Source organism: Talpa europaea (genome assembly GCF_964194135.1).
Source record: "Talpa europaea genome assembly, chromosome: 5".
Taxonomy (NCBI): Eukaryota; Metazoa; Chordata; class Mammalia; order Eulipotyphla; family Talpidae; genus Talpa; species Talpa europaea.
This window is the reverse complement of record NC_140071.1, coordinates 132,671,895-132,816,073: the sequence shown is the minus strand read 5'-3', so window position 1 is coordinate 132,816,073 and position 144,179 is coordinate 132,671,895. Positions and strand designations below refer to the sequence as shown.

The following is a 144,179-nucleotide window of genomic DNA, read 5'->3' as shown; positions in this document are numbered from 1 at the left end:
TGTACTTTCACAATTAATTTTTCAGCATTTACACACATGTCTGAATTAGAAAACCGTGGAGCTGGCGTGTTTGCAAGGCCATGGGATGATCAGGACATATCCTAATGATCTCGGTACAGGTGTGTTCAGTTTTTGATCATTAGCATATCCTCAGAGATTTCTGATACTTACAGGTGTTCTCAAAGGATTCAAAGATAAAATTCCTATAAATTGAATAAGGTGAGTGAGTCCTTTGTATGATCTGGCAGCTGTGATGTTATTCACCCACTTAAAATGTGATGCAGGTGTCTATTATATTTTGCAACTAAAAAGGGAAAAACAAAACAACTAGGCTTTCTTATCTTCCCTTTCATTCTTTTGACTTTCCATTTCATGGGCCCAAATTAAATTCCGCTTTTCCATCTTTAATGATACAAGCATTTAGGGCACAATGAAAAATAAAGGCCTTATTACTTCATAATATGTTTGGAATTGTGCATAATTACGCTTCGTTGATTAGTCGGCTATAGTAATTGCAGGACCATAGAGTGATGGAAATTAGAAATGGAAAAGACCTATTGGGTATCATTATCCTGTTTCCTGTTGAGGCAAACTTGTTTCCTGACTTGCGGAGTGCCTTGTGTGCGTGCTTGTGCATGGGTTAGCATCATGCCTGTTTGTGAATGTGCATGCGTGTGTGTGCATGTGATCCATCTGTCTGCATCAACATTTTCTTTTAGCTATGTAAATACACAATTTGATACAATCGTTTAGCAAAATTTTGACAGAAATTAAGCATCAAACCAAATGAGAGACAACTAATAGAAAACAGGACATGGACAGGCAGGGACCACAATAGCAGCAGCAGTGGCAGTAAATATTTATAGACCAGGCACTCTGTGCCAGACACTGAACTATCTCCAATATAAAATTAATTGCTCAATTGATCAGATATTATCCATTCATCAATCAGATATTATCCTCATACATCAGGACAAGTATAAGTAACAATAAATGATTCTGACAATGACAGGTGATTGCCCCAGACCATTAGACTTTCCAACCCTAAGGAGTGTAGCCCAGATTCAGGCTGTGACATCCCTGTCTCCAACCCTTGTGCAGTTTCCTCAGTGGGGGAAAGGGATGTCTCTGGTAGCAGAGGCTCCTGGGTAGGCCCTCAGGCTAATGCAGCCCCAGGAATGAGAAAAGAGGGTGAAATTGGGTGATGGCAACATATTGGCAGAATAGGAGACCCAGCCTCTACCCTAAAAGAACAGCAATTAACTATCCATGTACAAAAATAGCTCTGCAAGAGCTCAGTAGTCCATTTAAGAAGACTGGGCAAAACAACCTGAGATTAATCATACAAAAACGAGTAGGAAGAACAATTTCATTTTGCTTGCATTATTCCATCCCCCAGGCTGGCTCTGGTTAGTACCAGTAGGGAACTCCCTGGCCTGAGACTTCACCCATTTGGTGTGAATGAGTGTGTGAATGAGTGTGTGTGTGTTTGTGTATGTGTGTGAGCTCCCTTTCTGTCTCATCTTTTGGGCACTGCATGAAGGACCTGTTTTGGATTCAGCTCCTGCAGAGACTGGCATAGTCAATCACCTGGGGCTGGATAACAACAAGGGAGAGGCTACTGTATTAGTCAGAGGGAGTGATGCAGTTGCCAGTGGCGTCACTCAGCAGAGAACCCCAGCAGACACCCTATGGAATGGGACAAAATATTTGTAAATCAGACATCTGATAAAGGGCTGATATCATAGATCTATAACAAGTTCATACAATTCAACAAAAAGAGAACAATCAAGAAATGGGCAGAGGATCTAATAGGCACTTTTCCAAAGAAGACATACGGTCTCCCCTTTCAGTGCTGTGCCTCTTCCTTCATTAAGCCTTGGGTCTCTGAGCCCTCTGTCTTTTCTGGAATTTTTTCATAGAATCAGCAGTCATTCCCTAGCTGTAGAAGGATCATTCCCCTTCTGCTGAGGAGGGTCAAACCTGAGGTGTGCTGAGCCAGCTTGACTGCTCTAGAGATGGCTGTTTTGTCTTTCCCCAGTTCTCTGTTCAGTTATGTTTAATCAGTAGCTTGAAATTAGCCATGGGGCAGTATTTACACCAGGGAATTGGTATACATTTTTGTGTGTGTGGCACTTGACGCTTATTAGACAAATTTTCAATGAACGCTCCAGTTTTCATTCCCATCTGTAATCAAACTTTCAGATTTTGTAATTCCAAGGACTAAGTTGGCTCCCATCAACAATTTTGGTTTGGCTTCTCTGCTCTGCTCAGTTTCTTGCTTCTTGTCTACTTGTTTTCTGTCGTTTAAATATGTTGGTGTTATCTCTTTACCCATTCACTCTGAACTCGTGAGCTTATCCCAACATTCTTATTTTAATATAGCATTAAAAAAAACATAGAACGAACACAAAGTGAAAGTGTATTCAGTTCACTGGGTTTAATTTTAAGTCCTCTTTAGTTTTAAAATGTTCTTTATGTTCTTGCACAAATGAAAATACAGAAGCTATGCCCCATGCTTTAATTACTCAGATATACTCTATGGACATTAAAAATGAGTTGAAAAGTAGGCATTTTGTGGTGGAGGGGAACATTGTGAAGAGCAATATCATGATATGGACGTCTTTTGCTTAGAACAAAGCAGCGACCTGATGGTCAATGTCATTCAGTGCTAATTACCTCTGGGCATAGGATTGCTCTTTTCTTAGTTTTGCTTCTCTTTTCTTTCTATACCGATAGCTCTTCCTTTGTTTTTGGAAATTAAAAAAAAATGTAAAAGTTTTCTTAAGTTGACTGCAACACACAGGAAACAAAAATGTGTTAAGTGAGAATTATTTGGGACTTTACTGAATTGAGAAAGGCACATAGATCATTAGAACCTTCTATACTAACTTTATTCTAATGTTTAATTCCAAGTCATGCTGTGTATTTCTGGCCTCCTCTTCACTCCTCAGACATACATTCTCTTTGGGGTTTCTAAAAGCAGAATATTATTGCTTGAACCATGGTGGTAACTGGCAAGTGGCCCACGATTGTCACTTTCAGTTTCCCAATTCCCTGAGTAAATCGAGGAAGACATTCCTCCTCCATTCACTAAGTGAGAAATTCTGCAACCCTTGAGCACACACATGTCCAGGAACCTGCAAACTTTTCATTTGTCATTATTAACTCCTATGGTGTCAATGCCACTATCCTTCTATCTGTAAAACTGGGGATTTTGAAGCTCAGGACCTTGTTTCTTACCCTGAAGAACAAATAAGAAGAAAAAAAGTGAAAAGTGCCCTCTTGATGTTTGGTAATTCCAATGCCCTAGTCCTTGCCCTTGAGCCTTCCCAGGATGCCCAATATTTGAACTGCAATAGATTTTTCTCTGTATTCAGTACTGGTTATGCTTCTGCCAATGTGGCACCTGACAGCTTTCTCTTTACTTGTTTGCATGAAGAACACTTAATTTGAGTCCCTTTGGACTGACCAGAGATTGAGTGGCCAAAGTCCATTCTGTGTGACAGCTTTCAAAAGCTGCCAAAGATAAGAAAAGGCAGACATGGGAGCAGGAAGGAGGTAGAGTAAGGATGTTCATGTTGGGTCCCCAGACAAACCATCTCTGAGATCCCCCAGAAGGCTCATCTTTGATATCCTTTCTTGGCTATACTCTTAAAGCTGAATGCCAGCCCGTCTACTCCTGATAGCACTGGGCAGAGAGAAGGGTGTTTAGAGGAATGTGGACCTTCTGCTAAGCTCTCCACAAGCAAGGAGCTCAACATGTGGTAATGTGCCTGGTTAAAAGTAATAAATCATTTGTTTAAATGACAGGTCGTTGGGATGGTTCCTTTGGTCTCTGCACATGTCTAAGTAAAGAAAAAGTTAATTCTCAGGCTCTGAGTGGAATGGGTTATACTCTAGGTGCTAAGATTAGGTTCTAAACCTGAGCTTAGAAGAGAGAGGCTGACAGGTGGTTAAACAGAGGAATCCCAGCCTCTGCAGGGAGACACAAAGCTCTTCAGACCCGCAACAGAGATGGCCGAGGTGGTGCAGGCTGCGAGTGCACCCTCGGGTTGCGATTGCTATCTTGAGAGGCGTTGTGGCTGGAAAGGCTTTGTGCTGTGCCAATGAGCAGCTGCCCTCTGTCAGGCTGATATCTCAGGGCTCCCTTTAGCGGCTTCCAATCCTAATCTTTCCTTTTTCTTCTGAGCTTTTAATATTTCCTCAAAAGTCAATCTTAATCGAACTTCTTAATCAGGCTTGCTTCTCTTCTTTGAAATTACTTCCCTTTGACAGTATCTTAATAGTAAGTAAGGCACCCATGCAGAAAATTAGAAATGCGTAGCCTGCCCATCTCTCAGCCTCTTCCCCCACAGAGTGGGCACTGCTGGCTGGAGTCCAAGTTTTCGAGAGAAGCAGAGAGATGCCTGCAAGAAGGAGGAATTCTTTTCCCATCTCTGCTCCACTGCTGACATCCATCTCCTCCTCCACCTCTTCCTGCATCTCTTTCTCTTTTTTCTCCTTCTGCTTCCCAGCTTCTTAATCATCACAAATACTTATTTAGAAACTACTAGGCAAGACACCTGTGTAGGTATTAGGAAGAATAATAGAAGTCAGAACGATACAGTTTCTGTTCTAAAGACATATTGAATTTGTTTGGAGAGTTGCTAAGATATAGTTATTAAAGATTTAGCATTTGGTGTCAGAAAAACAGTTTTACTCTCCTACTATAAGTCTTCGGACATACTGTGTGCCCTTCCCATGCCATGGTTCCGTGTGTGCTACATGGAGGTTGATTTCAATAAGACCTTTCTTAAATGGTTATTACATGAAGATTAAAAGACATAGCACAGTGTCTGATACAATGAAACACTCAAAACTATCGGCTATTTTTTAGAGAAGACAGGATAAAAGCACAAATCATTTAAAAAGTTAGCATGAAAGAAATACTATACAAGTAAAAAGCAATAAAATAGAAGTGGCTGCAAAGAATCAGCATTTTAAGAAGATGTTAAGGAAGGCACATGCGTCATAAACCCTACAACAAAAGTAACTCCTAGATTCCATAAAATTTAACACTAAATAAAATACCCTAAACATTCTTCCAATGAGAGTCAGAAATATAACAGGTTTCATTTACCTATTTTGACACCAAATCTCCGTGCACTGTAATGTTGCATTTGAAATGGGTGAGCAGACAATTGCCCAAGATGATGTGGCTGCTGGGAGAGAGATTAGAAGCTGCACAAGAGAGATGCTTTCAGGGAACATGAGATAAGCAAGGAAGAGTCAGGAATTGGCCCAGTGAGAATGTCTGTCCTTTAAAACTTAGTATTGAAACTGTATACATGATATTGCAATGCACGGAACAAGAAGGCATGAGAAGAGACTGGTCCCAATGCAAATCAAAGCCCCAGAGTGAGACTATGCCATATTTTCAGCCTTAATCTGAGAACTGATGGACTTTACTCTAGTCAGTAGCTCATCATCATTCCTTGTTTAATTTAGAAGCATTAACTTTGAATACTGTGTGCTCTTTTAAGAAAGATATGCCTCATATTCAAGGAACTTAGAGAGGTGCTGAGCAACTTCAAGTGCTAGAAGAGATTTTTAGAGGGTAGCTAGTCCAAAGCTTTTGCTTTATAAATACCAAACTTAAGGCCCTCAACAAATACCTTGATAGAGTGCTGGAACTTAAAAATGTTCTTAGGGAAAAATAAATCTCCAGAAAAATGTATGATGCAACATACTTTGTTTTCTTCCAAAGGGAGTCTGCTGATAGATAATTGGCATTCTAGATACATCATCTTGTTGCATAAAAATATCTTTGACAGTTGGTCCAGATGTATTTCTGGAACATTTTTTAAAGTATGAATTTTTTTTTTTAGATTTTTTTTTTTTTTTTTTTTTTGTATACAAGAACTGGCATAAAGGTCAGAGGTGTGGGGGGTGAGAGGATTCACCAGATACGCGGTGAGGAACACAACAAGCAGACTGATTGAAATACACAGCTGAGGGGAGCAGCAGGTGAGACAGGAGAGGTCTGCTGTGCCATGTGAGTAGCTCCCTGGCCAGGTGGGGATCAAACTCATGCTGCATAGGCTGTGGATAGCTTCCCAGTGCTGTGTTTAACCCCTTGAGCCACTAGAGAGGCCCAAAATTATGGATTCTTTTATATCTGAATCCTAGAGTTCAATTCACAAGGACTGAAGTAAATGATGAAATCAAGTTTTCTGCCCAAGAAAGTTGGAATCTAGATCTGAGAATTGAAATAATCACATCAAATGAATAGTCATAAATAGTATAGTCTCTTTCTTCATTCAAGAAACACTTAGCATCTGCTATGTCCTATATTTAGCATGTGCAATTTCTATATTTAGCAACTAGTGTTATAAATAAGTAATAACTATCATATGTTAGAAGTTACTTGTCTGAGTCTTTCTTTTGAGTTTCTTACTTATACTCATCGGATTCTTATAAGAACCCTCTCACAAAGCTACCATTTCTGCACATTATAAGTATTGAAACTGGGAATTAAAAAGATGAAATATCTTGACCCACAACCTGCAAGTAACAGAGCTGATATTCAAGTTGGAGGTTTTTGCACCATGATAGCTGACTTGCAGGATTTCATGATACAGAAGGAGCTTCCATAAAAAAACAGTTGTGAGATCTTCTGACTGGTACTAAACAGAACTAGGTGAACTGTTTGCAACTTGTTTATCCCCTAAATGGGCTACGTGCTTTCTTCACAGAACTGGAATTTAGAGTAGGTTGAACAGACTTAATTAAAATGATCAGAACAGGGGCCTCCCTGGTGGCACAAGGGATTAAGCACCACACTATGAAGTAATTTGCAGCCTCTGCAGCATGAGTTCGATCCCCGGCCGGCCAGGGAGCTACCCACATGGCGGAGAAGACTTCTCCTTACTCGCCTGCTGCTCCCCTCAGCAGTGTATTTCAGTCAGTCTGCCTGTTCTGTTCCCTGCTCTGTCTCTGGTGGATCTTCTCACCCCTTTACCCCCCGCATCTCTGGACTGTACCCCAGGTCTTGTATGCATAAATAAATAAATCTTTAAAAAACATAAATAAAATGCAAAGAACATTAAGTCACAGAATTAGGATTTAAACACAGGGCTTTTGAGCAGCAAAATCAGTACCTGCTACAGCTTCCGAGGTGCACAGACTCTGCTGGGTGCTTGAGATGCTGGGAGGGGTTAGCTTGCCTCTACCTGGGGGAGTTCTGGCTGACAAGGTAGCCCTCAGAGGATGATTTGCAGGATAGAAATCCACTAAGTGAATTAGGCAAGGGGAGACTTTCTGTTCATAGAGGTGGCATGTACAGACACGGCCAGGAGAGACAAGCAGAGTTGATGGGGGAAGAACAAGTCATTTTCTCTGATTGCAGTGGCTGTGAGATGAACTTTGATTTCCCATGACATTATAAATAAAGCACCAACATAGTTCAAAACAGGATGAAGATAATGTTGACTCTGGAAAAATTAGATAAGTTCTGAAAGGAGTGACTTTTGAACCTTGAAGAATGTGTAAGAATTGGAAAGAATGGATAAGAATGGAGATGGAGTGGGAAGAACATTCCAAATGGTGGGAATAACATTAGAAAAGGAAAGATTAAATATTCAGCCAGTGAGCAGGTCTTAGGAATAATCTTTCAGTTTGAGTAGCCATGGGGTAATAAGATTGAAAAGAGAGGCTTTGCCAGCTTTCAGAAAGCCTTGACTTCAGGGAAAGGAATTTTATTTTACCTGTAGGAATCACAGACAAGGAAAATGTGCAAAGGGGTGCTTCAAGCATTTGGAAGTTGATATAGAATCAACACACAATAGACATAAATGAAATTTTTTTGTCCAATTAATTTTGATAAAAATCAACAGTAAGACAATACCCAGACATTTTTTTTTAATGTGTTAACAATGGTTTACACATTGTATAGGATTTAGAGGTATCAGATTACACCATCCAGATGTGTTACTATCCCTCACCCACTGAGACCTAAACTCACTTTTATATTATGTTTTTCAGTTTACAACAGGTTTCAGATAAGATTCACCTGATTCTTAAACAATCCCAGAGACAGGGAGTGAAGAAATTTGAGAAACAGAGATTTCAAATGCTCCCAAGCCCAGACTGTGCAGACAGGTGCTTTTACCCACAAAGTAAAAGTCTGAGATGTCTGTTCCAGTGTGAATGATAACAGCAAACATGAATGGTTAGGCTATGCCAGGCATGATTCTAAATGTTTCCCACAATTCTAATAATTTAATCCTAACAACTCACTGAAATAGGAACCACTTTTATTCTAGAGATAAGGAAATTGAGATGTGGTTTGTACAAGAATTTGCTGCTCTTAAGTGACAGAGACTGAACTTGAACTCATGGAGTAAAAGTATTTATGTGTAACCTTGTATCATTACATCTATTTTTCTAAGACCAAGAGTCTTTTTTTGTCATTTGGACAATATAAATACAACATAAGCAGCATTTTGAAGACAAGAGAATTATTAATGGGCTTGCTATCCAAAAATTATATCCATAACTATATTTTATAATAGCAATCACAATATAAATTAAGACTTAATTATTTCAAAGTAACAAAATGTACAGGATTCCCAATAACTATCAAGATGATTTTTGTAGAATTCTAATCCCTTTAAAAGCCAATTCTACTGGACTTGGAGGTGGGCTTGGTGAAAGTAAGAAAGGATTACCTTTCATGGCTCTGAGTGACTGCCAGCAAATATCTTAAATTCCTCACTTAAAAAATGAGGCAAACAGAAATAATCTCTGAGAAACTTTCTATTGTAGATGAGAACAACCAGCATTCTCTCCTCCTTTGCTTTCTCTTGGCATCATGGCACAGGTCCATCCACTCAGTGATGCAATACTTGGCTCAGGTTTTGATACAACTTATTGAGCCATTTTCCTGAAGTGACTTACATGCACCATGAATAGGTCACATTGTGAGATCTTAGCATCTGGGCTTGTCCACCGACAGAAAATTAAAATTTGAGCCACAAATAAGTGGCCAGTTATCTAATTTATGGTATTAGAAGATAAAGGAAGGTATCAAGATAAGAAAGAGAATGACTAAGATGATTGGTGATAAATGGAATTGAAAAAATATGACAGAGCTGGGAAAGCAACAATATTCTTCTCCCTCCCTCTGCCCCTCTCCTTCCTTTTCCTTTCCTCCCACCTTCCCTTTGCATTAGCCAAATATTTTTCCTTTCCTACTAATCCCCTCTCCCCTCTTTGCTTGTCTTATTCAAAAGTACAAGTTCAGGTGCTTTATAGATGCCAAGATATTTAAGGCGAGCCCCAGGTACTTGAGGAGCTTAAATTCCACCTCTCGAAAGAAGTCAAAGACACAAAAGGAGCTGTCCTTGGGAGGCAGAGCTTTTTATTTTATTTTTTCAATTATTATTTTTAAAATTTTATATATTTTTTCCATCATTTTTCATTTTTGCACAATGTATGCATTTTCATCTTGGTTATAGTCCCCATATAATTCCCATTCCCCTTGTTTTGATCCTACTCCCTCCTCTACCCACCACCCCCACAGGGTGTCTCTGGTTTATAGTTGCTTGTTGATTTTGATTTTTACATATATGCAATGAAATATTACTCAGCAATCAAAAAAGATAAACATGCCATTTCCAGCAACATGGATGGAGCTGGAAGGGATCATGCTCAGCGAAATAAGCCAGAAAAAAAAAAAAAGAAAAATATCGGATGGTCTCACTCATAGCAGGAATTTAGAAAAACTAAATAAGGGACCAGGAAAAAGACTAATTATAATAAAGTAAAAATCAAAATCACCAGGCAGAGCTTTTTAAATGAAGGTGTTAATAGTCCAGGAAGTCAGAAGTGAGAGTCCCAGAGAAGATGATTTCCGGGTGATGATCCCAGGCTGTCTGGGTTTCTATCTGCTGTGACCCCACGCTGTGAATCAGGAGCACCTCCACACTCCCTAGGCTTCCTCTTCACCTCCCACACCTGTGCACAAACCCTCCCCCTCTGTGGGGCCAGATCTCCGCTTTGCTACTAACTCTTTGTTGAGGGTTTGTTTTCTGCCTTAATGAAAATGGTAGTATTTTAGGAGTATTCAATTTTACAAAAAGTCAGAAGAGGTCCCCTTGCCGAGGAGTGGAGTATCAAAATCTTAGTGCACTTCACACATTGTTGACGAGAGGCTTTTGTTTTTGAAGTACCCCGTTATGGCTGACTGTGTACCAAGAGTTGTGCAGGAGCTTTTCAGTGCATTATCTAATTTTATTCTCTGAAATAAGGATTACCATTATCCCTACTGTTAGAAATGAGGAAATTAAAACCTAGAGGTGTTAAGTGACTTGCCAAGTCGTTGAGTGGAAATACCAAATCAAGACTCAGAAAGCCAGAGTTAACTGCTGTGTTATGCAAACTTTAAATGTTCTTCAAATCCGCAACACTGCACCCCTAGGTTAAGCCACCACCATCATCATCATCACGGAAGACTTTTGCCATGACCTTCAATACCTAGAATAATGGGAATTATGGATAGTACCTAGAATTAGAATTTTATTCTAATTCCTTTTCTGCTTCTTCCTTCCCCTCTCTTCCTGCTTCCCCTGCTCCCACTGTCCCTCTTTCTGTCCCTTCTCCTTCTCCCCCTTTCTCGCTCTCTTTATTCCCCCCACTTCCCTCCCATCCAAGGGCTTGGATTTCTGAGCCAGACTTTTAATATATTGGAGATTGACTTTTGAGTGTCATGATTTGGGGCAAAGCCAATAGGTTTTTATTATCAAGCAAATCTCAAGACATTTCTCTACAGGTTTGAACTGAGGAACTTAGGTGAACCTTGATAATCTTCCATTTCTAAATCTTTAAACACAGAATAAGACTTTTTGGCTTCCAGGATTACTGGGAAGAGGAATAAAGACTGCTTAACAAAGTGGATAGGATGACGCTCATTCTAACATGTCAGTTCCTTCACCTTCCTCATAAATACCTCGTTTCACTATGAAGGCTGGGGAAGATTTCAGCCTAAGTGAAGGGCATAAGGTCCTTGGGCTCAGCCTTGTGAGCCTAAGTCCCAACCTATTGCCAACTGTCATTGAAAAAATAACAGGTCGATTAGAGAAAAGAGTGGGCGGAGCAACATGGCGGCGAGGAGACGCTGCGAGTAAGATCTCCCATTAAAAAAAGTTAATAGGGAGGAAAAGCGGCAGGTCCCAGTGAGAACTGGGACACGGAAGATAAACCGGTGACTCCAGCAAACTACCCGAAGAAGAAAGAGGCCATAAAAGAGGACGAGAAGGGAGGGAAGCGCAGAACCCTGCTCCCCTCCCCCGCCCACAGAGGCGGCACTCTCCGACCGGCAGAGACGAGGGAAACAACAAACCAAAACAGCCAACAAGAAAAACGGACGCAGCAAGTGGGACTGTGAGTGGAAAGGAACTATTTCAGCCACCACACCCCGTGAACGGGAGCTGAGGCGAACCCTGCAGGATCCGCCGCGGAGGTGAGCTCCAGGCGCCATTAAAGAGAGCCCCGCCCCCCAGGAGGAGACCAGCACCAGCACACAGCCCCGGCTGCCAGGTAAGCTTGCGCGCGGAAAGCGGCGCAGAGCCGGACCGGATCGCAGCTGCCCAGGTCCCCGCGCCTGCGACCTAGGCTTGCGGGGAGACGGCGGAGGCCCTCCCTGAGTGAGCAGGAACAAGGCGCCCAGGCAGGGGAGTGGGATTCAAAAGGCGCCATTCCCGCGCCACTGATCTGGGCTACAGCCCGCGTCCTGGAACTGAGGGCTTTGGAACTGAGACCCGGGGCACGAAATTAGGGGCGTGGGTTCCCCACGACGGTGGGGCACAAGGCAGACACAGCACCCCAAAGCCGTTGAGGTGTACCCTACCATCCCCGCTCTGCTCCCTGTCCCACGGGGTGGAAAATCAGCTCCCCAAGGGCTCTAGGAGAGATCTCTGGCGCCACCTAGCGACTTGACCCCAGCACAGGCTACTGAAGGAGCCAGTGGCCAGCTGGGGAGTTAGCCCACACTGGGCTCCTTCCGAACAATAGTCTGAGCCCACAGGGAGAGCGAGCACCCACAGCCGGGGCAGACCAGGCGCGCAGAAGAGTGTGCCTGAGACCAGCCGTGCAGGGAGTGTGTCCCACATCACCATTTTAGAACAGGGACATTTCTTCAGTAAAGACTACCTGCAGAAGGCTTCCTCAGGAGCCAGAGGTGAGCGGGGGAAGTTCGCCCACGCCAGACCCCCTCTGGCCTGCAGTCCAAGCCCAGAGGGGAGCAGGAACCCACCGCCGGGGCAGACCAGGCGCACAGGGGAGTGTGTCCCCACATCGGCATTTTAGAACAGGGACCTTTCTCCAGTAAAGGCTGCTTGAAACTGACAGATGACTCCTGGAAGAACCAGAGGGGAACAGAGAAGCCCACCCAAGATGCCGGCCAGTCCCAACAACACAGTGTCCCAACGCATACGGCAAATTAGAAAACAGACAGTAGGGAGGAGAAGAACCACACGCAACCTAGCAACTCTCCAGAGAAAAAGCACACCACAAAAAGAAAGCCAGCCCCCAGATTGCAAAGACAATAACTTGGAAGAATTTCTGAGCCTTCCAGAAAGAGAATTTAAAATTGCCGTGATTAAAAAACTGACAGAAGTCATAAAGGAAAACAATGATAAGGGAAAAATAATCAACGATCAGAAGAATGCAATTGAGTCCCTAGAGAGGGAAAACAATGGTCAGAAGAAAGAAATTGAGTCCCTAAAGAGGGAAGTAAAAGAAATGCAGGAGATCAAAGAATTAATGGAAGAACTAAAGAATTCTGGGAAAAGCAATGAAAGCAGAATAGATGAAATGGAAGAACAAATAAGTAATCTTGAAGACACAGAAATAAAAAGAACCAAAACAGAAAAGGAAAGAGAAGTACGAAGGAAAAAGAACGAAGAAAGACTTCGGGAACTATCTGACTCCATGAGGAAAGGAAATATAAGAGTTATAGGAATACCAGAAGGAGAGGAGAGAGATGTAGGAACAGAGAAAATATTCAAAGAGATAATTGAAGAGAACTTCCCAAATGTGAAGAAGGAGCTGAAAATTGATATACAAGAAGCAAGAAGAACACCAAACTTCCACGACGAAAGAAAAAATACAGCAAGACACATAATAGTAAAGCTCCCAAGAATCCAGGACAAGGAAAAAATAATGAAGCTGGCAAGAGGGAAGAAACAGATAACATTCAAAGGAAAACCAATCAGGCTGACATCAGACTTCTCCGAAGAAACACTACGGGCAAGGAGAGAGTGGAGGGACATAGTCAACAGACTCCAAGAAAACAGATGCCAACCAAGAATACTCTATCCCGCAAAGCTCTCCTTCCTCTTTGAAGAAAGAATATGGACCTTCCCAGACAAACAGAAACTCCGGAATTTCATTGCAACTAAACCCCCACTCCAAAAAATACTACAAGGAGTCCTAAAGCCAGAACCTCAGAGGGACGAATAACAATGAAAGAAGGCCAAAAAAAAAAAAAAGTTATTAAAAGAATAAATAAATAAAATCAAAGGAAAGACAAACACAATGGCAAATACAGATGTTAACATATCAATATTAACTCTAAATGTAAATGGACTAAACTCTTCAATAAAAAGACACAGAGTTGCATCCTGGATTAAGAAACAAAACCCAACCTTTTGCTGTCTCCAGGAAACACATTTAGCTACAAAAGATAAAAATAGGCTCAAAGTTAAAGGATGGAAAACAATCCTACAAGCAAATGGACCAAAAAAGAAAGCAGGAACAGCTATACTTATATCAGATAAAACAGATTTCAAACTCAAAAAGATAAAAAGAGACCCCAATGGTCACTACATTATGATCAAGGGGACAATACTTCAAGAAGAAATAACACTCATTAACATATACTCACCAAACGAAGGAGCACCAAAATATATCAGACAACTGTTGTCCTCTCTGAAAACAGACATCAGAGAAAACACATACGTAGTGGGAGACTTCAACACACCACTATCAACAATGGATAGATCAACAAGACAAAAAATAAGTAAAGAAACCAAAGCTCTAAATAAGGACCTAGAGCAATTAGGCTTAACAGACATCTATAGAACACTAAACCCCAAAAAAACGGAGTACACATTTTTCTCAAGCGCACACGGATCATTCTCCAGGATCGATCACATACTGGGGCACAAGACAAACATCAACAGATACACCAAGATTGAAATCATATCAACCATCTTTTCTGACCATGAAGGCATCAAACTAGAAATAAACCATAAAAAGAAGGCAAGGAACTTTCCTACCTCATGGAGATTAAAAACCACACTACTGGAAGACCATTGGACTAATGAGGAGATCAAAGAAGAAATTAAAATTTTTTTTGAATTGAACGACAAGGAGGACACCAATATCCTAAATGTATGGGATGCAGCAAAAGCAGTAATAAGAGGAAAATATATAGCAATAGAAGCTCACATCAAGAAACAAGAAAGAACGCAAAGAAACAACCTAATCTCGAAGCTCAAAGATCTAGAAAAAGAACAACAAAAAACCCCAAAACCAGTAGAAGAAAAGAAATAATAAAAACCAAAGCAGAAATAAATGAAATTGAAACTAAAAAAAAAATCCAAAAGATCAATGAAACCAAGAGCTGGTTCTTTGAAAAAATCAATAAAATAGACAAACCCCTAGCCAGGCTCACAAAGGAAAAAAGGGAGAAAGCACAAATAAACAGGATCATCAATGAAAGAGGAGAAATCACAACGGACACAGCAGAAATCAAAAGAATAATCAGTAACTACTATGAACAGTTATATGGAAACAAGTTTAACAATCTAGAGGAGATGGACAAATTCCTACAACTCTACAATCACCCAAAGCTAGATAAAGAAGAAATAGAACACCTAAACAGACCAATTACAATTAGCGAAATTGAAATGGTAATCAAAAACCTCCCCAAAAACAAAAGCCCAGGACCTGATGGATTTACAAATGAATTCTACCAAACATTCAGAGACGAATTAGTGCCTATCCTTCACAAACTCTTCCAAAAAATTGAGAAGGAAGGGACAATACCAAACACGTTCTATGAAGCCAACATTACACTAATACCAAAACCGAACAAGGACAACACAAAAAAGGAAAACTACAGGCCAATCTCCCTAATGAACACTGATGCAAAAATCCTCAATAAAATTTTAGCTATCAGAATCCAACAATGTATCCATAAGATAATTCACCACGACCAAGTTGGATTCATTCCAGGGGCACAAGGATGGTTTAACATCCGAAAATCAATCAACGTTATCCAACACATCAACAAAAAGAAATATAAAAACCATATGATAATATCAATAGATGCTGAGAAAGCTTTCGACAAAGTGCAACACCCATTCATGATAAAAGCCCTTGAAATTCTTGGGATACAAGGAACATACCTCAACATCATAAAGGCCATCTATGACAAGCCAACAGCCAGTATCATTCTCAATGGTGAAAAGCTGAAAGCAATTCCATTAAGATCTGGAACAAGACAAGGATGTCCACTCTCACCATTGCTTTTCAATATAATACTGGAAGTCCTAGCCAGGGCAATAAGACAAGAGAAAGACATCCAAGGAATCCAAATAGGAAAAGAAGAAGTCAAACTATCACTATTTGCAGACGATATGATATTATACATAGAGAACCCCAAAAACTCCACAGAAAAGCTAATTCAACTCATCAATCAGTTCAGTAAAGTGGCAGGATACAAAATCAACACGCAAAAGTCAGTAGCCTTCCTATACACAAACAATAAATCTGAAGAAGAAGAAATCAAAAAGACCATCCCTTTTGTTATTGAAACAAAAAAAATCAAATATTTGGGAATAAATCTAACAAAAGAGGTAAAGGACCTATACAAAGAAAACTATAAAACACTGTTAAAAGAAATAGAAGAAGACACAAAGAAATGGAGAGACATCCCCTGCTCATGGATTGGAAGAATAAACATTATTAAAATGGCCATCCTTCCAAAAGCAATATAGAGATTCAATGCTATTCCAATCAAAATTTCAATGTCATTCTTCAAAGAAATAGAATAATTATTGATGAAATTCATATGGAATCACCAAAAACCCCGAATAGCCAAAGCTCTCCTGAAAAAAAAAGAAGGGAATGGAGGCATCACACTCCCAGACTTCAAACTATACTACAAAGCCATAATCATCAAAACTGCATGGTATTGGAACAAGAACAGACATACAGACCAATGGAATCGAATAGAAAATCCAGAAATAAACCCACAGATTTATGGTCAACTAATCTTTGACAAAGGAGCAAAGAATATGCATTGGAGCAAAGAAAGTTTGTTCAATAAATGGTGCTGGGAAAACTGGGTCGCTACATGCAAAAGAATGAAGCTTGACCACCACCTCACACCATACACAAAAATCAACTCAAAATGGATTAAAGAACTAGACATAAGACCTGAAACCATAAAATATATAGAAGGAAATATAGGTGAAACACTACGTGATTTGCACATCAAAGACATCTTTACAGACACATCACCCAAAGCAGTGATAGTGAAGGCAAAGATATACAGCTGGGACTACATCAAATTAAAGAGCTTTTGCACAGCAAAAGAGACAATAACAAAAACAAAGAGAAACCCCACCAACTGGGAGAACATTTTTGCACCCAACACTAATGATAAAGGACTGATCACAAAAATCTGCAAAGAGCTGATGAGACTCAACAACAACAAAGAAAATAATCCAGTCAAAAAATGGGCAGAAGAGCTTAAAAGAAACTTCTCTGAAGAGGAAATGCAAATGGCCAACAGGCATATGAAAAAATGTTCAACATCACTTGTCATCAGGGAAATGCAAATCAAAACTACCATGATATACCATCTTACACCAGTGAGAATGGCACATATTAAAAAAACTAGCAACAACAAATGTTGGCGAGGTTGTGGAGAAAAAGGAACTCTTCTGCACTGTTGGTGGGAGTGCAAACTGGTCCAACCACTGTGGAAAGCTGTATGGAGATTTCTGGACCTACTAAACATAGAGCTTCCATATGATCCAGCAATTCCACTCCTAGGTATTTACCCAAAGGACACAGAAACATCCATTCCAAAGAACACCTGCACCCCTATGTTTATAGCAGCACTGTTTACAATAGCTAAGCTTTGGAAACAACCCAAATGCCCAAAAATAGATGACTGGATCAAGAAGATGTGGTACATATATACCATGGAATATTACTCAGCATTCAAAAAAGATAAACACATGCAATTTGCAGCAACATGGATGGCGCTGGAAGGGATCATGCTCAGCGAAATAAGCCAAAAAGAAAAAGAAAAATACCGGATGGTCTCACTCATAGCAGGAATCTAGAAAACTTAAATAAGGGACCAGGAAAATGAATAACTATAAGAAAGTGAAAATCAAAATCAACAAAAAACTATGAACCAGAGACACTTTTAGGGGGGCGGGGGTGGGAGGGGAGGGATTGGGGTCAGAATGGGGGGGCTGCAATTGTATGGGGAATATAACAATAAAATTTATTAAAAAAAAATAGAAAGAATAACAGGTCCATGTGTCTATTTTTCCAATTGCTCCCTCACCCCTCCAAAATATAGTTTATCTGTGAACTACTTGAATTTGTATTAGTTATTTATGAAGAGAAAAAGGATGATAGAGGTGAAGGGGTAGAGGAAATTTCCACATGCTGGTTGAGCAAGCAAACTGATTACTAGGAGAAAAGCCAAATTTAATTACCTGCATATGGTAAATCTGCATGGAGGTAGATTCCAAAGCCAAAGGTAGAAAATTGGGTATCTATCCTAAGTTAAATAATAAAATAGGGGCCTGGGGCTTCAGGGAGACCGAGGAGGGGTACTGGTGATGAGGAGAGGGTGGTTTGTATGCAAAGACCAGCTGCTATGTAATTAAGTTTTGGGGATTTCTCTCATAGAAAGATTATTTCTGTTAAAAATTCTAATTCTAGGTAATATCCATAATTCCCATTCTTCTAGGTATTGAAGGTCATGGCAAAAGTCTTCCGTGAGCACGTAGGGCCTTGAGTGACCTTAGTTTGAAATAATCCACGTGCCAAAATGGCACATCGTGGTGGTCTGTTCTGGACATCTAGGGGAGGTAAGTGGCCATTCTTGGGTTGCAAAATACTCTGGACTCTCTATCCACAGTCGACCTTGTAGTAAACGTTTCTAGGGTCAGACTGTGCGGGGAGCACAGGGACCAAGGTGAAGTACTAAGTTCCAGTGCTAGGGCTGATCTGACTTGACTTAGGGAAGTGTGACTTTTTCCCTCCCTGTATTACACTAATCTACATAAATTAACCCACGAAGACTCTTGTCTCCTTTTATAGAATCACTTAGATCCCAGAAAAATGAAAAGAAAACATTTTGGTAAGGTTTAAATTTTTTTTTTTTAAATGTATAACACTGGTCCAAGAAAATGGAGAGCCAGAAGTCAGGTTACATGTTGACCCTGGCAAGAGATATTTGTCTGAAATTCTCAGATTACTTGAAAGTCCCCTCTTGGTTTGGAGCCTGGTTCACTCTTTCCTAGTCAATGTGCTACCAATTCATTTTGGTATGTGCAATATCACAAGTCTTCTTTATGCCAATGGCGTGAAGCTGGGTGCCAAGCATATGTCAACACCTATTTCCAGATTTCTGCTTCTTTTACCATTTTTAGTTTTTACAAAGGACAGGGAGAGAGGGAGTAGAGTAAAGGAGGTGATGATTCCAGAAAAAAAAAAAATGCACAAAGCTCAGAGTCTTTGGCCCAGAATTTTCGTGTTCACTTTCATTGTTTGATCTAGGTGCATGCGCGGGAAGGTGGAAGTACCAAGTCAAGAGGGGTGCCTGTCAAAAGGAACATAGAATTCTCTGATAGCCTAGCAAGCCAAAAAATAAATCAAAGAAAAGTTGGGAAAGACTTTCCTAGCACATAGGCACACAGGTCGAAATGTGACTGGCCTTCCAGAATAATAATAATAGATTGAAGCTTCAAAAGAAATGAAAATATTGGAAAGAAAGACAGTGCTTGGAATGGAAAAGCCTGGACTTGTGTGCTGGCTCCACTGACATAGAACAGCGTTTTTCCAGGCAATTCTCTGGCCTTCTTCTTCGTGCATAAATGTTGCGCTTTACTAACTGACCTTTAATATCATTTCCAGCTGAAAAGACTCCATGATCCTGACTGAGGATTCCTCTCCAAGCTACATGAAAAGGGTCTTTTCAGTTATGGGAATTTTGATTCTCAATGAAGGTCTTACTTCCCCTTGACCACTGTAGAGAGAATGGAGAGAGGTCTGGAAAGGGACTGTGGGCAGCTAACTGGTAGACCATCTGGCGCAAAGAGTAGCTGTCCTGTGAGCATTTCTGCCTCCTAAAAATTAAGATATACTGAAGTAGACAAAGAAAGACCAACACAAGGAAGGGAAAGAGCCTCTGGAATGTTAGCTTTATTTAGCCCAAATGATTGGCAGCCAGTTGTGACATTATTACTCACTGCCTGTGTGTTGCCATTCAAAACAGTTGTTGCAAGAGCTCAAGAGAGAACAAGGGTCTGTGTGGCTCTGCCTTCCTCTCTGCTGGCACCACTGCCTTGAAGATTAGTGATTAGAGTCAGACTCTGTCCATAGTTACCCTTTACTCGTCTACCCCTCATGCGGTCTCTTTTTAAGAAAAGTGCCTCTCCCCTTCTGATCTATTGCATGTACTTATGGAACATTTGTAAAGACACACATGTGAATAAAGATAAATATCATAACCTCAACACCAAAACATAACCACATTTTGGAAATACAGATTATAAGAAATATATGAATAAGAAGCCAAAGAGGCACAGGAGGTAGTAAGTACCTTGCTAGGAATATGGAAAAAGACTTGAAGTGAAGCAACTTTTGCAACGTCCACAGATTCTTTACCCTGCTCCACGTGTCCTCAGGGGCTCAGCTAACCATTTCAGAAGAGGGAGAACATTGTCGGCATTCCAAAGCTAGCGTGAGGACTTTGGGATAAGGCAATTTTGTTCTCTAGTTCTGGGAAAAGAAAAGGATCACAGTGCACACTAGGAAAATCATTTTGGAAACTCAGTTAATTGTGAAGGTGAGGCTGAGCCAGCTCGTGTTCAGAGACAAAGAGAATATTGTTCACTTCCCATAAATGATTTCCCAGATGTAAAGTGGGGCTGATCGTAGCAGGTGACTTCAGAGATGTGGAAACATTTAGCCACATATGAATAAATCTTGCAAGCACTTTTTTAAAAATGCAAAGTATAACCTTTAAAATAAAATCATGGCTGTCACATTTTGAGACTGAAAGTTCTCAAAGCAGAGCTTGTTTATACCGACCACAAAGGCCAGGGACCTGTGGGCTTATTGGATTTCTCGTCCCAAGAAAATATTTACTCTTGGAGGAGAGAATGCGTTTTTTAACTATAAAAGCCAACATAGCATATTTGCAGAGAATATTGCAAATAAAAAAAATCTTTTTCCTTAGCCTGGTGAAATGGACAGTTCTGCTTAAGGCATCAAAAATAGGTAAAATAAAGAATCATACTTCTTTTAAATGGGTGAAGTTTTTATTCTTAGTAGGTGACTGTCATGAAGGGGAAATTTGATGAGTGTTCTGCTGCTTTTGTCATAGCATTCCAGTAGTTGGGTTTGGGGAGCTTAGATACATAATGAGGGGAGGGGAGGAGAGAGAAAAAGGCAAAATAATAGAGAACGAGAAAAAAAATTAGCATAGACATAGCTCAACAGAACACAGGAAAATGGAATAAATTAACATTATGGGGAAATATTATCAATTTGGGGGAATTTAATAGTGTTTGCCATTTAGTCTTCGGCTATTCAATAAAAGACAATTATTGATTTTGAGGTCAATTACTTTGGAGGAAAAAACCCAACCCAAGCTAAATATTTGCCTTATGCATTAGCCATTGTGCCATAAACTATGGTCTTGAGTTTCAGCTATGGCCTCTGGGCTTTGAAATACCAGGCTGAAATAACACAAAAGCTGCAAGCTGGAGAACGTGATCCAGAAATGGATGTCAGGACACATGCAGTCACTTTTTCCCAACAAAAGTGGTACCTGGTGTTGCTAAATTAGAAGGGGTCAGACCTCACCCTTAACATTCCTTATTTCTTCTCTCTTTTTACAGCTTTTTATGACCTCTCGAAAGAAGAGGAGGCCAAGTTCATGGCAAAATGACACAAAGAACTTTTACTGCTCAAACTGAAATATCATTATAGCTGGTCTAGTGAATATTGGTTGGAATATGGAAATGAGTGACTCCAAGGAAATGAGTGACTTCCAGTCATCTGTTGATGGGCATTCTGGTTGATTTCATATCTTTCTATTGTGAATACCGCTGCTGTGAACACAGAGATACATAAGTGTGTTTGTATTTATGTGTCTTCATATTCAAAGACCACTTTTTATAAAGGAAATGAAGACAATCTGAAAGTGGGTAGTTGGGGAAACTTCAAGCCAAGTAAACTAGAGTGTGATTAAAGACCTTTAATCTTTTCAAGGTTACCCTAATATGAAATGAAAAAAATATACATGTATATCGATTATCTATGGCCCTGTTGCTAACACAGCACTCCCAATACCCTTTTATTGGGTGACAGGAACATCTGGTTTTCTAGTCTAGTGAGTTGACTCTTGGAAACAGGACTAGTCCCCAAAAAGACAAAGTCATATTACCCATTCTCCAAGAAAGGGAGAGGGACTAGAATTGGACTTAATAATCAGTCAGATTTACATGATAAAGTCCCCATAAAAATCACTCACATACAGGCTTCAGAGGGGCACCATTGATTGGGAAGGGTGCTGCACCCCAACTCCTTGGGGACAAAAACTCCTGTGCTGGAGACCCATCTGGACTTCACCCTACCTCTCTCTTCATCTGTCTATAATTTTGTGCCTTTTATTCTATAGTAAAATGATAGCGGTAAGTATTCTGAGTTCTATGAGCTGTGCTAGCAAATTATTAAACCCAAAGAAAGGATCCTTATAATGCTGATTTTTAACTTGCCAGAAATACAGTCAGGTCACCTGGCTCTGAGGTCTAGTCTCTGAGATGGGGACAGATTGGTCATGGGTTTAAAATCAGTGAAACTATAGGCCTAAGACAGAGCACCCCAATTTCAGACATGTGGATACTATCTTTTAAGTTTTTGTCATAGCTGTGTAATACCTGCATTGCTATTTTACACTGGCTCATTTTATTTTACTTAAAAATGTACTTATACAGGAAAATTTCTATTATGGTAATATTTGGAAAGCTAGTATTATGTGCTACAGGTAAAAGATAACCAGAAAAAAAAATACATAGAATTAAAACATGGTAATTTTATTGAATTTCAGGATTTTCCTTTTTTGTGGCTTCCTGCTGTTTCTGTGTTTCACCCATCAGTTTCCAGGCCCCTTTCCTGTCTCAAACTAGTTTTTCTTTCCCTCAGGCCTGAGGGACAGAGGTTTTCTGTGTGAGATCTATGAGGCATGTCTGCAGATTAAAGACCTTTAACGGATCACACTCTAGTTTACTTGGTTTGAAGTTTCCCCAACTACCCACTTTCAGATCATCTTCAGTTCCTTTATAAAAAGTGGTCTTTGAATATGAAGACACAAATACAAACACACTTATTTGTCTCTGTGTTCACAGCAGCATTATTCACAATAGCAAGATATGAAATCAACCAGAATGCCCATCAACAGATGACTGGAAGAAAAGTGGCATATAGGGGGCCTCCCTGGTGGCACAAGGGGTTAAGCATCAGCAGTATGGAGCAATCCGCAGCCACTGCTGCACAAGTTCGGTCCCCTGCCAGGGAGCTACCCACAGGGATCTCCTGCTGCTCTCCTCAGCAGTGTATTTCAGTCAATCTGCTTGTTTCCCACTCTGTCTCTGGTGGGTCCTCTCACCCCCCACACCTCTGACCTACACTCCAGCTCTTTTGTAGGCATAAATAAATAAATCTTTAAAAAAAAAGTGGCATGTATACTTAGTGGAATGCCACCCAACTATTCAAAAAGATGAAGTTGTGCCCTTTGCTACAATATGGATGGAACTTGAGATAATTATGCTCATTGAAATTAGTCAGAAAACAAGAGACAACGGTTAGTTTCAATCATTTGTGGAATATAATTAACCAAAGAAAACAGATGACAAAACACAACAAAAAAAAATTAGAATCTGAAAAATACGATGATTCCCTGAGGGGGCTGGAGTGGGGGATAGAGGGGTCAGCATCCAGGAGCCTTGGTGAGCAGTGAGGGAAGAGTGTGCCCACCTGGACATGTGAAGCTCTATGCAGGAAATTATAAAGTTTTTTAAGATAATGGTAAATCAATGAAAATTGACTTCAAAAAGTTATCTTGGGTGCTATATTTAGAGTTTGCAATTGAAATTGGCAATAGGATAATTCTGATGTAAGTTACTCAACCATCATTGGAAGCTGGAACTTCTGTTTTTATCATAGTTATAATTAGATTTTGTGTCTTTTTTTGGGTCTGTGTATAATGTCTGTCTCTTCAATAAAACTCTAAGCACATGAAGTCACTGTCATAAAAAGAGGTTTTCAGAAAAACTTCCCCTTTGTCACAAACTCCCTCCTACCGATTTTTACTCTCTTGGCCTATTTTAGTATTTTCACCTTGATTTCAAGAATACTATTAACATATCGCTCATTATTTGTGCATTTCAATTATTATATATAAAGATTACAATCTAATATATCACTGGTCAGAATACAATGACATAAAGCTCATGTATGAGATGAGAGTACAGAAATCCTTTATAATCACTCAATATGGACAGGTTATAGTTTTGCTCTAAATGTTTTAATTTTTTTTTTTAATTTTTTTTTTTAATTTTTTTTTTTTTTTTATAGAGGCATGCTTTATTTATTTGTTTGCTGGTTTGTTTGTTTGTTTTGTTTATACAAGCACTGGGTACAGTCAGAAGCGCGGGAGGGTGAGAGAATTCACCAGAGCCAGAGCGGGGAGCAGAGCAGGCAGAAGGACCGAAGTACACTGCTGAGGGGAGCAGCGGGCGGCAGGAGAGGTCTGCACGCCATGTGGGACCCTCCTGTGGTGGCCGGGGAGCAGCCGGGGATCGAACCGGCGCCGCAGAGGCCGCGCGCAGCTTCGCAACCCAGCGCTCAACCGCTGCGCCACCGGGGAGGCCCCCAGTTTTGCTCTAAATGTTAAGAACAGACATAAGTTTTTAGTCTGTTGTTGTTCTGTGTGCCTTGTTCTTTGTGGGATACCCCCCAAAAGGGAGTGTAGTGCAGTGTCACCTTCAGGGAGCTACGGAAGTGAGGTTCCTTGACTTGGCACAGAGGCTGAGATGCCCTATATTGTCAAGGACAGCATCTTAAGTGTCTGGAGCTTCATGCCAGTTACCCTAAGACTGGAAGCTTCACAGACAACTTTTCTAATGGTATTCTCAGGGGTGCACTTATTCTCTGCTCCCTGGACCTAAATTCTAAATCCACTTTGCCAGTGGTCTGGAGGGTTATTTTCCCACTGATGTCCTCGCAAATAGAGCAGAGCAAAACCACATCCCATAGTTGTTGCTATATCCTTCCCCTTGCCTTTTCATTGCTTTTCTTTATTCTGAATGTCTAAGGTCTTGGAGGGAAGGAGTAACAATAACACACTTAAGAAAATTATAGCTAATTCTCTACTCTTCATTTCTTCCCCCGAGGAACTTGGGGTAAAAATAGGATGTTTTTCAAACAGCATTGGGGAACTTTAATTAGTAGACTGGAAGATGATTCCAACCCTAATCACATGTTCAGGGATGAGTCAGTAGGGTTAGTACAGCAGTTTCCTCCTAGGGTTTAGTGTGTGCCTGGCTCCTAGGGAATTCTAGCCATTCATTTGAAGGATAAATTGATGAATCTAGGAGCAGGAAACACCAAATAAGACTTTCATTCTTTGCTTCCTGTTTAAGGCCATCTCTACTTTCAGAGAAGTTATAAACTGATAGGAAGTCAGACAGCTAAATGCATTTTATTTATTTATTTGTTTATTTTTAAAGATTTGTTTATTTGTTTATACACGTGCTGGGTACAGTCAGAAGCACAGGCAGGTGAGAGGATTCACCAGAGACAGAGCGGGGATCAGAACAGGCAGACTGACAAAACACACTGGTGAGGGGAGCAGCGGGTGCAGCAGGAGAGGTCTGTGCACCATGTGGGACCCTCGTTGGCCGTGGCATTGAACCAGCGCTGAAGAGGCTTCAGGCAGCTTCGCAGCCCAGTGCTCAACCGCTGCACCACCGGGGAGGCCCTAAATGCATTTTAAACAAAATACAATGAGTGCTAAGATAAGTGGCACACAGGGACCATGGGACATGTGGCAAGAGGACAGAAATTGTACTGGGCATGTGTCCTCAGGACCTGCTGGTCAAGGGGAGATGAGTGTTAGCCCAGATAGAGGTGGCAGAAAGTTTTAGCTAGTAGAACTGCCATGTGTCAAGAATTGCTATTGAAAAAGTGCCTGGAGAAGGGAGATTCACAAAGCTAAACAAAGTTAAAAGTTTAGGGGAAGGAATTGGAACCAATGTGAGTAGAAGAGAGGCAGGAACCAGGTCACGTGGGCTTAATACTGTCAGCGAGCAGAGGTTGCTACCTCTCCAGGTTCTTCCCAGATGGTCCTGCAATCAAGTTAACATCAGACACCTAGTAGCAGAAAGGTCAAGTGTAATTGCATAGTGTGGAGTACATACATATATGTCGATTCTGACTCCAGGGAGGGGAATGAGGGTGTCTACCCTGAGCTAAGGAATGGGATAGGGGTCTGGAGCTTTAAGAAGACAGGAGGGGGACACTCATGATGAGGAGTGGGTGACTTGGAGGATGAAGACCAGATGCTCCATAGTTACATGTTTGCCTTAACGTGTCACTAGGTTCTGTGCTGGAAAGGTTACTGTAGGGTAAGTGATGGTCAGACTTTTATGTCACTGGCCTCTTGGCTGTCACCTGCAGCCTTGAATGCAGGAGGCACCTAGGAGCAAGGGCTTGGGGTATGCATGCCTGCTGGGGGCATCTGGATTATGGTGTGGGCATGCATAAGTGCCCTGAGATGAGAGACTGAGGCCCTACGGGCAGCAACACACAGAGGATGGTGTGTGGTGAAGGGGGGTGGAGAGGGGCAGAAAAGCTATGAGAGGACAAGCACCCACATAGAGGCAGGATCACAAGACGATGCCAGAGAGAGCCCCAAAAGTAAAGACCGGCAGGGGGCCGGGAGGCTGGCAGGCCTGCCCCTTGCCCGGTTACTGCACTATAATTGGCGTAGAATGATCGTTAAAGCCTGAAAAAGCCACTGAGGGCTCTGAATTGTCTTTTCCCCATCTGCCTGAATCAATAGAGGACCTGCCCCATGACTTGCTGCCTGCCTGAAAAACAGTGACGGCAGGTAAAACTCTTCATATGCCCAGTTTTCATTCTTCTGCTTCATTAAGGGAAACTGCAGGACCTCCGTTGACCTCAGCTCAAAATAATCCGCATGCCAAAATGACACATCTTGGAGACTCCTGTCATGAATATCTTTGGGAGGCCTGTCTTTCTGCATAGATTGAGAAGTTTGACCTTCAGGGGCAGGGGCAACCTCTGAACACCCCGTGTTCTAGAAAGGTGGCTCAGGCTGCAGTAGAATTTATTTGATGGGAATATTTGAAACTTTCCAGGCTCCAGACTACTTCTCTGGACTTTGAATAGAAATGAGGCCATAGGGATGGAGGTAAATGGCTTATGTAAGACATGTCAAGGAATTAGAGTCAGCGGCGTCTGGAGCTGTTTCTGCATGTGGCAGGAAGCAGGAGGAGGAAGAGGAAGGCTTCAGAATGCAATCAGGCCCTGCTGTGGCCTTTGATGGGGGATCCAAAGGGGAATGATTTGGGTGGGTTCTCCTAGATCCTCCCAGGTCAGGCAGAAAGCCGAGCTTGCTCTTTTAATTGAGTTGATCTAAAATAACGTTGTGATCATTGAAATTGTGTCTTATTTTTTTTTACTCCAGTCTTACAGTTTGTTTGGCTTGATTCCCTCCTTCCATGCTTCCTTCCCAGAGTGTGGGCTTCCAATGCTTCACTTAACTCACTGTGGGAAGAAAATGCTTTGAAGTTTCAAACCCAGTCCCCGAAGCGAGATTAACCATCAAAGATGCACACAAATGCACAAACACTCATGGGATTTAGGTGGATTAGCTACAGTCTAGACCTGAGGCAAAGGCACACCTGTGCGCTGCCACAAATGGTTCAGAAACCAAACCAGTGTGTGGTCTGCAGCAAGGGCTTTGAACGTGTTTTCTTTCGTATTTTAACACAGGGGGAGAACATCATGTCCTGGAATCTCGTGACTTTCTTGGCGCCTCACTTGCTGACCCCGAATTCCAGCTCCATGCAACTCCAAATACTGCAGAGGAACAAGTGAGTCTTGATTGTGTGGATGGAGGGTGACCTGATGATGGCTGGATCCCAATTTGTGGCGTCGCAATTCTGGGGAATCTGAATCATGTTTTTGTGAGATAGAATCACTGGCAGCTGTGCTAGGAATAATACCCTAAAATGTGTTACTGCCCACAGCTGCGGGTATTTGCTGGAAGGTTCCCAAAGGCATTCTAGGGGCCCTGCCTCTACTGACTGCCTTTTATTCTTAGCACTTCTAAGTCCAACTTTGAGCTCTGAGTAGTGTTGGGGGTTTTGTGATTTCTTGTATGCTGTTGTTAGTACCAGCCTGTCAACACCTAGAAGGGCAGAGCATTTTTTGTTTGTTTTAAAAATTACTCAATAGTAAATCCTTCAATATATAGCAGTATGGCTTTTGGAAACATTGAGTGATGTGTGGCTGTTGTTTTATATTGCTTTCATGTTAAATCTTACGGGGTCTATGGCCTTCCATAAATAAATGCAAATAATGTAATTGAATTCCACTGGAGTCTGCCATTAATTATTTCACATATATCTTCATTTTCAGGCTGTTGATATGGGCTAACATTCAAGGCAGCTGTGAAAAAATATCAGTAAAGTTATTTTTTATTTGGAGGGGATTTGTGAACTATAGACACACATATGAATCATGGATCCACTTTCATATGTCTCTGTCTTTGCTTATTTGTACACATGTACATAAAATCCTATGCATGCAAAATTAGGCATAAGCAGAGACATGGATATATTATACATATATGCACATATGCAGCTGTGTGTATAGATCTAGGTCTAACATGTAGATACACTCACCTCAGGTATAGGTGTACAGTGAATGGATCATTTGGGGACTATAAATGGGAAACCCAACCTCAATAGGCTAAACCACATAGGGTATTCAACGGTTCTCAGAGCCTTCTTTCCTTCCATCTCTAGGTACCAAATCTGGCCTCTTTATGTTTATAAATTGATTGCCTAAAACTTCTACCGGCTTATGCAGCAGGAAGAATGCCTTTGTAGATGGCTTCTAAGGAGCAGCAAGAAAGCTTCTCTTAGAGAAATCCTAATGCACATTTTCTCACATCTCATGGTTTGATTGGGGTTCAAGCCCACCTCTCGGTCGATCCCTGAAACCAATGAAATGAGATGTGAAGATGGTCTTAGGTTGTTGGATAGGGGTGTCATGTCTACTCATCCAGAAGCATATAAGCTACACAGGGGAAATGCAGGTACCTAAGAAAAATCAGATTCTGTTATTAAGTGACTCTGAAGAGTTGACAGAATCATGGATGGTCAGGTTAATAAGCACCCTTCCCCCTGATTCTTTCTCTAACATACACAGCCCATTGGTGTCAGGATTTTCAGATTTCTGATTTACTTTCTGGACATTGTGTTTTGACAGATTCTATCTACTAAGAAATAGCATTGTTATAGCTAATTCACTTTTGCATTTTCATGCATGAATAACTGGCATTACCACAATGCATTTATGTAATTCCAGCCTAAAGAAATAAAACTGATGTTTGAGATAATGTGGGAGAGCTGATAGGAAGTATATGTACAGCTGCAATTAGAGTTATTGGAATTTTAAAAATAGCTTGATGGCTTTCAGGACTCAAGGGCCCTGTTTGGAAGCACTTTCATAAAACACACTTCCTTGGGTCAAGATTTGCCTAGATCTTTCTTGGTAAATGCAGAGAATCAAGAGGAACCATCCATTACACAAACAACCGCAGGTAGAGTTGCCCTTGGGTGTGCCTCTCCCCACCTGGCCTCCTTCACTTTCTCTTTCACTTCCTTTCTCCCCTTGTGACATGATATCATTTCAGAGGCACCCCTGCTGGAAATACAGTACTTTGAAGTCATTAAATTTCTTCCTTGGATTTTTTTTTAAATAACATATAGTAATTATTCAGAGTGTATTTATCAGCAACTCCCTTTTTTCAGCGGGTTAGCAAAGTCAACCTTTATTATCATTTACATCACAGTTCAAAGTGGTTTGCTTGTGGGATTAGTACTGAGCTCTGCTCCACGTGGTTATACAGGGATCCAGGTTCCTTCCATGTAGGAGTTCCCAGGGCCTCAGAGTTTTCTAGTGGAGCATTTGTATTCAGTTGGTAGACAAAAAGAGAGTGATGGCATATAGATTAATCCTGCATCGTTGTGTAGGCAAATTTCAATGACCTGGCCTGGAAGTTGTGCATATTATTCTGCCCAATTTCTACTGGCCAGGATAGTCATAGGGTAAATGGCACTGCAAGGGAGCTGACATATGTGGCCTAATTGTGCCAACATGGAAAAGGAAACAGGATTTGGGCCCACATAGCAGTCTTTGCTTCAGACAGAAAAATGGTTATTTAAAACTGCCTTTCCTCCTGACACAGGTACATAGGAACAATTGAATGGCAGGGTTATTGAATCTTGGTGTTTCCAGATGGGTGGGTCAAAGTCATGACTAATGGAGCTGAGTCCTTATTGGAGAACATTTTGTTTTGTAGTTAAAAAAGAAAGGAATTTCTGTAAGCTATTTTTTACTCCAGAAGGTACTGAGTTTATAGTACCTTCTGGACTTCTAGGGACAGCATATCTGTAGCTAAAACCATAGTGGAAGCAACTTATATTTCCCTCTAGCTTGGAAGATGGACAGAGGTTAGTGGCTTTCTTGAGTAGCACAGTGTGGCATGCTGTTCTGAAGCAGTGCCCTGGAAAGGTGGCAGTGCTTCTAAGGGATTCCTGTGTGGTCTTGAGGAGGAACTTGAACCCAAGACCTCAGATTTGTGCACTTAGAGAAGGACTTCTGTTTCTCAAGTATAGAGAGTCAGTGAACTTGAAGGGACCATGGCAGACTTGGAGATAAGAGAATGGCTGTCTTGGTGTTACCCAATATGCGCCAAGGTAGGAGAACCAAAACACCAAGTGTTTTATTTATTTATTTACTTATTTTTTTAAATTTTATCTTCATAAGACCTAAATTCTCTTGTATGTCCCTAAAATTGAGTAGAGAGAACCTAAATGGTGACAGATTAAATCACCAGTTAGGGTTAGAAAAAAAATAACCAGTTAGTTTTGTTACATTGGGCCATGAAATCAGAATTTAGAGGATCTTTTTGATCAGAAAATATTTTTTCATATTCAAGATGTGACTGCATATTCTTGTGTTTTATAGCCACGATGACTTGTGCAGGGAATGGTAGTGCAATGAATTCTTCTGAAAGCTGAGGGGAATACAGAAGATTGCGGGTGATAATGGAAAGTACTGGAAGATTTCATTTTTTGAAATAGTCGAGTAGTGTGACTCTGTGTGTATCTACCACATCTTATCATCAGTGGTTGCACTTTGAGGTAGTTCCTGTAATGTGGGGATTGTAAATAGTGCTACAACATAGGAGCATATATACCCCTTTGTATTAGTGTTTTGGCATCTTTGGGTAGATACTAGGATTGGAATTGCTGGATCATAATGTAGATCTATTTTTAATATTTAAAGAAACCTCCATAATGTTTTCCACAGGGGAGGCATTATCTGCAGTCCCACCAACAGTGCAGGAGGCTTCTGTCTTTCACATCTTTCCAGTTTTTGTTGCATCTTCTCTTTTTGATATGACCCATCCTCATGGGTCTAAGGTGGTTTCTCATTGTGGTTTTGATTTGCATTTCCTTAGTAATCAGGGCTGATGAGCATTTTTAAATGTGTCTGACATTTTTAAATCTTAGTTTTAATTTCGTATAAATATTGATAAATACAGCTCAGTTTTTAAAGTTCTTCAGGGATCTCAATTATTTTTAGGAAGTTCGAGCACCAAAACGCTTGAGGAAGTTATACCAGAAAGTCCAGAATTGAGAAAAATGAAATTCTGCCATTTGTTGTCAAATAACTTCAGAGCATGTGAAGCACTGAGAAATTAGTTTGCTCTTTTGGAGAAAAATCATTAGGAGAGCAGTAGCAATTATCTAGGGTTGCTGAGAGGTCGTCAATAGTGGGATAACAGATTGAAACGTCACACATCGACTTATAAATCTAAAAAAATTGCAATACTGCCATCTAGTGTCAATAATGAAAACCTTTTAATATTTTTTTTTTCATTCAATTTATGGTGATTGTTTCAGAACTGAGTGATTATAGGGATTCGATTTAGTGGCATGTGCTGTATTTTTGATGTTTATTTCATTAAACATATGCCTCTAGCTGTCTGTCCTCACTTTGTTTTCTATGTAACCTCTGCTTTTTTCTTAGGTTTAGGATAACGGGTGAGGGTCAGATTTCAATCTAATTGGAGAGGGTATGATTTAGTTATTCCTTATTCTAGTCTTGTGTTCCTGCCATTGTCTTGAGGGGACTGAGTAAGTAACTTTCCTCACTTTGATATTTCCTATTTCTTCTCTCCACAGCCTTTTTTTTTTAATAGGGAACTTTAATTTTGGATCAATTTTAGAGGTACAGAATAATTACAAAGATAGTATAGATTGTTCCCATGTCCCTTGATCCAGTTTCACTTGTCAACATCCTGTGTTCCTATGGTAAATTGGAGACCTGGCCATGGAGGTAGAGGTCTGTATCGCTGCCCAGCGTTCTGAAAGTTCAGAAACAGAACCTCAGGGAATAGGGAAAGTGGACTGGGGCACAAAACAGGTCACTTATAAAAGATCAAGGATTGGATTATCCATTGCGCTGCCTCATAGCTACATTGGCAGTTAGAAAATCTTGAACTGAGACCTCCAAAATTTTGAGTGAAAATTATTTTCGTTGTAAATTTCCAGAGTAGTCAAATTACCTATCAAGTGTGATGTTAGAATAAAGACAATTCCAGAACAACAGGTTTTCAAGGAAGTTACTTCCCTCACCCCCTCCATCAGAAAGGTATTCAAAGATTTGCTTCTCTAAGAGTGGAGAAGAGACAGAGGGAAACAACAGGAGGGAATATTCCAGATTGCAGACAATGCAGTTCTGTGGAGCCTGAAAAACAACCAGTGCAGAATGGAGCAGGAGATGGGGCACTTGGAGAAGTAGAGGTGTAGAGTTCTGTCAGTCTTTGGGGATGAATTAATATTAGGTATAGAGAAGATTAAATATAAAAGCCAGGATCTCTCTGGTGGTACAGGGGTTAAATCTCAACACTATGAAGCTATCAGCAGCCACTGCAGCACGGGTTCAATCCCCAGCCAGGGAGCTGAGCCACATGGCACAGCAGACCTCTCCTGTCTCACCTACCTTGCCTCTCAGCAGTGTATTTCAGTATATATATTCTCTCTCTGTCTATATATATATATATATATATATATATATATACACTATATATACTCTCTCTATATATACTCTATATAGAGAGTATATATATATATATATATATATATATATATATATATATATAGTCTGGCTGGCTTATGTGTGTGTATATATATACACATATATATTATATATACATATATATACACATATACAATTAACCCACAGAGAAAATATAAAGTTGCACGTAAGTGTGGTGTGCTAGATGGCGGAGCTATGAACCATGTAGAGTCATAGAAACTTAAGTATCAAATATCTAAACTGAAAAAAAACAATGTTGTCATGTTGAATGGATGAAGAAGAACAAGAGGAACAGAGATAGAGACACAGAAAACTAGCTAGACCTTCCACTCCAATGTTCATAATCCAAGAGTGATTATTTAAAATTGAGAAAAAATTAGTAAGCATCCATGTCAGCCTGTTATTTAAATGACATGGGAGTGAATTAGAGAAGAAAACAATTGAACATGGTTACCTCTAGGGAGTGGGGATTTAGAAGAAGGAGGAATTGGCTAAGAGAAAATTCTCGTAGGATTATGTGACTTTAAAAAACAATGTCCATGTATTACACTAAAAGGGGAAAGATCAGATGAAGGGTGTGGGCACCAGGCTGGTGGAACTCTGTTAAAGATCAGGGAGTGCCTGAAAAGCCGGTGTACTTGCTGGCTGGTACAAAGTGTCTGGGATTCATATCTAGGCTGTGGCCAGTTAGGTGCGATCCTGTGATCACCTCCCTTATTTGCATAACCCCTTTGTATGCCCAGACTCCAGCCTGGGATGAGAGGTCACTTACTGCTTGCACTATTGCTAGCTCCTCTGACTATAAGGCACAGCACTCCCCTGGGCTCGTGGTTCCAGTTGACCACCTTCTGAAGACATGGCTTTCCCTGCAGGGTTTGGATGGGGCGCAGCCACTGCTGCTTATCAAGTGGAAGGTAGGAGAAGTTCCTTTCATTTTTCTCAAGCTGGAATGGATTCCTTTTGGTGGATTCTGTCTGCTTGCAGAAGATGGTGGGATTGAGCAGGCAAAGATGCAGTTATATGAATGAAACAGATACTTTTCAAAATGGAAGAGGTTCATACTTCTTGACCCTTTGCATAAGCATAGGGTGGTGGAGGTAAGGAGCAGAAGAGCAAGCTGCAGCTGTAGTTTTGGTCAATCCAGGCTTATCTGAGACATCAATTTACATTGGAGCACCTGCTTTCCTGCTTTCAAGAAAAATATTGGGTAAATGTCTTTAAAGAGTGTAGAGATTTCACTGAAGGCTGTTCGTTAACTGGGAGAGGCACTCCGTTCTATTTCTAGCGAACACAAAGCAGAGTCTAATCTAGCATGCCATCCCATTTGTAGGCACCTCAGTAGTGGAAATTTCTAGTAGGAAATTTCCTACTATAGCACCCTGAATGGAGTTGGAAGTTGGAAGTCTGAACTGCAGTGACCATCCTATAATACATGGAGTGTGAATCTGCTATACCCAAGTCTCAGATAATATACCTGTGATACAAGGTTAGGGGAGAGAGAGAGAGAGGGGGAGAGAGAGAGAGAGAGAGAGAGAGAGAGAGAGAGAGAGAGAGAGAGAGAGAGAGAGAGAGAGAGAGAGAGGAACCCTTAATTCGTTTGGCAATCATGTAAGAAGAGGAAGAATCAAACACAGACAGAGGCATGGGGAGAAACTGACAATGGTGACAGGGGCTGGAGTGATGAGGATGTAAGCCAAGGACAGTGAGGAACTGCTGGTCTCTGCCAGAAGACAGCAAGAGACAAGGAAGGATTTCTCTAGAATCTGAGGAAGTAAGGCCCTGCAAACGTCTTGGCTTTGAATTTTCAGCCTCTATAACTGGAGAGACAATTATTTCTGTTGTGAAGGCCAGCTCGTCGATTATAATGGCACAAGTAAATTAATAGATGAAATAGTTACTGCTTATGGTAAGTGCTTCAGTGATCATTGCATGTTTTAGTGAAGGGTTACATGAAAGTAGTTACTTGAAGTCATCTGAGATCGTCCCATTTCTTTTTGATTTTGGGACTCTGAGTTTTGGGAAAGCTCTGAACTCAGAAATCTACAGTCATTGGAAGTCACAGACACTTCACAAAAGGGAGGACCCAGCATGAATTGTATTTGTAAAAAAAGTGTCAGAAAGTAACATTTTGGTGATTTGTTATAAAACATTACCATTTATCTCTTTCCACTAATTTTGGAAATACAGTGGTATCTGTGTAGGTATCTTTGTTTTCAGACACACTTCCTGGAGCTCGAGAAATAACTGGCATATTCCAACATCTACCCACTCCCCTACCAACCCTTGAACGCCCTCTACCCACCTCCACCTCTGCCAGAAATAATGGGTTCCTTGGAGTAAAGTTGGCATGTTGACAAGTGGGGCTGACAGAGTTGCTGGACTGGACCTTTGGTCAGTGGGTCACCTAACAAATGAAATACTGGGGGGCATATTTCTCCAGGCCTGAGACTGTCCCATTTTCCTGTCTCTGTCTAAATCCCTTTTGCCTCTACTCTGCTTCCTTCCCTGTTGGTGGTTTTTACGAAGAATTTAATGTAATGTTTATTATGTAAGAGTTGGCTGCATGGTGCCTTGAGCCTTTAGGAGGAAAACACAATATAAATCTAATAAATAAATAATAAACAAGTGGTATAAGCAGGAGGAAAATTATGTGTTTTAGGTGAGTTGTAAAGAGCATCGTAAAATCTGTCAAAATGTATTTGTTAAGATGAAGAGGCAGAGAAGAAAATGCAGATAATCATTGCATATACAGCAGTGAGTCTCTTGCAAGTATTGCTGTAGTCCCGTAATTTTTTTAAGAGAAATTTATTTTTTTAATTTTTTAAATATTTTATTTTATATAATTCTTATATCATTTTTCATTTTTGCATAATGCATGCATTTTCATTTTGATTATATTCCCCCCCCCTTATTTTGACCATAATCTTTCCTCTCCTCTCCACCCCCTGCCCCTAGTGTGTCTCTGGTTTATAGCTGTTTGTTGCTTTTGATTTTTTCTTTACTATTGTTAGTCTTTTTCCTGGGCCCTTGTTTATGTAGTCCCATAATCTTAACCCTTTGTGAAGGGTATTCTGGCAATGTTTTCACATGGAGAAACCAGGAACTCAAAAGGGCAGGGAACTGTGTGGCATCTTTTTTTCTTCCTTTGTGGGCTTCAGAGAACAGTGAAACTGACACTTTGGGCCCAATTCTATGGCCCTTATGAGCTTTTAACCCCCAATGATTTGAGGGAAGTTTCTTAAGGGTGAACATGCCGTACAAAGATCCCACAAATCCTAAGCAAAATCTGAACTACTCTGTAAAGGCTTCCTGATGGGAGCTGAGTTTTTGATTCTTAAGAAGTCAAAGTCTCCGCTTTATGAATGTCATTATCAGCCCTTCATGCTGGGCTGGATATCAATATAGTGTTTGGACTTTTAATTTTGACCCCAGCAAGAAATGAGTCTGGCTTCAAACTCTGACTATCTATTTGACCAGGTTAATAAAAGGTGGAATCCTAAAGTTCAGAAATCTTAAGGAATTTTTACACTTAAAAAATTAGTATTAAACAGGATAACTATATTAGGTGGTTTTAGGTGCAAATGGGCCATTTCTTCTCTGGTCTATACAGACCTGAGCAGGAGGTAACTTTCATCTACCTGCTGCACATGTGGGCACTGGCACCACATTTCTTTATACTACCACTCCCCCCCACATTTTTTTTTTTCTTTCTCCAGTCATCATTTGACTATATATCTTGCTTCTTAGTTTCTGCTAACACCCTTGGGTTAAACCACCCCTTTTGGGACTTCATCTCTTTCCTGTCCTTGGATGACTTCTAGAACAGGGCTCAGCAGATAGTTCTACTATTTGTCTGGACCACCTAAGAAAGAAGGAGGGAAGAGGCTTCCAGCAGGCTCCTTTCTGCCTTGGTTTATAAGGAAAAGGAGTGGTGTGTATCCAGGAAATTTGTTGTAGTCTATATGTGATATGACAGAAACCATACCTGTTCCCCCCGCCACTCCGTTTCAAATTTGATATCTACAACAATCTCACCTCCTGTTTTGATTCCCTATTTGGATCATGAAATTGTCATTGAGAGAGACCTGATTTAGGCATGGATGATATTTAAATACTCATCAATTGATGCACCATCCACACTGGCCAATCATACAGCAACTGTACACAGTGGATATAGACTGGGCTCTCTCTCATTGCATGGATTCATCAGAGTGGATGCAGCATACACAACCTGTATGAGACTGGCTGGCCTCTTCATCCACCGCTGTCTTACAAACAGACCAGGCTAGTACCCACGCTAACCCGTCAGAGTGGGTGGCATCTGTAAACAGACACTGGGGCACATCTATGTTCTGATTGAATTTTTGCATGGAACACATCTAGAATATACACAATTCTGTTTGTGGACTGCTGCAGAGTTGAATCACTTAATTTCTCTAAGCCTCAGTTTTCTCACCTGCAAAATTCCTAATGTCCTTTGTGCTTCTTTGTGTCTAGATTCATTTCCTCAATTTTTTCTTTCCGTGTACAGATTCAGACTATAGCTTCGTTCATTTTGGTTTTCGACACCTCAGTGGAATATTGCACTTAGGTATTTTCAGGTTTTAGGAATCATTCTTGGATGGCCTCCTTTTTTGGAAGTCATGTTTTATTTTTTGGATCTAATCACTCTAAATCTTTTTAAGAATGCTAGTTTAGGGCCCCCCTGGTTGCACAGTGGGTTGAACGCAGAGCTGTGATGCTGCCCGCAGCCTCTGCAGTGCGGATTCGATTCCCAGCCAGCCAGGGAGATGCCCACATAGTGCAGCAGACCTCTCCTGCCTCGCCTGCTGCTCCCCTCAGCAGTGTATTTCATCAGTCTGCCTGTTCTGTTCCCCACTCTGTCTGTGGTGAATTCTCTCACCCTCCTGCGCCCCTGCCCTGTACCCCAATTCTTGTATAAATAAAATAAATCTTTAAAAACCAAAAAAGAATGCTAGTTTAAAAAATTAAATTCTCTGTCTTTTTTAACCCTGAGAATTTGGGGTTATTTATTTGGGTCCTTGTCTTTTTTTTTTTTTTTTAATTAAAAGTCTGGATCTTGAATGCCTGTTCTTGTCGATGAACCAACTATGTTGCTATCCGGAACTGAGTTAGGCTTCCTTTGAAGTTATGTAGCTCTACTGAACTAAACAAGGTGAACTGGGGGAAGAACAGGGCCCTGCTTCTGTGGGTGCTCCTTGGGTTGTCAGCCTTCTCATAAAGAACCACAGGGTGAGAGGGGAGGGAGGCAGGATTTAGACCTCACTAACTGCCAGATAAGCAGAAATTTATTCTAAGGAGGAATGTTTTGTTTGCTTTAAAAAGTATTTATATTTTTATTAAGTAGATTTCTCCATTTTCCTGTCTCCCCCCAGTTTTTTTGAGGTACAGACATACAGCGGTGTACAAGCTTGGGGTGTTCAGCAGAATGACATCACATAGATTGGGAAGTGATCACCACAATAACTTTAGTTACCAACCATTACCTTATGTAGACACACATGCACCAAGAAAAAACAGGTTTTGTTTTTCCTTGTCATGAGAACTCTTAGGAGTTACTGCTTTAGCAACTTTCAAATATGGCCTATGGCGTGCTAATGACACTCATCGTGTCCATTGCCTCCTTGGTGCTTGTTTGTCTTAGAGCTCATGGTTTATTCCTTTTGACACCTTCCTCCAATTACCCATGTGTACCTGCCTCTAGTAACCTGGCTGATCTTTTAGCTGTGTGTGCTGCGAGTGTATTTTAGCTTCGCATACAAGTAGGCTCATACACTATTTGTCTTTCTCTGTCTGATTGTTTTTTACTTTTATGCTTCCTGTCCCCACTCCCCTTCAAGTTCATATTCAACTGTAGATTTTGTTCTACTTTTCTTGATTATCTTAGTTCCCTCAATAGGCATCCTTCCTGGTCAGCTCTCTTACATTTATTAAGTGGGGTAAAGGCAGCACCAGCTGCGGTGTTTATGGGGGACAGAAAGTAAGCAGCTGGGGGCTCTATGGATAATCCTTTAATTAATTACCTCGATGGCACTGAGGCAGGCTCTTCTCTCTGCACTGCTTGACCCCCTAGATACTCCAGGGAAACCCCTCTTTTTTTAAAAGATTTATTTATTTACAAGAGCTGGGGTACAGGTCAGAGGCACGAGAGGATGAGAGGGTTCACCAAAGAGCGGGGAGCAGAACAGGCAGATGGACTGAAAGCACTGCTGAGGGGAGCAGCGGGCAAGACAGGAGAGGTCTGTCACGCCATGCGGGAATCTCCCTGGCCGGCTGGGAATTGAACTGGTGCTGCAGAGGCTGAGGACAGCTTCACAGGCTGCGCTCAATCTGCTGAGCCACTGGAAACCCCTCTTAATCCTCCTCAGTCCTAATCATCGTCACCATTGCCAGTGTGTGAATTTATGCTGTAATTCTTTGATTAGTTTCTCAGACAGTTCAGTCCTGTTTCTATTTTCCAGAAATATTTTAGTAAAGGTGATATTCCTCGGGGATGCTTTTTTATTTTCATCTCTGTCGTGGATTCCCTCTTTATTTACTTATTTTAAATTTACTGTCCTTTGAGTGGAGTTGTGAGAGGGAGAGCAATTACATGTGTATATTCTGGAAACCTTTATTAACATGGCTTACTATAGGGAAGTGCCTCAAAAACCACGAAGGTTGACAAGTAAATTCCCCCTTTCTTTTCTTCTTACTTTATCAGCTTCCTTATCATCACTAACACATCCAACCTCTGGAAATTCCCTAGTCCTGGGATATTAGAAAGAGGATTGAGGGCCTCCCTGGTGGCGCAAGGGCTTAAGTTGCCTCACTATGAAGCTATCCGCAGCCACTGCAGCACAGCATGATCTGGATCCCCTGCTGGCCAGGGAGCTACCCACATGGCACAGCAGACCTCTCCTGTCTCACCTGCTGCTCCCCTCAGCAGTGTACTTCAGTCAATCTGCCTGTTCTGTTCCCCACTCTGTCTCTGGTGAATCCTCTCACCCCCTGCACCTCTGGCCTACACCCCAGCCCTTGTATGCATAAATAAATAGATCTTAAAAAAAAGGAAGAGGATTGAGATAACATGGACTTGATGGACTTTCAGACACTGTCATGAGAGAAAGGGGGATAATCAGACACTACAAAGAAAGCCACGTGGATGGGGGCACTATGACCTTCTCGGCCTCAGGTCTAGGCGTCTGTTTCTAAGGTCTATGCTGGAGACTACACGCTTTCATGCTTTCATCCTTTCTCCCTTTATTATGTACACACAGAGTCTCCATGCACCGGTTTTTCCGGTTCCCCTTGGCTTAGTGGGCAATGCTGGAGGTGTCTGCTGCCATCACTCTTGGCAGCTGTGGGATATTTACCCAGAGGGTCTCCCTGCTGATTCTTTTGTCTCATCAAGGTTCTGAATACTGAAGGCTTATCACCTGTGTTTAGAAAACAAAAAGTTTTGTTATTGCTTTCAGGCATTTAAACATGCTCACTTAATACATTTCATACATAATTTCATGAACATTTAGGTCATGTAACAAACAAAAGTAAAATGAAAAGCCAGAGAGGTATTTTCAAGCACTGACTAAGCACTTTCAATCCTTTTTGTTACTTTCCCAGCCCTTCATGCATAGTCACTTTTATTTTTGTCGTTCTCATAGGTGTTCTGTAAATGGCTTCTTCAGACCTTCACAGATATCTGGGTGAACGCTGACTTGTTTGAATCTTTACTCTTCCTGTGTCCTTTCTCTCTTATCTGTCTTTCTACAGTTGCACATGGATGTTACCCAGAAAGTGAATGTGAGTCAATATTTTTAACCTTGAAAAACAAGGAAAAAATGCTGCAACTCAATAATTCATTTGGAGTAGGGGTTTTGTATATTGGCCTGCTTGTTTGTGCATGAACTATTTTGCCACCACTTAGTTCCTCAGTTAAGATAGGATATTTGCTAATTTGGATGAAATGAGTTGGCGTTATGCTGACAATAAAAGGCATGACTTGTGATGTTCCTTCTTGAACCAGCTTTCAGCTAAGTTTACTGGTGACAAAGATTAAGTTATTACTTAAAAATTATTAGACCATCAGGGCCATCCCTGGTGGTGCAGGCAGTTGAGCGCCCCGCTGTGAAGCTGTCCTCAGCCTCTGCAGCACTGGTTTGATCCTGGCTGGCCAGCGAGGGTCCCACATGGTGCGGCAGACCTCTCCTGTCGCACCTACTGCTCCCCTCAGCAGTGTATTTTGTCAGTCTGCCTGTTCTGCTCCTGGCTCTGTCTCTGGTGAATCCTCTCACCCTCCCGCGCATCTGGCCTATACCCTGGTTCTTGTATAAATAAATAAATAAATCTTAAAATAAAAGACATAAAAAAATTATTAGACCATCACTCTCAAGAAATTTGGGACTTCATCTAGACCCTTCTTCTTACAGTCTCCTTTTAGTAGTCAAATGTATTTGGTTGTCTCTTTTAAATGTCACGATTGCAAGGGGCCTCCCTGGTGGTACAGGGTTAAAGTCTCAGCACTATCAAGCTATCGCCAGCCACTGTGGCCTGAGTTTGATCCCTGGCCAGGGAGATGACCCACAAGGCAGAGCAGAACTCTCTTGTCTGGCCCACTGCTCCGCTCACCAGTGTATTTCAGTTAATCTACCTGTTCTGCTCCCCACTCTGTCTCTGGTGAATCCTCTCAACCCCCTGCCCCTGCAACTCTGGCCTATACCCCAGCTCTTGCATGCATAAATAAATAAAATAAATCTTTAAAATAAATAAATCTTGTGATGACACTCATGTTCCCTGTTATTACTACTTTCCTTTAGTTTTAGAACCCACTGCCTCTGGTCTTCTTAAAGTCATTCTCCTCCAATCTCTCCACCATGATCTTTTGAAAGTCTGATCACATCATTCCATTTTTTTTAATTTTATACATTTTTTACATCATTTTTCATTTTTGCACAATGCAGCATTTTCATTTTGGTTATAGTCCCCATACGATTTCCACCCCCTTTGTTTTGAATCTACTCCCCCCCTCGCCCCCGCCCCATAGTGTGTCTCTGGTTTATAGTTGCTTAGCAAAATCATTGTATTTCTTGAGTGACAGCAAGAGCGCTGCAATCAAAGAGTTTAAGTTTGAACACTGACTCCACCACTTACTGGTTGCATGCCTTAGTTACTCATTCATAAAAAGGTGGCAAGAGTAGTTGTGCTAATCTTAGGGTTGTTAAAAATAATAAATGTGATTAAATTAACATCAGCTGCTTGGAATGGTGCTTGGAAAACTATGTGTGTTCAATCAATTTCAACAATTATAATTTTATTGTCTCCCTGCTCCAGAATAATTTCTGAACTTCTTGCATAAAAATATCTCTTTGTAATTTGACCAACGACGTCTCCTGTTTGTCTGTTACTTCATTCTTTGATCAAAATGAAGCACAAGTCATTCTTTGACTGGGCCACGTCCTTCACATACTGTTTCCTCTGCTTGTATATGTACCTGACCTTTGGCATGGTGAGAGGCCAAGAGAAGTAAAAGATTCAGGCCTTTTCATTTCTAGGCTAGAGATTTGCCTAATCCCACATACTGCCTCTTGCATCTTCCTCCCTTATACAACTCTTCCTCATGTGTTGCTGTGACCTTGGTAGTGACTGTAGGGGACAGAGTTAGGTGGGGCAAAGGGTATCCTCAAATAGGTTTTCACTATATATGAACAATCTTATCAGAACAGCATGGATGTTATGTTTTGACATGAAAGTCTTGGATGGCATTCCTTGCTGCTAAAGATGACTGATATCTTGAGAAGTGTTGACACAGATATTGTAGTTATGTTGCAGTTTGAGTGGCTTGAGTGCTTGCCCTTGGCAGCACTGGACCCTGTTGTTGTCCCTCTACTGTGGTCCGCGGACCTGTGCCTTGAGGTGCCCTCAACCAGCTGAGCCAATCTGTATTGGCTTTGGATCTTTCTCAAGGTGCCTGCTCTTCCTTTCATTAGTGTGGATAATCAGAGTTTGATTGTAAAGTATGCCCAGGCCAAATACAAGGGCTTTTAAAATTGTCTGCTGTTTTAGATTATCCAGGCCACTGATCCCGCTTCCTTAGCATGGATAATTGAGAGTGGACTGGGCTGAAGAATGTTAAGCAGAACCAATTGACAAAATAAATGAGATTTTAAAAATCCTTTACATTTTAATAATAGAAAAAAAACAAGCTAGGTTTTCTTCTACTTTCAATCTAAAAGGGTCTCTTTTATTTTCTGAAGCTAAATTTATTTGGTTTTCAGTTGATTCAAAACAGGAGAACATTTCCTATGGTGCATCCATTTAAAACCTCTTGAAAATTTATATTAATTATAGTTTGCACTTCATAGAGTGAGGGGAAAAATTGAAAATACAGCTAAGAGGTTGAACAGTTTCAGATTCAATGTCAAATCTTCTAACCATGTTTATAAGGACATAATAAGGAGAGGGTGGGGGTCACTGCGGATTCTGAAAATCTCTCTTGATACTGGAGACTCTAACTCCACGCCTGTTGTGTTGTAGTTGGCTCATAAGCAGTCACCATTGCAGAAGGGAATTTTAAAATGCATGTATAAGATCAACAGGATTCTGCCTCCTGGGAACATCTGATTTCATCCACTTTTTATTTTCATTCTCTCACTTTTCCTCATGTACCCCTTAATGCAGGGAGAAGTGTACTTACATGTCACTTGACTGTGAATTTAGAGGCCATTTTCTCGAAGGAACCATGATATAAATAGGGATTGGTGTCACTAAATATCCTTTAGGTGTGTAATGAGACAAATAGATTTTGGGGGTTGGTCTGGGAATTTGGCGCGTAATGTAAGAGGCAGTGGTGAGGCTGGGCAGGTGACTCATAAACAAGGTTTTTTGAAACATTACCCATTTTTGCATTGGGAATTGCCAAGCTAAGGCTTAAAGTCTCCCACAACACCCATGAATAATCATTTAGATACAGGCATTGAGACTAAGAGGGAAAAGTACATTATTTACTCTAAAGACAATCATCTTCCTTTAGCGTTGTTGTAGTCCATCATGCAGATGCATACTTGGGGATCTTTGAAAGAGCAACATTTTCTTTTGATGGCCTATTACTTCATATAGCTAATAAATTATTATCCAGGTCTAGATTGTAGGCACAGTTTAGGGATGCACATCAGCCACTCTGTGACTATGAGAGACCAAGCTTCTTTCACCTGGTGAAATATTACCAAGGGATTCTGGCCATTGTCCACTGTGCTGGTTCGAAGGACAAGATATAAGGATAGAGGTAATGGGCCATTGGTATATTTTGCGTTTCCCTGTACTACCAAGAACATGGCAAATGTAGGCACACAATACAATCTTTTTGTCCAACTGATTTGGTGAATATAAAACTGAAGGCTACTTAGCATACCTTTTGTTATACAGTTGGGCCAAACATCTTCCAGGGAATTCCTATATATTTTCTGTGGCTATATATAAAGACCAGGTACAACCATCTGGTATGATTGGCTTGTTGGTGGGTGATAACTTTTCTCTTGGAGAGAAATTTTATAAGAAGAGTCACAAAAAGGTTTCTTTCTGTGTTGTATTGGAGGTCTGAATTCACTGCTAGGAAATTAATAATTAATAACAAATTAAATTAAATGAATATTTATTTGAATTACTGCTAGATAGTTCATCCCTATTAAACATTTAATTACTGTGAGTATGAGTCTGAAGGTATAAAAGTAGCTAAATGATCTATTGACTCCAAAATTCTAGTAAGGGATAAAGGCATATACATAACTATAATTTGATGTGACATTTTTAACAGCAGAATCAACAAAAAGCTACTGAGCATAGGTGGGGGAGTTGGGGTTGGTCTATAAGAACAAATGGTTGTGTTGGGCGGAGGATTGTGTGGGCATATGTGGCCCATGATTGTATGGGAAAGCTTTACAGAGACATTTGGTTTGTTTTGTCTTTTTTTCAGACATTAGGTAGGACATACTTGCCCAAGAAAAAAATTAAGCCAAAGCACAAAAATATGTATTTGGGGAATGATAGTCATATCCAGTGATACAAGGGAAGGAATTAGAATAATTCAGAATATATTCAGTTACCTGGGATTCTTGTGAAAATGCAGATTCAGGGGACTTAGACCAGGGTACATAAAAGCAGTGTCAACAGTTAGGGCCCAAGAATGTACTTTTTCATTTTTTTTTTTTTTTACAAGTGCTTTCTGTGATAAAGTCAGATGCAGGCTATGTTTTCTGATGATGGGGTGAATAGCAGGACCTGAAACTAGGAAGACAGCACAGGTTCTTGTTGTGATGTCCCTAACATACCAGGCTAAGGAGTTGGCCTTTGGGCCATGAGCAAGGAGTTCTTGATAGTCATAAAATTATCTTAAGAAAAGGGAGTGATATGATCAAATTTATTTATTAGAAAGACTTTGTCTGCTGGGTGGTGGATGAATGGAAGGAAGGAGACAGGCAAGCTTGAGAACATTGTTAGGCTACTGCAGTAGATGAGGCAGGGCACGATAAAGTCATGACTTTGGGAAGAGCAAGCAAAATAGAAAAAAAAAAAAACAAAGAAATTCCATTGAAGGAGAGTAAGTGGAAATCTGGATATATAGTAATTCATGAATATAATGTAGAGGCCTCCCTGTTGGCCTAGGGGTTAAGTCTCAGTGCTGCCAGCACCAAGGCCCACTGCATCAGCCTGAATTTGATCCTTGGCCAGGGAGCTGACCCATATGGTGCAGCAGACCTCTCCTGTCTGGCCCGCTGCTCCCCTCAGCAGTGTATTTCAGATGATATCCCTGTTCTGCTCCCCACTCTGTCTCTGATGTATCCTCTCACTCCCTGCACATCTAGCCTACACCCCAGTTCTTCCACACAAAAATAAATACATAAAATACACAAAATCTTTAGGGAAAAATACAATGTAGAAAGATACAATGCAAAAAGATAGAGGACGAAGTTGACTCTTGTGATTATTGTCTATGTAAACTGCTGGCTGATGATGTTATGGAATCTAAGTCAAATACATTGGAAAAGGAACAGTTTTTGAAAATTGTATGAGCTCTCCTGAGGGTATTTAAGTGGAAATGTTGGGGAACCATTTCTGGTTCCATTTGCTGGTACTTGCAAGTGTACAGCTATAGTTGAAGTCATAATGAAAGACAATGCTTGAAATAGGATTATGGAGGGAAACAAAAAGATGTGCAGAGACAAACAAGGGTGCAAAGTCTGGATTAAAGATTGCAGAATAATTTCAAAGACTCAGAAGGAACCCATACAGAACTAATGTTCTTTCTGTATCTTAGAATAACTAGAAAGAACTTTAAAAGCCTTCCAGTCTAGGGGTTTTAAACATTTTTTAATGCAGTTGTATCAGATTTCCAGCAAAGATCGAAGTCAGAACTCGAATAAAACAGACCTAGATGGGCCTTCTCTGGTTCTACTTTACTGCTGCTTTTCCACGTGGCAACTCTCCTCTCCTTTCCAAGACAGTGTATTTTTAAACGTTGATGTGCTTTCCTTATTTTATAGCAGTTGGAGACATGTATTGACACAGTCTGCATAGCCCATCACATTAGTGTGACTGAGGGGCACATGGCATGTTAGGTCTGCAAGAAACAAAGGCATGAAAGGCTATTTGGAACTTACAGGCAGAAAGAGTGGTGCAGACAATACGTGGTGAACATTCTGAGTCGTAATAATCAAGGAAGGAGTTGCAGAGATGGTAGATATTTAGAGGTAAAGGAAACCTTTAGGGATTGTTTCTGTCCCTTTAAAAAATCAAAGCTAAATATTTGTGCTGGTTGGAGAAAGTTAGTGACTTCTACAATATCAAGGCCACATCACAAATACTGCTCAGAACTCATCCAGATTCAGTGGAAGAAGTTTAGTGATGTGATCTGCAAAAACCCGGAGTGAAACATAGCAAGCTTTCTTTTCCATGCAGGAGTGGCGTGTAGGACTTTGGGAGGGGTAACTTGTTTGAAAGATGATGTCTTGGTAATGTGTTTAAGTCATATTTGCAAGGCAAGCGTGCTCTTCTTAATAGAATGCCTATTTAGTTAAATCTCTTTTGGGTGATGGAATATTCCTTTTTATTGCCAATCCAGACACAATAGAAACTCTTTGTTACCCCAACAGTTAAACTTTAATATGCAAAAAGTCAGTAGTTAGGAAGTTGTTTTGAGTCACCAGGGGAAATCTGCCAAGAGTGCACACTGACCTAGTGATTCCTAGAAGACCTTGAAGTAAGTCAGTTAATTCATGAGTCAAAGGAATTTCAAATTATACTTAGTGGCATTGCCGCCACTAGAAACTTCTGTTGCAGGTTCCAAGCTGTTTTTTCTTAGAGAGATGCTTATGGGATGTAAATCTTTTTAAATGCATTTCATTGTACCAATTGTTTCATTTAGAAAAAGGCCATTAATTTGTTATTAAGTGTTCTATTTAATAGTGTCAATAAATTCTAAAATTGGAAACTGGGTATTGTTATTTTGGATGTTTTAATGGTCCCGATTGTTTAAGTTACTTGGCCTTGGCTCATTTGCTTGACCTTTTTTTTGGTTTTGTTTTGTTTTAATGACTTGGGAAAACTCTCCCAACTATGCAGAGTTGATGTAATGCTACTTCATATTTATGATGTGTTATTTGAATAAATTAACTAATAGTATTTAAATGATCAAATCTGGTCTACACAATGAACGTGAAATAGAAAACTATATAAAATTTAAAAAAATTTAAAAATTCAAGTAAAAATTCAATTTCTTACAAGAAAGCTCATTAAAATTTATTATTTTGGATATAATTATAATTATTTCATAATGGTCTAGAAATAGGGCAAGAAGATTATACTATAAAATATTAATACAGAGGTAATAAAATATAGTAATTATTGGCACCAGTGCTTCTTTGCTCTACGTGTATAGAAGAAACAAGCATTGTTCACATTTGACTTTTATAAGTAACGTGGCCTTGTTTGCATTAGATAACTTTTTCAACACTTATTTTCCTCATGTGTAACATCTACCTTTTAGAAGTCATTGGGAGTAGTATGTAAAATACTTTAGGCAATCTCTTTGCACAGGGCCTAGTAATTTTTTCTTTTTTTTACTTTATGTAATAGAATTTTTTTAATCTTTTTTTTTTTTTTTCTTGTGATGCTTGCTTTCTTTTTCAGGTGTATTACCCATAGAATTTCCACTACCAATTCACCGGTGCACCATCACCAATCCATTTCCCTCCCCCTCCCTTGTAGAATGTCTCTGATTTATAGTTGTCTATTTTTGTTTTATTGTGTTTTTTTTGTTATTATTATTTTTTCTTGATCCCCTATATTCCTCCTATAAGTGAAACCACCTGGTATTTTTCTTTTTCCTTCTGACTTATTTCACTGAACATAATCCCTTCTAGCTCCCATGTTGCTGCAAATGGCATTAGTTTACCTTTTTGATTGCTACATAGTATTCCATTGTGTATATATACATCATATCTTCTTGATCTAGTCATCTATTTTTGGGCATTTGGGTTGATTATTATAAATAGTGCTGCAATAAACATAGGGGTACATGTATTCTTTTGAGTTAATGTTTTTGTGTCCTTTGGGCAGATCCCTAGGAGTGGAATTGCTGGGTCATATGGTAGCTCCATTTTTAGTAGTCTGAGGAAGCTCCACATAGCTTTCCATAGTGGTTGGACCAGTTTTCATTCCTACCAGCAGTGTAGGAGTGTTCCTTTTTTACCACATCCTCACCAACATTTGTAGTTACAGGGCCTAGTAATTTTAATGAATTTAATAAATATTTGTTCTTATCATCCTTATCTCTGTCATCATGACCACTACCATTACCATCATCCTATAATCACTACCACCATTACCATCATCCCTATAATCACCAACACCACTACCATCATCACTATAATCACCACCACCATCATCATCCCTAAAATCACCACCACTATCAAGGCCACCATCATCATCATCCCTGTTATCACCATCACTGTGGACCACCACCACCACCATCATCATCATAATCAGGTTGTACATTAGTCTTACTCCTTTGAGTGTCAGACGCCAGGATGGTATTGAACATATAAGAAGTTTGTTAGGGGAAATGCCCATGAGAGAAAGTGCAGCAGGAGGCAGGACAGGCTGGGATGAAGATTTGACAAGTGTTGGAAAGAGGAAAGGAAGAAAGGAAATTTGAGGGAAGCTTTGAGTTCAGAGGAATGTTCAGCAATATCTTTGGGAAGTCCTTGATCTAAGGTCTCACTTCACAAAGGCAGGAACAGGCCTGCCATTGCAATCTTGCACATTCAGGCTTGGCTGGGATCAGGTTGGGGAAGTGTGGCCTCAGTGCAAATTCTATCAAGTGTGACAAGTTTCTGAGTTTGAACCCAAGACCCTCAGTCTATTACACTCACAAAGGCTGGAGGTTTGTGGAGTGTTTTCATTCTTAACACTAAGTGAGTGATTTAAAAGTCTTCAAAATTTTTGGCATTTTATTAACTTTTTATGTTGAACCCACATTGCTTTTACATTTGAGAGAAGTGGTTCAATAATTTAAAACATTTCCGTTTGCTCAGATAACACAAACTGAGATGTGTCCAGATCTCACAGTTTTCCACTTTGCTCGAATGTTTTGCTGGGGCTGTGCTGTTACTTCCATTTGTCTCTTTCATGAAAAGTTTTATTTTTCTGCTCCAACTTTAATTTCTATTTAGAAACCTGATTTGATTAGAAAGTGAAAGTTTAAGTGTTTGTAACAGGATTCAATTAAAATAGGTCATTCTTGGGGCTCTGGAAATGGTAACTGGCCTTGGGCAAATTGAACAAAAGTTATAAAATTCACTTGGATGCATCACAACATTTAACATCTTTAAAGAAGACGTTTTGCCTAATAGATTCAATTTAGAAATATTTAGTGTAGGTCATCAGCTTAAGCACCTAAAAAATGTGTTTGTTTGATTTTTTTCTCTCTGTAGTTATAGCTAGGATCAGGACACCTGGACTCTAACCTACAAAATAAACAATTTGTGGTGGGACCTTGAAGAAAGTCAATTAGTTTCTGTGACTTTACCAGTAGGTTAAAAAGGAGATTCTAATATTGGTGAATAATGTGCTTAGAGATGTTTGCATAAAAGATGCTTTGTCATTGTAAAGTATTATTGAATATTTATGGTCTACCAGACCGAGCCAAATGGCCCAGAGGAAAAAACAGTCAGATTTATGTAAACCTTGTTCAGTGTCCCAGATACTTCAGGATGGGTGCTCTATATATGAATGAATAAATAAATGGTATAAACATTATTTTAAAATGTGAAGGTACATCAATATTATCTGGGGTTTTAGCCAATGTGCCTGACCCCTGACATTGAAATGAAATGTCTGTCTCCAGGTAACTATTCCAAGCTCATAAATATTTTTAAAGCCAGGGGCATTGACGGCAAGTAATGTTTTCTTAGCGTTTTGTGTCTGCAAATAAAGGTAAATTATATCTTTACCTAAAACCTACAAGAGATGATTGTCTCTCACCCACAGGGTTGCTCTGAGAATTCCCAGGCTAAAATTGTGTATCTTATACTTCTTTTTTCCCTTTCTTTTAAAAAGTGCTTTGTTCACTGCCTGCACAGTACTTTTCTCTCACTTTATGGTGAGAAATCGGAGTCTCAAAGAAATAATAAAAAAAAAAAATTAGCCGTAAACACTGCCCAAGGACTTAATGGATCTTACTGAGCCACGCAATGCAGATGTATTGGGACATAAATAGGTGATAGGAGATAAGAGTCACAGAAGCAATTTGTTTGGATTGGGTCACTGCTTAATCCAAATAGGTTCAGCACAAGAATTCATGACACGTGACAGTGGACCAAGAGGAGCTTGCTGTGATATTTCAGATTTCCCTGCCTCTTCTAATTAACCATTTCAAGTATAACAGAGCTTAGATCACACACGGACTCAGTCAGACCCACCAGCACCAAGTGTGGACCTATTTGTAGGGATGGATGGCTCTGCTCCTTTCAGCCAATGGACTATGACTCAGTAATACCTCAAGCCGGGCTTTTAATTTCGATGATACATTGATTCTGAACAGCAACTTTCTAAAAGACAAAAAGCTCTACCAGTGTTGCCTTATGACATAGCCTGTCATTAAATGCAAGTGTATCTAAATATACCTTAGCAAGTCTAATGAGATATTTGCAAACATAGAAATCAGGTATAGAAAAAAACCTGTTATCATGGGAATAATAAGAACAATGACAATAACAATAGCAGCTTTTATTTTGATTACATTTGCTACCATGCCAGACATCTTATATACTTCTTGTACAATTATTATTATTACCTTTTTTACAGATGATGATGCAGATTCAGAGAATTTAAGCTGTCCAGAGTGAATTAGTATATGGGAGCTCTAGAATTTGTTTTAATTATATTCACACACACACACACATATGTATAGGCACATGCATATGTATATAAACCCACATTCCTGCTTTGTCAGGTTCGTCAAGAATCCTTGCCCCATTAGTTGGAGGGCTAGGAGTTCTTTAGGTGTTAATATTTGGATGGAGATGCTGCTCATCAGGTCACTCTCTCCAAGTATATATCCCCCCTTTGGCTCCTAGCCCTTGTCACTTGTCTTGAGCCAGGCTTCCATTTCTGCAGCATCTTAGGAACCTGAAATATCTGTTGCTTTGATATAAGGAAGATCCAACTAACTAACGGCTGTGATGTTCATTAGTCAAATAAGGATGCTATTAGTTCACTGTCACCCATGTCAGATTTAAAGAGGTATTATTGAAAATATATATCAAAATGGGGCCTCCCCAGTGGCACAGCAGTTGAGCGCTGGGTTGTGAAGCTGCCCGCAGCCTCTGCAGTGCCGGTTTGATCCCCGGCTCTCCCCCGCCACCGGAGGAGGGTCCCACATGGCGTGCAGACCTCTCCTGCCGCCTGCTGCTCCCCTCAGCAGTGTACTTCGGTCCTTCTGCCTGTTCTGCTACCTGCTCTGGCTCTGGTGAATTCTCTCACCCTCCCGCGCTTCTGACTGTACCCAGTGCTTGTATAAATAAATAAGTAAATCTTAAAAAAAATAAGAAAATATATATCAAAATGAAATTATTTCAAATAAGACTTTTATATGTAACAGACAAGCAGAATCAATTCACCTTGCCCACCTCACACACTGGACTTAGGGACCTGTTTTTATTGCTTTGCTGTGGTGTATAAAGAAAATCTGTAATTGGTGGTTGTAAGAAAATAATGCAAATCAAATTAGCTTTTATAAAACTAATTAATTGTTTCTGGAATCAGGCCAGGCAATTTTTCAGGAGTCAGAGTTTTGGGGATATATTTTATGTGTCACATTATGTCACTGGAAGTTACAAAGTAATAGCAGGGCTCTCTGCAATTTTCAGCCAAGGGAGGGAGGAAAGAGTTAATGGATTTAATTGTTGCAAAGGGTGTTTCTTTTGGGCAACCGTGGTTTGAATGTAGGGCGCCTTTTGCATTTTAAGCACTGATGTTTGATCCCTCCTGTCAGAGTTATGTAACAGGAGAACTTTATTGTTATTTTTTAAAGGAAACAGATAAAAGGGCACTGAAAACCATCTCTTCCCTAGGGGACAGCTTTTAGAGTACATTTTGTCCTGAGTCATTTCCACCTGCCATGAAGTTCTGGAACAGAGTGAATGCCTTTCTCAAGGTGCGCAGAGGTCACAGTGACCCTGAATTCAGGAATCAGAGGAACCACACTGCTCTGTGGGCAGGATCCACCGGGTTACACCCAACAGGTCTGGGTGGCACTGGCTTGGGGAAGCAATATGGTGGGCACTCAGCGTGTCCTGCATGGAGAACCAGGACTGCAGTCCTTGAGCCAGGTGGGTTCCAGAAAGGACTAGTTGTTCTGAGACCTCCCCACTTCCTCAAACTCCCAGGATAATCTGGAGTAGAAGTTACAAAAACTCTTCTATTAACACAAAACAATCACTGCCTCTCAGTGACTCAGTTTTAAATCTACCAACTCCAACAAGGTGCTCAATGTATTTTCTCACGAACTCTGCCAACTAGAATGGCCCAGGTATTATCATCATTCTCATTCAGACTATATGCACTGGCACATGGAACTTACTTTCACCAGTTACTAGCTCTACGATCTCCAAATCCTTAAACTCAGGGATCCTGAGATTTCTCAAGTTTAAATGGGGGTAATATCAGTAGGTAGAGGACACACGACTCAAAATTGGGCACCTTAGAAGCAGAAAGTGTTTAAGAAAACAGCAGAAGTGACCCCTCCCCCAGCCCCATCAAGTCATAGACCCTCAAGAGAAATAGGTCCTTCTTATACTTGAAGGAGTGTCTTATCTTTCAAGACCGAGGGACTCTGAGAAGGATCTGATCAAATGGGCCTTGTTAAGTTTCCCCTGACTTACTATCATTGCCTCAAGCGCCTTGACCTATCTAATTCCTCTGCAGCTGTTCCCTTGTCATCAAACTTAGCATAAAAATGCTCATGTTTAACTATTTTGTACAGCCCTTCGGAAGGCTCTCATGTCATATAAAGCTTATATTAAATAAATGTGTATGCTTTTTTCCCTGTTAATCTCTCTTGGTTGGTTTACTGTTTAGACCCAGCCTAGAATCCTAGGTGGGCCTAGGAAACCTCTTTTTTCCACATGTTATGTGCTCAGCCAAGGTGCCTACTCCATCGTAAGAGCCTAATAAGCCACAGCTATTATTATCATGATGTTCTTTTCACTTTACTCCTCTGTCCCTCCAAATGGGGCTCAGATTAGCAGAGTGGCAATCAGAAGCTGAAGTCAGTTCAGATTAGTGCAAAACTCTGATGGATGAAAAGAGGGTTTTTTCCAAAGTCAGAGAAAAGAGTCTTTCACCAGAGAACATGATTCGATGCATAGATGGCTGAATGCAAAGGGACTTCATTGAAAAATAAAAGAATAATTGTGGTAGCATAGTGGAGGCAATCTGCATAGATTCCAGGGACTACAGCAAGTGCAGGGGGTCTGAGAAGACTCTGTAATAAAGACCTTCTGTTCATCAGAAAACAAACAACTCGACAGCTACAGGGTTGAAGTCCAGAAGGTCAAATCTTGGAGCAGGATTAAAATATTTCCTCTTCCTTATATTTCTTCTTCCTTGAGTCACCAAATCAGTGGTTAAATTATAATCACAATCTGTTACATATTATATGGTCACAGTCCACAGGTAGAGCCTCAGGCCACACTCCTAAAATTGCTTAGTTTCTTGTGGTCTCCTCCCTTCCCTTGAGCAGAAAACACAGGCGACTTCTTATTTTTTTTAGGTTTATTTATTTATTTTATGCATACAAGAGCTGGGCCAGAGGTGTGTGTGGGGGGGGTGAGAGGCTTCACCAGAGACAGAGTGGGGAACAGAACAGGCAGACTGACTGAAATACACTGCTGAGGGGAGCAGCAGGCGAGACAGGAGAGGTCTGCTGCACCATGAGGGCCAGATCCCTGGCTGGCTGGGGATCAGACTCGTGCTGCAGAGGCTGCGGACAGCTTCACAGTGCTGTGCTTAACCCCTTGCACCATCAGGGAGGCCTATTTCTTAACCCACCCCTCTTTATTGGACACATCAGTTGTTTCCATATCTTGGCTATCGTAAACGGTGCTGCAGTACACATAGGGGTGTGTATGTACGTGTCTCTTCAAATTAGTGTTTTTGGATCCTTTGGATAGATATCTAGAAGTAGAATCGATGGAGTATATGACAAATCTATTTTAATATATTGAGAGACCCCCCCCCTATCCATAGGGGACACACCAGGCTACATTCCCACCAACAATGCAAGAGGGTTTTTTCTCCACCCCCTCAGCAACACTTACTGTCTCTGGTCCTGTTGACATGGGTCATTCTCACAGGAATGAGCTGGTGTCTCATTATGGTTTACATTGAATTAAAAAAATTCAAGTGGCTGCGTTGGCTTATCCTTTTGTTGTTGGAAACCCTCTGTCTCTCCCTCCATACTACCTCCCTGGCTTCTTCCTTCCTTTCTTTTAATCGCCAGGGGATGGAGCCTGGTTGAGATCTAGTATTTGTGAATCCTAAGGATGCTTGGAAATGATTTTCCATGCAGTATCAATCCCTGTTGTCTTCTGTGCATGCCACACGTGTGTATGTGCATACAGACATATCGACCTATGTAACTACATACACATGTGTCTGTAAGAGAATAAACAGAAAAGAAGCTAATCAAATTTGCAGCCATTTTGCAAGAGAATCTCTTATTGTGTTAATGGATTTTCCAAAATAGCCTTACATTTATGGCAGGATTTTTCTTGCATATTTAAACACTATTGCTTGATACACAAAAATGATTAGTATCTAGTTTCATGAGCTGTAACTTTTATCCTTAATAGTGCTGCAATTTGCCACATCTCATGCTTTCCTTTGTATTCACTTTTCTATAATATTACAATTGCTAAACTTTATTTTTTTATGAATAGTTCCATGGTATATATTTTTTTCCTCTTAACTTTTACCATTGCTTACATGGGACTATTTAACGGATTTATAGTTTTCGTAATTACCGACATGTTTCAACTTATTTCCTGCCACATTATTATTTTATATTTTCTAATGCAGTCCTTTACCTTTGTTTCCTCCTTCTATCTTTTCTCCCTCATTATATTCTCCTTTGCTCTTTTCCCCACCTGGTGTAGCGTTTCTCAGTGGGGGTGCTGTGGCTATCTGCTCTGACAATTTCTTGGTTGTGTGTAGTCGACACCCCCATAATGCCCCTCCCCTTCCCTCCAGATCTCTTGACTATGACGCCACTGCTAGCGGTGACTCAATAACCACAAGTCCGGGACGTACAAGTTCTCTTCATTTGTGTATATTTTCCTAACTGAATTTCTAATTTTTTCTTAGAATGTGCGGTATGGTCCCAGTTTAAAAACTCAAATAGTATCATAAGAGTTATAACACCAAATGTCACTCTTTTCTACCTATTTATTTGCCCCTAAAGCCAGCAGTTCTGGGCCTTTCCATTATCTCTTCTGAGTACTTAGGTCAACTAGCAAACACAAATGGTTATCGTTTGATGCTCCAGTTGAAAATATCACATATTCACCTCCTTTTAAAAAAAAAATATTTATTTATGCATACAAGAACTGGGGTGTAGCCAGAGGTGTAGGAGGTGAGAGGATTCACCAGAGACAGAGTGGGGAACAGAACAGGTGGATCTACTGAAATCCACTGCTGAGGGGAGCAGTGCGTGAGACAGGAGAGGTCTGCTGCACCATGTGGGTCACCTCCCTGACCTTCTGAGGATTAAACTTGTGCTGCAGTGGTTGGCAATAGTTTGAGAGCACTGTTTTTAACCTCTAACCACCAGGGAGGCCCCTATTCACCTTCTATCATTAAGATGAGTTGCTGTTACCTTTTAGCTTTCTTATAGCATCACAGTCACAGAGTAATGCTTCTTTCTCCTCTTTTCTAATTTGGCTACTTAACACATTTTGTTTCATCATTCAGTTTTAATATCATGGTTTGATAGAAAAGTGGGGTACCATTGAACCACCACATGTCCTGTGATTGCATTTTTTTAAAAATGTAGTTTTTGTTTTGTCTGAGAGTTAATAATTGTCTTTGTTGTTGCTGGCTTTCTCTTCAGTAATTCTTTCACTAATTCATCCCAACACTGTCTGCCAGAAATGTAAATTGCTTCTTGACATGTTTAAACACATCAGCTACTTTATCAGTTTTTTTTTTTTCTTTTCTTGGAGACATTCCTTCTGGAGTGCTCCATCCACTGTGACAAGATGCAGAAAGGAAAAACAAAAACAAAAACAAAAACAAGATGCAGAAAGGCATTTTCACTTAGCAGGGTGGTGTCCTGGCTGCTTTGGGCCCTGTCCCTGCCGGAATAGCTTTGGTCCAAAAAACTTCTAGATCAGGAAACCATTGCCAGCCTCAAAGTTTCTCATAAAATAATTATACATAACATACTAAATGAATGTTAGTCAAGAATTATCTTCTGAAATCACACCAGATTATAACTTGTAAGAGGAATGACTTGAATTTATAGTCACATTTCCTCTTCAAATGGAGACTTTTTGATAATTTGCAAACATGAAGAAACTCATATATATCTCTGCAAAGCAATGAGTCAGCAAACATCATGATTCCTATTTTCTGTTGAGCACATTGGACAAAAAGTATTTGTTTTGTTCAAGAATAGATATGAGAATATTTATATCTTATGTATAGTATAAAAATGATACCCACAAACCACATTTCGGGAACTCCTTTGCAATATTTCCTTCCTTACCTCTCTGCCTAGAGATACTCACTAAATGAAAATTTTGCATTTATCAATGACTTCTTTTTCCTGTGGTTTAACATGTGAGAATAGCTAACAGCTAACAATTTATTAGTTTCACATGTTTTGAACATTATATATTGAAACATGGAAATATATTAGGTTTTTGTTTTGTGCTTCTCTCAATATCATATTAGGGTGCTTGCACATGTTGATCTGTATAGATCTGGTTCATCCACACACACACACTCTTGAAGTCTTTTATGATATGATTATTATATAGTTTACTTATTCATTCATTGATTCATTGCCCTCACAGAGGAAATCTGGGGTGTTTCCAGTGCAAGTTGGTGTTGTTATTATTATTGCAAGCATGGCTGTATGTCTCTTGGTCTACATTTGTATGAGCACGGTTTGTGGTGGTAAGTGAATTTCTGGGTTTTGGTGTTGCCACAGGAACTTTGTTGCCACTTTTGTGGCAGGAACACGATGAGGGACACAGCAGTGGAGGAGCAGGTTTGCAAGGCAAGACCCTGCTCCTTGAGCAGAAATTCTTGTGCATTTATTGAAAGCAGACAGGCTAGTAAAAACTGATCATGCAACGGTGGTATGAGAAATAAGGTCTGGAGAGTGGGAGAGAAATGGGGGACAAAGTTTTATGAAGGACAGGGAAGGGGACCTTGTGACCATGTGTCAAGAGACATTTGCATCAGCAAAGTGTTTGATGTCATCACAAGCAGGATTATCCTGAGGCCACCATGGAGATAGTCACGTGGTCAGATCCACAGTGGCCTAGGCATCCCCAGGCCTGCCTTGTCATACGGGCTGCTCTCTGTAGGTCAAAGAATGCTCTGCTGTAATTTTTAAAAAAAGATTTATTTATTTATGCATACAAGAACTGGGGTATAGGCAAAAGGTGTGGGGGTGAGAGGATTCACCAGAGACAGAGTGGGGAGCAGAACAGGTGGATCCACTGAAGTACACTGCTGAGGGGAGCTGCAGGCGAGGTAGGAGAGATCTGCAGTGCCATATGGGTAGCTCCCTGGCCAGCTAGGGGATCAAACTCATTCTGCACAGTGGCTGTGGACAGCTTCATTGGTCATGTCTTAACCCCTTGTGCCACCAGGGAGGTGATTTACAGATAGAAAAATAGAGGCATCACACTCCCAGATTTCAAACTATACTACAAAGCCATAATTATCAAAATTGTATGGTATTAGAACAAGAACAGACACACAGACCAGTGGAATCAAATAGAAAATCCAGAAATAAACCCACAGATTTATGGTCAACTAATATATGACAAAGGAGCAAAGAATATGCACTGGAGCAAAGAAAGTTTGTTCCATAAATGGTGATGGGAAAACTGGGTCGCTACATGCAAAAGAATGAAGCTTGACCACTACTTTACACCATGCACAAAAGCCAAATCAAAATGGATTAAAGAACTAGACATAAGACCTGAAACCATAAAATACATAGAAGAAAATATAGGCGAAACACTACATGACATGCACCTCAAAGACATCTTTATAGGGCCTCCCCGGTGGCGCAGCGGTTGAGCGCTGGGTTGCGAAGCTGCCCGCAGCCTCTGCAGCGCTGGTTCGATCCCTGGCTGCTCCCCGGCCACCGGAGGAGGGTCCCACATGGCGCGCAGACTCTCCTGCCACCTGCTGCTCCCCTCAGCAGTGTACTTTGGTCCTTCTGCCTGCTCTGCTCCCCGCTCTGGCTCTGGTGAATTCTCTCACCCTCCCGTGCTTCTGACTGTACCCAGTGCATGCACAAACAAAACAAACAAACAAACAAACAAATAAATAAAAAACATGCCTCTATAAAAAAAATAAATAAATCTTAAAAAAAAAAAGACATCTATACAGACACATCACCCAAAGCAGTGATAGTGAAGGCAAAGATAAACAGCTGGGACTACATCAAATTAAAGAGCTTCTGCACAGCAAAAGAGACAATAACCAAAACAAAGAAAACCCCACCGACTGGGAGAAAATTTTTGCACACAACACTAACGATAAAGGACTGATCACAAAAATCTACAAAGAGCTGATGAGACTCAACAAAAACAAAGAAAATAATCCAGTCAAAAAATGGGCAGAAGAGCTAAAAAGAAACTTCTCTGAAGAGGAAATGCAAATGGCCAACAGGCATATGAAAAAATGTTCAGCATCACTTGTAATTAGGGAAATGCAAATCGAAACTACCATGAGATACCATCTTACACCAGTGAGAATGGCACATATTAAAAAAACTAGCAACAACCAATGTTGGTGAGGTTGTGGAGAAAAAGGAACTCTTCTGCACTGTTGGTAGGAGTGAAACTGGTCCAACCACTGTGGAAAGCTGTGTGGAGATTTCTGGACCTACTAAACATAGAGCTTCCACATGATCCAGCAATTCCACTCCTAGGTATTTACCCAAAGGACACAGAAACATCCATTCCAAAGAGCACCTGCACCCCTATGTTTATAGCAGCACTGTTTACAATAGCTAAGCTTTGGAAACACCCAAATGCCCCAGAATAGATGACTGGATCAAGAAGATGTGGTACATATACACAATGGAATATTACTCAGCATTCAAAAAAGATAAACACACAGTTTGCAGCAACATGGATGGCGCTGGAAGGGATCATGCTCAGCGAAATAAGCCAGAAAGAAAAAGAAAACTACCAGATGGTCTCACTCATAGCAGGAATTTAGAAAACTTAATAAGAGACCAGGAAAAAGAATAATCAATACAAAATAGAAGTCAAAATCAACAAGCAACTATAAACCAGAGACACACTATGGGGGTGGGAAGGAGCGGGGGTGGCGGGGAAAGGAAGGACTAGAGTCAAAATAAGGGGGGGGTGCAATTGTATGGGGAATATAACCAAAGTGAAAATGCACACATTGTGCAAATATGAAAAAAGATGTAAGAATTATATAAAATAAAATATTTAAATAAAAAAATAAAATAGGTCATAGTTGCCCATTACTGCTTCCTTTTGGATTTGTAGTACACATCTTTAATATCCACAGCCTAGTGGATATTAAAGTGATGGTATATCCTTCAGGAATTACCCATGACTCTTAAAACAGTGCTAATATTTCTCCCTTGCTGGCTTTGGGTGACTCGTCACATATTTAATGTCTATATGTGTTATTAAGTGGATGTTGCATTGTTGTAGCCAGCTCACAGGAACCCCCGTTTTGGTATACACTTCTTCATATTTACTAGATGTTTCCATGTTGTTCTCCTACCAGCAATGGATAAACATTCCTGCCATGCAACAGCTCTGTTAGGTGTCCTCTAGTGCTTGATATTACCCAACCAGCAAATTTGTGCCAATTGTGTGGGTGTGGAAGAGTATTTTGTTTTGGTTTTCATTTGCAGTTCCAGATTTTTAATTATCTTACATTTAATAAAATGCATACTAGCCACGTGTTTCTCCTGTGAAGGAACTCTTCACATCTTTTGTCCCTTTTTTTACACTTTTGTTGGTCTTTTAAATTGAAATACCCAAATTTAACTGTTGATTTCTGTTTTTTTTTTTCCAGCTCTATCAATTTTTGCTGTATGTATTTTGACCTGTTAATAGGTTCATAAACATTTCAGATTATAAGTCCTCTTGACAAATTGACCCATTTAATAGTATGAAATGATTTTTCTCATACCTGGTAATATTGCTCTGAAATCTTCATTGATATTAATATAGCTACTCTAGTGTTCTTTAATTGGTGTTAGCAGGCTGCCTCTTTTCCATCCTATCACTTTTAACCTTCTGGTGTCTTTCTATTTAAAGTAGGTTTCTTGTAGGCAGCAGATAGCTGAGTTTGGCGTTTTTATCTGATCTAATAATCTTTGACCTTTAATCATGCTATTTGCTTTCTATTTGTTCCATCTGTCTCTTATTCTCTTTCCCTCTTTCTCAGTTTTTTTTTTTTTTGTAATTTCATTACATATTCTTTGCTGGTTTATTAGCTATAACTTTGTCTTGTTATTTTAGTGCTTCCTTTTGGATTTGTAGTATACATCTTTAATATCCACAGCCTACCTCAAGTGACAGTGTATCCTTCAGGAATTACCCACGACTCTTAGAACAATGCTACCATTTCTTCCTTCCTGGCTTTGGATGACTCATGTCATACATTTAATGCCTACATGTGTTATAAAGTGGATACTGCATTGCCATTATTTTTCTTTAAGCAATAAATTTATTTTTATTTTTAAAATTCTTAAATTTTTTGTGGTTATCACTTTTAAGTTTGCTATTTTTTTAAATTTTATCTTATTTTATATATTTTTACATAATTTTTCAGTTTTGCACAATGTATGCATTTTCATCTTGGAATTTAGAAAACCTAAATAAGGGACCAGGAAAAAGACTAATTGTAATAAAGTAAAAATCAAAATCAACAAGCAACTATAAACCAGAGACACACTACAGGGTGGGAGGGATGGAGGAAGCCGTGGGGTCAAAATAAGGGGGGTGGGAATTGTTTGGGGAAAATAACCAAGATCAAATTCATTGTTTTTTATTGAGTTAACTTTGCTTTATAACCCTGTATATGTTTCAGAGGTACAGGCTCACATCTCTTCAGATGTAGTTCTCACACCCACCACCAAGTACCCTGTGTCCTCCACTGTTGTCCACTGGGTCCCCTCCCTGCTTTGCTTCCCACCTTCTCCCAGTCCTTCTGGTTTTCTCAATTTTAGAGTCTTTTTTTTTGGGGGGGGGGTTGGTTTGTCTCGCCCTTTGTCTTATTTCTTTATTGCATGAATGAGTGTTAATTTTGTTTTTTAATTATTTGGTAGAACTCAATTGTAAAATCACCTGGCATGGCAGTTGCTTGTGAGATATTTTAACTATATTTTTAAAGACTTATTTTTTATTTATTTATGCACACAAGAACTGGGGTGTAGGCCAGAGGTATGGAGGTGAGACAGAGACAGAGTGGGGAACAGAACAGGCAGATCCACTGAAATAAACCACTAAGGGGAGCAGCGGGCAAGACAGGAGAGGTCTGCTGCACTGTGTGGGTAGCCCCCTGGCTGGGGATTGAACTCAGGCCTAAGAGGTGGTATTGCTGAGACTTAATCCCTAGGCCCCCAGGAGGCCCTGATGTCTTCTTTAACTCTTAAGTTATTCATATGTACCTTTTTGATTTTGGTATTATTTTTGTTGCTGTTTTTTTGCTTCTGTAATGTTTTCTTTAGTTGATAAATTCTCACATCACTGATTAGACTGTCATTTACATTTCTCCAACACTTTGAAATTTATGGAGATTTTACTTATGCATCAACTTACACTCAACTTTCATGTTTCTGTCTGCTTGAAAAGAATGTATATTCTTAATTGTGGTGTTCATTATTGTGCAAAGTCATTATATCCATTAGATCAAGCTTATTAACATCTGCCATCCTTATTCTCTCTTGTTTTCATTGCCTAGAGAAGTTTTGGTATCAACATTATTCTAGAAACATAAAATAAATTGAGGAATTCATTTGTACTTTCTGGAATATATTTAAAAGGGAGATGTTTTATTAGTTTGCTTTTGTAAATGTTTGATAGAACTCAAGTTAATTCAAATTTCCCATTTTAGAGGTAAATTTGTCAACTTTGCTCTTTCAATTGTCAGTTTTCGCTTCATATAGTTTGAAACCAGACTCCTAGGTGCACACACCTTTAGATCCATATTGTCATTATGCAGTAACCCAGGTTATCTCCAGTGATGATCTCCCACATTGGAGTCTTGTGTGTGTGAGTGTGTGTGTGTGCGCGTGTTGGGGGGGGGGTTGCGGCAGTGGAGGGGCACACATATTATTTTCCATATTTTGACTCTCAAGTTTTCTGTATTCCTATGTATTAGGTGATATTTATAAATAATATAACACTGGATTTAAAAGAAATCTAGTTTGAAAAATCTGGTTTTTATCTGACATATTTAGCCCATTGACATATTGTTATAATGATATATTATTTATCATATATATGATAATGTGTATTTTGTCTCACCATCTTATTTTATGCTTTTATTTTCCTTGCTATTGCTATGCTTATTTTTTTCTGATTTTCTTGTTTTTTCATTTTATTTAGTTTCCCCCACCTACCATATTGGTTAAGAAAGTGGTCTCTGAAATTCAACTGTTGGCTTTAGAATCTTGGCTTTAATATGTACTAAGTTAATTAACTTCTTCATGTCTTACTTTCTTTATTTGTAAATAGGGATAATAAGGACAGTTGCTCCATTATAATATTGCAAGGTGCTTGTATATACATTTAGAATAGAACCAGGTTCTATTGCTATAGATGTTTTGCAATCTTCTTTAAAACTATAAATTTCATTGTTTAAGTGCTTACTCTAGAAATTTTGACTTGACTACAAAACACACAAAGTAAAATATCAATCAATATCATAAGCCTTCTTCTAAACCATTTGAAAACTCGAGAACACTTTAAATTTGATTTCTAATCATTTTGCTTATATATATATATATTTTTTATTTTTTGGTCTGGGATTTTAGTTCCATAGATTTTTTCTTTTTAATTCTTACAAAAGAAACTCTATTATTGTTTGATATTTTAAGAGTTTGTTTAGATTATATTTATATACATATTTATTAATGTCTTTGTTGTTATGTTCATTTAACTTCTTCATTTTCAGGCTACTACTTAAATTTAATATTATGAAATAATTTAAAGTGTCAAAGCGAGACTGTTTCAGATACCATCAATCATTTGGTCCCCCATGTTCCTCTTTCTGGAGGATTCCTCTTTAATTCATTCGATTAATACTCTTGACATTGACTGCTGTATCTTAAACATGCTTCTATTATTAGTTCTTGATATTTTTCCAGTTGGGGAATAATTTATTTTCTTCTTATTGTGAAAGATGAGGATTTACTCATTTATCCATTTTCTCTTCTTCTACCTTCCCACTTTCTCGACTGCCATGCACAATTCCAGTACCAGAGATATGGGAAGTCTTTGCTAAATTAATATGGAGTTTCAGTTTTGCAGAATGAAAACTTTTTGAGATGGATATGGTGATGTTTACACACCAACATAGCATATTTAATGTCCTGATTGTACATGTAACAGTGATTAAGATGGAAAGTTATGATAAGTGTATTTTTTCACAGTTAAAAAGTGGTCTGCCAGAGAGCATTTTGAAATGTTTACAGATAAAAGCAGAAACTTGGGTGGGGTACAGATGAAACAACATTGGCAAAAGGTTGAAAACTGCTGAAGTATGTGGAATTTCATTATATTATTCTGCCCACTTGGTGTGCATATTTACAATACCATTAAATATATACATATTTTAAATTCAAAAAAAATATTAGCTACTTTATTAGGATATTTTTTAAAGATTTGTTTATGCATACAAGAACTAGGGTGTAGCCAGATGTGCAGGGGGTAGAAGATTCACCAGAGACAGAGTGTGTGCATTAGAACAGGCAGATCTACTGAAATATACTGCTGAGGGGAGCAGTGGGTGAGACAGGAGAGGTCTGCTGCACCATGGTGGTCGGCTCCCTGCCTGGGGATTGAACTCCTGCTGCAGTGGCTGGCCATAGCTTGATAGCTTGATAGCACTGAGACTTAACCCCCACGCCATATACTAACCCCTGTGTTAGTATAATCTCTTGAAGAAATCTTACCCGTAGCCAGTGACAGGCTAGGATACCGATATATCAGCCGTGGCAGGAACTAGTGTTCTTATCATAATTGACTGAACCATCAGCTTCATGCTATCATAACAGAATATGGTTGAAGTATAGAGGGCTAATGATAAGATCCTAAGCTTTCATCATGCACATCAAGGACAAGGCATGTGAGTCATGGCCAAGAGAAACATTTACAAAGAATATTTTCAACTCAGACATTCATAAGCTGAGACTTGCCTCTTTTTACCAGCTGGGAGATGGTCAGATAATGAACCATGAAGCCTGCGATGTGGCAGCACCATGCAATAATTTTTCATTTGCCACCAGTCAGTTTCAGGGATCAAGGACAGCTAAACTTGTAACCCTCTCATGCATGTTATTTTAAAGGCGTATTTTAAAGTTATAAATATGGTGCATTGAGTTAATGAGGTATGTTCTTTTGGCGACAAATATTTACATTCCACACATGCCTCTTGATGTCTAGTATAACCACTCCATTTTCTTCTTTTTCTCAGGAGGCTGGGATGCAGATGGAAAAGGCCCTAGTGTCTGGGACACATTCACCCATCAGGGAGGAGAGAGAGTTTTCAAGAACCAGACTGGTGATGTAGCTTGTAGCAGCTACACTCTGTGGGAGGAAGATTTGAAATGTATCAAACAGCTTGGATTGACTCATTACCGCCTCTCTCTTTCCTGGTCACGTCTGTTACCTGATGGGACGACAGGTTTCATCAACCAGAAAGGCAAGTGTTTCTTAAAAATAGAAGGTTGCAACTTTAATTCAAGGTTATTGCTGTGGTTTGGCATAATTAATCCAGGATGCTCGGTAGTGTAACTTGGAAATGGCAAGTTTTTAGTGTGATTATAGAATCAATTTTTTTTAAATAAGTTTGTATTTTTACAAATATCTTTGTTTCCCTTAACTAGAGATCTTGGTTGGAAAGTGGGGGAATGCAAGGGCAGGAAGGGGGTTAGCATAAATGTTTTATTTATGTAGGAAGTTATTTGAGTGTGAACCTGCTGTTGAATTTCCAAAAGTGGTGTACTGGGTTATTTGCTGTGGTGTTGCACTGTGAAGAGTTATGAACACTCTGCAGGACTTGAGAATATTCTGAGCATTTTAATTGAATTGAATAAATGGCGCCACTTCAGCAACCTAGAGGTTAGTAGCAAAGTCTCTGGAATCTGCCTACTTGGAACAAGGGCCTGCTACGTCACTTACTCTCCCTTGGGCCTTGCTTGGTGCCTCAGTTTCTGGACAGGTGGAAAGGGATTCTATTAATGTTTCTTCTTCAGAGAGTTGTTGGAAAATTAAATGAAATAATCTTTGCAAAGTGCTGCCCATGAAAAGCATTCAATAAGGGTTAACTATTATTCTGATTATGCCTTGAAATAAAAAAGACTAGTGCCCCATGTGAACACTGTTATTTAAAAGGCATTTTAAATACATTTCCTCTAATTCCCACAAAGCGATGAGCAAAGTATAATTACACATTTTGCAGAGGCTCATGGTCAAATACAGACATTTTACAAATGGTATACTGGAATGTACACCTAAGGTTTAACTAGTCCCTTCTCACACAGCATTGGCAAACCATGGCCTGAGGGCCACATTTGGCAGATTCCTATTTTTGTAAATCAAATTTTATCACAGCACAACCATGTCTGTGCATTTAATGTTTTCTGCATTTGCTTTCCCACAACAGTAGATGTGAGAAGTTGAGGCAGAAACCATATCATTTGCAAAGCTTGAAATATCTCTTTTTTACAGAAAACATTTTGTGACCCCTGTATTAGAACATAGTGGTTTCTTTAAGAAGAACCTTGATGAACAATTTGTCCTGAAAGAGATTTCACACTACTTGTAGGGCTGCAACCAGGTGCAACAGGAGGAAAGCAAGGGGTAAACTTTGAAGCGGTGCTCACTCTCTGGGCCTGGTAAGATGGACGCTGGCAGGAATCTGAGTGAAGGTGCTTTCCTTGGTGTTATTTCCAGACTCAAGACTCAAGAGCCTTTGTTGACACCTAGAGGAGACTCTTTCTGAGTATATCGTCTGATTTCCTATGTAGTAAGAACAACTGTGATGACAATACTTATGTAGACTTGTGCCCTTGCAATGCCATCCACTTAAGGTGGGGTTTTTGCTAGGTTGTGAGTTGAACCTGCAATTCATGGTGACACATGTGGCCTTAAAATAGGTCCCTGAGAAAGGACACACAGAATGGCAGCTTCATTGCTTGGCTCTATAGACATCAGCCCTTTGTGAATAGTTGCTGCTGATACTTTGTTGACATCACTGGCTGGTTTTATTTTTTGACTTTGAATATGAGGTAATTTCTTACTCACCTTAAAAATGAACTAAAAAAATTTCCACCTTTCTAATCTGACACCAGAAGACTCCCTTCTCTGTGGGACTACTTACTATACCCTCAGGATCTATAAACAAAGTTATCTTTGAGTTTTCTATTTTCTTTGCTTCCTACATTGCATTGGTTGCCAAATATGACCCATTTCACTCTTGTTTCTTTAATCCCTTTCCTCCTAGCCTTCTTTTCTGCCTCTGCCCTCATTTAGGTGTTTATTGTTATCACCAATGATGCTTCAATATGCCCTTGGTGGGTTTACCTCCTTTCACTCTTTCTCTGTCTTTTAATCCTTTGCACAAAATGCCACAACAACAAATTTTCTAAAGCTTTGTCCAAGTCATTTTTGCATCATTGCATCATCTCCTGCCCAAAACATCCCAGGTAAAATCATTTTTTTTGTCACTGTAAGCCTCAATGTACAATCTATGCTCTTTCATATATCATTCTGGGTTTTATTTGACTTAGTCTTGACTAAAGCACTAAAGCATCATTGGCTGAAATTCTATTGTATCTATGACCTATGTAATTGGCTTAGCACGTAACCAACTACTTATAAAATATGGTAGGCAGTATTCCACCCTTGTAGAAATTAAACTCTTCCTGCTACCTGGCATGACCTTTTTGTAACTCCTGACTATAATTGTTGATCATCTGTCTTCCTGCTAAGCCTTAACATAAAGCTTTTCTCTTCGATAGTCTTCCTTTATTCCAAGACAGTAGAAATCTGTTTTTTTTTTTTTTAGTATCCCATAACACTATGTAAAACTCTTATTCCTCACATTCTTCACCAATGTTATTACATTTCCCATTAGATTGTGAACACCTTGAGTTTAATGCAATTCAACAAATGTGCATTAAATATATCCTGTGTATCAGGCACTGCCAGGGGTATTGTGTCAAGGCTATAAGGGAATCCCCTGAATTGCTTACAGTGTCATGGGCAGTAATTCTGCCTTGTTCACCCCTGAGACAGTCCAGTGCTTGCAGGGAGGAATTCAGTAAATGCTTACTGAATTTAATTAAGTCAATAACAATCATAAACATCACTCTAAAGGTAGTGATGGTTACCTTTTATTGAGCATATAATATGTGCAATCCACTGTGCCAAGCACTGCACCTACTTTTGCTGATTTAATATTCCTAAAAGCTTGCTGAGTGAGGGCCTGCTCTAAACGGAGGGAATCATGGGTGGTGGCTGGGCTGAGTGCAACTGAATTTTGTCTAACATCAAAGCCTGTGGTCTAGTCTAGTGTGATTAGCCCAGGCCAAACAAACCACTTGCCCCCTCCATTCTGCCTGTTCCCTGTTGATGAAAAGGAGCAGAGACACGACATCACTGGTGCTCTTCCCTCTCTTCTAGCCCATGATTCCAGGCATTTGAAGTTTTCACTGAGCCCCCACTAGATGCTAAACAACAGAAAATGAAACAAGCAAAACCCACTCATCATCTTGTAATATGTGTCTAACACCTCTTATCCAAGTTCTAAATTCAAGAGACTCTGAATACTGGACCCATGTTAGCAGGTTTAGTTTTAAACTAATTTGGCAGAAAATATTGACCCCAATTGACAGGAAAGTTGCTATCATTGCTGTTCTCTCCACCTCGTTGGAAGATTTATATATTTTATTTATATGTAATTACTGTGGAAATACTAAGGGATGCTTGTTATCCCTTAATTATGATGAAGGGATCCGGACCCGATGGGAGTGTTAACTGTATAGATGGCCTATACATTTGCTCTGCGTTTTCTTTCAAAAATCCAAAAACTCTGAATATATTCACACCCAAGATTTTCAGACAAATGATTGTGGACTGCTACCAATAAATCACCATATCAGGCTATTTCAAACCATCTTCCCATATACAGAAGTTCATGGGCACACTGGAGATCAGTAGTTCAGGAGCAGGGCAGCAAAAAAAGCTGGTGGAGTTGCTGGGGCCATTGGAACAATGTGGAGAAGTCACTCGTGCAAATCCCAACGTGGGGTCATGTCCCATGCCCCCAGTGTCAGGCTCTCTCTGTTGGGCCCAACTTTTGTAAAGCCACAGCTGATTAATGTTACAGACGTGTACATGAACAAGGGGGCACTGGAGGTGCTTCCGGAAGGCAGAATTTCAATAAGCGGTTGCTCACTCTTGTGCAGTGATCTGTTGAAGCCATCGGAATGGTTTTAACTCAGAAAGGCCATCATTTGTTTCTTCTGTTTAAACATTTTCTCAAAGAGCATGTAAAGAATTAGAAAAGGCTTGTCACTATCCTTTCCAAGGATAGTGTTTGACTACCTATTTTAAAGCTTGATTAGAGGACATCTGGAAACTTGTGAAATCCTGTTTCCAAACTAAGAGAGTGTTTTACAAAATGGAAATGTTACTCAGCCTTTCTCTTTCATATGTCAAGTTTTCAAGGTTTAACAAGAAGAGATGGAGCTGGCAACTGAAATCCAGTATTTCTATATTTCTCAACTGTTTCAGTGCATTTTCATATCTGCCACAAATGTAAGTTTCAGGTGATTAGGAGGAGACTAAGGCATTGGAAATAAAAAGAAAAAAAGAAATGTTTATGCAGAATGTCTTTTTCACTTTCAGCTTGAAAATGTGAATACACAACAGGAATGATAGTTCAGTGCATTACAGAAAAATGTATTAATCTATTCTGCATTGGGCGGTATGAAGAGTAGAGTAATGCCCTCCCCTCATATCATGTTCTAATTCTTAGAAACTGTGAATATATTATCTGATATGGTAAAGGGGACTTTATAGATATGATTACGTTAAGACTCCTGGGATTTGGACTTATCTGGAGTAATCTCGGTGGTTCCAATGTAATCACATGATAGCTTGGGAGAGAGAAGTAAGAGGCTCAGAGACAGAGAGAGAAGGTAGCAGGAATGAAGCAGGGGTCAGAAAGGGGAGACCATGCAATGCTGCTGGCTTTGTAGATGGAGGAAGGGTCATGAGCCAAGAAATGCAGGCAGCATCTAGCAGCTAGAAAAGGCAAGGGAATGAGTTCTTTCTCAGAGCCTCCAGAATGAATGTAACCCTGCTGACATCTTACTTTTAGCTCAGTGAGAACCATTTTGAATTTCCAATGTCTAGAAAGGCAAGACAATAAATTTGTGCTGGTTTAGAATACTAGGATTGTTGTAAGTTGTTACAATACTAATAGAGACAAATGCAAGCATTCTACCTATGTTAGTGCACAATACTGGGCCCGGAGGAATGGCAGCAATGAAAGAAATCAGTAGCGGGGGTCTAGAGAAGAGTGAATCTAGAGTTATCTTACATCAACAATTTGGTGAGAATTCAATCAAAATCAATTACACATTAGATAAAGTATTTTTAAATTAAATTACTATTTATTGAAGTATTTTCAGTTTACAACATTTTATATGATTTAGTGATATAGGCTCACACCCAATGTCTGTCACCACACCACACTCACCACCAAAGCACCCATAATCTCCATCATAGTCCAATGGGCCCACCCATATTTTTGTTCCCCATCTCCCACGCCTCTCCTGGTAGCCTCAGTTCTATAGTCAAATTTCAAGGGTTTGTTTTGGCGTATTTTTCTTTTTATATCCCACATGTAGGTGAAGCCTTTTGATATTGTCTTTATCCTCCTGAATTACTTTGCTTAGCATAATCTCCTCCAGTACTAACCTTGTTGTCCTAAGTGAAAAGATTTCACCTTTTTCTTGTTGTGTAGTATTCCATTGGATTTATATATCATATTTTCTTTGTCCACTCTTTGAGTCATCTATACTTTGATTAGGGGGATTCCAGATCTCTGAAACTTCATTTCTGAAAGTTTCAACCAGATCATCTTTCAATAGATTTCCTCATGTCTTTGTCCTACGTAATTGTATTCTGCTCCTGGCCATAGCTGACTGAAAAAGGGAAAGACTTCACTCCCTGTGACATATAATTTGTATAACTTCCTTGTGAAATATGATCTTGCCCAATTGTTAGGGTTGTTTGGATTTGAGTATCTGAGAGAATCAGTTGGTTGGTAGTTGGCACCGGGACAATGAAGTAGTTTTGGCAGAGGCGATGGTCATTTGGAGACCCTGGCAAATTGGATGCATAATAAAAACTGATTTGCAAGGAGACAAATGAAGTAGATGTGTTAAGAGAAGTTGGAATGGAAGAGACCAGGCCTTTTTGAGAGGCAACGATTTTTCAGCTCCTCATTTCAATTCCCTTGTGTTCCAGTTTGCGATTATTTTCTATCACTGGTTTTTCTCTATAATTTCAAATAATGTCCCCTTGTATCCCACACCAACTAGCCACCTGCCCCTCATGTCACCTTTATGTAAGAGTTAATCTGAGTGGGTTTGTTTCTCCTGTGTCCAAAAGACCTTTACTTCAAACATGATTCATCTTTTCAAAGAGCAGCTAAGAAGAAGCAGGCTTAACTAAAACAGGTGAAATGGTAGTTACTAAAAAAAGATAAGGGAAGTTTTAATACATATAAATCAATACTGTCCTAAATGTCCAGATGTAGAACATGGTCCAAAAGTTTAGAGATTCCCAGATAGTTAACATGATCTCATAAAAATATTACATTTATTCAGACATTTTGTTACTCTGATAAACATGAGGAGCCCTTTGATAACTTGATTTTTATTTGATATTTACAGTGCTCATCAGGTGCCACTATACATATTCCTCCTCTATCATGGAAAAAAATGTGAATTAGAAAGGCCAAGTTATTGATCCACGACCCCTTCACTGAGTTGTCTAACTCTGGAGATCTGCTCATAAAAACCTCACTCCCCTGCCTCATGGGAAAGTTTTGTGACAACAGCAAAAAAACTGTGCAAACCAAATTAAAGTGCTCTGTTCTGAGATGCTAAATATTAATTATGCAATGCTTTGTTGCTCTGCCATGCTGATGAGTGAGAAAAATTTTCCTTAAATTTTTTTTCTTACCTCAATTCAACTTCAGATGATCATGTTGTTTGAATTACGTTGATTGCCATCATTAATGACTCTGCCATGTCTAATGAGGCTTACAAGAGACAAATCGTTGATTTCTCCTCAAAAGAAAAAAAAATCTGATATTATGAATCAGGACCAAAGTAGGTGATTGTTAAGGCTCATCAACAGTGACCGTGTTTCTGTTTTCAAAACAGTAAACCTGAGAGGTGGCTGCCATAGTGGGAGGGTCAGTCATTGCAGTTGACACAGACCAGGCTTAAATGTTGTCCATTTAATTTGACAACATTGTCACTTTTAGTCTAGTACTTATTTTCTCTGAGTCTCAGTTTCTTATATGTTTAGGGCTAGGGTTAAACAAAATGTCTGATATCTGGTACTGTCATATGAGCACAATAAACGAAAACTGACATTTTTATATTTACAGCTAAAGGAAAGAGTTGGTTAGGAAGACAGCAACACACGACACCACGAAGATGACTGCATCATAACATCTTTGGTTCTTTCATTTTACAAATGCGGAAATGTGGGCTTATAGACACCCAGAGATGGAATAATGGGACATTCTTTCATTGAGAGAAAAGAAGGGGGAAGCCTGAGGATAAAGGGAAAGAAGAACAGTTGGATGTGGTAGGGGACTGGGTGTTTTGGAGGTGAGAGCACTTCAGTGTACATATCTGAAGGGGGAGCCTATTTTTCCAAATACCAACAGTAATGTCAGCCAATGTCAGCCCTATTCAAAAAAAAGGAGAAAAGGAAAGTTTTGTAAGTTTTTATGAGTGTATTGTTTTCTTTGGCTGCTGTGACAAGTTATCACAAGCTTAGCACTTAAAACAATTCCAATTTACTAGAATTACATAGTTCGGAAGTATGACAGGGATCTCTCCATATAAGACCAGGTTGTCTGTTGGGCTGCATACGTTTCTGAAGGGTCTAGAAGAGTCTGTTTCTTGGCTCATTGGGGTTGCTGGCAGGACCCCGTGTTGTAGAATTGAAGCCTTCATTTCCTGACAGTTATCAACTGAGGACCATGTTCAGACTCCATAGGTTGCCTGCATTCCCTTGGCTCATGGCTCCCTTTTTCTATCTTGAAAGTGGGCAATGGTGTTTTGAGTCCTTGTCATGCTGGTATTTCTCTTGCCTCCTTTTTTTTTCCCCAAAGATTTATTTATTTATTTATTTATTTTTATTTATTTATTTATTTATTTATTTATTTATTTATTTATTTTTTTATTTATACAAGCACTGGGTACAGTCAGAGGCACGGGAGGGTGAGAGGATTCACCAGAGCCAGAGCGGGGAGCAGAACAAGCAGAAGGACCAAAGTCCACTGCTGAGGGGAGCAGCGGGCGGCAGGAGAGGTCTGTCGCGCCATGTGGGACCCTCGCTGGCAGTCAGGGATTAAACCGGCGCTGCAGAGGCTGTGGGCAGCTTTGCAGCCCAGTGCTCAACCGCTGCGCTGCCGGGGAGGCCCTCTCCTGCCTCTTAACTCTGACACTGCATCTTTCCAACCTACTCTTCTGTCTTCCTCTTTCACTTCTAAGGACTCATGTGGTTAGATTGGACCCATCTGACCTGACCTAATCTAGAGAATCTGAGTACCCTTCTCAAGATTCTTAACCTTTCTGCAGTGTCCTTTGCTATGGAAAGTAACACACCTGTTCCATGGATTAGGGCATAGACATCTTTGGGTGTGTGGCAGATGCTTATTCTGTCTATCAAGTGAGTAATGACATGGATCTTCCAAGTATGGAGTTCTGATGCATAATTTACATTACATTCCAGTTTGCAAAATAAGTGACTTGTTGATAAAAATACCCACTCTTACAGGCAGATAAACAGACAACACATGAGCTTTCATAATTTGACCTGTACTAACTCTGCTTGCTTCTCATCATTCTCATTCCTCTTATGGTGAGTTATACACCATCCTGATACTGAAATTGCAGTCTCAGAAAGAGACATACTCTCCTAAGAGAATGACTATAAAAATAAACAATGGCGGGCCTCCCCAGTGGTGCAGCGGTGGAGTGCTGGGCTGCGAAGCTGCCCACAGCTTCTGCAGCACTGGTTCGATCCCCAGCTGCTGGGTTAGGGTCCCACATGGCACGCACACCTCTCCTGCCGCCCGCTGCTCCCTCAGCAGTGTACTTCGGTCCTTCTGCCTACTCTGCTACCTGCTCTGGCTCTGGTGAATTCTCTCACCCTCTGGCGCTTCTGACTGTACCCAGTGCTTGTGTAAATAAATAAAATAAATCTTCAAAAAAAATAAACAATGGCCAGGCCATATAGGTCAATAAATGTCTGACCCACATAAAGCCCATGAAGCCACACCAAATCTCTGCAAGTTAGCCCAGAATAGTCAGAACGTGGTCAACAGATACTAGCTTCTCTGTTTTTTTTTTTTTCCCCACCCTTGCCCTCGGCTTCCAACTCAAGACCATCCAGAGAATGCCAGATCTATTCCCCAAACCAAATGCATGAGATGCCTGCTTCTAGTGAGCCTCTTTCTCTCTTCCTTTTGTCATACCCTCCAATAGGAGCCTTCTGAAACTTCCTGCCATCTTTTTTTTTCCATTATAAAACTTTGCTTTTTCCTGATGCCCTTTGAGTACTTGCCAAATGTGTTTGATGCTGGTTGACCTCCTTGCTACCTACTGCAAACTCTGACTATATAGATTGTTCACATATGGGTGGTTTTAGTTTAGTTCCACCCCTCCATTGGTCTTTTGGACATTTGTTTTCTCTTTTTCTCTTCCTGGATCACTCTACCCTCCTTGTCTCATATGGGTAATTTATATTCCTCTTTTGAGTATCATCTTGGATGTCACTAATGACAGCAACAATAATAATAATTATTAGGATGATAGCTGGCTTGTACTGAGCCCTTGCCTTGTGCCAAGGCATTCTGCTTGATGCCAACAGGTTCAATTTTTCAACTCATTAAACTCTCAGAAAAATTGTTGTAATGAGTTTCACTCGTTGTCCATTTTTTTACAGATGGGGAAAGATAATTGAGAGAGATAAAATGACATGCCCACAGTCACTGACAGGAAGGGCTTGAGATAGAATTTAGGTAGGCTGGTACCATAGTTTCTATTTGAAACCATTATGCTACTTTGTTTTCAGAAAAGATTTTTCAAATGTATGAGATTGGAATGTGTGCTCCTTATCATATGTTTCAATAGCATTCTGTACTTTTCTTTATTAGTAATATTGTATTGTAATATTTGAATAATTTATCTATAGTCCTTACTCAAATTTAAGCTCCCTGAGGCAAGGATGGTGTTTAACTTACCCATAGTTGTACATAGTGGCTTTTCTATAAAAGTGTATTGAATGAATGAATGAGTGAATGATTGAATGAATGAACACATGCAGAAATCTTTAGTAATTTTTTAAAATTAGAGGATACTAAGTTTAAACACAGAGAAAAAGACCCTACTGCTATTTAAGCTCAGGGTAACATTATTTTACATATGATTGCTTTCTGGAAATCACCCTCTCAAAAAAGGGGATAGTTTCTTTCTTCTAAGTTTAGATTTCCTCCAATTCTCAGGCATAAAGTCACATGAAGGACTAATATGAAACTTACCTCAGAATGTCTCTTTCAAGTAATCATTATGGTTAGGTTGGACCTGATAACTTGCAGGCATTGGAATCTGAGGCACAGCAACTCAATATCATTCTTCTGAACTCTCTCTCGTACAAGAAGTGCTGGCAGAATTAGTGGCTACGTATTCCCATGGATTACATCAGAATTTTAGGGCAAACTCCTCTACCTCGTATTCCTGAATGTCACAAGCCCTGACTAAGGGCCCTTGTAACTCACATTCTGGGACAGATGCTGAACTCTTGTTCATGCTCAGTAGGTCTCCTTCCAGATCCATGAGGCTGATAGATCTAAGGATGGGTGATCTGATTTGTTTTCCTTACTTTTTATTTAAAACCTTTGCTATCCATTCACTTATTCAACAAATATTGAGTATAAACCAAATTTCTGGTAGTATTTCAGGAGTTGGGGAAATCCAGATAAAGTAGACAGACAAGGTCCCTATGATCATGAGATTAGTGCTCTAGTGGTGGTAGGAGACAAAGAATACAAACAAATAAAATAATATTGGTAAGTGTGGCAACATCAACATTAAGTGACAGCAACTTGCCCAAATAAATCCCTTTTAGAACAATTGTTGTCTATAGTCGTGACCCCCATCACATTCTCACTTTCTGATCAACCAGTTTTCTCTGGACTTTCTTCAAGTCTCCTCCCAATATTTAATTGATTACATGTAGGGAGTAATAAGCCTTATTTTGAAGGATCTGGGAAAAAGACTAATTATAATAAAGTAAAAATCAAAATCAACAAGCAACTATAAACCAGAGATACTATGGGGTGGGGGTGGGGGAGGTGGGGAATATAACCAAGATGAAAATGCGTACATTGTGCAAAAATGAAAAATGGTGTAAAAATATATAAAATAAAAATTTAAAAAATTAAAAAAAAAGTGTCTAAAGTTCCTTAAAAAAAATAAGCTTTATTTTGAATAAGTTACCCAAGAAATGATCCCAATCTTCATTTTCAAATTTATTGCCAACGTGCTAAACATAAATTTTCTTCTCATATTTTTTTTTCTCCTAGGAGTCAGCTACTACAACAAGATCATTGATGATTTGTTAACAAATGGGGTCACACCTATAGTGACCCTCTACCATTTTGACTTACCTCAGGCTTTAGAAGACCAAGGAGGTTGGTTGTCAGAGTCAATCATTGAAACCTTTGACAAGTATGCCCGGCTTTGCTTCAGTACATTTGGGGATCGAGTCAAGCATTGGATCACGATGAATGAACCTAATATATATGCCCTGCTAGCATATGACCTTGGCATGTTTCCTCCTGGTGTACCTCACTTGGGAACTGGAGGTTATCAGGCAGCTCATAATATGATTAAAGCTCATGCCAGGTCCTGGCACAGTTATGACGACTTATTCCGAAAAGAGCAAAAGGGCATGGTGTCCCTATCATTTTTGGCTGGTTGGCCAGAACCAGCTGATCCCAATTCACTCTCTGACCAGGAAGCAGCTAAAAGAGCCATGGCTTTCCACCTGGATTTCTTTGCTAAACCCATATTTGGTGATGGTGATTATCCTGAAGTTGTCAAGTCCCAGATAGCCTCTTTGAGTAAAAAGCAAGGCTACCCATCATCGAGGCTTCCAGAATTTACAGAAGAAGAGAAAAGAATGATCAAAGGCACTGCTGATTTCTTTGCTGTGCAATATTATACGTCTCGCTTAATCAAGCACCGGGACAACACAGAGGGAGAAAGGGGTGTTCTTCAGGATGTGGAATTGGAATTTTTTCCAGACCCATCATGGGAAAAAGTGGAGTGGATCCACGTGGTGCCATGGGGGCTACGTAAATTACTGAAATATATCAAGGTAAGTGCACAATTTGTTTACGCCCACGTCACCTAAGTATGTGAATGTGGGAAGGCAGGTATATATGTATATGTATATGTATATGTATATGTATATGTATATGTATATGTATATGTATATGTATATGTATATGTATATGTATATGTGTATTTGAACCCAAAAAATGTTTCTAGGTGTAGGGTAAAGAAAATGTCAGGCTTTTCTGCCCTTCCGCCATCAGGATAGATGATGGATCCTTGTCCTGAATGCATGCCTGATGGCGGGCACCTGGAATAGGGTGTGGGCATAGGTAGATGGGATTCAGCTGAGTTAAGACTGTGCTTTTAAGGGCGGCGTCACGGGGGGACGCGAGCAGCCCCAGCCAGCAGCACCAGAAGCAGCAGCAGCAGCAGTAGCAGTAGAAGCCGAAGCCGAAGCCGAAGCCGAAGCCGAAGCCGAAGCCGAAGCCGAAGCCGAAGCCGAAGCCGAAGCCGAAGCCGAAGCCGAAGCCGAGAAGCAGCAGAACGAACGCTAGAGAGCCCAGATAGAGTGAAGACTTGCTGGGGGCTGGGAGGCCTGCCAGCCCCCCAGCCAGCACCCTTGCCTGCCATATGCCTGGTGAACCCCAAATAAAAAACCTGCAAAACTACTGAGGACTCTGACTCCTCCTTTACCCGGTCTGCATGGGATCAGAAAACCTGCACTGTGCCCATGTCAGTCCTGCCTTTACAATTGGCGTAAGTCGGCAAGATCCATGCAGACGGGAATTGGAGCCCTCCGAAGACCTGGAGGGACTAAGGAGAACAGACTGTTTGCCCGTGATGACGCTGGAGGCACCATGGCGGCACAGAAGGTGGACAACGTCCACGAGCTACAGGATGAGACCTGGCATGGAGGAGACGCACGAGAGAACCAGCCAACGACACCGGATAGGACCAGCCAACGACACCGGAAAGGACCAGCCAATGACCCCTGAGGCAGCAGGCCGTTGCTGACGCAGGGAGAGGCCAATGGACTTGAACTGATGGACTTGGACTGATAGACTGATGAACTGATAAACTTGGACTGACAATCCCGCCAGAAGGCGGAGGACCTTGGCAGGTTGTTTTTTTTTTTTTTTTTTTTGAGAATCTGGGGGTGGCCAGTGGGCCTAGATGGCCAAAAGCAGCCTGTTATGCCCTGCAGCCAGGTGGAGGAGAAAAAGCCAACTAAGAAGGCAAAAGCTGGTACTGATGCTAAGTTGAGAAGCCCTAAGCGGCTGTTAAGCAGCCTGGGTATGCTGAAGAACTGTGAGTCTCGTAAAATCACCTGTGGGTGATGCCCTGCTCATTCTTGAGTGAGGGTGAGGAGCTGAGGAACCTGTCCTTGCGGGACGGGTGGGGAACGTGGCTTGGGGTGGAGCCCAAGCCAAATGTAGAGTTTGGATCCCCAACCCATGTGCTTGTGCAGTGGGTTGGCCTGAATGCAGGGGTCTGCGAGTCGCATGGGTGGCCATGAAGGCTGAGTGCTGGAGCGACTGCAGACAGAAACCCTGAGGATTGGCAATTACCCCCAACAGAATAAAATTGCCAATCCCAGAGCTAGTGAATCCTGGGGGTGGATGCTGTGTGTGCCTTGTAGCCAAGACTACAGCCAGAGAAGCCCAGGAAGCCTGACGGCTCCTGGTGTGCAGATGCCGTGAGTGATTCCCCTCCCTCGTATGAGCAGTGCCTTCGGCAGCAGATTTGGTGGCTCATCTGCTGGTACCAATAATTGTCTTTTGCACTTGGTTGGTGCCCTGCCTGACTTATTTGTGTTCTGTTGTATTTTGTTATATTGTATTTTGTTATATTTGATGTATTTGCTTTTGTGGGCCATGGCTGCATTGTTTGTTTGCTTAGAAAATTGTATATATATGTATAGACTGTATGGCAGAAAACCCTGAGGGGGTGGACTGTAGGGTAAAGAAAATGTCAGGCTTTTCTGCCCTTCCGCCATCAGTATAGATGATGGATCCTTGTCCTGAATGCATGCCTGATGGCGGGCACCTGGAATAGGGTGTGGGCATAGGTAGATGGGATTCAGCTGAGTTAAGACTGTGCTTTTAAGGGCGGCGTCACGGGGGGACGCGAGCAGCCCCAGCCAGCAGCAGCAGAAGCAGCAGCAGCAGTAGAAGCCGAAGCCGAAGCCGAAGCCGAGAAGCAGCAGAACGAACGCTAGAGAGCCCAGATAGAGTGAAGACTTGCTGGGGGCTGGGAGGCCTACCAGCCCCCCAGCCAGCACCCTTGCCTGCCATATGCCTGGTGAACCTCAAATAAAAAACCTGCAAAACTACTGAGGACTCTGACTCCTCCTTTATCCGGTCTGCATGGGATCAGAAAACCTGCACTGTGCCCATTCTGGCCCTTTACACTAGGCAATTGCATACAGATGTGCTGGTCTGGGAAGAGAAGATTTGAATTTAAGTTGCTTGGGGGTAACTACTTGATATGAGTTAGGATGCTAAAGTCGGTTGTGGCCACAGGAGTAGCTCAGATATATTTTTCAGGCAGGTGTCACACTGTGATTATTAAAGGTATACAAAAGTTTGAAATGCTGGATTCTTTTTGCATCTTTGCTATGCAGGGTGGCATCTAGGTAGCTGCAATTAAAATCCAAGTCATCCCCACCTGCAGGGAGGTAGAAAATGTAGCTTGTGGTGGGACCAAGGGGTTAAGGAGCAGCGACAATCAGCAGATGCTGATGGAAGAAAGATATTTCTGTCTGTTCATTATCATAAGAGTCATTTGACTGTCTTCATGCACATTTGCACAGTTTTGCTTTTCCATTGTTAGTCATAAAAGGTCAATGCGTGGAAAATTAAGTTAATAGGGTCAGTGCAATTTGATGAAAACTAGTTTTGGGGTTGTAGCTTAGAGGAGATAGAGGGTAATGCATCTGATTTTATGAGCTTTTTTTTTTTTAAACATCTGTTTGGAATAAAACTTCTGCTCTCCTGTTCTAGGATACGTATAATAACCCTGTAATTTACATCACTGAGAATGGGTTTCTCCAGAATGACCCCGCATCTCTTGATGACACTCAGCGCTGGGAGTATTTCAGACAGACATTTCAGGAACTGTTCAAAGGTACCATTTGAAATGATGAAAGATCAATTGTGCAAACTTAATATAGTTTTCCCATGTTCCTATTTGCATTCAGCAAAGACCAATGATTTTAAAAACTGAAATTCATGTAAATCAGTGTAAAGCCATGTAATTAAGAGAGAGGAGAAAAAGTATTTAGGAAAGAAGAAGGTGAGGATTTTGGCCTAGCTTCAACCTCCTGAAATTTAATCAAGTAAAAAGCGACTGTCTTCAGCATTTTGTGACTCCTGGGTGAAGGTGACATGAATAGAATGAGTTGTGGCTGTTGGGAGAGAACATTAGTTATTACAAAAAGATTAGCAATGACCAACGACAGCGTGCTTATTTGCATATTTTAATATCCTAACTACCAAGAAATGAATTGACAGAATGTTTAAAGGACAAAAATTAAGCATTTGTGCAATAAACTTTAAAGTGGCACAAGTCCTCGATCAATGTATGTTTCATTTAAGCTGTAACTAAGCAACCCAGTTAGAACAGTCTATTTTTTATTTTTCATGTAGAATTGTGTTCCAGGACAATATTATTATTCAGGTAACTCCTCCGCATCCCCCATGGAAGGCTTTTCCTATTTGAAAATAAATGTAAAGGTATAATTTTTAACTGATGACACCATTTCTATTCCAATTATTTTTTTCCCCTCTTTACCCCTTGGGACAACTGTTGCTTAGTAAATTTATTTATTCATTTTTATTGCGGTAACATTGGTTAATAACACTGTATATAATTTAGAGATATAGAATCACACCTCTTCAGATATATGCCACTTCACCACACTCACCACCAAGGCATGCATAATTCTCCACAATAGTCCATTGGGCCCCTACCATAAAACTTATTCATCTTCTTCCTCCCTCTCTGGTAGCCTTAATTTTTCAGTTTTGTCTGACTCTTTGTTTTCTGTCTCTATATTCCACATGAGTGAGGCTATCTGATTTTTATCTTTCCCCTCCTGGCTCACTTTGCACTTTGCTTACATTTTCATCCACATTGCTGCAAATGGCATGAATTTATCCTTTTTGATCACTGAGTAGTATTTCATTATACATGGGTACCACACAAACATCAGCTCAAAGTGGATAAAAGACTTGGCTATATGACCTAAAACCATAAAATGTATATATATATATATATATATATATATATATATATATATATATATATAATAAAACATGGGCAAAACATCCATTAACATAAACTTCAGAAACCTCTTTGCAGGCTCACATCCAGCAGCAAGAAAACAGAGAATATAAACTGGGACTATATCAAATGAAAAAGCTTCTGTACAATAAAGAGGCAATGACCAAAATAAAGAGACACCTTACTGAATGGGAGAAAATGTTTGCACACCATACATCTGATAAAGGATTGATATGGAAAATCTAGAAAGTGCTTATGCACACAACAGAAAGAACATACAACATCCCCACTCTCAAATGGGCAGAAGAGGTAAATGAGATTTGTTTTAAGTGAGATCTGTGAGTCTAAGTCTTTCAGAATCAGAAGCTCTCTCTTCCACCACCACACAGAACAATTGTCTCACCTTTGGTTCTCTGATCTTGGTATAAATTCTTTGAAAGTGCCTCCTGCTGCCTCTGCAGGAATGGACAGTCCTCTGGCCTTGGACAAAGCTCAGATCCTCTATCTCCCACCTTTCTCAGAGGAGCAGAGCTGCACTTACTCATTAACTTCCTGAGACTCCTGCGAGGTAGCACTGATGATCTTGATTGGTTAGAACTTTACTAGTAAAAAGCACCCTGTAAGTAATTAAAACTAATAACAAGCCAAGAAAGACATTCATGGGAAGCACTGCAGGTGAGAGGCAGCCAGAACCCAGGGAGTCAGATGGATGATGGCTCTGTGATCCCCAGCAGCAAAACCTCCCCTCCAACATCAGGCATACGGACAGGCACATAATGACACTCCAGTTGGATCAATGGCATCAGCCAGGAAGGCTTACTGATCTCTTCAGGTAAAATCCCACAGCAATTAATTGAGCAGTAAGAAGTAACCTAATGTTTCTGTTTCCTTTTGGGATAGGAGGAAAAAAAGAGAGGAAAATGTCATTTCATGAAAAAAAGCAGCTAATGCTTTTTTAATCATTGCATTATTTAAATGACTTTAAGTAGGTTGTGTTTTAATTAATGTAGATATAGATAAGAGTAAAGCCACACAGAAGAGACACCAAAAATATGAAATAACAACATAACTAGGTCTTCATTCCAGTTCTGCAGATTATTCAGTGAGCAGCCTCTGGCAAATTGATCAACCTCTCAAACCCTCAGTTTATTCATCTTTCAAAATGGGGTAATACATTTCCTAGCAAAGTTGGAAAGATTCCAGCTAATGAGTTGAGTAAAACACCCCTAGCAATGGCCTGACATAGAATAGGTTCTCAATCAGTGGCAACAATTATTTTTTATTGCAAAATGGGCACCCTTATGAATATATTTATCACCCCAAGTTATTTTCCTTGTTATTTTAAAAATGTTATTCCAAGACTTAAAAAAAAAAAATCCTTCCCTGCCCACTCTAAGTTATAGCAGATGACCCCTCCCACATCTGCAGGTTTCTCCATCCCCCTTTTTGGGGAGCCTCTGCGTGGGTGTTTTAATACTGACCCTCTGGCTATTTATGGATGAAACCCATGGAAGAGAAACCACCTCCTTCCACTCATTATTTCCATTGGCGAGGTTACCAGACTAGGTGAAAAATAAAATCATTGGCAGCAGCAACAAATATGAAGTAACTGGGTAGATGCAATTGCTCTGTCACATGAATTTTTGTATAAATTCAGGAAGAATAAAGCTTTGCTCACGTCGTAGGAATCATTATTATGCTCCCTAAATTTACTCCAGCCCTTGCTGTTGCAGGGTCACAGACAAGTTTAAGTTCACAGGTAAACACACACAAATGGACACTTATAGACTTAATGCAATGGCAGTGAAGACATGGATGCATCTGGGCGAGGTGGTCCCCAGTGGACAACATTCCAGCCAGGACCTACATTCTTGTGAAAAGGGCCAGGAGCCTTGTTTAGCCTGGTCCTCATACACACCAGCCATGCCCTGCTTTGTAGTGGGCTCATGGTCTCTCCTCAACTTGGAGCGTTTGCCTGCTTGCTAGCCCTATGCTCTTGTCAGGAGGACACGAGCATGCTTAAAAGCAGACAAGGTATGTGTGTGAAACATGGGTCTGCCACTGACAAGCCCAATCATTTGGGAAAATTCTTAAGCATACCTCAGCCATATCCTATTTATTTATTTATTTATTTATTTATTTATTTATTTATACAAGCACTGGGAACAGTCAGAAGGGGGGGGGTGAGAGAATTCACCAGAGCCAGAGCGGGGAGCAGAGCAGGCAGAAGGACCGAAGTACACTGCTGAGGGGAGCAGCGGGCGGCAGGAGAGGTCTGCGCGCCATGCGGGACCCTCCTCTGGTGGCCGGGGAGCAGCCGGGGATCGAACCGGCGCTGCAGAGGCTGCGGGCAGCTTCGCAACCCAGCGCTCAACTGCTGAGCCACCGGGGAGGCCCCATATCCTCTTTAAAATGGGGATCATAAGAACATTTTATCTTCTATAGGATGGTGAAAGGTAAAAAGGCAAATGGTTACAATGCCTAAATACAGTCTGGCACATTATGAAGGCATCTGTAAATGAGGACTAATGGGGGGCTGTGAACCCCTGAGGACTGGAGCTGAGTCTTTTCCACAAAGGTGTCTTCAGCCCCAGCACCATGTCTGTCCTATAATAGGTGTGCTACACGCTTGTTGAATTTGGTCTTGTCTTCCCAAGAAGGGTTAGTCCATGGAGCATGAGAAATAAATGATTAAATGCTCGAGCACTGTCTTTTCTTTTCCCAAAGACACATATCCCACATAGAACAAAAAAAGGCAGCCTTCTGGAAAGTTTCTGAGCCAGCCCAACTTTCCAGTCAGATCCATGCCTGAGTTAGCACAGCGGTAGATGATTGCAGAGAAGGTTTGTTAATGACCAGCTTTAGGCTTTTAATGACAAAACCCCTCAGCAAGATGTCATCAAAGTTATTGAAGACTTCACCGAAAGTGTTGAAGCTGATGCATTGTAACAAGAAGGTTATAAATCTTGCAGCTTGGGTATACCACCAAGACAAGGTGCTGAGCACAGAATCGCCCTGCTGTTGTCTGTCAGCCTCTCCCTCCCCCCTCTGCTTCCCTTTCCCATGGAGAGCCGGTAAAGGAGAAATACATCCATTTCCCGAACTAGTGCAGACATGGCAGCCACCTGCCTATGCCAATTTCAGATCACAGAGGCCCATTTAACTGGACAAAGTGTGTTAAACACCTGTGTTTTTCTAAATGTGCATTTCAAAAAATCCTAAGAATTAAGGAAATATCTCAAAGGTTAATACATTGACCTTTTAGAAAAACTAACCAATTAAAAATCCATTACAAGCTCAGAATAGAGACCCAAATACCTGAATGTAGGTCCCCACCCCACATCTATTATTGTTTTATTGCTTCTCCAAGGAGACCTTTATCACTCTGGCCCCTATGAAGGAGTTCATCTCACAACTCACCTCGTAACTCAGGTGATACATGCTTGTTTGGCATTGGGTCCAGGGCCTTTAGGATGCTGAAGTCCCTTGATGTTATTGCTGCTGGTTGGATTGGCTGGTATCTAGCAAAGAGGAGTCAAGGTCAGCAAGGAGAAGGATGAGTTAGATTCAAATCTGCAACACAAGTATTATTGTTTGTGTTGGTGGACAGACTTGTAGGGTTCGAGGTTATAGAGATGACAATTTCCAAAACACTTGTATCCCCCAACCCACAGATTCAGACCACACCCACTCAGCCAGCAGAGACCAGCAGAGGCCAGAGGGCACCATATATGCCCTTCTCCCGCTCTTTCCTCACTGCCCCCCCCAACCCCGCCTTTGCCTTGGGATGCTGGACTGTGCCTGACCTTCCTCATACAAAGAGTAAAAAGTCTGCTGGGTTTGAAAAGTGAAATCTGGGAGTGAGTCCTGAGAGCTACAAGCATGCCTTTGCCTACATCACCATTAGGGTTCTCTGAATATCAACCGGTGGGTAACCACAAAATGCTATTCTGCTTAATACAGTATAATTTGCGAAAGGTGACCAGAGATAGTTTATGTCCTCATATGCCCTGAGCAACTGATGCAGATCTTAGCCAAATTCAGAATCTCTCTCTCTCTCTTTCTCTCTCTCTCTGTCACTCTCTCTCTCTCACACACACACACACACACACACGCACATACACTCTCTCACACACACACTGAGCATGTCCCCAGGCTTAAGCACATAGTGACACTGTCAGCTTCTCCTTCTTAGAAACACAGAACTTGGTGCCTCTGTCCTGTGGGAGTGGGTTTCCTGGCGCTGTCCTTGTGAGAAGTGGCTCAGTCATCCGTCCTTGATCTCTCTTCCCTTAACATCCTCACACGGATGCTGTGCCCCTTGGGCTTCCTTTTAATTCAGCTCTATCTCCTCTTAGGGGATCATTCAGGTCCTTAACAACCCTGGTGAATGTTCAGACTACTCTAGTGTCTTTTTTAAAATTCAGATGATTCCAAAATTATCCTCTATTTTTTCAAATGGCAACCTGTCCACTAGTTTTGTGTGAGGGAGCAAACAGATCAGTTTTATTGTTATAACTAGAAGAAATCTACCAATAATTGTAGTGAAATTTATTTGTGGACAATCTACTTTCCAATGTAAAGAACAGACTCAATGAAATCTTGAAATAGTGGAAAATGAGAAAGAATTTGATAATTATCTTAAAAATGAAATATAATGGACATATAATATGGCATAAGCATAAGGTGTACAATTTGACATGTTGATTTGATATGTTTATCTGTTATGATAGGATTTCAGTGATACTGTTCACTATTACATAACTTTTTTTTTCTTGTAATGGGAACAATTAAGGTCTAGTCTTTTGGCAACTTGGAAGTTTATAATACAATATTACTCATTATGATTACTCAGCTGTGTAGTAGCTCTCTAGAACTTACTAACTAGTTTTTAATTTGTACCTTTAAACAACATCTTCTTGATTCTCCCACTCCTAGCCTCTGGTAACCACTGTTCATCTATATTAAAAGCAACATTCTACTACTTTTATGAGTTTGGTTTATAAAGATTTTGAATGTGTCATCAGAAAGCATTTTCTTCCCTTCTGACTTATTTGACAAAACAAAATGCTCTAAAGGTCTATCCATGTTGCAAATAGTAGGATTTTCTTCCTTTTCTTGGCAGAGTAGTATTCCATTTTGAGCATATATATATATATATATATATATATATATATACACAATACCACTATTCATTCATCTGCCAGCGGATGCTTAGCTTGCTACCATATCTTGGTTACTGTGAATAGTGCTGCAATAAATGCAGAGCGCAGCTCTCTCCTGTCTGTCATCAAAAGGACAGGAGATACAAGTGTTGGCAGGGGTTTGGAGAAGGTAACCCCTGTACACTGTTAGCGGAAATGTAAATTGTTTCAGCCACTATGCAAAACAGTATAGTCTCTTCAGTTAAAAATAGAACTACCATATGCTCCTGTAATTCTGCTTCTGAGTATTAATCCAAAGGAAATGAAAACAGGAATTTGAACAGATCATACTTTTTCTTTTCTTTTAAGAACATGTTCCAGGAGAGAGCAGTGCTGGAATATTCAGGTGATGAGAGTGCTAGTGGAATTGAGTGAAGGTGAACTTCTCAAGTTTTCTCCAGGGTGGGGCTAAAGTAGTCCTCAAAAATCTGCTTATATTTGCTCTTATGTCCTGATATACAGAATCACCTGATTACTACATGGGCTCTTAAGTTATCTTGGGAATGAAAGAGCACTGCAGTGGAACAGGACTAGAGATTTTATCTTAGTGTCATTGGCAGAGGTTACTTGGATAACCGTGTTAAGCAGGAATCCCTTAGGTAGCGTATTGGCTCATGGAAAGACTAGAGAGATTCTGGGTGATTCAGGTAGCCATTCCTATACCAGAAACTTAACATGGGTTTTCGAAAGCTTGGAAAAGGACATTTCTCTGTTATAAATTAAAGCATCAACCTTACATTTTTCATTCAAGCTCCTGCAAGTTCAAAGGTGGGGATTAGATCTGGGTGCACTACAAAAATGAGTTTCTGGATTTACACTTCTAGGATCAGATCTCAACACTGTGAATACCACCAGTTCTAAAGCCTTCCTATCCAAATTTTTTTATCTTACCAATTTATAACTTCCTCATTACTTATGCTGGTGTATCACTTTATACTGAGGTAAATACTATTTCTGCCAGCTTCTCCAGACTCTTAATTGGGGGAATTTCTGGTTAACTACATCCCATAATATCTTTTTCAATAGCAAACCTGACACCATGTAGAAGAAAATCAGTAATATTATGAATAAAAACATTAAAAATTGGTGCCATAATTGATTCCTAGACTCCCTAAACAGCTGTGGCCCTGTCTCAATTATATCCTTGTTGAATAAGAGAATCAAATGGATGGAACTTGAGAAACACTTTGATTCTTGAAGACAATACCTACTATCATCTTTAAAAGGAAGGAAGAAAACCGTTTTCAGGAGAAAATGAAAGTTATTAAAAGATTTAAGCACTCATTGGCAGGAACGGTGTACATAAAGATTTTATTCACCCTTTTTTTTAAAAAGAGCTAAATTCCAACCAGAATAAAATTTTGGAGTTCTGAATTACATGCTTAGCATACAGTAAGTGCTCAGTAAATGTTTAATGAATAACTAACTAGGAAATTGAGTCCAGATTAGCAGGAAAATGGAATTGCTCCTGAGAATTTCAATGAAATACTAGATTTATATCAGCATTTTCATTTTTGAATCTTTAAAAAAATGGAAGATTGTACTATTATTTCATTGCTAGATATTACACATGGGTACAAACCATACCCTTTTTGATACTAAATTTGGGTTAGTTGTGGCAATAATTGAAATATATGCTAAAGTTTTTAAACCTTCTTTAGATAAATGCACTCACATAAATACCTCCATTTCTTATTTGAAAAACTGACTCTCCCTTTGGGATCTTTCTAGTGTAGGAATTGTGTGACCCTCTAATTAGCCTTTCAAAGTAGGTATGTCAAGGTCCCTATTTTTAAAACCCCAATAGTTTTTTAGGCTATAAAATTATGTCTAAATACTTATGATTAATAGTTTTCAAAAAACAACTTTCAGTCTTCTCATCCAGCAACTTAATTTGAAATTTGAACCCCTTTCTTGTTTTGACTGGATCCTCCATGAACCATCTCTACTGAGGAGAATTCAGGGCTTAGGTAAAATTTCCTTGACTCCCACCCTAAGTATTTCCTCTTCTATTTATTCCTATTGAAAATGAGCCTTTCTCAGGAGAAAGTTATCCTTAGGAATTCTGAATCAGAAGGGTCACCTCTGCTTCAAGCTTAACAAAGTTACAGTAGAGAACATAAAATCTCAGAGAGGAAATTGAGTGAACAAATCAGTTCAAAGCATTAGGGTAAAATCCCCAGCTGAACAGCAACTCGGCAGTTACAATCACGAGCAGTGAAATCACCTTTCAAAACACGATCATGGCAAGCACCACCTAATCTATCAAGTTTTAAGACACTTAAGTATGATATTCAAGCTTTGCCATAAATGCATAATTTAATTCAGTTAGGCAGTGAAGTCATTTTAACTTTCCTTAAATTTAACTTGAGCGTGAAACTTTGTCTCTGGGCAAGATGTTGAATTAGGAGGGATCAACTCACCACGTGTTCGGTGCCTTCTCCCGCTATAATTTCGTGTGGAGACTTCCTAGAGGGGGAGCCTGCTTTTCTATTCAGAACTTTCGCGCACAGATCTTCCTCTCTTTGGGCTACTTTTACCCCACATTCCTGTTTAGGTAGCATTTTTTTCAATACAACGAGAATGTCAGCCTGGTGCTAGAGATGAAAGTAGTTTCTTTTGGAATAGAAGGTAATTCTTGAGGCTTATCTGTAAATGCTCCATGCACGGAGAGGGGAGTGTTCCTGTCTTTTTGAATAGGGTCATCTCAGCGACAGCAGAGTGTCCTGTGTGTGAATGAGATTAGCTAATGAAACAGTATCATGGCCCAAGACTATTTTGTGCCATACTGAAGGTCAGCCATATCTTCCCCCTTGTTTGTGAAATTCCATTATAGGATTCACTGCTGCTTGAGAGATAAGTGAAACCATTATGGGTGGAGGAAGAAAAGGCATTTGAACCTTGAAGAATTTTAATTGGCACTGGTGAGTGAAGGTGAACAAGAAGCCATAAATGATTCAGGTGAAAACATTGAATTTAGAACTCCAGGGTAGATGATGGGAGGAAGAATGTATCCCATCTATGGATGAAATAAATTTCCCCCCCTAGCAAGTGGAATTCATTTCTTTAATGGATTTAAAACTAGCCCAAAGCCTTATCAAATTTAAATGAGCATTTTTTTTAGGACTTGAATGTTTCACAATTAAAACTAAGTGGAATAACATAAAAATTAGACCATTGCAAAAATGTGAGTAAATGATGTATATGTGAATATATTTACTAATAGTTTTAATATGGGACTCAGCTATGCTGAGTTATTCTTCTGAAACAGTTTCCTTCCAGAGATGTTCAGTCTGTTCTCGAAATTTTGAATGACCTTTCATTAAAAAGAAACAAACAACAAACAACAACAAAAAATCTTTAAAGTTTTTTTTTGTTGTTTGTTTCTTTTTAATGAAAGGCCATTAAATTAAATTAAATTTAAATTAAATTAAATTTAATGAAAGGTCTTTTTAATGAAAGGTCTTTTTAACATTTCATGGCCAACATTTGATACTGTCATGAATCCAGCATAGCAATCTGAAGAAGGGCTCAGAAGAATCCTTCAGCACTCCTGGGGAAGCAAACAGGATGACCCACTGACTGTGTGTGTTATGTATAGACAGGCAGCAGGTTTTATCAATATTTTTACACAATAATGCTTTAAGTGTTTGACATATTGATAGTGTATATTCCGTAAAGACAGGTCCTTTTGCATTCAAGACCTGGTTTTAATACCCTTGCATGTTGTGTTACTCTGCACAAGTTATTCTAATGCTTGAGTATCAGTTCATCATCCATGAAATTTTATTTTCAGCAAGCATTAATGATATATTTCAGATCCTAGCAGAATCCTAGCATATAAATCCCCCAAATGATAACTATTGCAGTGAATTCTTTGTTATCCAGCATCTATTAACCAGGATTTTAGAAAAACTGTGACTTCCTGCACAGTCATCAAGCACTGATAATTTATGCCTCTCTTGATGACCCTGAAATGCATTCTGAATAATTAGAGAAAGATTAAATTATAATCAGTTTAGTTTCAGTGTTAAGTGTATTTTAATTTATTCTCATTCTTTAAAAATTTTTAATCCTTCTGCATGTGGTAACAATTAACAAAAAATATTTGATTAGCTGGAGCACTCCATTTCCTGACTCTCTGACTAATAAAGAGTTTATGATTTGTTGGAACCCAAACTCTACCCTCCAGATAAACCCGGCATTTGCTAGATGGGCTCTTTCCATACTGGTCTTTCATCTCCATGAGTCAATGTGTTGACTTGCAGCCTGTTGGAAACTCTGAAATTAATCACTAAATATACTTAAATAATGCTGCTCATCCCATCTGATTTGTACAGACAAATAAGTAAAACTTCCAGCTCTCAGGGTTATCTGTTTTTTTTTCCTATGGATTTCTTGAGATGGACATCTGAGCCGACATTAGTAATGACTCCATCTTGGTGTTTCATCAGCATTTACTCTTATCCAGTTGTGTTTTAGACTTATTTTCATAGGGCTTTTAGGCTCTATAACCTTCCTGATGAAAATTTCACTATGCATTCTATCATTTTTGTGGTTCTTCTGTTGAACATTCCACATTTTCTCCTGTTTGTCTCTCCCCTGACATCATGTCACATGCTGTTTTAAAAGATGACATAACAGGGCCTCCTTGGTGGTGCAGCAGGTTAAGTGCCAAGCTGTGAAGCTGTCCTCAGTCTCTGCAGCCTGGGTTCGATTCCCAGCCAGCCAGGGAGAAACCCACATGGTGCAGCAGACCTCTCCTGACTCCCCCCGCTGCTCCTCTCAGCAGTGTACTTCGGTCAATCTGCCTGTTCTGCTCCCTGCTCTGGCTCTGGTGAATCCTCTCACCCTCCCGCACCTCTGGCCTGTACCCCAGCTATTGTATACATAAAAATTAATCTTTAAAAAATAAATAAAATATGACATAACAACTGACTCATGTTAAAACTAAATTCCCTTCAAAAGATGTATCAATGTTCTTATGTGATCCTCAATATTAACTTTTAACCTTTTTAAAGGTACATTTTTAGGCAAGCAGGTTGATTTTAATGGTTTCATTGACCATCATGGGACATAGTTTTCCACAGTCCTCCTTGGCCTCATTCTGTCTTCCCTTCAATCTCTTACTTGCCTGGAAGTCTCCTCTTCCAACTTGAATGACTTCCAGGAATTCACACCCCAATGGGTACCCCCTGTAGCCATGCAGTAAGAATGATGCAATGGAAGGAGGCTGATCATTTCCCTCGGGGGCAGCAAGGACCAAGGTCACACACACCAGCTGCTGAGGAACTCATTTTGAGGCCCGGCAACTCTTACCCCTGTGTGGGTTACGGGTACTCAGGTCAAAATATGGAAGCCTTTCTTGGTGAAGTCGGGATGGGTGCTAAGTGAGGATTGGGAGCTTGGGTGCTGAGCCAGAGAGCAACGATTCGTGTTCTTCTCTAAACCTGCGGTTTCCCTGAGACTAGACTGAGTTGGTAGCCCTCCTTCAGCTGATAAGGAAAGTTGCCTGTTAGTGCTACTTTGCGTCATTTCTCCCCAGAGTGACTTTTCTCATTATGCAGACATATTAAAAGCCACACATTTCAATGATACCACTTTCGCTGTTTCTCCAGCTACAGGAAAACTGTATTTAATGACTGCAACCATGTTTCATGTTTGACAAACTGTATTTACATTATAGGGCTATTTTGAATCTTCTGGGAACCATGGTCTTGAACTTTGGTATATTAGAATGGTCAATTGCAATGTTTTATTGAATAGGTTTCCTTCAAAAAATGTGACATTTTCCTAAGTACCGCGTCAGTTCACTTGGCAGAACAAATGAATTTATGTTAATATAAGATGTTAAAATTTAAGAACATTCACAAAAGCAAAGCTAAAATATCTACGCTAGCTTTCTGTGCCAATATACTGTTAGTCATGGAAATGTCATATTAAATATTTGTGCTGGTCAAGCGAAAGGAAATTTATATGATGTATCTTATTTTTTCATTTTTGATATTTAAATACAGATTTTCTTAGAACATGTGCAATTTCACTCACCCTAGGTCACTGATTGCTTTCCTTTTATTGAAGGGAGACTTGCTTCTTGAAAAAAATAACTTCTTTCTGTGTTTCTATTTCTTAAAAAATGTTTTTTTTGGTTATCACAAGCACTGTTGAATCTGCTGTTTAGAAGAATGCTAGGGAGGACAGTAAAGAAATTGCAGCTTGAACTTGTTGAGAGCCATTCATTTTCGTCAATGAGTGAAGATTTTATTATATTCAGAATCTTGATAAAAAGAAATGCCAGCTAGTGAAGTAGAACCAGGAGCTCGAAGGACTGCAAATGTCCGAACCAGAGACAAAAGCTTGACATAAAACTTGAAAACTGACTCAGAACTTCCTGGCATGCAGGTCAAAGGGATTCACCATTAGTTACCTCAGTAATTCTCTCGTTGTGCTTTGAGGAGCCCAGGGTTCCATGGAGATGTGTTTGGAGAGTCTGTGAGGGCGCACAGAGGGACAGACAGAAAGCAGGGCCCCGGGGCTTAATAGCTTAATACAATTTTTCATGTGAAAGGGAGATTCTATTGCTCAAGAAAGAAAAATTGGAAAGCCACTGAATAATAGGGATCTCATTGTTGGAGGGAAGAAACAGAGTAGCTGCTTTGGGGGAAATGAAGCTCAGCTTCCTTTCTTTTTCACTGAAAAATTTATCTCAAACATATAGAAAAACACAGGTACCTATATAATTGTGACCCAGATTTAATAAATGTTAATATCACACACATTTCACATTAAAATGATATAAATATTAATATCACATACATTTTTCATGAAAAATGAAAAAAAATACCATTGACCCTTTGGAATTTCTCAGGTCTTTCCTTCCTCGAGTTCTGGGATCCTTTGATCCTGCAGTTGAAATGCATTTACTTACATAGCGGATACACAATTTGTTACAAAGGTAGGCTCTCATTGACTGTTCATGTATTTCTCTGTGCTGATGCTGTCATATCATAAACATGTCTGTCTGCAACATTAAGTTCTTCAAGATGTCTATGTTGATGCTTTTTGCTTCAATCCATTCTTTTCAATGGATCTCTGATATTCCGATGTGTAAACCACCTTTAAATAATATACCTCCTCGTGTGGATGTTTATTTGGATCCAAGTGGTGGATGTTTTTCCACTTTTACAAACAGGGCTGCGCTGAATGACCTTAAGTAGCTCCTGGGTTTGAAAGACATTTGATACACGGGGCTTTATGAAGCAGCCCTAGTACTAGTCAGTAGAATCTGCACTATTAGAATGGACTACCTTTCTTCAAAACACTTTGCTTTTATTCCTTTTAGTCCAAAGACTAAACAAATCTACTGGCTTTATGCCAAGCGTGTCTTCCAGGGCTGTGCAAAGTGAAACCCGCATGATCATTAGCGGCAGGCCAGTACCTGGGGGTACTCTTGTGTGAACATTTGTAGGACAGGAATGGTTTGGGTGAATCAGCGAGCTTCCCCAGGTAGCAAGTGGCATAGAAGTAGATTTGTGCCCAGTGTTTACAGGAGGTTTTTCTGCCTAAAGATCTGGGCTGAGGAAATTGAAGCTTCTTTAGTGATAATATGTTGCAAATGGACAGTGCAAGGAAGGAGCATGAGGCTTTGGTTCCATTAATGTCACAGAACAATCACCAATGGGAGGTCCCAGACGAAGCACTTCTGGTTTGATGTGTAGACGTGTGATCCTGTGTGATCTGTTAGTCCCCACATTGTCCTCAGTCCCCTTCCATGTGGACACCCATACAGTGTAACAGTCTAACAGGCTTCATCTACTAACTCAACAGTGCACCGCTAAGGAAGACTCGTATCCAGGGGAGGCAGATATGTTCTGGGAGAGGAAGTTTGGATGGTGGATTGGCTGAGTTACCAGCTATGAGCCACCTACTGGGGCCGCTTCTACAAGTGTCAATACATCGAGAGGCATTCATCTAAAGTCCTCACCAGGTGGCTCTGCCTGCAAAGGAAAACAACCCCACAACAGACTGTGGAATGTTCTCTCAGTTGTTGACTGGAGTTTAGTAGCAGAGAAATTCTACCCTGCTTTGGAAATCTTGAAAGTATATTACTTACTTTGCAAAGTCGTGATTCAATGTCTAGCAGGAAACTCTTGGTGCTAATGCGTCTTTCTTCTGAACTCAGTTCAGTGTAACATTTCATTCATTTATTTTGGTGAAGAGTTGAGGGAATACATTTCAAATTTGCAGATGACACAATTTGCAGATGACCAAAGCTGATCAGGGGAGAGTGAAATTGTGCTTGTTGCTACTTTCACAATGGCTTGTTCATTTTGGTCAGATAGACCTTGGGTTAAATTGCACCTTCTCTCAGAGGCTTCGCTGAGGATCTAACAGGTAGCCTCCATTTTAAATCTATTTTTTGCTGTTTGTCTTTATCTGAAAATTGTATTTTTTCATTGTTTAATGGTTTTTTGACACATCTGCATTGTCTACAATGATGACATGTTTCCCTGTTTACCTCTGGCACCTTAGAACATAAAATAGCTCCTGGTGCCTGTTAGGAACTTAATAAAATTTTGTTGATGGTACAAAAGTAGTGGGGACTGTTGAAGTATATAAGACAAGAAAGTGACATCAGATTTCCAATTTAGAAATGAAATTTGGAAGGAGTCAAGACTATTCACCTGGTCGATATCATTGAATATGCTTCACAGAAACAAACATACATCATTTAAACATTTGCCTTACATGCATTCACACAGTCAAATGTTAAAGCAGCACATACTTCTGGAATATTATCTTCCAATCTTGGCACCATCGAGCATTAACGTTAATATTAACAACCTAAATGATGCCTGGAAGAGAATGTCGGGGATGATCTTATGTAGAAAGAGGCTTGTCAGTTTCTGTTAAGATTGTTCAGGAACAATCAAGTAGATGACTAAAAACTCATTTTGTCTTGTTGGAGAGGGCGGAACACAGAGCAGTGGGGGCCCATTACATAAAAGCAAGTTTCAGTTTAACAGAAGACAGAGTGTCTGACAATTACTGAGACTGAGTAAGAAGCGGAAGGCCTCAGGAGATCATTAGGTACCTGTCAATAGAGGGTGCAGAAGCAGATGCCAGACACCCACCTGTTACAGATGCTGGGGACAGAATGTCTGCCCCCTGGTGGCGAGCAGGTCCACAAGCACGGTGCAGTCACTGATGTTTATCCAGTGTTCATCATGCCCTTGCCTCTGGAGGGGATACAGAAGCATATACCACACAGCTCCTGTATGGACACGACCACCTTCCAACTGTAAATTCTGTGACTCTCAGGAAGTGTTAGCCAAGGTCCTGATGTAATGTTTATAGACCCTCACATTAAAGTAGTCTGAGGTTACAAGGTCTTAAAATTCTGCCAACCTGCAGCAATACATGATCTTACACACAGCTGGGAAGAACATCAGGTGGAACTCCACTTCCCAGACTTCACGTCCAAGGCTGCCTTTGATTTAAGCTCTGCTGTTTTACCCTTTTGAAATCAAGTGTAAATTTAAGGTGTCTAACATGTTGATTTAGTAATCTACATATTGTAATATGATTGCCATTGTGGCCTCAATCACATTGCATAATGATTATTTCTTTTTAGTAATGGGAATAATAAAGATCTAGTGGCTTTGCTTTTGTGACATAGCCAATTATAGTATATAGAATGTCTGTTTCTTTTCTTTGGCTCACTCTCTTTCTGGCTTAGAAAGCTAATATGAATTCTGAGCCGAGGATGATGTGTGTTGGCTTTATTTAATCAAATACTGTTGAGAAAAATATTTTTGCCTTAGAATTGGGTGTCTGTGACTCTCATTGATGACAAAATATGAATTATAAAGAAGAGACTACAGAATTATTACTAAGTACACTTAATTCTTTAAAGTCACCTGCTGCAGTCAATCACAGAGAGACTTGGAAACCTCCTTTAGTGTCATAAAGAACATTAATGGATAAATACCTAGACAGAGCAGTTTTAGGGGTTTGGTTTGGATAACTCTTGTGAACCTAATATTTTGGTCTGAATTCTCTCGTCTAAGCTAAGGATATGAACTTGGTAGCTGCATGCATATGGCCTCTCCATCTTCCACACACTTGAGAGCCAGTGTGTTAGATTCCTGTGACATGTATAATTTCCTGTACTTACTGATCCATGTACCATCACCGTGACTTGTGACTTGAGGGATTAATATGCTTCCTTGGGTTATTCAACATAGAAGATTGGGATCTACTCTGACCCTGAGTAGATTACAGCCCCAGATATTTAATGCTTGCTTTTGTCATTTATTGGAAAGATATGCAAGCAGTATTTTAAAAGATTCTTTTGCTATATAATCTTGGAAACTAGTTATTTTCTCTCTTGGCTTAAGTGTCTTTGTGTATTTCTGCTTTCATTTGTTGACCCTGAAATCCATCCAATTTAAAATTGTGTTCTCCAAATATAGTTCAGATTAATGTGCTCAGAGTACCTCCTTGTACCCTGATTTTCCCTCTGTTCTTTCTCCATTCTGCTGTTGTCTACCCTCCCTCTCTAGCAGACTGTCCAACAAGCTTACATTTCTGGACAAATGGAACATGTCCTTTATGGTTCACAAAATTAATACAGGTACTACCTATTGTATATTTTGAAATGTTTATGGGACATGGAAATTGGGAAAATTAAATGCCTGTGGTCATAATGACCATCTATCTAAAAGTATGATAAATCACTAGAAAGTTTTTTTTATCCAGTTTCTGTTTCTTTCCTTAGGATATAGCTGTAGATTAAAAATTACTGAGTCAAAAAGCATGCACTTTTAATATAATTTAGATATATATTTTCAAATTGATTTATACAAATTAATTTTTAATATTTGCTAAGATACACATTTTCCCACATCTTCATCAATATTGAATACTATCTTTAAAACACATACACATGCACAACACACATTTTGTTAATTTGATATGACATATACACTTGCATGTATGTTTCTGTTGTTTTCATTTATATTTAATTTAATTTCAGGAAAGATGGCTTTATTTATTTATTAGTTATTTGAATTTCTCCTGTGAGGTATCTGTTTATGTCCTTTGAATATGCTATTGTGATTTACATGTTTGCATATATTGTAAGACAATAATAGCATTCTAAAAAATGAGTGTCATTTCCTCCAGCAAATCCCCAGAAAACATAAAGAGACAAGCGTGATTCTGATATACGAGGCAAAGTCTTCAATATTATTTATATCATTAAACATTGACTCTATTCATTGAAATCTTAGGTGTAGTTTTACACATTTTAAAACTTAAAATGAGATTTTAAGATGTCGTTATGTAAATGACATCATACAAAGACATCCAAAAGAGGATGCAAGGGAGAGAGTGAGGTGGACAGGGAAAGTGCTACCCTCTGGACTAGACACTTTAGTTTCAAGAAGCACAGTTAGAAACCAGAATTTAGAGCATTTCCTTTTCTGGCATGCTAATACTTGGGTATCATTTCATTATAACTTCATTTGCCTTCATGTCAGCAAATCAAGTCGCATATCCCCATAGCTGCCTCCCGCTACAGAGACACATACATTATGGACGCCCATTATAAATTTAGTGATGATGATGAAGGCAAGACATGCTGCTTGCTACATCCTAATTAAAACCAAAGTTGCTTTTATGATTCCTTAAATCTAGGCCAAATTTTGCTTTAATCTCATAGACATATCCCAAATCGAAGGCAAACATAAACATATTGCATTATCTCTTTCCGGCCGTACATGATTTATGTCCTCTCTGGGTGAGAATATGTTTATATGATTTTGCTATTGTGATAAATTGAAGGTGTGATATTACAGACCAGGATTCGGAACAACAAAGACTATGAAAATTAAAGTTTCTGTTAACATGCAAGCTACTTTTTTACTTGTCACTAAATATTTTAGTTTTTATTTCTCTTGCTTATTTTATGGCAATGCCTCCCCCCACCCCAATATACCTTTTTCTTTTTCTTGTTTACCCTTTTATGTTTACTGCTATTGCTTTATCCTTAATGCTCTTTCTATTTCAGAACGGGCAAATATAAGGCTTGAGACTCAATTCTTCCTGGCTTGGAATAGCTTTGTATAAATAAGAGAATTGTGTTATATGCTATTCAATCTTAAGGAATAAAAATGACTTTCACTTTAGTGAAAAGAAGCATCACCATGTTTTAAAATTATAGGCTTTTAGAGCTGAGAGGGACCACGGAAATCATCGAGTCCATTCTTCTTGTTTTATGGCTGAAAAGTGTTCATGCAATTGTTCTGTCATAGGTAACTGCTTCCTTACTCTTGGGCCTGCTTCATACACCATGCCTACCTTATTTCTTCAGATTAAGTTGAGTCAGAGTTAGACTAAGGTATAATAGTTAAGTGAATAAGTTTGAGGTTAGATAGATAGGGGTTCAAACCAATTTCCCATCTTTCCTTTCTCACATTTTGGGCAAATAACTCTACTGCCAAGCTTCAGTTTCACATCTATTAACTAGGGCTATTTGTACTAACCACATTTTGCTATTATGAGGACTGAATTATGTCATATTTGTAGAATACTTAATTCAGCGTCTGATAAAAAGTGTCAGAGAAATGGCACCCCTTGATCAACATACTTTCTCTGTCTCCCTTCCCAGACTGAGTTCTCATAGCCCCTGTCTTACTCATTTCTGGGGTCCCCAGCTCTCGGCATCTCATTTCATGGCAACCCCAAACCCACTATTACTTGAGCCTTCAATCTTCCAGTCATTTTTCTCTTCTCTCTTTCTTTTGTCTCTTCTCTCTTTCATTTGCAAACACTTAGGTTCAAGCTGCCCATCCTTTTTCCTGGATTAACAGAAACCAGATCATAAAAATGTTCTGCTTGGAGCAGAATTTCAACACACAAAGATGCCTCCTATGTGTCTCATTAGAATGGAAGATAAACCTTTGCAATGAAACTGACCTTGCTCATGACACTGCCTTGGTATTAACGTTTGAGGTGCCTGAGCAAATGGGATGGCAGTAGGAGAATTCAGCCAGATAATTGCGAGGCCCATTGGAGGACAGGCTAGCCATGTTCTTCCACTTTGCTTGTTCAGAAACTAAAACGTTGTCAGCATTTTCAGACTATATCAGTTTCTCAGGGAATACACTCATATATATTGACTTGCAAGACGCTGACATATAAACCAAAATATCAATTTATTACTTTATGACTTGAAATAATTTAAGGCCATAGATACTTGCATCAGTTTGTCAACACATTCTTTTTCTGCAAGAAGCTGTATGTGAAACAGAAGAAAGCTAGCTGGTCAAGGACTAGCAAGCAGTGTCATAATCTTTTAATGCATTGACTTCTATTATAATGATTTTCCTAAATGGGAGTACAAAGAATATTACTAGTTTCCCAGGACATCCAGTCTCTAGAATTACTGAACACCTAATGACAAATCCTGCCAAATTTCTTATAGTTGAGCTTCTCCTTTCTCTTGCTACGTCCTGTTTTAAGGTACAGCCACACCATCATTAGGGTTCTGCTCAAACCTCATCTGTAATGGAGGAAACTGTGGTGCTGGATATCTGCCATTGTCTACTCTTACAATTTTTTACAATAACACTCCTCTAACTCTGTGGGTCCTGGGCGTGCCTTTCTCTCCTCTATATTCCACCCTCACCGTACTGTGTGGTTCTCCCTACTGTGTATTTTGGCAGTAACAAAAGGAATTCTCTCTAGAATCTGCATTCCCATGGCGTGAGACAGCTCAGCCTGAATGCTAGGGGAGGAACAGGACAATTAGAAGGACAGGGGTGAGGGGAAGTGTGAGGGAGAGTGGATACTCCCAAAGTCAGATCATTTGTCTTTGCTTTGTCCTTGCTGGGCGGGAGCCCCGGAGGAGGAGGAACGTTTGGTATTTAGTAACACTCACAGTAGTCTGGGACTCTGTTTTTGCAGACCATGAATATTTTTCTCCCTCGGGGAGAACTGGATTCTCAAGAGTAAAATGAATTATCTTCTTGGCTAATTAGTTAGGACATAGCCAAATTCTCGGGAGGATCATCCCATCGGAGAATTTCTGTAATGTATGCTTGTTTTTGCAGAGTCCATCTCTTCTCGTTTTGTAGCCTGCCTGGCCTAGGAGCTTATGCCTCACTGTGAAGGCAAAATTGTCCAGTAGGCAAAACCTTTTGTGTGTCTTGCATCTTTCTACCTTCCCCCTCTTGTTTTGCCTCCTAACTCTTGATACTCATGGGTCTCTCAGGTCATTCCCATTGTTGCATTTGCCTGCTCTGCCAATTTCCTACTTTAGGAGATGAAATGTATGCCCCTCCCCCACCACCCCACTCTCTATACTCCCACCACCCATCTAGACTGACATCTGTCACCCTCTCTTCTCACTGCCTGTGCCAGGCTGGATGCAACAACTGACACTCTGTGAATATACCCATATCCTGATCAAGTGATAAAAACTTTTTTTTAAAAGTTTTTTAATTTTGCTTTTTTAAAAGATTTATTTATTTATACAAGAACCGGGGTACAGGCCAGAGATGTGGGGGGTGAGAGGATTCACCAGAGACAGAGCAGGGAACAGAACAGGCAGACTGACAAAATACACTGCTGAGGGGAGCAGTGGGTGAGACAGGAGAGGTCTGCCTTGCCATGTGGGCATCTCAGCTGCCGTTGGGATCGAAATGGCATTGCAGAGGCTGAGGACAGCTTCACAGCATGGCGCTCAACTGCCTGTGCCACCAGGGAGGCCCTCAAGTAATGAAAACTTAATGGTTTTGTATTTTACCTTTTCTTTTTTTTTTTTTTAAATTTTTTTTTTTAATAGAGGCATGTTTTTTTTTTTTTTATTTATTTGTTTGTTTTGTTATACAAGCACTGGGTACAGTCAGAAGTGCGGGAAGGTGAGAGAATTCACCAGAGCCAGAGCGGGGAGCAGAGCAGGCAGAAGGACCGAAGTACACAGCTGAGGGGAGCAGCGGGCGGCAGGAGAGGTCTGCGCACCATGTGGGACCCTCCTCCGGTGGCCGGGGAGCAGCCGGGGATCGAACCGGCGCCGCAGAGGGCGTGGGCAGCTTCGCAACCCAGCGCTCAACCGCTGCGCCACTGGGGAGGCCCTATTTTACCTTTTCTAAGTGAACAAGAGTTACCTCTGCTGGTATCACCCCATGTTTCCTTTTAGCAATCCACTAGAGTTTCAGAGAAGAACCCTAAAAAGTTCATGTCAACCAGAAAAACTCATTTCTGAGACACTCTGGTATGGAAAGGGCTGTAAATATATCAGAGAAGAGATGCAAGAAGACGTTGCTGGCTTTCTGCAAAGATGATTTTCCTCTCTCCATTGGTACTATGAAAGGACACCCTTGGTCTATGTCATGTGGTGTGAGAAAGGGAAGTGAGCTCTGTGACAGTCACAAGAAAGGAGTCTGGAGTTTTTGGGGGCACAGAGGGACGTTTGGAACTAGAGCAGGTGTCATGGAAGTAGAATAATCAGATGGAAAGAACCTGGATCCTTATGGAGATCACCTGAGCTGCTGGATCAAATCTTACCTTAAGCCAGTTTGCCTCTAGATTTTAATTACTTAGGTCTATAAATTACCTTAATGATTTAGATTTAGGTCTTTTTCTCAAAAGAAAGGGTTCTAGAACATTCTGTGCTGCAATTTTAAAAGATCTAGTGGAATATAACAGAACCACAACTGAAAAGAATTCATTTAATGATGGGATTTCTTGCACTATCACAGACTCAGCTCATCATGTGAGTGTCACTTATAGAGTTAGCCCCCACCACAAGGAATGACTGAAGATGTTCAGCAGTCTCTGTATACAAGTATACAAGGGGATGCTACTCTTTTGTGTCTTCGAAAAGGCTCTGGATCATATGAAATCTAATCTCCAATGTTATGCTACAGTCACTTATGTAACACCCATTTTACCCATAGCCAGATGGTTAGCATGAGACAGTGGAGATACAGATTTTGGAGAGGAAATTCTAATTCTCTCATTTTCTGTAAGCTAAATCTCTCCTAAAAGGTCTTACTCATTTATATAAAATTTACCCTATTGACTCCAAAGAATCATTTTGTATATTGTTTCATGTAATTGCCAGAAGGCTGCACCAGTGTAGGGGTATGGGCTGTGCATGATGTGTTGTGTTCACCAGACAGTGCATTTCCGGTGGTCATTTCTCAATATTATTGTATATCAAAACATTCTGTTGTAACTTACACAATAGTATGTGTAAATTGTGTCTCAGTAAAGCTGAATTTCCCCCCAAAGAAGAGCCAATCTAGTGGAGTGACTAAGGGTATATGGGATTCAAGTTACCTTGAATTCCTATCCTGAGAATTTTGGGATTAACAGGCAAGGGAAACATAGTTAAACCATCCATTCTTTGGTTTTCCTCATGTATGAAATATGTGTAATAACAGCACTGACTTTGCGGGATTCCTCCGAAGACTAGAGCAGGGCCAGGGTACTTCAGATGATGGGAGCAGAGATGGGGAAGGTCTGGTTGCAACTTGTCTCACTCTATTGAGGTCTTTTGAGGATGGACTAAGAGATAAGTGTGGAAACAATGCAGACTTTTGGGAAAAAACTTCCAGGCAAAGGTAACAGTCAGGAGAGTTTCAGGGGAGGGAAGGGGTTTGCTCTAGCCTTGGCTGACAAAAGAAAGGGGCACAGCATGGCAGAAGCAGCATGGACAGGGAGAGAGAAATGACTAAGGGAGAGAGGAACATTTTGTGAACAGATCCCAAAGGGCAGGGAAGGTCTGCGGTGACAATGGCTTCTGTTTTGCAGGAAGTAGGAACTAGGAAGGCTTTGGATAGAAGATGGACAGACTCTGATGTGTGTTCTCAGTGGATTCATATAAATTCAACATATAAATTTGGCAGGGTGGGGTGGGGAGGCAAAATTTAGTTCAAGCAAGTAGTATGATGCCTGATTTTATGTGTTATCTTGACTAGATCATAATGTCTAAAAGGATCAATTTTGTTGTAAAGCTATTTTTTAAGTGTGATTAACATTCACACTTGCCTTAAGATTCAGATAAGCAAAGATAAGCAAATTATCCTTCTTCCTGTGGACAGGACTCTTTCAGTCAGTTGAAGTTATCAAGAGTGAAAGACTGAGGTCCTCTGAGGAAGAAGGATTTCTGCCTCCAGGCTGAAACTGTAATTCCACCTCTTCCCTGGATCTCCAGGAGTCTTGCAGATTTTGGATTCCATAGTTCTCACCATTATGTGAGCTCATTCCTTAAAATAAAAGTAATTCTTTCTCTCTCTCTCTGTACACACACACATACCCTCCCCTATTGTTTCTGTTTCTCTGGAGTGCCTGAGTGACACAGGAAGCAGGGGTGGGTAAGAGTTCTATGTCAGACAGCCTTTGTAGGGGCTCATCTAGACCAGAGCCAAGTGTGATGTCTTATAATAAGAAAAGAGGCAAGATATAAATTAAAATTAAATTGTATTTAAGGTAAAACATTATATCTAGATTTTTCATTCAATTACCATAAAATATATTTGTAGTACTGTAGATGTATTGCTCGCATTATTGTGTAGGTTATTTCCATCTGCTAGATAGAATATTTCTAATGTTGATACTACATTCTACAAAGGAACTGGGATCCCAATAAGAGAAAAACAAGATGGCCCGTCACCTGGTAGAGCATGTACAGACTTACAGAAATTTGGTTTTGAACTTTGTCTCTTCTGAGGAGTTTTAAAGGCATAGCAAATTCAGCAGAATCTTCTTGTCCATTGAGCTCATAGTAGGTATTCGAGAGAGAGACCGTAATACACAAATGGTCGCTACACAGGAGCCTGTGGGGGCCCTCAGGGAAGTGGGAGCTGCTAGAAAAGCCTCCTTGGTCCATTGCGCGTGGTCTCCGCAGGGTGGGAGGAGATCTGGCCTGTTTCATCATGAGGAGGTCCCCAGGGCACAGCATTCAGCCTCTCTCTAACCCCTCTATTCATGGTACATTTACTTCTCAAATGTTTGCATTTCCAAAGTCTCATAGCCTAGTTGTTTTAAGAAAGGAGACATTGCTCTGGACAGTGAGAATTTGGACAAGCTGCTCCCTTCTTTAAGACTGAAATCCCTGATTTCTAAAATGGGCATGATATAGGCACACAATGCAGGTTGGTGGTTTCCAGGGCCTGAGGAGGGGAGAATGAGGAGCAAATGCTCAGTGGATGTGGGGGTTCCTTTTGGGGTAATGAAAACATTTTGAAACTTTATAGAGGCAGTGGTCACACAACATAGTAAATGTTCTAAATGCTCGTCCTCTTTAAAAGGGTTAATTTATGTCATGTGGAATCTCACCTCAATAGAAAAAAATGGGGATAAAAAATAGTGCACCGAGTTATAATGAGTTATAATGAACATTAACTACATTAAATACTTAGCACGATGGCTAATACGTAGCACACTGCAACCAGTCAAGGAATATCAGTCTCCTCCGTCAGTTCCTCCTCCTCTTTTCTTCATCATTATTACTGTCATCATTCTTAAAGCTCTTCTAGAAGGAATTCATTCTCAGGTAAAAATGATAACCTGTATCTGTTTTACCCAAAGGGGGTATCCTGAAAGACACAGTTAGAAGATTAGGTTGACCCTAGGTGAAACCAGAATGTTTCTGAGAGGCCCAGAATGTATTTGGTAGGCAGTAGGGAGCCACAGAAGGTGCTTGAGCTGGAGAGTGACATGAATCAGACTGTGCTTTGAACCAGATAGCTGGGGAATTACCCATTTAGTGGTTAAGATGACTGAAACTGAAAGAGGGTTACTCTCAACAAGGTCCTTATATTTCATATTCTTCCTCTTCAATCAACTTGGGTTTGGCTTGCTACATAAACACTTAATAAATACTTGTAGATTAGTTATTTTACACTTGTTTAATGCTTTCCTTTGAAGTGCTTCCAGTTGAGATTACTTCTACAAATCACATAATACAAGATAAAATACCCTATATATCTGTCAGTTTCCTCTAAGACTGTTTTCTAAGTATTATATGTGCTCAGTTCATAGACTGGGTGTTCAGTTGCTGGGAAAATAGAAATCACCCCATTAGTCATGGCTCTGCAAATTTCACATTTTATATATTCCAAGTTTTGTGGTGGGTGATATTTAAAGCCTTATTTTTTTGCTGGCTATTGTATCACTACAACTGTATATTGCTCGTGGACATTTTGTGATCTCAGATCTAAGGAAAATGATGATGTTCCTTTTGTTATCACTTTGAGGGAAGCACAAAAAGACCTTAAAGTGAGAAACACAGCTTAATTAGCACGTCGGTGATGTATATTACCCAGTGTGAAATCTCCACTGGCACCAAAGGCAGGATCAAAACAAAAAGGCATCTTTTGGATTTTTATTTTATTTTTTTGGTTTTACTCAGAATTCACAACCTTATTTCTACAACTCTAATCTACAAAACCCACACTGTAACATCTTTGTCTCAAAGTCATCCCATTTTACAATATCAGGCAAAGGTACACAGCTGCTTATTGATTAATCTCTGAGGACAAATGTCCCCTGTACCATGTTATACAGAGATTTATACCTTGATTTATGTAATGCAAAGGCTCTTAAACATCATAGGGTTTAAAAGCCCTGAAGGGACTATTGAAATTTTCCAACTGTACCTTTATTATATATTGATTGATAAAATCCTAATAAAAAGTTAGAAAACTTTTATACTGATTTATATTTTATTTGGCACATTATCTACATATATTATAAAATATCTGTATATCTCTTTATTGAACTGAATAAATGATTTAATTTACAGATCTTGTGCATCAGACACATTTCTTTCAGTTACAAGAACTTAATTGAAACTGGTTTCAACTGAAAAAATCTTAACAAATGTCAGGGAATTTATTTGCCTAAGGGAGGTAAAAGGTTCAAGGATAGTTCTTCAAATTAATTGGGCTCATGGGTTTAAAGAGATTTATTTCTTCTCTAGGTCTGGGTTTGCTTTTCTGTGGGTTTTCTTCAACTCCCAGATTCAGTCTCTGTGGTGATTGTGGGTAGATCCAGGCTTATGTCCAAGATCAGAGGGAGGGCAATAGCAGTGCTTGGCTTGAGCTCTGGTAAGACAACTTGAGCCAGGATTCAGCCTTGACCCGATCACTTTGACTTCAATTTTGGAAAAAAATGATTGACCAGAAATATCTTTGGCGTCAACACCTGGAGTCAGAGGATGGTGTCTGTCCCATCCAGACTATGTGCCCTGAGTGAGGCCAGTGTGAGTTCTCCAGAACATAGTTGTTCTTACCAGTGGTTGATGAGCAGTAAAAGTCAGCAGATGCCCAGGAAGAGTCCCCAGGTGGATTCCAGCTTTGCATTAATAAAAGGAGAGAGGTAGAGGATATTGGGAGTATCCTCCCCAGAGAACTGTGAACACTTTCTGTATCCATCTTCTTCATGAGGATAAAATCTCTGAAAATTGAAGTGCCTGTTTCATCGATCACACTTAGAAAGGTAGAATCATTCCAATGCTCTCTCTACAGACCAGGATCTTTCTTAGATTATTCATATTTATGATTTAAAAATAGCCAATTTTTGAAAGTGATAATTTTTCCAAATTTCAAAAATTAAAAAACAAAACCCAAGAGAAAGGGAATATGACTTTATCAAAGAACTATTGAAACTTTCTCTGATGAACTGTTTTGAATTTAATTCTGTGCAAAGAGAATATATATAAGCCCTTTTTTATCAGTCTCTTAAGATGACTTTTTTTAATGTAGAAAGTTTTCACTGGGGTGTTTTCACAATTTAAACAGTGTGCATGGGAAACCATATTTGCAGATTCCTCAATGAGTGATCATGAGAATCACCTTAACACATTAAATGCAATTTTTGGTGGGTTTTCTCAGAATTTAGTCCACTTTTCTTTACTAATTAGCTGTCACTGTGTGTGGCAGTTTCCCTTAAGGATTTGCTCATGGGAGAGCCCTCTCTAGCTTTGTCCTACACTGTTTGTTCTCCCCAAAGACCTGGGTCAGTTTTGATATCTTCCTGCTGCCTTCACCCCACATGCTTGGCAGGTCACTCACCCCTTTGGCTGTGGGGTTCCCTTGTTCATCAAGTGGCCCTTATGGAAGGGTTATCTGATTTCTGCTGTCAGGTCAACCCATAAAAACAACTTACTTCTTTGTCTTGTCTGCCCCCACCCATTGAGGGTCCATTCCTTGTCATGTGTAGTGTTTAGCTTAACCCTTCTTACTAGAAAACATCAACAGTCCCTGGTTTAGCAGAGGTGGGGAGGACATTTGGTTCTTCTCAGTGTTACAGAAGAGAATAGTGGAAAAGTTCTAGAAGAAGAGTTACTTGATACTCTTTGAATTCAATTAGACAACCTCTCTTCCCTTCCTGCTCTTATCTGCCGGATTGGGTGAAATCAGTGGTGGTGATTGCAGTGGGTGATGATGGTCATGATCTCAGGACTTGAAGCCAGCTCTGTGGGTAAGTGGTAGTGCCATCACCAGCAGTGATCTGAACTGCTATGCTCTTGCTTCAAACATCAGCCTTGTCAGATTATGTCGCTTCTTTGCTCAAAACACTCTAATGGCTTTCCATCTTACTTAGACCCAGCACGCTTGCTGTGGCCTACAAGCCCCCTCTCTAATCCTGGTTCTCACTTATTCTCACACTCATGCAATACAACTTGACCCCTGCTCATTCAAATCTAGCCTGGCCTTATTGTTCCTTGTACATGTCAAAAATGCTTGCACCTAAGATCCTTTGCACTTGTTTCCTCTGTCTGCAATGCACTCGTTGTATATTCTCCAGATTTGTTCCTGTTCTTTTGTAAATCTTATCTCAAATGTCATTTTATCAGCAAGATCTTCCTTGACCATTCTATAGAAAATAGTTTCTTCTGACAATCTCAACCCTTACCCTGATTTCTTTTTCTTTCTATCATTCATCACCACCTGATGTATACATATCTGTACTTGTCTATTGATAGTCTCTGCCACGGACATTCTCTGTTTGGGGAAAAGCCCAGTACTTGGTAGCTCTCAATAAATATTTGTTGACCTAACTCAATGACTGATATATTCATTAGGATATAGATGGTAAAATTAAGAGAAAACTAAGAAACTTTAAATTTTCAGTTGACTGGTTTAACTAAATGGGAATATAAAATTTCCAGCTAAAAACTCAATTCCTCTCTTCATTTTGACACACTAGCTCTATCTCTTTTTGTGAAGAATAACCAGGTATCTACCAAATGCTAAGATGCCTCATTAGTATTTGATGCCACACAGTGACTTCTTCTTTGCCAGTCAGGAATTTTTTTGCTTTGCAGATTTTCACTCCCGCACTCTCGTGTGATGGACTAGACTAGGTAACTGCTAGACTAGGTAACTACAAGACTAGACTAGGTAACTGCTAAGCAATCCTTTTTCTCTAACATGTATGCCTTATGCATTTCTCTTTCTTTCATTCCACTGGAGATGCACTTTGGAACACAGATTGTTGCCTTTTGCTTCATCTGCATTGTTCACCTGCTCATAACTTGCAGATGAGGCTATTGTGGTGCATGATTTAGAAGATGGGTCATGAGGATGTCTTTCAAATGTGAGCTAATGGTGGCTGCAGAGACCACTTATTTAGAATATGTTTCAAGTAATGTGGATGATGCCCTTATCGTTCAGAGTAGGACTCTCCTTAAGGCTATCAGTTTTCATCTGTAGATCTGTGTGGAGTTTAGGGTTGGAGCCCATTGAAAATTGAGATTGTGGAGGAGATTTTACAGTTAGTTTCTGAAGCTGTTGACAGGGAACAAGAAGACAGAGCTTTTTCTACAAATACTTCTTACCAGACTCTCACTCTTGGTGAAGGATTTTAGTCCTGTTTTTGCCTAAAATACATTTGTCTGGGTCTAGTAGGATTCTTTGTTTGTGTGTATACATACACATACACAACTGTCCATAATATAGCTTTTGTTTTCCACCTTTTAATTCATGTATGGTGGGAGAAAAGGGATTTTATGGCTAGATGGACAGTATGTTTGTTTTTATTTCATATAGCACATTCCTAGTAAAGAAGGGGAATAGGTTCAATGGAGTGGAGGATGAGGGTACCTGGGTAGTGGGTGTGGTGTGGGAACATACATCTGAAGAGGTGTGATTCTACACACTAAATCATTTACAGTGTTGTTATTCTATAAAAATAAATATAAAAACACAGAAACAGAAAACAAAAGACCTAAAAGCAGTAACTTGGAAGGAGAAGTTTGTTCAGAACTGGAATTAACCTGTCTTGAACATGACAAATGTCATAAGGTTTGTTATAGAATTGATTTCTTTCTGTATGTTCTGGTGGTTTAATTTGATTGGCATAGCAAAATATTGCTCTTTGATGGAGGAAAAGTTATTTTTAATGCACAGGACTGTGGGTATAAATTTTATTTGTGCTAATAATGTTGAATAAACTGCATTTATGTCTTGGGTTTATTTCTGACTATTGTGGTGCTACGTAATTTGATTGTCCAGTGTTTAGACATGGATTTAAATCTTCATGCAGCTGGGAATTAACTACTCACATTGTTTCTGCTTCTGCCTGTGAATTAAGAAAATGACCACACTAAAAAAGGAAACTATTTTGGCATTTTCATCTCCTTTTTAAAGTACTGTAGGGTAAGGTAAAAAGTATCAGGCTTTTCTGCCCTCCCGCCATTAGGATAGATGAGGGAACCCTGCGGTCCTGAATGCATGCCTGACGGCGGGCACCTGGAACAGGGTGTGGGCATAGGTAGATGGGATTCACATGGGCTGAGACTGGGTTTATAAGGGCGGTGTCACCGGGATGCCAGCAGAAGCAGCAGAAGCACGAGAGAGCAGAGCAGCAGAGACCACCAGAAAACGCTGGAGAGCCCAGCCTCCCGGCAGCCTCCCACCCGCCCCCCGCACCCCTACCTACTGTGTACCTGGTAAATCCCAATAAAAGCCTGCAAAAGCCACTGAGGGCTCCAGGACTCTCCCTCCTTTACCTGGTCTGCTGGATCAGAAAACCTGCTCCATGTTCCTTCCTGCCCTTACAAGTACAAAGTTATTTCTATAGAAATAATATCGAATAATTTAAATGATATAGAAGGCTCTAACTCTTCACCTACATCTGCTTGAATATCAGGTCTGAAGGTATTGGTTTTGACTTTTCCATTTAACTGCTATGAATGCTTCGCAAAGGATGTGATGTGATTTTTGTTTTTCCTTTAAACAAATGAACATGTTATTTTTATGTTGTCAAGAGAGATATAAATAGCAATAATTGACTTTTAACACACAATGAAGTTAATGTTTTCAATATTTACCCAACAACTATAATTTTCAATAAATAACCATCAACTACTGAAATTTATAAAATGGTTGCTGGGTTAATATGTTTCATTAACACCAAACTTGTTTTCATTTATACTAAAATAGACCGACACTTTTATACATAATAAGATTATTTGATAGCGTTTACATCACTACAATGACAATTAAATCTAATTCATGGAGAACTTCAAGGTCCATTGCTTAGGCTACCTTTGCACACTTTCAGTGGAGTTAAGCCTACTTTATTATTTTTGCAAATTGAGGCAGCATTAGTTTGAAACACTGTATGATTTAGAGGTATAGGATCACAACCTTCAGGTGTATATTATCCTTCATCCACCCTCACCCACCCCAAGGCACACAGAGTCATCTACTTTGTTCTGAAGTCTTCCTAAAATACTACATGTAGCTCATGAGTAGTGTAAGTTCTTTCCTTGGCTTATTTTCTTAATATTTGTTTTATGTTCTATGTCAGTTTGACATTCAAACATAATTAGAGGTTAAATTCGTTGGAATCTTTCAAGCTTGAAGCAGTAAATATTCATGGTAGTAAACCTAAGTCACCAAGATTCACTCCAGGTGATTTTCACCAGGGATGGCAGAAATTTACTCAAGGACGTCAATAAGTACACAAGTATCTGTTGAGTGTTTGGATGGACTATGGGCCAGGAGCTACATGGGACATGTCTTTGAGAAACATGAAATTAAATTGATGAGATAATTAATGCTTAGGTAGAAAATGAAAACTCGCTTAGTGACAGTAATACAGCATAGTAATAAAGTATCTATTAAATTGCCAAATGAGGGATATAGCAGATACTACTGGTGCTCTGAGTAAATTTGTTAACTCAAACCTGAGCAGTTTATTCTTCTCTCACTTTTGTATATCACATTTCTAGGACTAAGAGGGCCTCTCCACATATTTAAGCAAGGGCAGTAAATAATAGTAGCTAACATTTATCACATTGTTCCTCTGTGCTGGGCATGGAGACCCCCAGATTCCATGAAATGGGTCCTGTGATCATCATTTCGCAGATGAGTTATCTGAAGCCAGAATAACTTTCAAGGGTCACCCAGTAGGTGGGTGAAGAGTGGGGGTATGGCTGCAGGCGGCCTGGGCTTTGGGCTTGTGGATGTCTCGCTCCCCCATCTTACATCTTCTGTCTGCTGGTTTTGAGGTGCGCCTGTGAGAGAATCTGGCCAGAGAGAGCTAGCTTCTCCCTGCAAGTTTACTTTTACAAGGCTCCAATTAGTACACAGAAAGAGCTCATTTACTAAACGGGCTCTGAGTAATTGGCTAATGGGTTTTTGGTGAGCAGTGCCCTCCGGGGGGCTGTTTCCACAGCCTGATGCATTGGGCAGTCAAGCCTGCAGTGGTTTATCCTGCTCCAGGACAGCACAGCCCAGCGCGCTAATGCTTCCAGAAAACGGTTCCCTACTGAAAACTCAAACAGGATAAACGGGGACTGATTCTAGCTTTCAGAAGGTAATACTAGGAGCCCAGCAACGAGATCTTGGATAGCCTCTCCTGCAAATTCAAGGAACTGGTGTGTGTTTGTGTGGGGTGGGGGTGGAAGGCAAATAGTTCTCATCCTTCATGCATGGATTTAAACAATGAGGGTCATATCTGGATTTTTCTGTAGCCCACAGACTCTGAAAGAGACATGGCCTCTGGAGGGACACAAGAACCTGGTTCTCCTTGCTGTGGCTGTAGACCCTCCTACTGGGGAAACGGCAACTGTTATCTACTCTGACCCAGCGGATGTAGCTAATTGCTAGTATGTCTTTGTGGCCCACTTGCTTGTGCTATTAAATGGACATAACAGTAATACCTACCACAAAGGGTTTTTGCAAGGATTAAATGAGTTTTGATAAATATAAAATACTTAGAAGAGAGTCTGGGCATGTGACATACCTTAGCTATCATCATGTTTATGTGTACCAGACGATGTTGTGGATAGAAAATGGGACTTACAAAGGGCTCAAGATCTAGTTTTTTCCTTTACAAATTTTATATACTTGAACATCGGTGTCTGCTCAGCGCTTTCATCTGGGATGAAAATAACACTGATCTCATAGGGTTGTTTAAAAAGCATAGTAATGTCAGTTTCACTTGTAAACTGTAAAGCCTCAGGATCATTGTTAGTAATTCCTCCAACCTGATTCATTTATTTAATTCTCATTCTTATAACACAGCTACAAAGCTAGGAGTCATTAAATTCTTCCTTGCAGGTAGCTGGCCTATAAGATTTGACTCTGCTTTACAGTATCTCTAGTACCTTCCCCTGCCTCCTATCCCATTAAGACTTCTTTAAGTATAAGGCTTTTGCCGCCCCTGCCTAGTCCTAACTTCAGGCTCCAGTCTGTTGGTAAATGATTGTTCAAATGTATAATTTAAACGGCTTACAAATCCACCTAAAACTCCCTTCTGGTTTCTTATTGGCTGCAGCATCAAAGTCCAATTTTGTAGCATGGTGCCTTTTAACACACTTCCCCAGGATCACTCTTGTCCTTTATTGATGACTTGTGTCTCATCAAATGAGATGTTTCCAGAATGTGTCCTTTTTTCTGGCCTTTTCCTTTCATATCTTCTGTCCATCCTTCAAGATTATTCTAGAAAAAAGCCTTCTAAAAGAGCCTTATCTGATGTTCTTTTTCCCCAATTCCTGAGTGAGTTAGGAGCTTCTCTTTTCTGTAGCCCCTTGATGCCAGTGTCTATCTCGATTGCACTGAATCATACTCCTTTAGGTAGTTCTCTTTCTTGTACGACAGGACCCCTTGAGGACCAGGATCTCATTCATCCTGTTTCTTTATTCCCAGTGATTTAGAACCCAGACAATAATTGTTTGAATGAAAGGAAAAATATACTTAATGAAAATAAGTGCATGTAATTGTCCTTCAAGAATAGTCTCTACGTGGCTAATCCGCTCTCCAAGAGGTCAGCAAAGGAGACCACACTTGAGAGGTATTATCAAATGCATAACCTCAGGCAAAAGTCTCACCTTGACCACATTTACTTTCTTTAAAGGTCATTTCTGTGTCCATATGATGGAAATAAGAGCATCACTCTTTAAGGATTGGTGTGAACAGCTTGGCTTTTAGTAATGAACACTAGCTCTTACTTTTCCTGTGTTCCAGGGTAGTATCAGCTGCCATCTTTGATTTTCATCTGCTATCGTCCTTGAGTCTGAAAAGACTTGAGAGATAATGCCCTGGTTGCATATTTATGATGATTGTTGAGAGTCTGGAGATAAACGGTTTAGTATAGTAAATAGATGCTCCTCCTTGTCTTCCTCCCTCCCTTTTTGTTTCTCTTCCTCCCTCCTCCACTTCCCTCTTTTTTTCACCTTTATTTCTCTGCCTTCCTCTCTCCCTCTCCTTTTATCCCTACCTTCTTTCCTTTTGTACCCTCAATACACTTGTGAAATAACAATCCCTGCTCAAAAATCTTACCTTGTTGCATATTACTGATAGCATCTGTATCTCTAGGAAGTTAAAGTAACTTCTGCATGTCTCTAGGTCTATTGTATAATTTCAAAGTCAAAAATCTTAAATTAAGTTTTTAAATTAAGTTTTTAAATTAAGTTTTGGCTCTGTATTTTTTATTTTGAAGGTCAAATCTGATATAATCCTCCTATAAGGATGTAGGGTTGGGTTCATGTAGGATCATGGGTTCAAGGAGAATAAAATAGGATCTTATTAGATAATTTTCAGTCACTCTGACATATGCATAATGATTAGGTAAAGCAATCTTACATAAAATGCATCCTTAAAATTCTAAGAGGTATTACTGTGCATTGTGCTGGGTAGAGAAATAAAAGAAATGCAAGTATCATATAGACTATGGAAAAACCCAAAGAGATTCTAGTCCCAATAGACCTATCTATAGATAATACTCATCTCAAACACACATTTGATCATATGAGTGGTCTCAAACACACATGTCTTATCCATGCATGTCCTGATTAAAGACAGAGAAAGAAATAGAATCGAGGCCTCATACTGTGTGCAATGCTGGTGACCTTGGGAGAGGCCATTAAAATGGACTCATGGACATAATTACAACCTTGATGTGGTTCATACTTTCCCTCCTTACAGTAGCTAAAGAACTCATTTATCTTTCAAAGTTCAATTCAAATACCTGTTCCTATGGAAAGTGGAACTTCCCAGGAGAATTGTCACCCCCTCTTTGTCCCTCCACATATCTCTTGAATACAATTGAATATTGTATTAAATTATTGAATACAATACTTTTATTCAAAAAACAATTATTTGGGGTCTCTCTTCCCAATGAGACCATCAACTACTGAGGGCAGAAAACCATATGCTATTTATCTCCGAATCACCACACCCACCCTGGAACCTGGTACATAATAGCTGCTCAGTGGGTATTTGTGGAACAAATAATGAACAATGACTGTCAAGTATTTGAACCAGATATGGTGTCACAGAGCTCACTTGCAAAGGGAAGTGTTCATGGCCCCTCCACCCCTGCCATCGCTAATGAATGAAGCTCAATCTAAATTCACTAAATTCTCTCCTCTTTGCAGGAATACAGGATTGAGCTGCTCTGTTTTCCGTACAGGAAGACTGGTGGGTTCTACATGCTATAATATTGGGATCCCCAAAGTTTAGGAGGAGTGCTACCTCATGACCTTCTTTCTAGCATCCATAGAAGTTTTATTTTCTGAATAAGTATTGATGGCAGCTTACAAAATATTGCAAACCTATGTAATTAAAAAGAATGAGACTAGTCACTGGTGGGCAGTGCACGGCTAAGTGTAGGAGAAGACAAATTCTTCAGGTGCCTGCGATTTTATAATTGTACTTGCTTGGGAAGCTTATTAAAGCCTTGCAGGTGCAATGTTTCATCACAGAGTAGTGAACCTTTGAAAGATATGCATAATAAACAGAGTTTGAAATATGTTTTTATTCCAGGCCATATGGTCCTGTCTGGAGCTTTGCTGGATCTTTGGGTCAGTTCATTGTTGAAAGATGGGCTTGCAAAGACCCACCTCTCGGAGCAGCTGTCAGAGCCCTATCAGAACGAATCTGCTTTTGCATGATTATTTATTTTATGTGGCGCTCTGAAATGAGCCCAGCCTTGCTCAGTAGCTGAAATGTGCTGAGCAAAGTCTCTTCCCTGAACAGCTTGTGGTCACATCACCAAGCAGTGTCCTTCCTTGTCCTTAAAAGGCAGACTAGGGAGACTTGCACAATAGGCCAGGACAGACAGTCTGGGTGAGGTGTACCCACCTGGGCTTGAACTTGGTGCCAGCAATATGAAAACGTACACTGCAGCATTTTAAAGAGGTGTCATTGGTTTTCTCAACTCTGTTATTCACTTTCTTCTGTCTCTCGACTCTAGGCAATTATAGCGGCTGCTGTTTGCTAGTGCTTGAAGTGTTTTAGCCACAGTAATGTGGTGAGGATAATGCTAACACTTGCTTTGTTTCCCTTTGTGATCAACAGACAGGTGGCATTTCTTCCTCTGAGAATGGTTTTTTAAGGGGCATTTAATAGAACTAATTCAGCATTTATTGTGTATGTATAGGAATATGAGTAACTGACTTCAAGTGATCACAGGACACTGTCCTAGCATGCATAATGAACAGTGAGTCAATCAGATTGGAAGGAGATGTGTCTGGCTTTTTACTTGGACAAGGTGAATTTGGAGTTGAATTTTTTCATCTTGGCCAAGAAAACAATCTTGCATTGTTATGGTCTATTTTTCTCTATTCTATTGCTAACGTTATCCTCAGTACTGGACATCTTTTTTGTAGTCATTCATTTTAGCAATATTACACAAGGCCCTCTCCTTGACAGCCACTATTCTGAGCATTAAGAATATAACAGCCATGTGCTTACTGCTTTCATGGAGATTAGCGCCCATAGTACAAGGCCGATAGAACAAATAGTAAATTCCATGTAGTATAGATGTTATGGGACGGAAGTTAAGGGTGCTGAGTGGTTGCATAGAGGAAAACCTAGGCGTGATCTTGGCTCTTCTACTTAACTCCTTGAAGCTAGAGGACCCAGTCTACATTAGATTCCCTCTCCACATATGAGAATCATTCTGCTAAAAATGGCAACTTTTTTATAGCTGATGCTCAGTAAAGTATTTTGGATGTGAGGAAGGAACGAAAGATAATAACAAGGATATAAAGACATTAGTCCATTTAAGTAACACATGGCTTGACAAATTATAGTTCTAAACTCCTAAGAGAGTTTTAGAGCAAAACGCTCCATTTTTCTTTTTACCTCACAGGCAGCTGTCATTTGGTTTACCCACAGACCACTCGTACCACCTGAGGATAGAGCTATGTGACCCTGCTAGCATGATGTGGGTGTCAACTATTCTCTTCAAAGCCTGTTCTTAGGTGGCTGTCATTACCAGAGATGGGGCATTTCTATATACAAGTAGATCAATATTCTTATGACCTAAAACATTGAAATGGCAGTTATTCAAAAGTATGTACCTCAGGCTTGGGGTACGATCAGATGATGGAAGAGGTTTTTTCCTGGGACGCCTCTATGGTGCTCTAAGGGAATTCCAGTTCTAAGGAACCATCCTCCTAGTTTATGATCATGCCCCAGGAAGTTCAGTGATACTCCAGAGCATTAAAAGCATCCGGAGTGAATAGATCAAGGGAAAGCATTTGAGAGGACTACCTCAGAAATGCAGCCAAGGTAAAATAAAGGGTTCTTTGGAAAACACTTGGAGTCAGAGGTGAAGTATAGCAGCAGCTGGGACAGTGCAGAAGCCTGTGGGAAATGCCAGAAAATGACAGACCAGTGGAAAGTGATGGAAAAAATCTTAGGAAAAATTTTAATTAAAAGCTTGAGGGTGGTAATTGGATTAAGATATGACTTCCTCTTAGACAGTGAAGCTCCATGAAATGAAGGCTCTTTATTTTGCTCACCACGATAGTCCCAACTCCTAGCATAAAATACATTAATTTGTTTACCATAGGGAGGACACTGTGTTAGGATTCCAGAAATCTTGAGTAATGCTGTTCCTTCCTCTGCGACACCAACTCCAGGGAGCCTCAGCAGCACCCCAAGTTCCCGGCAGCCTCACCCTCCGTTTCTTGTCTATAATGATTTATTTTCATGACCCGCAACTGACCTGTTCCCACAGAGCACCAGCCCTGCCCCAGGTGCTGTGCTTGCCCCGGATGCCCTGATTTCTCTGGATCTCAGCACTGAGCGTTTTGTGCTGACTCTATGCCCTCCAAAAGCTGTTGGAAACCAGATGGAGGGAAGAAAGAAAACAGGTTTCATTCATTGTTCTTCCCGACTCAGAGAAATCACAACAGCAGCGGCAACATGACAGCAAGTAGTATAGACAGAGTGTTTACTATAAACTAGGGATTACGCAAGAGCTTTATATGTAATACATTTATTGGATATCCATTACAGCCCTAGGAAGAAGATGCTCTGACCCACCTTTCATAGGAAGGGAAAGAAAGTCTCAGGGAAAAGAAAGGAAGACAGGATAAGAGGGAAGTGAGTTGGAAGGAAACCATCTCAGAGGGTGAGTTTCACTTGCTGAGAACTTCCCTATTGCAGCAGAAGAAGCTATAATCCGCATATTGATGGAGAAATTATAGAAGATGACGTGAATAAGTAGCTACCCTCAGATCAGCTTTATAATTTAATTATCTTTAGAGGAACCTTCTCCACAGCTTGTTATTTGTAGCTTTTTCTACCCCCCCAAGTTCAATGTCAGGAACAATATAAATAATTAAGGAATCTATACAGCTTCTTTATGGTTAATTGGTATTTTCCTATAAAATAGTAGAAAATTTGCTTTTGGTTTTCAAAGATTATCTTTTCAAAGGTTCATGGTTTTTTTTTTTCTTTTTTAAGTTCCATGTGCAGATTCTGTCTCCTGTGTTGGGGTTACTTGGGCACCTCCACTGTGCTGCCCAGCCACTGATGCTCACCAGGAGCTGGGGGAGGGGTAGGGTTTATTGTGCATTTTTTGCGTGTGTTTAGCTCTACTTGATGTAGTTTTATTTTACAGTTTTCCAAAGGAAGGGGGAGGCAGCCTCTGCCCGATATTCAGCTTAAACTGTCCTCTGACTGTCGTGCTCAAGTTCATTTCAATCCAACTCAGAGACACACTTTCAAAGTTAGTGTGAGGGGCAATTGCCAGAAAATCTGTGGCAAACCGTGTCCCAGAAAGGTGCTCTCTCTTCAGCTCGGCCAGGTTTTGAGAGTCTCACAGCCCTTGACAAGATCACATGGGTGGTTTGGGACTAGGAACTCACCTAGCAGCCCCTCTGACAGCCTGGAGCATTTGTCCCTGTGGCTCTTGCTACAAATCACCACCCATTTGGTGGCTTAACAACATACCTTTATTCTCTCATAATTATGGAGGCCAGAAATCTGAAGTTAATGGTGTCAATAGGGTTGGGGTTTTTGGAGGCTCTGAGGGGGAATCTGTCCCATGCTTCTCCACCAGCTTCTGGTGGCGGCCTTGGCATTTCTTGGCCTGCACATACCATTCCAGCTGTGTCCTGCTTCACATTGCCTTCATGGCTGCATATCTCTTCCCTCCTCTTCTTTGATAAGGACTCTTGTCATTTTGGAATCACCATCATCCAGGATAATCTCATCATGACTAAATTTGCAGGTCCTATTTTCCACATATGGTCACCTTCACAGGCTTTAAATGGATAATTTTTGGGGGACACCACCAATCAATGCATTAAATATGGTTGATTAATAGGATCCACTGAACAGGGCTACGCTTTGACTATGAAGTGGGAGAGATGCGAGGAATTCTGACACTCCTCAGCATGCAGGGTCTGCCTGTTGTCAGTGATCATCCTTTTTTTCAAGGTGTGTAACCTGGTCTGCATGGAGCCAGGTCTCTTTGCACAGATCTCCCCTGGTATGACTGTCAGAGAGAGGGCTGAGGGAGATTATTTATAAATCTCACCTCAGTAGAGTTGCCTCTGGATTGGAATTGTGTTCCCTATATTGTAGTGGACTATCAAAACTTACCTTGATTAAGTCTCAAACTGGACTAAGTATAAAGATCACTCAAAGGATTTATTAAAAACAAATTCTGGGGCCTCCCCAGTGGCGCAGCAGTTGAGCACTGGGCTGCAAAGCTGCCCACAACCTCTGCAGCGCCGGTTCCATCCCTGGCCGCTGGTGAGGGTCCCACATGGTGCGCAGACCTCTCCTGCCGCACCCGCTGCTCCTCTCAGCAGTGTCCTCCATCTGTCTGCCTGTTCTGCTCCCCGCTCTGGCTCTGGTGAATTCTCTCACCCTCCCGCGCTTCTGACTGTACCCAGAGCATGTATAAATAAATAAATAAACCTTTAAAAAAACAAATAAACAGAAATTCTCTCATTTCAACCTGTATTAGTTTACTGGGTGACCATGGCAAAATGTCACAGACTAAGTGGCTGAAACCACAGAACATTCTGAGAGACTTGCAGTCTGGAAGACACAGTGGATATTGTCACATGTCAATATGAGTAAGGACACTTGGTTCTGATCCTAGAGAAGAAGACAATAGAAACCCCAGAAGCTCTGCCCTAAATGTCTTTTCCTTCAGTTGATGTTAATATGCATCCTTTCCTGGAGTAAACCATAACTACAAGTGTAACAATTTTCAATGTATTCCATGTCCTCTAATTATTGAAACTGAGGGTGTTTTTGAGAATCCCTGCAACTTGCAGTTAGTGTCAGGAGTGAGAAATAACTAGGGGAGAACTGTGTTCTCACCATTTCTGCTTGGCTAGTGGTGGGGAGGGAGAGAGAGAGAGAGAGAGAGAGAGAGAGAGAGAGAGAGAGAGAGAGAATGTGTGTGTGTGTGTGTGTGTGTGTGTAGTACAACTGGGCTCTGCTAATTAGAGCAGCCTGGGTAAAGCTATAAGATATTGGTGAGACTTCAATATTGTGCTCCTGGCATCCTGATGGCCTTCCTGCTGACAGTGAGACCCCTGCCATTGGCCTTTTAGTCCCAAACCAAACTTTGACTATGTGATGGGTCACGCTTTTATCCCACTGTGCTCTGTAAACACACACAGCCCGTCAGTCTGTGTTTACTTTGCCTCCAACTCTGGTTAATAAAAACAAGGTGAACTTACAAACATGTTTTTAACCTAGTAAGATTTGGGACCTCATAAATCGTGGTGACAAGAAATGCGATGATGATCTCTTTCTGTTCTTGAGGAGGCTGGAGAACAAGTGTGCAGGTTCCAGCTCAGGTGTCATTTTTCCCACCGGTGGCACAGTGAGATGGATTCCAGTAGCCTAGCCCCTCAGTCCTAACTGGGTAATTCTCTACTTGAATGTTCCTGCAGTGAAAATGCAGAGACATCCTCTAGTGTCACTCGGGCAGTTAGTACCTGCTGTGGGACTCCTGGTAGTTAACAATGAAATTGTCACGATTTCCTTTCTGTTCCTTCCAAGCAGGCAGGGCATCATTTTTATCCCTTGGTTTAGCACAGGAATCAATCCTTTTGTCCATGATTGGTGGGATTGTGTGTGTTTTCAGATACTACCTGGCTTTGCACCTGCTGGCAGGCTTGCTTGTGGGACAGTAGTTCTGCAAAGGAAAAGAAAATATACAGATTCTCTCATTACCCCACATGGAATTACAAGGCAGGCAAAGGAGATTGTTGTTTTCTGATCTGATATTTGACTTTGGGCATTTACATTCTTAAAGATAAATTACCCAGAACTTAGCTAAAATAATATTTTAACAAGTTGTTATTTTGCAGATTTAATTGACAGAAGGGAGGCCACACAAAAGGCAATGTGAACAAATAGAGGAAGTAGAATCTAGTAAATGTTCTGATTTCTTAAGGTTTGACGTGCTTGAATGTTATATATTTCATTTTCCAACAATGCTTAATTTAACCAGAACCAATCCAGGATGGCTTAATTCCTGCTTTGAGACCATTCATAAGGTACTTTCTAAGCAAAGTAGTTTGAAGGCTTTACATACAAAGGTAGAAGTGTTATGCTTCAATTAACCTGTCAGGAACCTTTAGTCTATGGATTATCCATAATCAAAAAAAAAATCCAAGAAGATTTGGAAACATCTACTTGTATTGTAATATATGAGTATAGCACTTCTTTTAAGAAACTCGAAAAATATGATTTGTACTAAAGAAAAAAATGAAGGGGTGGCTCAGCTTCCTGAGGCTGGAAGAGTTATTTTGATTGAAAACAATCCTCAGTACAATTAACACTTATCAAATGAATCTTCATTTACACCCAGTTTATTCAGGAATCTGTATGTAGTAAAGCAAACCTGACTTTTAATTTTGTTTTCACACTAAGAATGGATATTGTGTACCCCATCGATGGGGCTTACTTACTCTGCTTTTAAAAAGAAAGTAATCAATGCAGAGGTTCACACAACTTCAGAGGTTTGCCCATCTTAAAATCCTAATAAGAATAAGGTCAGTTCTGTGACCACACTGATGGAAATCAGCGTCAAACTACTGAGAGTCATGTTATAATATGGAGCCCATGGATGGGCTCTGGGGCCTCAACAATGAAATTATTTAGAATATTGCGTTTGTGCAGATACACATTTTTTTGGGGACATGGCCCAGAACTTTGTCTCCTAAGGGGCTGAAGCACCACTTTGAATTTTGTTGGGGACAGAGTGGATGACATAACGTTTCCATTGTCTACTCGGTATAAATTATAGGTACAGCCTGAGCTGTGTGCTGACCCTTTTCATTTTGGAGGTTCTATTTCCAGAGAATTATAACAAGTGAATTATAACACATGTCTCGGTTTGTTCAGAGAGACACAAAATAAGTGCTGGTTCTTCCTTAGAGATGTCATTATCACATCTTTCAATTTATCAGTGGGTTTTTTGATTATCTGGAGGTTGTGCTTGGAAGCAGGCCTCTGTCTTTACTGAATATAATTCTGCGTACTAGGAAGAGACTATGTATGTGTGTGTACATGTGTGTGCACATGCATATGTGTGTGCCTGGACATGTGTACGCTTAATGCAGGTATGTGTGAAAAGCAGTAGGTATTGAAAAGATGTGCATTGAATAAATGAATGAGTTATTGAATAAAACAAATGTCAAAATAATTGAATAACAAATAATTGGAATAGTACATAACTTGATTTCTCAGTAAAGCCTGTTCTAGGTTAATGTAGAAAGCTTGACAAGGGGATTGAGAGGTTTTTTCTTGTTTCCATTGTGATCTCCTGAAGGACAAATAGACCCACACTAGTCATCAGTGTTTTTTCTATGTTCTCGTGAAGGCTTCCTGGAAATGACAGTTTTTGTTTTTTGTTTTTCCCTTCTACATTTCAGCAATCCAAGTTGACAAAGTCAATGTCAAAGTGTATTGTGCGTGGTCTCTTCTGGACAACTTTGAGTGGCTCCAGGGGTACAGCTGCCGATTTGGGCTCTTCCATGTTGATTTTGAAGATCCAGCCAGGCCTCGGGTCCCTTACACTTCAGCCAAGGAGTATGCCAAGCTCATCCGAAACAATGGACTGGAGGGACAGTAGTGAAATGTTGCTGGGCAGTATTGCCTGTGGAAGGGGCCTTTGCTTTTGGAAAGGGAATGGCTTTGGTGATCCCCCAACAACCTCAAGTTGCCTTTGTAATCAACAGCTTCTATCGGCTGATATGTGATTATGAAATCTGAATAGGTAATGCTTGGAGATGTATTTAATGATGGCCTTTATTTGCATTTGGATCAATGAAGCTTTGAAAAAAAAAGAATAGAAAACTATGGAAGTTAATTTTTATAATGAGAAATCAGATAGGTTTGGAAACTTCAGTTTAAATCCTTAGGATTTTACTAGAAAAAATAATACATATTTGTAAAGACAGTCTGCTCAAGATTTATCACTTGAACAATGACCACTTAAAAGGATGCTTATTATGAGTTTGTCATCTTCAGGTCACCCAAGCTATTGTTTGCTTAGTAGACCCATTGTCATGTGGTGCATAGGGTTTCCACTTTTAAATCCAGTTTTAAAAGAATCAAAGTTAAAAGTTAGTCATACTAGCTAGTTATGCATTCTAATTCATAAAGGGATTAGATGAGAAACTCTTTAAAATGCATTTGTTGATGTATTTGCCATGATCTGTATGTATGCACAGACAAGTGCACCTTTCTCTTACGTGATGAACTTGAAAAATAAATGAATAAAACAAGTTAGACTGTGACTAGCAGACACAGTATTTGAGTTGATTAGCAAAGTGACACCAAAAGATAAGTTAAATAAGAAGCAGGGTGTGAAAAAAAAAAAAAAAGCAGTGTGTGGTCTCTACTTCTGAGTATTTTTTTTTCAAATTTAAATTCTATATGAACATTAATTAATGTTCATGATATAAATATATGAGTTAAAGACCCCATGAGTGTAAGCAAAGAAGAGGGCAGGGGAATTCGTTACTTTGGTACTTGCATGTATAACCTGCCTGTGGGTGGGTTGGAGTTGACATTTTACTCTGTGTCTTCATTCCTGCAAGGCTTTCACAGATGTGGAGTTTGGGTCCTCACATGCATATTTAAGATGCATTTACTCAACATTGATTTGTGCATCAAGCTTGCAGTCAAGAGGTAAGTATTGTCATCCCTGTTGTGCAGACAGAACCTGAGGCCATACAATGTACCTCTTCCTCTGGTCACATTACTGCTTGCTCAATGGACTCCCACTTGCTTGGCATCAGCTCTATTCTCAGTCCTGCACACAAAGGTTGGAGTGCCCTGGAAGTATTCTTTGAGTTTTTTAAATAGAAGGAAAAAAAAAAAAACAAAAACAAGCGTAGGTATGGATTGCTTGTGCAGGAGGAAGTAGGAAGGGTTTTTTTTTAACTTTTTTATTATTATCATTATTTAAATTTTATTTTTATATTCCCCATATAATTACAACCCCCTTATTTTGACCCCAATCTCTCCTCTCCCCACCCCCCAGCCCCCATAGAGTGTCTCTGGTTCATAGTTTTTTGTTGATTTTGATTTTCACTTTCTTATAGTTATTAATTTTCCTGGTCCCTTATTTAAGTTTTCTAGATTCCTGCTATGAGTGAGACCATCCGGTATTTTTCTTTTTCTTTCTGGCTTATTTTGCTGAGCATGATCCCTTCCAGCATCATCCATGTTGCTGCAAATTGTATGTGCTTATGTTTTTTGAATGCTGAGTAATATTCCATGGTTTTTCTTTGTACTGTCATTCTGCCTCCTTGTGGAAATGACATAACTTTGCCATTCTAAATACCAGCAGATGCTATACCATTATTTTTAAGGTGGTCAATTTCAGATTATTTTTCCTAATCATGGAATTATTTACAGGCAAGAACATTCTAACTAACTTTGAGCAGAGTGAGAAAGAAATGGTCATGGTAGTGCAATAAACGTGGATGCACCAGGGGGAAATTATATCAAGATTAAAATGGTGTGCATAGGAAATTTCATTACATCTTTGCCACTAGTTGGTTATTTTTATTGTTCAAAGAGATATTATCTCACGATTTGTGTTCATTTAAAAAAGCACATTTCCAAATCTTCTTTCATTCCTCTCCTATCCAACCTGTCTTCTTCATTTTTACCATGTATCTTATTTACAATTTATGTGCTCCCTTAGATTATCTTGCAAGAAGACTGAGCTTTCCTTTTAATTAGGAGGTTGCTTTGAATATTACTTATCCTGCAGGGCATATTTACAAGTTTTACAACAATACAAACGAGCACTGTATTTTCGTTACCAAAACCAGAAAATTAATATTCGTGCTGTAAATAAAGTGATCTGTCACATTTGGTCTACCAGGTGAAATAAACCTGGCTGCGGCTTCTGAGCTTCCTCACGGTGCTGTGGCCTCCTCTGCTCTCTGCTGGATTTTAAAGGCCAGCTGCTCATCCCAGAGATGGATCAAACCAAGGGTGCTTCCCTAATTAGTCCTGTAAATTAGAAAATTGCCATGAGGCTAAGGTGAAGAAAAAAAAAATCCACCAGCCAAAAACCTAACAGCCCCTGTAGTATTTTAATGAATGTTATTTTTAATTGCTTGTATTAGCATTTGAGAACAAGATTGATAGGGCTTTTGCTTGTCAAGGAAATTGAACTTGAATTCTTTAAGCAGAAAAACAGGAGTTCTTAATTATACTTAAAAATCCATAGATACTGTACTTAGATGTCTTGAAGGTCATCTGAGGCTTGTAAAGCACATGTTTTATGTCTGTTTTATCTAAAAAGAAACTTGGATATCACAATGATGGATTGGATCTACTTGGATTTCTTTCCCTTTTCCTTCTTGCCTTGCCTTGCTGTTTAAAAAAAAGGGAATTGAATACACGTAATTAACATCTTGGGGGTCACTTTTAAAGAATTGGGTTTTGGAGGGATTAGTTTTGCTTTAGGACAAGCCATTTCTGAATTGCTGAAAACATGGAGAAAATGAACACAGTCTGTTTTCATTTTGATGTGTAAGCCTTTATTTTTATAACTCCTGTGAGCATTACCAGGAACTGTCCACCGAAGCCCTTTATTGAATGAGAAGGTACAAGTTCTCATTAAGAAACCCGTAAACTAAGAAGCTGGCAACCTTGGTATTTGGCAGTGAAGTGCCAGACAGGCTTTTGTGCTCTGGGAATTTGTGTTCAGCCTGTAGCTTTTAATTATTTTTATGAACGAGGGAATAATGAATACATTTGTAATATATTGAAAAAATTCCCCAACACTCACTGACCAAAAAGTAGATTTATATGATAATCCTTAAACACCGATTCTATTGCTCAGTGCTAGGCAGAAAGAAAATAGAATACCAAGCTTCATTACTGAGAAAGCAGAATAAATCAAAGCTGATGGAATTAATACTGTTTAATTACTAGCAATGCACCTTACCTGGAGAACACATATTCATCACTGATCACAATATTTTAGGCTCCGACTGTCCTGGGAGGGATATAGTACTGAACACAAAGCATAATGAACCTTAACGAATGAAATTAGAAGAAAATTAAAAGAAATTTTGACAATGGAGATACTTTGTGGTGGCCTTTAGAATTATGGGTTAAGGTAGTATGAAATGAGAATTAACCTTATAAATTGTGACCTTTGAGTTGGGGGAATGTGATAGAATTGCCCAGTTATTGTCATGAAAGAAAGAGATTCCCAATGGTGAGGGTCTGACTATTCTTTTTTTCTTTTTGAAGTGAGACGATGTTGCTTTACATTCACTGTTTAAGCTTCAGGTGGATAGCTTCATATGTGATAAGTGGATGTAACACATCATGACACTACCAAATATGTAGGTCCCACCCACCCCCATCCAATTGACCCCTTCTCTTCTGCTAACCACCATTTTGTTGTCAGCATCTTAGAGTCCATATTAGTTTGTTCATTTGTTTTATTTCATTCTATTCTACACAGAAGTAAAATTATATAATATCTGGCTTTCTCTTTCTGAATTACTTCATTTAGCACCTCAACATCTACCAAGACTGTCAGAAATGGCAAGATTTCATCTTATTTATAGCTGAATAGTATTCCAGTGTATGTATTCCAGTCTTTATCTACTCATCCCTGGGTGGGCATTTAGGATGGTTCCATCACTTGGCTGTTGGGACTAGTGCTGCCATGCACATAGGGGTCCATATATCTTTTTGATTTAGTGTTTTCCTACCCTTTGGGTAGATTCCTAGAAGTGGAATTGCTGAATCATACTGTAGATATATATTTAATGTTTTTGAGGAAACCTGATATACTTTTCTCCATAGTGGCTGCACCAACTGACTTATTCACCAACAGTATAGGAGTGTTCTTTAGGAGTGGAAGCATTTCTTGAGTATATAGGGCCTATTGGTCCAGGTTTTCCCAGTGTCTGTAAATGTCATCTGACTCATGGCTGACTTAACTGTCCTCCTACTTGTGGCCAATATAGTGTAATCAATATGAATATAGACACTAGAGACAGTTTACCTGGATTTAAATCCCTGTTCTGATATTTACTAGCCAAGTGATATAAGGCAACTTACTGAATTTCCTTGCTTCTATATTCAGCCTAAGCCACTTTATTTTTGAATCTTGTCTTCTAACAAACTAGTTCCTCTTTCAAGCAATGGCATTGACCAAGAAAAAATTTCCCTATGATTAAAGATCTTGCATTATCAAGTCACCAATTGAGTATATACCATGGCTAAGCTCATGGATACTAGCAGCTAAGTCTGGCTTGAGGCAGTCCCAGTCTTTATAGAATGGACGACCTCAGGCAGCTAACTCCTCTTTCTGATTTCTTACCTCCTGCTTTGTAAAGTGAGACTTAAAATAAAGCTAACTAATTTGTAGGCTACTTAATAGACTGTAGTGAGAATTAAATGAGATGATACATGTTAAATAAGTTAGAATAATATCCACAAGCCATAATTACAATGTCTATTAAGTGTTAGCTATTATCATTATTTTCTGGTTAATACTAGAGCAAAGCCTCTGTTTCAGACAATCAATGCTTATTAGATGCCTACCTTGCTTCCTTATTCTGCCTGTCTGCACGAAAGTGGTGCATTTGGTGAAGGGCATGCATGGTCATGGCCAAGAAAAAGACTCATTTTTGCATTAGAGGCTTCTTTCTCCCTGGCCTAGAGTGCCAAGCCCGTGTTCCATTCCTCTGTTACTCGTCCAGCTCCACCCCTTCAGGAGGTAAAGAGCTGCCTCCTGAAAGAGTGACTGCCTCTGCTCAGGTGCCTTCTGTTGATAATTTAGGACGGGTCTGGCATCAAATGTGATGCTGTGGAGGGCTCTATGTGCCTTTGTGGGCTCAGCTTCCATGCCATGAAGAACTGAAAACATTATCTTTACCACTTGCATAACAACAAAGATGGGTGGAGAAATCCCACTGTGTTTTCCACTCCCCCACAAGTGTATTTCCCTCTCCTTTTTTCCTCCCTGTAAATGCAAAATGTGGTACTTATTACTTTAATAGACTGTGAATTGATTTGTGTGCAGGAAAGAACTAGGAACTAGGGTTTGGCTGAGAATAACATTTTTTCTCTTCCCTGGGTTTCATTTTTACAGTAGAATGGGCTCCTGAAAACCTTCCAGATTCTCTACCTTCTGATCACACTGTCTATTATAATTCCACCCGATGGCAAACTTCTCCTTATTGACTCTAAATTACATTTAATCCTGTTAGGATCACTTTTTATTGAAAGGCATGTGTTGTGATGGCGTTGACGGGAGTCCAGAAGCCGAGATGCCCAGCCAGAGGAAAATAAACTCTTGGAGCTTTCTGATGCTTGTCATTTTCATGCTGGGCCCAGCTGTGTAGCCTCTTGAAGGATGTAGAGGATCGGGGTGCTTGGTGCAGATAATGGTGGGTTCCCGGGCGGTGTGGAGAGCTCTCCACCACAAGAAAATAATCTTTTGAGCCCAGTGGACTAAGAACCAAAGGCCATTTTGAGCTAAGACAGTATAATTCTATTAGTGAAAAACCCTTGCAGGGGAAAATTGCCTGTGCTAAAATCTGTGCACAAATTAAAACAACAGGGCTAAGGGGGAAAATATCTCTATAAAAGGCTTTATGACTCTAGTGGATAATAATATCCTTGTCACATTAGAATCTGGGGACCTCAAGATAGAGGAGCTTTTTTACACAGCATATGGACCTTCCTTATTCAACTTTCGCCTATTCAATAAAGTCATTCTTGGGCGCTTTGATGAATTTTAATGCTGTGCCAAAGTAGACTTTTGTTCTCATCAAGAAAAGTAGAAAATAAGGTCTGCATATTATTGCTGTGTGTTGACACCTTATGAGATTGATATCATCTAAAAGCCCCATTTTGGCTAAATGTATTGCATGTGTAAATCCTCTGTAATTTGCATGGGATTTTGTGGTGACGAGTGCTGTTAATATTGCTGTTCTGATATGGCGTGGAAATTTATTTAAATGCGTACCTCTGTTTAGAATAGATTCATTAAAAAGGGTGAAGTGGAAAAAAAAAAGCTGTCAGCACCAATGCCATTCATTTTCCAGGGCGACAGAAATCAAAAGTCCCAAGGACAGTAGCTGTGGCAGAGCTAACTTTATGTATGACAGTGCTGGCTGCTTGGTGGGCCTGCCTCATTGATTGGACGGCAGCTGCAGATTTAAAGCTCATGGTACATTTGCCTAATTCCATGACAAAGACAACATGAGCAATGGACTGTCACATATTTGAAAATTGTGCCGTGTAAGTAAATAAAGACACAGTTCATAATTCTATAAGAGGATGATGGCAACATTTATTCTAGAATTAAGCAATGATGAAACAGATGATTCTTTGAGCTCTAGCAGTAGACCAGGGCCTTTAGAAGCTGTATATCTTTTTCCTAACCTATAACAAAATTAGATACTGCCTTTATTTCCTCCTGTTCTTTCTTCTTTCTCTTCCTTCTTCCTTTCCACTCTCTGCTGTCCTCCATGTTACTGCATTTTTTTGACCTCATTCTCTTCCTCTTGTTTCACTCACTCACTCACTCTCTTTCACTTTGACCAGACATTTATTCAGAGTTTGTCTTGGTTTGGCCATTGGGCTGACATTGGGTCTCACTGTGACCCACCTAAAACTTCTAATTTATGTGGAAAAATGCTGTACTAACAATATGAAGGCCAGCTCCTTCTTAAGATACCGGGAAAGAGGAGACAACATCCTTGGCCCTTTCAAAATGAACCTCAGCCTCTGCTATTTGGAGGGAAACCTTAAAGCAGTTGTGATGAGAAATAGCAAAACCTTGTTAGACATCTTAAACTTATTGAAAGTTTTGATTTCTTTGTTAATTTAAAAAATCCATATGGTGGTAGAGGAGACACCATTATCTTGTCAGAGCTTAGGGCCTTTAAAAGTCTTAATAGAGAACATGTGGGGAACAAGTAATTAGACAGTGACATTGAACAAGTAATTAGAAGTGTGATGAGTACTGTGAAGGAGAAGTACAGAGTGCTACGGAGCATATGACAGGGGGGCTTAACCTCACTTCTTTTTTCACGATGAAATCCAAGACATGCTCATATTAAATGGTAGAGGAATAAAGTCTCTGTAAGAGTGACTATTTAGGGTGCCCAGCGTCAGTGAGGGGTTTAGCAGAAGAAACACTTTCTGGCTACCCACAAATTGGGGAAAAAACAAAACATTGTTCTGGAGAGACCAAGAAGGCACTGAAGACCCTTGAGAAAGGACTGCATAGAATAAAGATTTTTCACTCTAATGCCATTGAATAGTTGGGTGATCTCTAAGAAATGAAAATCATTTTATCTCCAAATGGTAAAGAGGCAGAGCCATGTGCCCTGCATTGTATGGATAGCTGGTGTCTGGGTATTTACCATAGGGACCATTATGCATAAGAAATACTTCAGGGATGATTTTATGATATCCGCAGCGAAAAACATACTGCATGGCCCTTAGAAGTCTGGTGTAAAATTATATAGTGTTAGCTACTAAGCTTAGTGTAGGTCAATGACTCTGAGACATGTGGTGGCATTGGTATTACCTGCAGAACAGAACAGAGTTTGTGAGTCAGCAGGTCTAGGGAAGGGCCTGAGAATTTGCATTTCTCAAGCATTGCCAGGAAATGCTATCACCATCGCCCACTTTGACATCCCTTTTTTTTTACCAATAGTCAAATCACCTTAGTGGTGGGGATGTAGGTTGAGCACTGGTCTAAGAATCAGAAGACCTGAGTAGACTTCCAGGGCTACTGCTTAAATGCCTTAGCCACCTTAATCGTACCTTGGAACTTGTCCAAATTTCTTTATTAAAAGATGAATGTTTTTATAGCAAAATTATTATAAGGATTGAATCATAGTATCTGAAAGCACTTTTAAACTGAAAATAATCCATGGAGATTAAAAACTTTTTCTTAGTGATTGTCATGATCATGCATCTCCTTCTCATATGTCCAGTGAACAAATGGCTCAAGATTGGGGAAGGTGTCCCAGAGGGTAGAAGAACAAATCTCTGACCCTCAGCAATTGTGGTTGCAAGAAGAATGCCATGCAGGTTATGGTGTGACTGATTCTACGGTCTTTCTGGAAGTTCCTTTCTTTGAGCATTTGGGAATCTGTTAATTTTGGAGTAATAAGAGCTGCCATTCTTCTCAGATCCAGTTCTGGATGAGTGAAAGTAGACTATTGGTCAACAATGGTAGCGTCTATATTAAGAGTAACAGGGTCCAGAAGGAATACTATAGTTTCTGTATTTAATGTCTAGAAAGAAAACAGAGGAAACAAGCTATTTCACAGTATGAAGGAACTCAGTCCTGCCAGTTGAGGAAGCCCAATTATCATTTTTATTTTTCTGATACATTTACCCATATTTACATTTATTTCAATTATTTCAATTAATTATGATTTTAACATAATTAAACCCTAAACAGAATATCCCCATCAGCTAAAAAAAAGAGACCCTGTATTTTATTGACTGTCAAGTTCCTAAGATGCTTTATCTTTAGTCTGTGCTGAGCCCTGCCAATGCTGTTGGGAGAGAAATAAATTGATGATTCTGAGTCCTGGTGAAAATTTGAACATCAATGTGTCCTTGAAGCATATCTGTGAGATATACTGGGAATACAGCACACTTGAAAATCCTTCCATGGGGCATCTAGAAATCCTTTATTTGTCCATTAAACTATTCATAGAATTTATCACTTTTAAGTGGTGACAGAAAATCATTTAGAAAAGGTCCTCCTGTCCAGAAATGACAAAGGAAACGTGGTTGGATGTCCATCGTCCTGGAGTAGTTGTTCTGAGTCTTGAAGGGTCCTTACAAACTGGCTTGCCAGGTAGCCCTCAAGGTTTAACTTAAAATATGGTTTTCCCCTCAAGCTTTGGGGAACATAGTACTTGTGCTTTAATAATTATGACTAGAAGATTTCCCCATAGGAGCTGCTTTGTCATTCTGTAACATTTCTATGCTTCTAATAGATAAGGGAAGAAAACATATTCAAAAAGTCCAGGACTGAAGGACAAGCACATCATTGAGGGCAGGACTTGGCTCTCAGATGAGAGAATTATCAGCAGCTCAGAGACGCAATTCTCTGTTAATAGCCTGGACTCCAGTGTCAGATAGGGAGTATTGAATTCTTCCTTCTGCCTCTCTAGTTTTCTGACCTTGAGCAAGCAACCTTTCAGAACTTTAGTTTCTTCATATATGAAATTAACCTAAAAATATTTCCTTCCTCACAGATGTCTGGTGAAGTTACCCACAAGGGGATGTCTGCTAAATTCCAAAAATGCATATTTCTTTAGGGAAGGTCTTTATCCATTTGCTTTAAAAATCTTGTATTAAGCAACTACTGTATACTGAATACCATTCATTGTGATTAGCTCCATGCTCAATATGCACTTAACACTTAAAAACACTGGATAAATTAATTGAATGAAACTTTCCCATTTGGCTGTTTTAAGTCATGGTTTGGAGTGAACCAACACTGTTATTCACATCTTACATCCTCCTTAAAATATGTGCAAGCTTGAATATGGACGCCCTGTTATTAAAGGCTGGAATAGCAACATTCTTCAGTGGTCTTACATGCCATGGTACTTCTTGGGAATTTTCTTCATTAAAACTTGACAAAAAGAAATTTTATTTTATGCAGGGCAAAATATATGCTGAGGACCATGACTATGTTACTATCACAGTTTGTGTTCTTGAAGGTTGGATCTAATTTTTGATTTAAGCATTTTACCCCCAATGAAATATGGTATGTTATAATGTAGCAGCTAATAAGATCTGATACAGTGACTTTAAATTGAATTTCATTAAAAAAAGAAGAGCATAAAATGTCTTCCTAATAGATTTAATTAGGGAAAATGGAAGATCCTAGTATTTCTATATGAATACACTAACTTAGATAATTGGGATAATATGAAAAGCATAGCAAGAAAAATAGGAAGTTTGGAGGCCAAGGGAAAAATAACACACTACTTTCCGGTTTCTGGGATTTTTGCTTTTGGACTGAGGAGGCACACCAGATGTCGTGCATAACATCTTGCAGTAATTATTCTCTCTCGTGTGTACAAGTCAGTATTGTCCTCCCACAGCCCTCGTTTGTAGTGACTACTTCCCTGGGAAAGGCATTGTTCTGGATTTCACTGCCTCAAAACAACTGCCACTTGTCCTTCTGATTAGGGCATTGTATGAAAACAGTGTCTTCATTGCCGGGTTCTCACTAATCTCTTTCCTTTCATCCAGAGCCTCCCAGTTTCTCAGAGAGCTCTGCCTTTGCATTTTTAATTGAATGCTCCTAAAAGTTGATATTCATGTATGCCGCTTGCCTGAAATCTCTGTCCGTACCTCACTATGAAGGTCTTATCTGTCTCTTTTATATTTCATTCTGGTTGGGGAGTGAAATTAGACTGGATTCCCTAATTGGAAGCCACATGGGGCATCCGCACAAAGATAACTGTACCGAGAACTCAATAGCTACCCAGTACTCAGAAACAGAAGGTTGCCATTTTGTAAAACCATAGAAATGCTACTGGGCATTTTACAGAATTGTCAATCAGGATAGAATGGACACTAATTGCTTCTCCCACAGCTGTTAACATTCCTCTTCAGTGGCCAAGCAACCCTTAAGACAAGAACAAACTCTCTTAGACATCTGAAACTTTTCTACAAACCTCAGTATAGGTTCCCAAGGTGACATCTGTGGTGAGATGTCCATTGAGGGGCTGATGAATAGCTAACACTCCTGAAAAAGTGAAATATTTTAAGAAGATAGATCTGAGTCTATTGAAAGAACATTGTGATCAGACAAATGAAATTGTTTGCAGATTCAGAGAGAGCTTGTGGTGTTACGGTGTCATACAATATTTCATCGTAGTATCCTCTAAACTGGGTGTGGGCCCCTTAAGGCTGGACAAAACAATCTACTAGGATCCAAACCCAATAGAAGTCATACAACTTCCCTCTCTATTTACTTTTTACCTAAAAATTATGAAAAATAGAAGTAATACTAGCATTTCAAGACAAAGCTTGCGATGGCACCTATTTGGAAATCCCTAAGTAAATATACATTTAAAGGAGCAGCACACAACAACAGTTTTTGCTAGTGGGGCATGTATTATTTGTTACTGGACAACATCTACCTCCAAAGCACAGCAGCTTAAAACAGCCAACATGTATGGTCTCACATTTTTTATCAGTCAGGAATCTGGTAATTTAGCGGGTGCCTCTAGATCAAGGTCTTTCATGAAATTGAATTGAAACTGTTAGCCAGGCCGGTGGCCACATTTGGAGGCTGAGGTGGAGGATTGTTTCAAGCTTACTTACCTCGTTGTTGGTAGGATTCTGTTTCTTGCAGATTGTTGGACTGAAGACCTTATTCCCTCACGGGTGTTGCCATTTCTCCTTTCTCAGCCTTTTTATAGGGTAGCTCAGCTGGCTTCCTTCAGAGCAGGTGAGCGAGAGAGGGAGAGAGAGCATCAAGTCAGATGCCAAAGTCTTTTTATGACTTAATCTGAGAAAAGACAATTTATCACTTTAGCCATATTCTATTTAGCAGAATAGAAGCACGCATATTTAGAATAGAACAGAATAGAACAGACAAGAATAGTGTATAGGAGAATAGAACAGAATAGAGTAGGACAAATTAGAATAGAATAGGACAGGACAGGGACCTCCCTGGTGGTGCAAGGGGTTTAGACGCAGCCTATGAAGTTATCTGCAGCCACTGCAGCATGAGTTCGATCCCCGGCCAGGGAGGAGACCCACATGGCATGGCAGACCTCTTCTGCCTCTTCTGTTCCCCACTCTGTCTCTGGTGAATCCTCTCACCCCCCACACCTCTGGCCTGTACCCCAGTTCTTGTATGCATAAATAAATAAATCTTTTAAAAAAGAATAGAATAGGACAGAGTAAAGCAGAATGGAAGAGAACAGAGTAGAAATGTAGTTGTTAAATCAGCCATGTTTAAGGGAAGACGATGCAGAAGTGTGAGCACAAGAATGCAGTAATCTGCTGTCACCTTCGAGCTGCTTACCAGAGCACGTGACCCAGAAGTCTGAAGGCCACTTTTTTAGACTATATATCACATATGTATATATGTCATAAATCATAGGCATAAAAATATGTCTGCATTTTGTAAAGGTCCAGATTTATAAATATTTTATTTTTTAATTAATTAATATATATTTACATTGTTGTTCATTTTTGTGCAATGTTTGCTTTCTTCCCTCAGGTGTTGTCCCCATAAAATTCCCACCACCAAGACACCCATGCACCGTCACTGTAAACTCTTATGCTCTTTCGTCTTGTTTTGATCCCCTTCCCTCCCGCTCCTCTGATGACTGTCTCTGATTTATGGTCTGCCTACTAGTTTTGTCTTTTATTTTTTTCATGATCCCTTGTATGGTTTCCCTATGTTCCTCCTATAAGTGACACCCTCTGATCTTTTCCTTTTTCCTTTTGACTTATTCAGATTATAAATATTTTAGACTAGTGCAGCCAAAAATGATCACTATTGGTTATTTTTTTGTTTTTCTTAAAACTAAAATAAAATCCTCTCTTTGCTTGAGGACCATACAAGAATAAGGGCATGACCAGATTTTTCCTCAGATCGTTTTTGCTGATATTTTCTCTAGCTGACTGTGACACAGATTTCAGTTAATATTTGAAAAAATCTTGCACAATGAAGGCTGCCCAGGGGTAGAACTAGTGTGCTGGATGCATCATTTGTTCATCAAATTATTTAAGCAGTTACAAAGTTCTCTCACACTGAAAGAAGAGTGGTGGGGACTGAGGTATAAGGTGAGGAAAATGGATCAGTTGAGTCATTTTCAAAGTCAGAATATCGTTTCACATACTGACTCAATAAGTTAGGAAATGCTCTGTTTTATGTCTGATTTTGAGAGAAATAAAAAAATTCATCAAATCACAACCTCTGAGAAATGAAGAAATTTGTCTGATATTGTTTTCTCCAAATTTATTTGACCAAGAAATCGCTCACCTTCTTTTGTTTTAGTAACATCCACTGCTTTTATTCCATGAAAAAAATTAAGGCAATATTAGATTCAATGTCGTAAAATCTGTTTCAATTTTTTAAATTCATGATTCCAGACATGCAGATGCTTCTCTTAGTTCATAGTTTCATGTCTATCTCTCTCCCAAAAATATATAGCAAACTGTAACATTTGCCAACAACATATATTAGTCCGGGTCTTCTTACTAGATATGAAAACTTAAAAATGATATATTTCTCTTCCTCAAAAAGCATATTGATTTCTTCTAGGTTTTGAACCATAGCACAGTGCTTTTCACGTAGAAGTTACTTAGCAAAGATTTGTTAAGTGAATTATTATTGAAAAAATAGGGTCCCTTGAGCTATCTGGGATTATGGACCCAGAAGAACTTGATAAATGTATATAAAATGAATCAATGAATTCTGGGTGAAAAGGAAAAAGGCATTCAGTTATCCTGATGCTGTCATAAATCTGGATGTACATACCCAAGTAATCAGACTAAGTTTATCACCATTATAAATTAAAAAGCTTAAGCTAAACTTGTTCTCCTGAAATTCAGATTCCTATTAGAATCTGCCACTTTAAAAATAACCCTTGAGATTCAAGCTGACATCTCTCCACTAGATGGTTTGATATGACTGCGGCTTTCATCTTTGTATAATAGCATATTATCTGGTTACAACACATAATTCAATTAACATTATCCTTTAAATTTCTCCATCCTTTGTTGAAATGCTGAAATTTATTCCTCTTTTATCCTCGCCTCTCCTTTTTCAATCTTAGAAACTACTGTCATTAATCTATATCTTACGAGGTTATCAATTCACTTTAGTGAGGAATCATCTCGTTCTTATCATCCACAGTGCATCATCTCGGCCATTCTTCTCTATATTGTGTATTGCCATCAATATTCCATCGTTATATATTTTTTAATCTCAGCCAAGAATGTTGTATCATCTTCAATTCTGGTCAGATAAAATAAATGTTCCATTGGATATGTAAATGATCCCGTAAGCCAGATGAATTGGGAGGTTTTGCTTTCAGTGTTGAAAAAAGATCTTTATCCTTAAATCAGTCATTATGGAAACAAATGAAGTGATACATGCTGGCATATTTTTAAATGTTAATTTTTTGTAACCTCCCCATGAAGAAAAAAAAAAAAAAGGTACATTTGACTCAGGATTTGTTATGGAAAATGAAGTCTTTCCATTTATGTACCAAAAAAAAAAAAAAGGAGGATCATGAACACTTAGGGAAGCTTTCATTCTTTGTCTGTCTCTCCAGCTGTCAGGTTATTATAGCATTGGCCTCTGCCTGCCTGGGCTGGGAGCAAATGGATGCCCCCAAAAGCAGCTGGGAAATCAAATTCCAGAATGTTTTTAACTGAAAGAAATCTAAAATGAGACCTGGCCCAACTCTCTGCTTTTATAGTTGGAGATACTGGGGCTTAAAGAGATGAAATGAATTATTAAAGTCCACACAGCTCTTCTGATTTCCTGACTCCTAATTCAGTGCTCTTTCTACTTCCTCATATCATGGTTATCTTCTCTCCATCAAGGTTGGTTGAGTATATTTGTGAGAACTTGGTGAACAAATTAGACTACTTGATAACAGATGTCTACTGGGATTTCCCAGTAAGAATATGCAAGCAAAAGCCTTAAAATAATGGAATTTGTGAACATTTAATTTACAACTAGGTAATCTATGGCAAAGGCAGAAATATGAATGTGAAATGATATTGTGGGGTCCCATAGCCTTGTAATAACAATTTGCATCAAGACACAATAAAGTCTACAGAAAGGAAAGCTAAAGTGAGAGAATGTTCAAAAGTTTTGGGTGTTTGATGCTCTTGTCCAGAGGTCAAACGAATACTCACTTCAATTGCATTATAGAAAGATATGTTTAAAGAAGCAAAACAAGTAATTTGGAGGTAGATAATCTGAGGGATACTTTTGTTATCTTTGTATATTAAACATCTGAGAGAAACATCAGAAAATAAATGGGATGGAAAGCAAAATTCCATTTTTCCCCAGCAGTTGGAAGAGTTACAATTAAAAAAAAAAATCAATGGAAATCATTCAGTTGTTTCTGTCATGGAGAGGCAGAGTGTATCTAAAAATTCAGATCATCAAAAATGTAATACTTCTGTCATCATTATCCATTATCATTATGTATCCCTGAAAATGACATCCTTGGTTAGGGTTTTATTCCAAAGATTTAGTTCTGTTTCCACACCTTGTGTCCCTTGATACCTACATGCTTCCAAATGCGGGTGCCTTAGTGTATATTGTGAGGTGTTGGTGTCCGGCCTTGCAGCTTTATAAGAGAAGGTCAGGTTCATTGGTATTTCAGTAATGGGAGTTCCTTAAAGCCATTCCAATATCGCAATGACTAGCAAAAACTTAGCTGTGCATAGATGTGACTGCGAATGGAACCATGGGAATTATCCCCTTCTATCCAGACTGTGTCCCCTAACAAGCTTCTTATCAGTGGAGGAAAATAGAGACTCCCTGATAGCCAAGGGGCTTTTCGCCCCAGCCAGTCAGCAGGGGAAGGGAGTTAGAACTGTGTCTGACTCCTAGTGTGGTGACCTCTTCTGCTATTTCATTCTTGGGTGCATGGGCTTTTGGAGGACTTCCTGGCACACATCCTTCTGGTCATTGGAAGAACGAAGACCTTAGAGGCCTTCCCAGTTTTTCAAGTAGCTGATTGGCAAAATTTCTTAAAAGCAGAGTTTTTATCATCCTCACTAGATGAAAGATTTTCAGTGGATTCCTGCGCGTTTGATTGTCAAGTTGCAGGATGATCCTCGATATGGACATTTACATTTATTTGCAACCACTGCCATCCCCACCGGTCTACAGATTCTCTTTAACAATGTTCACTGTCCTCTAATTTTCTGCTACTGTGTCTTTCCTAACTGTGTTTCTATATGTGGGATACCCCTCTGTTCTTTTCCTGCCTGGCTAATTATTTCTATTCCAGCTGGAGATATAGATGTGAAACTTGTATGCTCTTCACCAATTTCGCAGTTTCTCACAGTCCCTGAAAGAAATTGCACGCAGCACTGGGTACATACAAAATCACCTTAAAATCCACCAATGGTTGCGTTAAAACATCATATTCTAGCCCTAAGAGGAGACTGTACAAATATTCCAAAGAGATGGTTTGTAGTTAGCAGGCAGTACAGTGCAAGCCAGCTCTTGTTTTTAAATGTTATGCCCAGAAGAGATCTTTGAAATTTTATAAACAGATGGATTCTTTTTGCTTGATTCACTAATGTTTTACAATTAACTAATTAACAGGTTTATTGCCAAAATTAGCAATAAAAAGTGTTCAGGAGCTTCGACCAAAGCAGTCTTTTGCAATTACATAGATACCAAAACAATCTGCATGATAGTTTGAGGCTAAACGTTGCTCAAATCAGAATTTCACCTGCTGTTTTCAAATAAAAGTTGACAAATACGAAAATGAACCCTGCAGATTTCCACACTCTTTCATATACACGAGTCTCTGCCTTAATTAATAATAATTACAGGTAACACAAACTATAGTTAGAAGGCCTAAATGTACCCAGATTGCTTTCAAGTGTGCAAAATTGCTTAGCGAGCACAGATCTGAAGGACTGTGAGGGACCATTTTGATGTAAAGTCCATCTGCTCTTTCTGAACATGCAGGACCTTAAATGCCCTAGTTAACCCTTTGTCCTACTGCCCCCACCCTGAGCCCGGTCAGCCTGCAGCCCTGTGAGTCCTCATGGCTTTACCCCCCCCCCCCCGATCCTATACCTCTCCCCCCCTCCAACACACCCCAAACTTATGCTATAGTCAAATCTTTGTAGTTCCTTGAACACCCCACATTTTGTATCTTGCTTTGACCTGTACTCTCTTTCTCTTGGAGTAACTTCCAGGCTTTTCCATGGTTTAGTGGAGCATCATTTCTTTTGGGATATAGTCCTTAATGAACACCCTACTCCTGTCTCCAGAGACGGAGCTAGATTTTATTTTATTTTTTAAAGATTTATTTATTTATGCATACAAGAGCTGGAGTACAGGCCAGAGGTGTGGGGAGTGAGAGGATTCACCAGAGACAGAGTGGGGAGCAGAACAGGCAGAGTGACTGAAATACACTGCTGAGGGGAGCAGTGGGTGAGACAGGAGGGGTCTGCTGTGCCAGGTGGGTTAGCTCCCTCTACCGGGGATCAAATTCATGGCACAGTGGCTGGTGATAGCTTGATAGTGCTGAGACTTTAACACCTGTGCTACCAGGGAAGCCCCATGCTTCCCATTTAAAAATAAGACCTACTTGATGGCGCAAAGGGTTAAGTCTCAACACTATGAAGCTATCAGCAACCACTGCAGCACAAGTTCAATCCCAACCAGGGAGCTGACACACATGGCACAGCAGACCTCTCCTGTCTTGACCACTGCTCCCCTCAGCACTGTATTTCAGTCAGTCTGCCTGTTCTGCTTCCCACTCCGTCTCTGGTAAATCCTCCCCCACCCCACCACCTCTGGCCTACACCCCAGCTCTTGTACACATAAATAAATAAAATAAATCTTTAAATGGGAAACACAACCTTTCAGCCCATGGAGCTCTGCCAATTGACTATTTCTCTATTTGGAAATAGAGATTCAGTTTAAATATTAGCTACTCCTTGGTAGCACTGTAACCCAAGACCACATAACCATCATTCAGCTAACATTTCAATAAAGCACCTTCTATGAGTCAGAGAACCAGGACATACTAAGTGGAATCTCCTTACTTGTTTGCCTCATGCACTGAACTAGACAAAAACAGTGAACACATTGTCCTCAAATTTCTCTCTAACAAATCACAGTGACTAGCCAATTATCACATTTTAGATAAAAATACTCTTCAGCATTTCTTAGTTGTTGATTCATTATCAATCTAAACTCAATATTCCATTTTAACTACTAGCCATTTTACATATCATTTATGAACATGTAAATGACTATAGGTAGAACTTCCACAGACAAATTTTTTTCAGAACTCTGCTTTTAAAAACTCTGTATTAATTCTAGAAGCTGGCGATATCGTCTTCCTACCATCTTTCTAATCTATTCGTTTAGAATTCTATTCTTTCACTTTCATACTTTCCTGTAGTTAATTTTTGCATTAACATTGTCTTTGACATTGTATTAGATATAATGCTTTAATTTTTTAGCATAATGTATGGAAAATTAGGTATACAACTTCTCTACTGATAATGCTAATACTGATAATGGCAGCTTTAATGTTCAAACTCCTTGCGTATTTTATTAAAATTTATACCATTATTTCATCTTCATTTCTTCAGGGAGCTGAGCAGACACTATTCAAGCAACTTTAAAAGAAATACAAGCCTATTTAATGATCATCTTTTTTTTTTTTCAGTTAAATATAATCTGTTGCTGTGCCTTTCATGGAGGAAAAATGCTGCATAGAAGAGATGTTACCCATAAGGAGTGAGGTTCATTCTACACACCATACTCATGCAGTTAATATGTAGTTTTTATGCAAGCATCTCAGCCAGATGAACCCACACCAAAGATCCATAGCAGAAGCAATGGATTGCTTGTACTATATTTTTCGTTTTTCCTTCCCAGAAGACCACATCTAAATAGATATGGGTACTCAGAGAGAACCACTCTGAAATGATCTTAACTTAATCAAATTAGTGGATTAAAGTTTTTCTGGATTGATTGCTTTATTGCATTAATTGACTCGGTCTTCTCTGAAATAGATGTGCAGGAGGGGTAACGTCTATCCTGAATTCTCTCTAAATTACCCTCTGAATTTCCTTTATAGTTTGATATGTACACTTAAAATATATTGCTCAGATATATCTATATCTATATCCACACACACATGCACACACACACACACATATATAGTTTCATTTTGCTGCTTTCTGATCTACATGTAAATAAAATGTGGTTATGCAAACTTTTTCTCATTTCACTTTTTTTCTCTTTTTGTGCCTGGATATAATGTATTCAAACATTTTTGTTATTCTAACACCTTTAACAGTAATCACACCACTTTACCATCTTCCCAGATATTTCAGGACCTTAAATACATTGATCTTGATCATTTTTTTCAATTTAACTTTTGCTATTTTCTATTTTAATTCTTTTCCCAATTTCCCCATCAATTAAATATTCTTATATTTTGAATAGTTGATATTAATTTTGATATAACCACATGGATCTCACTTTCTCCTCATCAATTTATCTTCAAGATTGTTCCTGTGATTTTTCCTGCTGTCTAAAGTACTCCAGGTCCTCTAGGGAGGGTCTTTGGAGGTTGAATTCCTCATCTATTATTCATCTCAGCATGTCTTTGCCCTCTTTCTTGAACAATAGTTTGCCCTTTTTTTTCTTGTAACACTGAAGGTATTATTTCAATTCTAACTGATTTTCATTGCTGCTGTTGATAAGTCATAATTTGGCCTAATTTCCATTGCTTCATTGATAATTCATCTTTTAGATGTTTGTTGGTCTATGGTGTTTGCCAGTATTATTATGATGATTGAGGTTGTCTATTTTTATCTTATTTAATCCCTTTTGAATTCATTCTGGTTCCTGATTCTGAGAATTGGTGTCTTTAAACAATTTTGGAAAATTCTCAACAATTCTTCAGTTGAATATTACCTTTTCTCCATTTTCTGTTATCTCCGTGGCAGAGATATTACTTTGAAGATTCTAGGCACAGAATAAGAATAACTAATCTAGATTTTTTTCAATTAGACTGGAACTATATGGTCAAGTTCTGAACAAAATGGAAGGTGGTTGGAAGGAATGTCTGTCCTATCCAGATTTGGCAGATACATTAATGGTAAAACTGGTTATCAATTTTGTGTAGCCCAAGGAATGACCATCTCATGTTAAACAGTTTATGGATT

General features: G+C 39.8%; 1 protein-coding gene across 1 annotated transcript; it reads left to right on the top strand.

Moving 5' to 3' along the window:
* Positions 1-33,649: 33,649 nt before the first annotated feature.
* Positions 33,650-123,840, top strand: LOC311170646 (cytosolic beta-glucosidase; the record flags this gene model as incomplete). The annotated part of the gene is made up of 5 exons (XM_084233023.1): positions 33,650-33,707; positions 65,287-65,518; positions 76,727-77,516; positions 80,479-80,602; positions 123,641-123,840. 5 exons carry the CDS (start codon positions 33,650-33,652, stop codon positions 123,838-123,840), a joined length of 1,404 nt encoding a protein of 467 aa, XP_084089149.1.
* Between the last annotated feature and the right edge of the window lie 20,339 nt (positions 123,841-144,179).